Here is a 115,329-nt window from a genome sequence, read left to right as displayed (position 1 = left end):
GCCTCAATTCCCAGGATCGCATCATCTGGAAGGAATCGGGGCAGCTGCCTGTGAAGGGAGAGCAGGAAATGCTATTTATAGATCAAAGGTTGAAAACAACAACAACCCCGCTTGAGCCAAAGTTCTGCCTGTTTTTCTGAAGCCGTTTCTTCTCTTCTGGGATGTTCTAAGTCCATCCCAATTTTCCACTGGGCAAGAGCCCAGGGACACATTTCTTGGAATCTCTGGCTCGGCGTGGCCTAGAAGCGGCTTCTGCTGATACGGCAACTCCAGGCGGATGGCAGCCGGGCAACCAGCAGGAAGGGAAGGGCAGCTGCAGAGGCCCCCAGCCAAGGCTCAAAGGGGTCTGCGGGGCCCTGGCAGGAGAGGTGGGGGCGTCATCCCCTTTTCGACTGGCGAGACAGGTTGCCACCAAGCCAAAGGGCTCCGGCGAGCACCCATCTCTGCATGGGCAGCGGGATCCCCCGAGTCTCTCCGGCCTCAACGCGCAACGCATCCGGGCGTACCCGGGACACCGAGCGAGGGCCGGGCTGCCTTTCTTACAAATGACAAAAAAATATTCTTTCTTCTGGCCTCCCTGGAGTTGAGAGGTAGGCACCCTTTGCAAAGGGCTCCCAGTCTGATGGATCAGTGGGGCTGAAGGCCATTCCGTGCGTTGGGAATCTCCCCCAGGCTGGATTCCATTCTGCTGCCGGCCCACTTGCTCCCACAAAGCCCCCGCATCCCCCAGCGTAGAGGTCAGCGGGGAAGGAGAGCGGGGATTTTGCCAACCAGCCAGGCCGTGGCTCAGCCTCGCAGTGGCATCCTAAAGATGTCTCGGACAAGCAGAAGACGGATCAGCATGAGTAGAGCTTTGGGGGCGGTGGGAGGCAGTCGGCACATGGAACGCCTGGAGGGGAAGCGCAGGGAGAACAGCGGGGATCAGCGGAGGAAAAGCCGAGGGAGCGAGAGTAGATGCTTACCTGCAGCCCTTTTCACCTTGGTTAGACGCAACACTGTCATTTCTCCGGGCAAGCAGGACAGACCTCCAAGGTACCTTCCAGCTCAATTCTGATGGGTTCTGATTGATGGATTGCCTGGGCACTGCCCCCCCCACCCCCACCCCAAAAGCTGCCCTGCCCTGGAATGAGCTTGTCTGGCTGCACCAGCACAAGTTTCAACTGCCCTTCAGGACTTCAACTCTCAGGCAAGCAATAAAATGAAACACAAAGTGCAACACAGGAATATAAATGTTTAAGCATCGCTGGAGTTCAGTCTTGAAGGAAGACCGTGAATATAACACATTTTTAGAGGTGCAGGAGGATACTTGAGGAAATTCTGCCAGTCAGGGATTGCGGCTGAAACTCCTCTGCTATTTAATGGATTGCTTTAATTCATGTAGCCACCTGTTTCACTTGCATGTGTTGGTAGCCATTAATTGAACTCCTGTTAATAAGGGGCTCATGTGGGGTTTCTCTCCCTCCCACCTCCCCAGAAATCAAGGCTCCATCAGAGGGCCTTGTCCAAACTTGCTTTGGGCTTCCAGGCTCAAGGCAGAATCTGGCAAGGCCTGGGTCATTCAGGCCCAGTGGGCTCTGGTGGGAGGTTCCTGGTGGCCCTTTAAAAGCTGTGTTGCATCCCACTGAATCCTGCAAAGATTCCCGATAAGGTTTGCATTATCAACCTGCCTATTTTTGTTAGAGGTCAATTTCATGTTTCAAGGTTTAAGGAAGTTTGAGTTATAGTGGCGTGGCTGACTAACCCGTGGTGACCTCTGTTCCAGTTTCACACACTATAAGCAAAACACAGGGGGTGGCCAAGTACACAACCTCCGTGCATTTCTTCAGGGATCTGTCCATTCTTCACTGGGCCATTAGCTCGGTGTGATCCAATTCTTTTGCCAGCCTCCCACCCAGTCCTGCCAATTTCTGCAAAAAGTGGGCCCAGGGGTCCGTTTGGTTTCCCCAGGCGCTCTTACCACCTCCTTCGGCCTTGCCTCCTTCCTTGCATTACAATCTCACTTCGGACCATGGCTCGTTTCCTCTTCCCCACCTCCTCCCAGGGCTGGCTCTGCCCTCTTTCCTTCTCTGGGCTGAGCAAGCTCCCCTTCCCTTGACGGCGGAAGCTCTGGCTTGCGTGAGGCTGGCAGCACATGGCGCTCATGAGCACACTTGGCCAGGTATGCTTGGCCCCTCTGCCCGCAGGCATGAACTGCGCTCCAAGGCAGGGAGGGATCAATGGGCGGCTTTGAGGACCTGGCAGGAAGCGGCCCAAGAACCTTCCTGATTGTGGGGCGGTTTGATTCCTGCCCTGCCCTCTGTGGGATGCTCGGCTGCTTCAGAGGTGGCCCTGTCAATACGGCCCCCCCGCTGTGGCCATTCCCTGTGGGGCTTGGGGTGTCCTGGGAGCCTCCTGGGCTGGAGCAGAGGAGAAGCATTTGGGAAACTGACTCACTCGGCAGCCCTCCTTTGTGCTCAAGGCCGCTGGGCCTCCTCCACTGGGAGAAGCCAGAGTGGCACAACCTTGGGGTCAGGAGGGCAGCTCCTCTGGGAAAGCCGTGGGGTCCTTCCCTACCATCCCAACCCTTCAGCATCCAGGAGGTTCCTGAGGCCGAGCGGGGATGTGGGAGTGGGAGGCAAGGAAAAAAGCCAAAAGCTAGCCTGCCTCTGGTGGTAGGAGAAAACGACAGGCGGTCTAAGAAAGGACTTTCAAGGCCCCACGGCCAGGAGACCTGTGGATGGGGGCCTGGCCAAGGCAGGCCTTTTCTCTGTGCCACTGGGCGAGGGCAGCATGGCCCAAGAGCTGCTGCCCCACAGGCCCTTAGCCTGCCAGACCCCGGTGCCCGCGGTCTGAACTGAGGCCGGCCCAACTGGGCTCCCCAGGAGGCGGAAGCTGCATCCTGCAGCCTGACCTGCCCTTCCCCCCACTCCCCGAGGATCCTCCTGCTGGCAGCGTTCAGGGCTGTGCCTCCCAGCCCCTAACCCCGGCCCGATTTCAGGGAGAGGCTCCCTGGGCTGCGTCTGTGAGCAGATGGGTAATTATAGCTCTGGCCCTTTTATACCAGCCGTGGTGCAGAAAGAGGAAGGAAGGAAGCCCAGAGCCCTTTGACGTCAGGCTCCCCCTCAACACCCCCGCCCCCCCATGTGTGAATTCGACTCCTCTGAGGAGACCTGAGGCAGCTGCTGCCTTGTTTGCCTCAGAGAGAAGAAACCGCAGCTTCTCCCCTGCGGCTCCCACAGCTGCTGCCGCCCAGCAACAGGCTCCGCCCCTCCCCCCAGCAGCAGCAGCAGCAGTGAAGGAGGGAGAGGGGGTCTCTTGGGAAGGCCCAGCCCCTCAGTCAGAGGCTGCATCCCCCCTGCACCTGCCCGACAAATCCACACCCCAGAATGGAGACCAATGGAAACCGGGGCAGGCACTTTGGGGAAGGGGAGACAGGCGGCAACGGAGCCCCTGGGAGCTTCTTTGCCCTCCTGGGCTCTGCACTGCCTAGGAAAGGCCCAGCTCACTGCTTGGAAGCCCTGCGGGAGATCCTGGAGCCCAGGCCTCTGGCGAGCTGGTCGGGGCTGGCAACAAACTCCAAAGGGCAGGAGCCTCTTTTATTCCGCTTGCCCCCTCCTGGTGGGGGCGCCGGCAGAAGGCAACCATGCAACTGGGCACCTTACGCCCACACTCCATGCCCACCCTAGGAGAGGACTGCAGACAGGCGGTAGTTGGCAAGCAAAATTGCCCCCGGCTGGGACGCATCCAGCCCAGCCTTAGCAGATGCTGTGGGCTGCCCTGGGCTCCCAGCCCCAAGACCCCCTCTGGTGCTGAAGGGCAGCAGCCCTGCTGGCACGGAAGCCCCCCACCCCCGACCCTGCCAATGCCAACCGTGGCAATCCTCAGGCAGAGCCGCTTGGCTGCCCCAGAGGCACAGCGGTGTTGTCCTGGTCCTTCCCTCAGGCCAGCTGGGGAGCCCCCAAGAAAATAGCTGCACCGAGGGAGGGCTGTCTCATGTTTTGCTGACCCTGGAAAGCAGAAGCAGAGACCGGTTGCTGCCTCCAGACCAGTTTGTTCTTTCTGATTTCCGCTTTCTAGGGGTTGTTAACTACAAAGAAACTGTGGCTAATCCTGGCACAGAGCCAGACCCCCCCTCCCTTTTGCATTGCCTGAGGCAAAGCTCAAGATCAACAGCACAAAAATCTGGCCCTGCTGTTGTTTTTCTCCTTCTTTTGTGTGCCTTTAGGGCTGAAACGATGCATGGGAGTCAGGCGAAGTCCCATAAGAGTGCAGAGACCACTTGACACCCCCCCACCACGCCCCCAGGCTGGGCAAAGCAAGTCTTGTGTTCCCTTAGGGATTCTGCAAGGGGCGCTTGAGAAGCAAAACAAACCCAGTGAAGAGGTGTGTATGCAAATACTGCTTCTAATCGGTACAAACAAAATGGAGTGATTAATTCCAGTCACAACATTGCAACACCTGGGTGCTTTGTTGCTTTTCTCAAGCCTTGCTACTTCACAGCCCCTGTTATCACGAGGAGCCGAATCCTGCCTTGCCTTGGACCCACCAAAGCCCACCTGGCCATTGTCGGGGTCTTGCTGGTCTTGCAGAGCTGCCAGGTGAGCTCCAGGCGGCAACGCAGGAAGCAGGCAGAGGCTGCCCTAGCAAGGAAGCTGCAGATAAACAAGACCCTCAGCAGTTATATAATGAGGCAATGACGTCTCTACTTCTTGAACACAATGTTCAGAAACAACCTTATCTGCAAACCGCAGGACAGCCGTAGAGAAGGGAGCGAGCAATTAGGAGGCTGCCGAGGCAGAAAACAGCTGGCTCAGTTCTGCTGGCTCCTCCCCAGCGGGCTGGAGGTTAGCGCCATAAGCTTTTGGCTTCCACAGCAGCCCTGCAGACGGGGTGCAAGCCCGTAAAACAGCCACTGCTGGGCATCGGCTGCTTCCTTGACGGCCAGGCCAAGCCCCAGCGGGGAGCCCTGCACGGGGGAGGGGGGGATTAAGGGCCGGCCTCCCTTCATCTCTCCCACTCCCATTCTGCCCCGGACCCAGCTCCATGGGAAGAAAGGCCTTCCTGAGGGTTGGCGCTGGGGTGGGTGGCCTTCCTTGGGGGACTGGCAAGCAAGGGGAGGCTCTCAGAGAGCCGAGCCACTGGCTTCCGAGGGCTAGCTGGGAGGAGAAAGTGGGGAGGCTGCACCCCAAGGCGGCTCTGGGCAGGATCCCTCCCTTAAAGCAGCCGATTACTCTCCTTTGTCTTCCAGGCAGAAGGAAAACAGCATCCCTGAGCCAGAATCGCCCAGGGTCGCTGCGGCTAAGCTAACATTGGAGCCTCGGTGCCTTTAAAAAAAAAAAAAAAAATCTACTGCTTGTGACTTTGTTATTCTAGCTTGCTATTCCTGCCCGCCCCAATGGCAGAGTAAAATATTTGGGGAAATGAATCAGCCGCGTTCTTGACAGCTGTTCACACGCTCCAAAACTTGAAGATTTCTGGGGCTAAAGAAAAAAAAATTCTCCACCCCTCCGGCCAAATCCCAAACTCCTCTCCAGCCTCCAAGTGTCTCACAAAGGAACCTTGCTAAATTTATTTGGGGGGGGAGGTGGGGGTCAGAGGGAAGACCCCAGACATTGGTGAAGCCACTTTTTCCACCTCCAGGCTGCCCGTCAGACCCAGCTGCAGACGGCTGCCCAGCAGGGTCAACCTGGGAATCCCCTGCCCAGCCGCAGGAGAGGGAGGGCTGCCACCTGCTGGCCACCTTCCTTACCCCCCCCCCCGAGGGGCTCCTTCTTCTACAACTCTGCTGATGGTGCAGCAGGGACTTTGAGTGGCTGGGCATGGAGAGAAATACACACGCACCTCCCCCTTTCCTCTCTGCAGCCTTGTGTTCCTGCAGTCTTTGTTTGGCAACGCATTTTGAAGTGTGCAGACATCAGGCTGAGTAAACAGCCTCTTCTCATTCTGTTTATTTGCAGATCCAATGCATCATAACTTATGTAAGTTATTCCACTTGGCAGGCTGTCAGGGGTAAGATTGGCACAAAGATTCATGACCTCTTTCTTAGCAATAACAAAGAGTCTCTCATTGTTAAAGACGATCAGATTTAAAGTCCCAAAAGTGAAAATCTGTTTTGTCTGTGAAAAGGGAGGCCTCAGAAGATGGGGGGGGGGGCAGATTGCTTTTGCCAAGGGGGCCACCTGGAATGAGGTGCAGCTGCTGGTGCCCAGTTGGTGGCTCTTCTCTGACTGGGACCTCTGCAGCTGACAGCAAGCGGTGTCCACTCTGGGGCCTCCCTGGCTGGAAAAGAGGGCTATTTGGTGGCTGTTCTGGAGGGGGCATTTGCATCCCGCCTCCTCCCTGAGCAATCACCCTTCAGCACCACCTCTTTTGCCTGTTTGGTGAGAGCAGCGGCAGCACCAAAACAAAGGACTTGCCAGCAGCAGATGAGAACAAGAAGTCCTCCATGCTAATAAGGGACGGGTTGCATAACGGCTCCTTGGAAGCAGCTCCGTGCCAGGATTGCAGCAGCCTCTGGATGACACCCGGGGTGGGGTGGGGTAGGCGCTCCCCAGCCTGCAGGCTTTCTGAACCCAGCCAAGGCAGGCATGCAACTCCCTCTCTCCCTCAACCCCCCCACCCCCCAAGTGGATTGCCACTGCGTCAGGCACAAAGGCCATTCGGGTCAGCTCAAGCACCCACGAGAGCTCCAGGGGCCTCAAATGGCCCCGGGCGGAGGCTCCAGGGTGCTGGTCCCTGGTCACCCAGCCCTGCGCACAGAGGAATATCCCCTTTCTGCAGAATGCCTGAGTGGGTGGGGTGGGGGGCAGCAGGGCAGCCCCCTGGTCAGACCGTGCAATTTCAGAGGTTTATTTTCTCCTCTGCACTGTCTGTGGCCTGACCTTCTGAGCTGAGGGGCGTGTCAGGGTTACCTGAGGAAGGTGTAGAAATGTGTCTCCTTAACCTGGTCCCGAACACAGGGAAGCGATGCTGAGGAAAGCACCCCAGGGGCTGCCATTCCCTTGCCAACCCTCTCCAATGTGAACGGGCACTTTTGTGCCAAGACGTGGAATTTGCCCAATTGGCAATTTCCAAACCGCAAGGCAGGCGGAATGCAGGGGGCTTTTATGTAACCTCTTGTAACGGGACGTGGTCTGTGAGACAAGCCAAGGCTGCAAGCCTGGACCTTGGGAGGGTGCTCCCCCCCTCCCCCCCCTCCAGAGTCTTCTTACATAACAGTGTGGAGCTGAGAACATTTTTCTCTGTTGTCGTCAATTTGTTTTGTTCTTTGCTGAGATGCCCAACCCTCCCGCCCTCCACTTCCCCTATTTCTGCTTTCCCTGACGTCAGGGTGGGTCACGCCTCTATGCTCCCCAAAGCCTTGGGGAGCCCTGAAAGGACCAGAGCAGGAGGAAGTGGCGGAGCAGGGAAGGAACGCCTTGGTCTTGGCAGGTGGGGGGCTCCGGGCTGTGCGCATGGCGCCCCTTCTGCCAAAGGAGGACTCGTGCCCTACCTCCAGAGGTGCATTCGTTGTGCACCAACCCCTTTCGGGCTCTACCATCACCTCGGAGCAGGGGGGGCCCTGAGACTTAAGCAACCCTAAATCTCCTGCAGCCTTGGACGTGCCAAGCAAAGCTTCAGCCCATTTCAGGAAGGCCCCATGAGGGTGAGAGGCCGAGGGGCCCAAGGTCAAGAGATGCCCATTCTTTCCCCCCCCACCCAGAGGAGGCGGAGCTCTTCTTGTGCCCACTTCCATGCCGTGGGGAAGCTGCTAAGAAATGAGCCGCCTTGCCTGCTTGCTTCCCGGAGAGGGCTGGGTTGGCGAAGCAACCGGTATCAAACCGCCACAATTCAGAATTTGGTCTGAGGCTCTTAGACCACCTGTGAGGAGGAGCACTGGGTGGGCAGGTTGCTGAAATGGGTTCAGTCCCTGACTTTCATTTGAAACTCCTCTTTGGGGCCACATGATGTTCTGAACTGCCAAAAGAAAGACCCTTCCCCATGTATCCAGTACTTGACGTGACCATCACCCCCCCCCCCGCATCTGCCAGAAGCCAGATGCTGGCAGCAGGTCTTCCTTGCAGGGGCTTCTGCAGGCAGGAGATCTTGCTTGGCTGCCAAGGAGCAGCCGAGCTGCTGCACCAGACAGCTGTGAAATAAGCCACCAAGGATGAGCCTTTTCTGAATGGGCGACAAGAGTTTTTGGCTTCCCAGGTCTGGTCTTGCAGTCTTCGGAGTCTTCCTGCTGGCTGGGAATGGTTCAGCTGCCTTCCCAAGTCTGCAGGCCGGGCTGGGAGTGAAGAGCATAATGCGTCCTGGGCCCTTGGCCCGGAGGAGGGGGGACACCAGGGAGCATCTGGAAACCCTCCTCCTGGGCTGCCACCATATTCGCAGGGCAAGAGTTCCCTCGTGTGGCAAACAGGCAGCAGCGTCCCCTGGCAGGCGGCCTCCAGCTCCAGGGGTCTGAGCATGAAACGGGGGTGGGGAGGCAGCTGCAGGACTCTCGGGGGAGCTGTGGATCGCTCGGCGCTCCTGCCTGAAGGCTGGGGCCATTGAGAGGAGCACCTGTCCCGGCCAAGATGGAGACCAAGCTAGGAACAGCAGAACACCTGTGGAGACCCCCATCTCCTCAATGAGGGGCTGGGAGGAGGCGGTGGCCCCTGACAGGGAGACGGCAACTATGGGGGAAATGTTGCCAGGTGCTCTTTGCGGGCCGTGAGCGGGGAGGGGCCGCAGAAAGCACTTGCTTGATGCGTGACACCCCCCCAAAGTTGCTGCTTCCACCCTGGGCTGCTGACATCCTCGCCTGCACGTCTGAAGGGGATTCCCTGGGCAGCTGCAGAGAAAGGTCCAGAGCGTCCTCTGAGCCCCCTCCCCCTCCCATGGGCCCATGATTTGGGCCCCTCCCTGGCCTTGCAGTTCAGGCCAGCTTGGGGAGGGGGGTGGGGCCGGCGGTGTCATAGTCATTCTTATGATGCAGGCTCCCCTGCCCCTCTGGCTTGACTTCAGCCATGCCCTGGAGGCCAAGGCCAGGCTGGTGGTGAGTATCCCCTGCTCCTGCCCCTCTCTTCCTCTGGCCATGGGTCAAGGGAGGGCAGAGGGCCTCGGGGGGGCAGCATGGAGCAGTATGAGCCCATCTTCAGCATCGGCCAGGGCTCCAGTGCCGAAGTCTTCCTGATGAGGAACGCCAGCACCAAGCAGCTCTTTGCCGTCAAGAAGGTCAAGGCGGTGCCCGGGAAGCGGCTGCGCAGCAAGGAGGCCATCCTGCGGGAAGTGGCCATCCTGCGGCAGCTGCAGCACCCCCATGTGGTGGCCTGCCACGGCCACTTCCTGGACACCGAGGAGGCGCATGTCTTCATCGTGCAGGAGTACTGCGACGGGGGCTCCCTCGACCAGCATATCCAGAAAGGGGGGCCCTTCCCCGAGAGCGTCATCATGCGGTGGTTCGTGCAGCTGGCCCTGGCGGTGCAGTACATCCATGCCCTGAGGATCTTGCACAGGGACATCAAGGCCTCCAACGTCTTCCTCACCCAGACCTGCGTCCTCAAGCTGGGGGATTTTGGCATCTCCAAGGTGATGGACGGCACCCTGGAACTAGCCAGCACCTTTGTGGGCACGCCCTATTACCTCAGCCCCGAGCTCTGCAGGGACCTGCCCTACAGCTCCAAGGCAGACATCTGGGCCCTGGGCTGCGTCCTCTACGAGATGTGTGCCTTGCAGCCGCCCTTCCAGGCCTTCAGCATGATCAGCCTGTTCCACAAGATTGTGAACTGCAGCCCCAGCCCCGTCCCAGCCAGCTACCCGGCCTCCCTGCACGGCCTCATCCAGAGCATCCTGCAGAAGGACCCCGAAGCCCGGCCCAGTGCCAGCACCATCCTCACCTTCCCCTACGTCCAGCAGCACCTCAGCCTTTACTTCCTCCACCGGGACCCTCGGCTGCCCCACCAGCTGCAGCCAGAAGCCCCTCCCAAAGGAGAGGGGGCTAAGCCCACCCTACCTGAGGCTGGCACAGAGGGGGCAACCGAGGCACCCAGCTCCGCCTGGCTCCCTGCTCTGCAGCACGGCTGGAACCTCGCAGACAGCCTAAGCGTCTGCAGCAGTGCTTCGCAATACTCGGCCGACTTTGAAGACACGAGCACTTCTTCCGTCGGCAGCAGCTCAGAGGCAGATCTGCCCATCAACACGGAGGCAATCGAGACCTGTAAGCCTTTTCGCCAGATACAAAGACCCCCAAAGTCTTCTGCCTTATAACCATGTGCTGAAAGGCTGTGCCTACATAGACTAGCACGGCTCACCTGCCTACTTTGCAGGAGGCACCCGGTGTGCCCTCGGTTGCCAAGCTCATTAAGTGTCATCGTGTGGGGGAGAACTCATAAAGCCTCTGGGGAATTGGGCGGTTTAGTGCAGCCTGGAGCAAACCATGAGGCGAGGAAGTCCCTCTAATCCAGGGGTGTCAAACTCCATTTCATTGAGGGCCACATCAGGGCTGTGTTTGACCTCAAGGGGCCGGGGGGGGGGGCATGGCCAGCTTGACGGCAGTCGTGTCAGGGACGCCTGTGGCAGTCCGAGCACCCTGCCAGTGAGAACAGGCTCCCAGACTCGGTTTTCGGCCACGACGACCTCCTGCACCCTCTGCCAGAGAAAATGAAGCTAAGGAGGGCCACATGCGGTCCTCCCGAGCTGTTTTTGCTGGCAGAGGCACGGTGGGCCGGTCCTCGGCTGTTTACAGGGCGGCCCCGCAGGCCACATCAAAGCACCCAGCAGGCTGGATCCGGCCCGCAGGCCTCGAGTTTGACAGCCCTGCTCTAATCCAACAGCCCCAGCCAGCTTGTCAATAACGTGGGAGACCAAAGGCTGCTGTTTGGCATCCTTGGGGCATTTCTTAAAGAGAAAGCAAGCAGGGCACCAAGCCTACATACAGCCGCCTTCTTCTCCCCAGGCCCCCTAACGTTTGTTGGCACACCCCAACGCAGAGTGGCCAGCAGGAGCATGTTGAGTCCCTTACTGGACCAGGCCTTCCTGAAGCCTTAGGCACCCATCTGACTTTGCTCTTGGAAGCCGAGTCTTTCTCGAAAAGAGCCAAAGACTCTGGGCTGGAAACGGCTCCGGAGAACGAAGGACCATCTCAGCTCAGACCAACCCACTTCCCTTTCCTCTTGGCAGCTTCCGAGGACAACTGGGAGCCCCGGAACTTTGAGGACTCGGAGGAGGCGGCCCTGGCCGATGCGGTGGACACGCTTGAATGGGCCATGCAAGATAGTAAGTCCTCTTCGGCCCCTGGGAGCCTGCAGAAGCACCTGGGTGAGGCCGCTCTGTCCCACAGTGTCTATGGCTTCCTTCAGCTCCGCTTGCCTGACCCGCCCACTAAGGGGAGGCCTCCGAGCAGCCCCCCTTCCTCCGGCCATAGGGGCACCCCCAAGGCTTGCCCTGGCAGCAGCACGGAGCACGTTGCCATTTCTTCTGGGGTTTGCTTGGACCCTTTAGTCTGGCCTCCAACTCTGGCACGCTCCTATCCACCCAGGAATTAACCAGAGCCGAGCCAGCAAGCGCTAACCAGCACACAGCATTTTGAGTTAGCCTGGTAGGGTCACTGGTTAATTCAAGGTTGCAAGAATCCCTTGGCAACACCAGAACCCTTTGCTGCCAACTCAAGACATTCGGTTGCCCAAGGGGATCTTATTTGCCCCCACTGCTATTTTTCTGTTACCGCTGCAACCTCTGAAACCTTTTCCTTGCCAGCCCCTTTCCTCAGTTTGGCCTTCCTCTGCAAATTACCCCGTCCTCCTCACCTGGACCAGGTTGCTACTGCTGGCTTCAACAGGTGTCCCCCCGTCCGTCCGTCCCCTCCCCGAGAACAGTGGCTGACTGACTCACTGGTCCTCTTCTGATCCCGCACGCGGTGGCCAAAGGAAAGCGCCTGCCCCCTCCCACCCCGCGGAGGGTTCAGGTGGGGAGCTCAGCTGCCAATCACAAACCAAGCTTTTGGTGTCATTCCATTTTCAGATGACAGCGACTTTGGTGGAAGTGACTCCGGCAGCTTCACCTCCAAGGACTCAGAGCAGCTGTTATGTTTGGAAGACTCTGAGCACTCCGAGGTCGGCAGTTTCCTGCAAAGTCTAGATCTGGAACACGGCAAGGGGAACACCGGATGCAAACCAAAGCGACCGTAAGGGGCTGCAGCCGGCCCTGCTAACCCTGGAAATTGGTGAAGGCGGGATATTCCGGTGAACCTTCCCAAACCATCATCTGCAGCCCCCAAAGATCTCAGCGTAAAGGTTTTTGCAATGCAGGACCAGCCTAGTTGTTCTGTTCCCAGATTCAAATCCTTGTGCAGCCTGAACCACGATCCTTTTTGTAAAAAGATTTTATAAAGAACTGCCAGAAAGAGCTGACTCAGAAAACGTGCAAGACTTACTAAGGATAAAACCACCGCAATCTCTTCAGTAAGTGCCTCCTCTTCCTCATTCCTCCAATGCTTTTGGAATGTTCCCTTCACGCACACACACACACGTGTTCATAAAGTCTACACACTGAGCTTCCTGGCACATCCGGCTCTTTCTTTCAGGGACAGAGAAAACGGACTAAAAAGGCTCTACTGAGGGTGGCTTAGAGGAGCAATAATTCCCCCTAAGGGACAGAGATATTTAACTCACCTCTGCCGGAAGTGGCCACTAACCCAAGAGGAAGGAGAAGTGCAGAAGGCAGCCTGGCCTTAGGGCAGCCCCAAGGACTGAAGCCATGGGAAATCCCCTTCACCCCATGTCCTATTTTCTGCCTCAGAACGCACAAAGGCTCTAGGACAGCCAAGGCGAGAAAAGCCCAGAGAGAAGTATGGAAAAGGTTTATTTATCAAACCGGAAATCAATCTGGACGGGGCTTTGCCCAAACGCCTCGGGGGCTCAACCGCTGCTCTGTTTAGCTGCTAGCCGCTTGTCTCTCTCTTCAGCGATCGTCAGGCGGATTCCCTTTCCACGAGGCAAAGAGATCCAAGGCTTGTTACCCTGAAGTTTGAAAGGGAAATACGTTAGGGGAAAATACATTGCCACGCCATTACTGGGAATGCTAGAATCAAAACCTCCTATCTTTCCTCGGAACCATAATGATCTTTTGGGCCCAGCTGAAGGGATTCTAGATATTCCAGAATGCCAGGATCCACTTCCAGCTCTGCCAGATTTATCTCTGGAAAGCCACTTGACTACCCCCAGAACTGCCAGATCAGCAGGGGTCAGATCAGAAGTGGAGCTTGCAGTGCTTCTCGGATTAAGCAGCCTTAGCAAAGAAATAGAACTAAATTTGAGGGATACAATCTAACAAACCGAGAAAGCAAATTATTGATAGGGAAAAAAAATAAAGCTGGCAACTCTCACCAGATGGACTAATACTAGTTCTAGCCTAGAAGTTATCTAACGAATCACATTGGCCGTTAATGCTCCCATCTGTGAAAGCTCGTGCCCTAACTATTTGGATATTTAGGCTTTCATTTTCAAAGTTTTATGAGTTCTGATTTATTAAGAATTTGATAAATTATAAAATTCTTAATAAAAATTCAGAAATCATAAAATTATGATTGTATGATTTAAGAATGTATCCTTTTGCACAAGTTCCCTCTTGGCAGGTAGAAACCAAAACCACAGCTGCTCAACCAAGCGGGGAGGAGGATGGCAGATCAGGCCTCTTCCCCGCAAGTCAGGAGGGCCGACAGTGGCTCTTCTTGTTCACGTCTTGCCCGAGGAAGTTGCGATAAGTGCCTGGCCAGTTGTCTACCATGCACTGCAGAACCGCTGCCAGCAGCTTACCTTTCCAATCACAAAGATGTTGGACAGTCTGGTGGCAAAGCTATTGCCGTTAGCATCCTTAACATGAACCACATCAAATGAACCAGGATGCCTCTCCCGGTTGGTGATTACACCAATACGCCCCAAGTTAGCTCCTCCAGTCACCATGCACAAGTTGCCTGTAGGTGGAAAAGGAGACTAGTAAGAAGTTGCACCTACAGTCATCCTCCCACGTGTCTCAACTCAAAGGCTAAACCTTGGCCCCAGCACGGCCTTCAGGAACACAGAAACTTTCCCACATCTAAGGAGCGGGGGTTCTGCTCTCCTTCAGGGCACAAACTACAACCCCTGAAAGGCTGACCACCCCACAAGTCACTTAAAAAACAAACCTGTGTCAAACTTGATGAAATCTGTAATCTTGCCTGTCTCCAAATCAATCTGAATAGTGTCATTCACTTTGATGAGGGGATCTGGGTACCGGATTGTTCGGGCATCGTGAGTGACAAGGTGAGGAATTCCTTTGGTGCCCACAAAGATCTTTCTAACCTTGCACAGCTTGTACTGGGAAGACAAACAGAGAATTACTTGGGCCAGGAATTCTTTGCGAGAAGGGGCTTCTGCCATTACAAAGCTTTTAAAAGGACAGCAGACACAGCCTTCCCTAGTGTTGATCTGCTGCCCAACTGCTGTTATGCCGGGAACCACACCCTGCTTAGAGCAGGGGAGGTGGCCTGAAGCCCACCAGATGCTTCAGACAATTCTCCCAATCCCTTTCCTTCAGGCAGCAGGCTAGAATTGATGGAGGATCTGGAGAGGATCAAGGAGCTTCCACTAATCCTTTGGGCTGGGGAGCAGGTCTGAAGAACAAGATTTTCACCATATTTGACTGTATTATCACAAACCCCCAACTTGTACCAGCATCACAACAAATCTCAGTCTACTCTGGGACTCAAGGCCTAGCATGAAAAACCATTTGTGAGGACGGTCCTACCCCCAGATCCTCTCAACATTCAGAGCAGGAAACGCACTCCAGGAAATGAAGGAATTTCCCCCCACCCATCTGCTACCCAGAAAGTTCAGAGGTCAATTTTAGTCACCACCCTCCAAAAACAGGACTTAAATAAGGCAACAACAATAATTAAGTTTATGAGCAACAAAGTCCCAGTTTCAGAGCATATTTATTCAGTTTCTTAGTCAAGGAACACAATTCCGTCTTTCCAATCCTGGCTGGCCAGCAGGCTTACCTTGGCTTCTTCTGGTGTGATGCGGTGAACAGCAAAGCGTCCCTTGGTATCGTACACGAGGCGGAAGTGCTCAGCTGTTTTTTCAATGCTGATCACATCTGATAAGAAGAATGCACGGGCCAAGGAATCAGCCAAAAACAAAGGCATCGGGAGACACACCCTTAGCTTCCAAGAGAGAAAGGAGGCTACACACATGACTTTGCCACTGCATGGTTTTGTCTTTGGATGTGTTGCTTCTTCTTCAGATCTCAGGGGAGATTCTGACTCTTCTGCGTGAAGAGTGAAACATGGCACACCTCAAAGGCAAAAGGCTGAGCAGCAAAGAGGCCAAAGAGAGTCAGAGCCCACCTGGAGGAAACTGGAAGCAAATGAGGGCAACTGCATAATGGAAATGGGCCAGGTTGGTTCCCTAACCACTTAACCAGAAACTGCCCTGGTTTACAGAAGTTGAGATCTAACAACTGAGGATACCCTAGGCTGGAGAAGGTGAGCTCGGTTATTTAATGCTGGATAAATTATTTCTCAGACTCTATGAAAGCATTTTATTAGAATTAGCACAACAGAACCGTTTCCTGGATGAGCAGCAACCTTATCAAAAGGTCACTTCTCCCCTTTCTAATCTACAGATTGCCTTCCACAGACCTGCATGAACTAACTTTCACTAACCCATGAATCCAGCCGGATAGGTAATATCTGTGCGGATTTTGCCATCAATCTTGATAAACCGTTGCATGCAGATTTTCTTGACCTCATCGCCAGTCAGGGCGTACTTAAGCCTATTCCTGAGAAAAATGATAAGTGGGAGGCATTCCCTCAGTTTGTGGGGTCCTGTGGATGGACGGGGTGCCTGTAAATACCAAGACAGTGGAAAGTCACACAAGAGCCACAATATTCCCGCAACATTCCCATTTCAAGAAAGCAGGAGCGAGCCATGAAACCTGCCACCATTTATATAGCTGAACCACAGCCCGACTTTCCCTCACCCCCTGGTATTCAAGACAGCACTCTGCCCCGGAGAAGTGCAAGAGGCCGAGTGTGCACGGCTGAGCCAACATCTCCCAGGGTGCTTCCTCCCCTCGTGGGTGTTGTTGCTATTCTTAGCCCCTCTGGCCATAGCATTATATTGGCCCTCCTGCCTGCCCAGGGCTGTTATGGCATCCCCCCTTCAGCACATAGGCGTCAAGGGAGCCACACCACAGAGATGCTCAGGAGCTCAAAGCCCAACACTCAGCAGGCTCTTTTCCTCCTCCACTCAGTGTGTGCCACGCTCACAAATTGTGGCATTGTTTTAACAAGAACGCGCCAAAGTTGTGGTCTGGAGCAAGAATACAGGAAAGACCCCTGTAGCTCAAAGCTTGGGAGCTCCAGCCGACCAAGCACGAGAGTCGAAGCGTTACAGGGCCGCGTTACAGGGAACTATCCCCCCACCCCACCCCCACCGCAAGCGTGCTTGAACGGCCGCGCTTACAAAGACTCCCGTCAGCTTGTCCAGCATCCAGTGCTTCGGAGCGGCCACCCGCTTCAGGTGCTTCTTGGGTCCACGAGCCTGCAAGAACCGCGCAAAGCAGCAGCTTGAGATGCGCCGCGGAGGCCAGATCGGCTAAGGCAAGCCAGCCCCTTCCAGATGCTCCGGGCCCCACCCCCGGGTTGCCCCCGGAACGGAGCTGCCGCGGCCCTGCCCGGAGCTTCTTCCGCGGCCGGCCTTCCTTGGGACCGGGGACCTTTCATGGGGTCCCGCCCGCAGCGGGAAGGGCGCTTGTTGCCAAAGAGCGGCCGCGCGGGGCTCTGCCGGGCGGCCGATCCTCCTGCCCCCAACCGGGGCGCTCGGCTCAGAGCAGGCCGACGGATGGCGAGGGATTCCGGGAGGTGCGAGCCAAGAGCCGCGTACTCACCATGGTCGCGTTCCCCCGAGAAAAGGCCGCACCTTCCACCCACGGCCGGATATCCGGCCTGAAGTACGGCGGCTCCGCGCGTCCAGAAAGTCTCGGAGGCGACAGCGAGCAGCTCCCCCAAGCGGCCACGATGGTTCTTACTCCGAGAGCAGATGCTCTCCATCACTTCCACCCGCCCTTGCTGCGCAGGTCCACACACCCTCCAAAGTCGGAGCACGCATGCGCGTGCGAAATGCAGTTGGAGAAGGGCGCTCTTTGTGGCCACTACTGACGACACATCTGGAACTTCAGTCCGCGGCGTCTCCTGCCCAGGCCACTGCTGCCAGGAATGGGGGGTGGGGGGGCGGACAGCTGACTGCAGAGTCCGAAGGGACATCCAGGGAACCTGGCAACACTGGAGGACTGGGAAATGGAGAAGGGAAGCAAGAGGGAGATGCGTTGGGTTTTATAAATCATTACAATCTTGAGGCTCACTCTGCTTCGTGAAACCGGTGGGACTCATTGCCACAAGATGGAAAATGCTATTAGCAGCTTAGTCCAGGGGTGTCAAACTCGCATTGCCACGTGACATATCGCGACTTCCCCCGCTTTGCTAACTGGCCATGGCCGTGCCAGCACATGACGCATTTGGGCCATGAGTTTGACAGCCTTAGTCCAAGGAGAACGCAAGGAACACACACCAGGACAAGAAGCGGAGTTGTCCAGTTTTTTATTTCAAGGCAAACAGCTGTTTAAAAAGGATCCCCAGAGAGAGGGGAGGGGGGCTCATCTTGCTGTGCTCCTGCCCGTCTGAGAGGCCAGGGCCTTCCACTCCTTCCAGAATGAGCTTCCTCTGCAAGGGACAAGGCTGAAAGTTCTGGCTGGGTTGTGTGTGTTGGGGGGGAGGCTTCCTTTAACTCCCTGTTGCTCCATGCGGCATAAACAAGTCCCGGGCCGCAGCCTGGGGGACTCCGATGCCCCCCTGGCATTTCAATGCAGTTTCTCTGCAGATTCTTCGACAGCTGCTCCCAGGTGCAGTGGCTCTGGAGAGAAGGGAGCCCTCTTTTCCACTAAGTCACATGTTTCAGGTGTCCTGCAAAGAGAGAACATGCCAAGCCCGTCTCCTCCTGGAGCCCTCAGGGCCCACCCTCTGATCGGCCTCCAAACTGGAGCAGAGAGGGCCCACCTTTCACACAGCCAAGGATCTCCTGAATCCGCTGAGGCTCATTCCTGTCTGGCCGGCAGCTGGGAGTGATTTCCAGCACGTAGTCAGGGCCGTATTCTGTGAAGAACTGCCCGAGAGGGAAGGGGAGGCTGAAGGGAAAAGGGGAGGAACCCTGGCGCCCCCGTCCCTCTCAGGCATATCCCAACAAGTCCTGGGGTTGCTCCATGAGGAGAGGAAGGCCTTTCCTCAGGAGCCAGCCTGGGGTCGCCTGTGCGTGCCTGGCAGCCCCGGGCCGGCCTCCCACTCTGCCCCTGCATTCCCAGCCCCGGCCTGAGCAGTGGTGAGTTCTTCCCAAGGTACGTCCTGCGTGTGCTGCTGCAGGGGTCTCCAGCCTTCTCGGCCACTGGAGGCTATTTTCACAGCCCTTTTCCTGAGCTTGAGCCTTACCTCGTGATCGGGGATTTCAGAGGGCAACGTCTTCCCCAGAATGACTCCAGTCAGGTATGTCCAGCAGCGGGCAGTGTTGGCAAGGTGGTAGCCTCCTGTCTCCAGGAGGGAAGAAGACACCGCACGACACAAGGAAGAGGGCAAAGGAGAAACAAAGGGAAAAGCACTTGCCCTGCCACTCCATTCTGGCCCCCGTTAGAAATGCACAAAGCACTGCCCAGCTGCAGAAGCCGGCCGGCTCAGTGGCACAGAAAAAAGACAAGCCACTTCACTGACCCAGCAGGAATCACTGTAGGCGATGCAAAACATTGCACTGGGGCCAATTCACTTTTAACTCTATGTAATCTTAAGAATTTGACTGTAAAAAGCAGAGTTTCCAGGCTGCCCCAAGTTGAAGCACCTCCCACTCTGAATGTCAGAACAAGCATTTCGTTCGGGGCTTAGAAACCGACTGTGATCAGCACATCCGGCCTTTGGGGCTCCGTCCCGATCTAAGTTTCCCTGCGCCTGCCTGGCTGATGCCACACTTCTCGCTTGCTTACCTCCCCCCAGGATAAGGGTTGGCAGCTGCCATTGCAGCACATAATTCAGGCACTTGCCGATCCCCTCCGGGGTCAGGTTGAATGCACACATGGGGTCCCCCGCAATTGTATCTGCTCCCAACTGCAGGACTACAGCTCCAGGGTGGAAGGCAGCATACACATCCTTCAGCACGCTGCAGAACGAAACAGGGAGGGAAGCTGCTGGACCCCCCCATCTCCTCCTGAGGGTCAGCCATCCCTCCCTCCAGACTCCTCCGAGGATCCTTTGCCCTGCTGCGGGGGGAGGGGACACACAAAGGCTACCTAAGAGGCTACACTAAGCATGCCGGCCATTCCAAGGGCCTGGGAAGGTGGAGTTCCCCTGTGGGCTGCCAAGTGGAATCACCCCAAAAGAGGATGAAGCAAAGTTGCCAGGGGAAAGCCCCCCCATGTCTCCTGACCCCGAGAGGCCCCGCAGCTGTCCAGGAAGCAGGCCACCTGCTCAGGAGCAGGCAAGGCAAGCTTGGGTTCCGGGGTAGGGAAGGGCCCATCCAGCCTTTCGGCTCTTCCCTCCCACAGGCAGCAGAGGGGCCCAGGCGAGTGGGGGCTTACGCCGCGCAGAGCTGATAGTAGGTCTCGTTCTTGATGCCATCCTGAAGGGGCACGTTGACGCTGTAGTAGCGCCCCTTCCCCAAGCCTACCTCAGTCACGTCTCCCGTTCCTGAGTAGGCAGAAAGGCTCAGGTTAGCACATGCAAAAGCGAGGGTGGGTCACCCTTTGTCGTCCCCCTCCCCACACACAAAAAAGAAGCAGAACGAGAGGCAGAATCCTGTTTGGTCAAGAAATCACTTGCCTGGGAAAAATCCCGGGCCAAACTTGTGCAGGGACACCGTCATGACTTTGGAGGTGAAGCTGAAAGCGTCCTCGACACCTGCTCAGGCGACAAAGAGCTCCGTGGGGCCTCGCCCAACTCCCGCCAGGATTCAGCAGCCAACCCGGGGGCCTTTAAGCCAGGCAGCCCTCAGTTAACAGTGGCAACTGGGATGTGACCTCCCAGCCAGAGCCATCCCAGCCTTCACAGACATGGCGTGACTGCCTCAGGGCGGCCAGAACTCCGAGGACTGGTTGCAAGTACCACTTGTTCAGAACAGCCTCTGAAGGGGTCGCTATAGGAGCCTCGGTGGCGCAGTGGTTAGAGTGCAGTACTGCAAGCTCCTCCTCCTGCGATTTGGCAGATCGAATCCCACCAGGCTCCAGGTTGACTCCTCAGCCTTCCGTCCTTCCAAGGTGGGTAAAATGATTGTTGGGGGCAACAGGCTGACTCTGTAAACCGCTTAGAGGGGGCTCTGAAGCCCTGTGTGAAAGCGGTATACAAGTCTAAGCGTTCCTGGTATTAACTGAGCACCACCTCTACCACAGGGAGTCCTCACGTTACGATCACAACTGAGCCCAAGGTTCCTGTTGCAAAGCAAGACTTTTAAGTGAGTTTTGCACCATTTTGCAATCTTTCTTGCCACAGTTCTTAAGTGAATCTGGCTTTCCCATTCACATGACCTCAGGACACAGCAACTGTCATAAATACGAGTCAGTTGCCAAGCGCCTGAATTTTGATCGCATGGCCCTGGAGACGATGCAATAGTCGTGTGAAAATGGTAATGCCGTTTTTTTCAGTGCCGTGGTAACTTTGAACGGTTACTAAATGAACTGCTGTAAGTCAATGACTACCTGCATTATGTCAGGACATAGGTAGGCCCAGTTTCTCTGAGAAGTTTTAAGGGACTGAGAAAAGCAACAGAAAAAAGTCCACAAACAGGCAAAGGAAGACGAGGGAAGGCAAGGAAAGGGCTCCAACTTCTCTGGCAACTGGAAGCCCCAGGATACAACCAGTGGATCAAAGGGGTGGAAGAAACCCTGGAGGACATCTAGACGGTCCCCAGTTGGGAAATCCCCTTCTACAGTGTCCTCAACGGCACCCCGCTCTTTGGAAGCAGGCCGTGCCAGGGTGAAGGGCTTTACCATCCAGAGTTTCATATCCTAAGGTGATTTGACTGTTTCCACTTGCAAAACCCCTTTTTTCCCCAGGCAGGCCAGGCAGCCCACCCCGGCTTCCCCCCCCCCCCGAGCTGGGGCCCTTTAGCTCCCTCTCCCTCGGTCACCTCCTGTTTTAGGGAGGGGAGGGCCGCACAAGCAGGGGGAGCCTTACCGTCCCCGTGATGCAAGTCGAGGTCGACGTAGAGGACCCGGTCAAATCTCCGGCGCAGCTGTAGGATCCCCAGCACCGCATCGTTCAGGTAGCAGAAGCCCGAAGCTTCGTCCCTGCAGGGAGACGTTGCAGCTCCGCCAGGCCGTCCGGGCGCAGAGGCAAAGGGCGCCCCCCACCCCCACCCCGCCCGTACTTCTTGGCGTGGTGCCAGCCGCCGGCCCAGTTGATGGCTATCCGGCCCTTCTGCTCCACCAGGCACCGCGCCGCCGTCAGGGTGCCGCCGCCGACCGCCGCCGCGTACTCGAAGACGCCCTTGCTGGCCGGGCAGTCGTAGCCTGCCGGGGAGAGGAGGAGGGGAGAGGCGAGGCGGGGGCCCAATCAGCGGGGGAGCGGGGGGCAGGCGCGGGGGGGAGCGCGTGAGGGGGTCTCCGCCCGCCGCTCACCGAGGCCGAACTCCGCGGAGTCCGGGTGGTCCTCGTTGCCCTCCTCGCTGACCTGCTGCAGGTGCTGCAGGTAGGCGTCGGTGTGGAAGGCCGCCATCTCCTCCATACAGGCGGGGCGCGGCTGGACGACCCTAGGGAGGTAAGGCTCAGGCGGGCGGGGTCCGCGGCGAGACCCCCGCCCGGCCCGGGAACCACGCCGCCGCCCGCCCGCCCGCCCTAACCTCATGTGCGGCAGCAGCGAGTAGGCTTCCACCAGCGCGTGCACCATGCTGGCCTGCGGAGAGACGGGCGCCGGCTGAGCAACTCCCGCGCGCGGGGAACGCCCCCGTACCCCCCGCTCCCGGCGCCCCACGCACCCGCCGCGGGACTTTGCTCAGGGCGTCGCATCGCGCCACGTACTCGGCGCCGTACACGTAGACCGGCGGCGGCCTCTCCATAAGCGCCGCGGGCCGAGCGAGCCTCGCGCGCGCTTCCGGACGGGCTTCCTGCCGCGTGGCGCGCCGGGAAATGAAGTCCTGCTTCACCGGGGAGCCGCCTCCCCGAGGGTCTTCGGCCGGCGGCCAAGCTAGAAGGTCCCGCTCGGCCTGCCGGGCCTGCCGCGCAAAGACGACGCTCAGAGACCGACTGTCACTCCAGCTCAGCGGTTTATTGAAAGCCACGCCAGGCGCCGGACGCGCAGCCCGGGGCTCCCCGCGGGGCCAGAATGTGTGGCGCAAAGCCAAAGGGGGCCCCTCCGTGGGGGGGCTCAGGAGCCCCGGAGTGCAGCGGGTGAGCCAGTGCGAGGGGGACCAGGGGTGGAGGGGGCCAAGAGGGGCCCCTCCTGAGGTTCTGCACTTTGCTGCCATCAGGCCCTTCCCCCCCAAGGGAGGTCCCCTCACCCAACCAGCCCCTGCCACCCCCACCCACCTGCAGGTTCCAGAGATCAGGCGGGTTCTGCCAGAAAAGACCCCCCACCCCAGGCACGAGTGGCCTCCCTCCCAGCAGAGAAGGGAATGGCATTGCTCTCCAGGTCCCTTCCTTCAAGGGAAGATGAGCTAAGGGAAGCCCCTCAAAGGGAGGGATCCTCCCGGGAACAGAGTGTGGCTCCTGGTTCAGGTGGAAAGCAAAGTCCTCCAGCTTCCAGAGCCATCCAACAGCAACCCCTGGCTTCTGGTCTCAGGAGAGGGAAAGGTCTGGGCCAGGCCCCTCCGAGTCCACATCTGGCTGGCTGCAGTTCTTGAAAGCGGCTGGCTGTGCTGCTGGCTTCCAGGGTGCGGGGAATTGCACCCCAAGGGGGCTCTTGGCGCTAAGGAGCCGAGACAGCTTCACTGCGTGGTGCAGCCGCCGCTTGGGAGGAACTCGTGCACGCAGGTGGCCACAGCTCGGGAGAGGTAGGTCATGCTGCCAAACCTGCCACTTGGCGCACTGTCGTAGAGCAGCTTGCAAATGCCAGTGGCCGGGTCCCTCTCCAGCATGGGGTCATCGGCCCCCAGGATTTTCTGGTTGCAACGTAAGAGGAAGAGAGTGTCATTGCCCAGAGTCCAGGGCCAAAGAGCCCCCCCCAGCTGGTGTCTGCCACAGGCCCTGCTCTCTTTGGCTGGGTTCATGCTCCCATCTGCTCCAGCCACAGCAGAGAGCCGGAGAGCCCAAGGACTCCAGGCTCAGCTTTCCGCCTGCTGGATGGTGAGCAGTCATGCTCCAGAGCCTTTGCTCCCCCAACAGCCGGGCCCCGCAACCGGCTCTCCTCCCTGGGCCAGGGAAGCCCCAGCAACAAGAGGCCCCAACCTGCTCTTGGTAGAACAAGTCATTTGCGACGTGCACGATCCTGTCCACAGCTACCAGGCCTCCGATGCTGGGACCCTCAGCATCTGTCAACAGCGTCAGGACCAGGATAGCCTCTACAAAGAGCTGCCGGTACTCGGGCTGAGGGACTCGGTTTAGCACGGACTCAACGTGGACAGCAAACTTGATTTCTCCAGGAGTCATCTACGGCCAAAGGAGGCCTCTCTTCAGTTGAGCAGACCCTAAACGGCCTCCAAATGGGGCTCTTGGTCAGGAGGAATGGACGGCACCCAATCCAGGGCCAAAACAGGGGAACGAGTCTTCCTCCAAGGCGAGGCGGTCTGGCCTGGGGTAGCCGATGGGGCCAGGAGGAGCAAGGGAGGAGCCTCTGCAGGCACCATGTTTGGGCAGCAGGAACCCCCTCCCCCTTAGGATCAAGGGACAGTGCAGCCATTACCTCTCTGGTGGTGGAAGAAGGGAGAACAAAGCCTTCAACGGAGAGCCCGTGGCACTGCAGGAGGAGAGGAGGGGGGCAGCAGTTACCCTCGGGAGGCCCAGGCTGCTGTTTCCACAGGCCATCGACCCAGCCTGCAGCCCCAATTCTGCCAGCTCCTGGCTCATCCTCAGGGCAGCCGACAGCGAGCCTGGAGCTGGCCACAGGAGCTGCTCAGCCTGGCTGCACCGTTGCAGAGCTCCTTTCTTTGCAGCTTCTCACGCCTGGCAGGCACTTCCACTCAGGTGGCCCACTGCTATGCTGCAGCTGAGATTGGGGGCGGGGGAGAAGACGCGTGCCACCCCCTTCACCTTCTGCAGGATCCTCCAGACCTTCTGGTAGAATCCCACTGGGACTCTGTTGAGGGCCCCATCCAGCCGCCGCCTCCGCAGCCACTGCCCTTGGCGCCCGTCCTTGGCGGAGGAATCCACCGGGGCCTGAGTGGGATCTCTTCTGCCTGGAGCCAGGAAGGATCCGGACAACTGCGGAGGAACAAGCCAGAGGGTTGGCCGTGCTCGCAGAAGCAGCTTGTGGCCAAGCAGCTCGGGAAGGAGGACTTGCCTGGGCAGGGCCCGCTCCGGCCTCCAAGGCATGCAGGGCCCCAGCCTGGAAAGAAAGAAGACCAGTTGCAGCCCTTTTAAGAGAGGGGTGGCAGCCACGGCCCCCGCACAGGGAGGAGAACGTGGCGTGAGAGCTGAGTGGACCCGTGAAGCTACGGCTGGCTCTTCTGTTAAAAGCAAAGCTGTGAGAAAAATTAGCAGGCGCTCTTTCTTCAAACGCCAGCACGGAGGAGGGGAGAGCTGTGGGCTCTGGGAAGTGAAGTCAAGCAAGCCCAGGCAGCTCCAGTCCAGGCTCGTCTGGTGGCTCCCCTGGAATCGGAAGGCAGGCAGGCAGGCAAACCCAGCTCCGTATGGAGGCCCGTGGGCTGCACCATTGCTCCCCACTTCCCCTGGCTTCTTGGGGCATGGATTCCCGCTGATTGGCCACTTCTGGGGAGGTGCTCGACAAGGAGCCCTTAAAATACAGGCAGTTTTAAGGGAGCCAGCTGCCTCCACCACCTCCGGATCTGGCTGGAAAGGGGAGCTGAGCCAAGGGGCTTCCGCTGGTTTTGCCTTCTTCTCTGGACCCGATGCCAGGGAAGCCCTGTCCAATCAAAGCCAGCCCACTCCTGCTCCCTTCCTTCCGCCAGAAGTAGCAGCTGCATTTGCAACACCAACCCCATCCCACTCAAGACCCTCTGTGGCTCCTGCAGGCCCAGGTACCCCTTGTGGGAAGGGGAGAGAGCCACGAGTCAGCCGCCCTTTGACAGGAGCACAGGGGGGTTCACCTGAATCTTGGACAAAGACCGCCTACTTCTATCCAGTTGCTAGAAGAGAAAAAAGGTGTTAAGATGTGGAGAGGGAGTTGCTCTCCCTGGCACTAGCACCCCCACCCCACCCCCTGCCCTCCCGATGCAGAAGCCCAGCCCACCTGGAAGAAAGGGGCAAATTTTCCCGGGCCGGAGAGTGTTACTAGAGGAGTCAGCCAGGGCAGTTGTAGCCTGCCCCAACCATTCCAGTTCTGCCGGCCACCTTGAGCTCCCCTCCCTTTGGTTGCCCCACAAGGGAAGGAAGCCCCCGTGCCCGTCTGGGATTCAGCAGAGCAGCTGTGTCTGCCAGGGTGGAGAGACCTGCAACTTCTCCAGAAATTCCCCTTTGCCAGTCCCAGTGGGACATACGCTTACCCTCCCCTGCCTTGGCAAGGCCAGGCAGGAGCAGCCCACCTGTTTGATCTCACTCTTGAGCTTAACGATGCCAGCACGCTCCGACTTCGTGGCTCCCACAGCCCCAAACTCCCGGATGGAAACCGCTGGGGTCAAGGTGGAATCCGTAGCCCGCACTGCAGGAACATCAGGCCCCAAGACTCAGAACGCCAGCCTGGGTTCCTGGAGCTCCTTCAGCAGGTGAGTTCAGGTAGCTGCGCTCCAAGTCCCGGGATTCCCGAGCTGGTTGCCTCCGCTTGGGCTGGCTCTCTTGCCCCCCCGCCAGCCCCCACCTGAGGCAAGTGGCTCACCGCTTCGCTCCACACCGAATTCTTTGCCACTGAGGATGTGATGAAGAAGGTTCTTCATATGGGAAGGGCTGAGGCTCATCAGGCTTTCGGCAGCTTCTTCGCCTGGAGCCAAAGGAAGGGGAAAGGTGTCTCTCACTCCCAGCCCTCCCCCCCGAAAGGCCCCCGCTGCAGCCCCCCAAGGAAGCCGGTCCCACTCACCCGAGCAGCAGAGCGACTGGGCCAGCTCCATCGCCATCACCTGAATGATCAGCCCGATGCGCAGGCGGAACATCTCTGCAAAGAGGGCCGGCTGCGTCCGGATGTACATAGCGAGGTAGACCATGATCTCCTGCAGAGAGAGGAAGGGGCAGCCCTTGGCAGGCCCGGCCACGGCGGGGCCCCGGAGAAACGCCCCTCGTGGCTTACCTGCGTCAGGATGCAGAGGCTCATGTTCTTCTCGCTGGCCTCGTCTATCAGCTGGGTGAGCTCCTCGTAGGGCAGGGGGCTGTGGGGGTGGCAGGACCAGGGATTGCGAGGAGCCCACGGAGGACCAAGCCTCACCTGCAGCCCCCTTGGGCAGCGGAGCAACCCAACGCCCAGCCTGGTTCTCCTTTCCTGCCTCTCCCCTGAAGGGCTGGGAAGGAGTCGGGCGATGCACCTTGCCCACCTGTGGAGTCTCCCGGAGGCTGCCGCAGGCCATTGTGGGAAAGCTTGGCCTAGCGGGGCTGAGCCACACATGACTTGCTCTCCTCCAGGGAAAGGCTCAGGGTGGGAGGCGCTGGCGGGGAATTGCCCACCGCCAATGGCTACGTTCCACAACTACAGAATTGTAACGAACGGCCACTAGAACGATACATTTCCTTCCTTCCTTCCTTCCTTCCTTCCTTCCTTCCTTCCTTCCTTCCTTCCTTCCTTCCTTCCTTCCTTCCTTCCTTCCTTCCTTCTCTCTGTTCTGCAGTAACCAAAGCCATCTACCCAGCACCTCCCATCCGCCCGGGACTCACGCCGAGATGGTCTTCTCTCGAGGCTCTGGGGGCAGCCCCACCGTCAGGTGCTTCTGGTGTGACAAGAGGTCCGTGCAGGCCTAGAGGGAGCAGCTCGTCAAGAGGGCAGGAGGCTCCATGGAGGGAGCCCAGCCACCCCGGGTCAAGGCCCAGCACCTCGTCCAGGGCCTCCACCTTCTTCTTCAGGATGCCAGAGATGTAGCGGATCAGGGCCCACTGGCAAGTCCTGCCAGCTTGGCTGTAGAGCTCCCCCAGGAGGCCCTTGACGGTGGCCCCGCTGGTGCCATGGATCTCGGTGTCCCAGTCGGGGCCCCTGAAAACAGAACTGAAGCCGGTTAGGGGAAGGGGCTGCCAGCTGCCCAGAGCAAGTGGCTTGCTTGGAGGGCAGCCCAGCAGAACTGGCACCGTGGCTGCTGCTGAGGCCAACCCAGGCCGCTGGGAAGGGGCTTCCTCCCGAGGAGCCCGCCTTCCCCCTTTGCTGGGAATCCTGGCCACCGGCAGCTCTCGTCCCTTGGTGGCAGCCCTGCTGGCAGAGTTTTCCAGGGGCTGCCAGGAGGAAACCTCTGCCTGGCTCCTACTTGAGCGTGTGGAGGAGATGGAGGCAGCTGGCTTGGTCCTGCAGGGTCTTGCATTCACGGAGCTGGTTCACCAAGGCCTGGCCATCCACCTTCCCGCTTGCATCTTTGGGGAGACTTGCCTTGCCCGGGAGGGCGGGCAGCTTGTGGAGGAAACACAGCAGGGGGACTTGGGCTTACAAGAAAAACTGCCCCAAAACCAGGAAAGGGGGCAGAGCGATGCGGCTGGGCCCCTTCATGGGCCTGGAACTAGGCAGGGGAAGGTGGGAGTGGCCCCCAGGGCCCCAGTCTTCCCCCGACTTGCTCGCAAGCAGCTGTTTGGAGGGAGCCCTTGGCGGCTCCTGCTGCTCTGGGCCACGGAAGCAGCCCAAGCCGGCCGTTCAGGAACCTCACCTGGACCTCCTGGTTTGGAGCCGACCCCAGCAAGTGAGCAGGCGGCTTATCGTCCAGGAGAAGCTCGGAGGGGATGTACAGGTTGATGTCTGCAACAGAGACAGCAAAGAGTCCCCTCCCCCTTCAGGGACCGGCAGGGCTGGCTGCTTGCTACGCAGAGTAAGCGGCCAGCAGAGCTCAGGAGAAGAGGAGGGTCTTTGGGCCAAGGGACCCTTCCCCACCCCCTCAGCGTGCTACACGCGTGGCTATTATCTATTATCGGAGGCCCAGGCTCACTCTCCACGTGCAGCTCCTTTGCCTTCGACATCAGGGACAGGAGGTCCTGGGTGCTGTGGACAGCAGCACGGAAGCGATTCAGCCCCCCCTTCTGAGCTGGGGGGGGGAGGCAGGCTTTGGGGGCGGAGTGTTGGAGGAGCTGGTCGAGGTACTGGGCGATGTCATCGCAGGATTCAGCTGCAAGGAGAGGAGCCACAGGGAGGAAGCCTGAATAGGGTCCCGGGGAGCAGAACTGCCCATCCAGGGGTCTCCTGGCCAAACCAAAGGGCAGCCGGCCGGGGGCGGCGTGTGTACGTGTGTGCATGCAAGCCCCAGAAAGCCCAACAGGCAGATGAGCCCCTGTTGCGAGGCCTGCAAGGTGGCATCCGCCTGATGGTGCCAGCCAGGCACGTCTTTGACAAAGCAGGGAAGGAGCACCGTTTCCTGCCCTCCTGAAAGATGGCCCAAGAGCCACCATGGCCCCTTCCACACTCCTGGGGCCACCAGCTGGCCAGCAAATGATCGCAAAGCCATTTCCCCCAACGTTTCATTGCCAGAGCCCCCCTCCCCCGGGAAGAAGTCTGGCCCTCTCCCGCAAGCCGTAGGCTGAGAGCGGCTGAGCGATGATGCTCAAGCGCTTCTCCAAGGCTGCCTGGGTGACTCACCCACCCATGCTGGGCCCTGCTCAGCACCAGCACCCAGCCCACCACCACCTGCATGCACCCCAGAAGGGGAAGCGTTGGCCCCCATTGCAGCCATGCAGCCTCCCTGCCAGTATTCAGAGGTGGTATGGAGGGGGTGACCGCAGGCTGGTTACAGACATTGTTACGATGGGGTGAGGAGTCGGAGGAATCCAGAGGAAAGGAGGAGAGGGAGGAAGAGGAGGGCATTGGTGGGAGCAGGAGAAGCCGGTGGAGACGTCCATTGTTGTCGGGAAATGAATGGACGCCAGGAGGTGAACACACCCAGTGCCTGCTTCCCACCTGGCTTAGGGGCAGCGAAGTACTGGCACAGACCCTTTGACGGCTTCATGGGGAAGCCGCTTGGTCAGGTGGAAAAAACCTTTCTGGGATGACCAGGAAGTTTTTCATGCTAGACCTGCCTAGCGGCAACGCGCCAGCATAACTGGTGGTTGCTTCTTCCATCCCAGCCCAGGGAGGCCCCAGTTCAACAGGGACCCACTGCCTCCTTTGCCTTCGGCTCTCCTAGCTGAGCAGAAAGACAGCCGAGAGCCCTTGGGGTTCCTCGGGGTGTGAGTGTTGGGGGGACGTCTTAAGATCGGTTGGGAAACCCTTACTAGAGACCCCTCTCCCTTCTGGCCTTCTGCCCGGGTTGCCTCCTCCTCCTCCTCCTCGGAGCTCCCACAGGAACCAGCAGGACGCCGCCGGCTCCCTTCAGCCCCTGCCCAGGAGGGACATTAGAAGGCCGGGCGGGAGGTTAATTCCCATGGCTGGCAAACCTGAGTTAGGCTCCAGCTAGGAGGCTGTGGTGTTACGGTCTGGATTAAGAGGTCCGGCATTCCTGACCACCGCACACCCAAGTGCAGGAAGCAGGGGTGGCCCCATCTCCTTACCATCTTCTGCCAACTGAAAGCCATGCATCCAGTCCTCGGGGTCTAACTCTTGGAAGCTCTCAGGGCAGAGCCCATAGTCATCCGCATAAAGCTTACCCTCCAGCCCTGCATCCATGAAGCTGAGGTGGGTGCGGCACGAAGTGGTGAGGAAGTCAGACAACCTACCGGTCTGGGTCCTACAGGAGCCAAAGGGGAGGGAGAGGGGCGGCTGGAAACAGTCCCCTGCCAGAGGGCGCAGCATCCCCTCCTCCCAGGGAACACCCTTGGGGGGCTCATGGCCTCCAACTCCCCACGGGCACTTCAGTACCCACCCCTGGCAGGAAAAGGCGCCTCGGCTTACCTTGCCCCTCCAAAATACCCATCCTGCAACTTCCTCAGTGTAGCCAAGATGGCTGGGTGGAGGGTGGTCCCCGTTTCGTCTTTTCAAAGGAGAAAAAGCAGCCGGGGTTGGCGACTCGGCACAGGAAGGCCAGGCAAACGGTGCCCCACCAGGCCTGCCACTGCCTCCCCCTTTGAAAGGCCAGCCCTCCACTGTGCAAGCAACGTACCCAGCATGGTCTGCGAGATGGGGAAGGTGATGGTGGGCCGCCCCGTCATGCCCCAGCGGCTGCACAGGTAGGAAAGGTCCGTCCGCAGCATCTCCACAATCATCTCGTTGTCCAGAGCCAGGTAGAACTGCTGCTGGTCAATGAACTGCAGGATGAAATGCCACGAGAGAACAGAGGAGGGAGGCTCCCAAGGAGAAGGGGGAATTCAGCGGTCCAGCAAGGCATACAAGAGCGGTTGGGGCTTAAAGGGAGGGGGCTCGGGGGGGGGGGAGATGCGTGTCAGGCTGTGCTCTGGCTGTGTTCCAGGAATAAAGGGAGGAACTGCCAGGTACTTGAGCCAGCCCTTCCCCGCTTAAAAATACAGCCCCTCACCCCCACCTCATACACAGACAAGGTCCTTCCTTCTGCAGCTGTCTGCCCCCCCATCCCAATGAGCGTGGCCCTGCCCTCTCCCCCCTCACCAACCTCAGGAGTGAAGGCAAAGATGTTGTTCCGAAGGTCGTAGAACTTGGAAGTGGCAAGGACCCCCATGTGTCGGAGGGGGCGCCCGCTGAGGCCCAGGCGCTTGTTGCAGCCTGCCAAGAGACAGGACGGCCGGGCGGCTCAGCTGCAGAAGCTCCCTCCCCTCCCCAGCTGGTCAAGAGGCAGAAGAGGAGGAGGGGCTGCTGGGTGCCAGCTGGTGGTCAAACATAGAGAACCCCGAACCCTCCCACTGCCCCTGGGGTTCTCTCCAAGCCTCCGCTGGGCTCACCCAGGCGGGCATAGATGTAGCTGAGGATCCTGGCTGGCTGAATCCGGATGGGGTGGGCTTCGGCCACTGTCTCCACCAGGAGGCCCTCCTCACGCAGGATGGCCTGGATGGCCTTCGTCTCGGCCAGGAGGCAGACTAGCCAGGTGAGAGGAGGGCGGGGTTAGGGCAGACCTGCAGGCTTGGGAGGTGGGGGGCTGGCCGTTGGCAGGAGGGGCAGCCCCAGGCCAGGCCAGGCGCGTGGGGAGGCGGGGGCAGCCCACGGCAACCCCTCTCCAGACCACCCAGGGCCCCTCCAGAGCATCAGCCTCCCGCACCCGCCTCTACTATGAGGGAGGTCCTGGTGCAGAACCACCCCGGAAGTCCCCTGCTCCCTCTCACCCTGCACCACCACCACCGGCTTGGGAATGGTGGAAAACCTGCGGTTCAGAGGGTCGATTTCTCCTGGAGCCAGGAATCCCTGCGAGGAGAGGCCTGGATTACGGCAAGGGCCCATTCTGCCCCCCACCCCACCCCAAGGCCTCCCACAAAACCCAGAGGAGAAGTCTGCTCCTGCCATTGGGTGGACAGAGGTACACTGCTCCTGAGGGTGGAGGCTTCGTTGCACTAACGGGCTCCTGTGGCACTGAGAATACCTCGCCGGGATGCAGGCAAAGCACCTGGGAAAAACCTCTTTGATACCTGATGTGGATCTTGGGAAGCCAGGGGAGCCAGCAGCTGCAAGGTGCGCAGAGCAGACCTGCCCCAGCCACCCATGGCCGATCTTCTGCCAGCTGGCATCCAGGCGAGCTCCAAGCAGGCAGTTTGGGCTGGGCTGGGCTTCCCAGGGAGCGGGCATGGCAATGCCCCCTGCCACCCCCTCCTGAGGGCTCCAGGACGGGGCGAAAGCTCACCTCTGCCATGAGGCAGCCCAGGATGTAGAGGGACTGGGCCCACATCAGGGGCAGTTTGCCCACGGGTAGGCGGTCCACAGTGTGGGGGTGGCTGTATTCCTCCTCAACCTATCAGGACAGACCAAGAAAAACCGGGGATTTGAGAGAGCAGAAAAAGGCCGGGAGCTGCAGATTGGTTACCCTTACGGAAAGACAGAAGCCAGAGAAGGCAAAGCCCTGGAAGTCTATGGAAGAAACTTCCAGAACATTTTAGATGCTTTCAAAGAAAAGCCCGCTTCAAAGGAGTGGAGACAGTTGTGCCTGTTTATCTGCATGCAGAAAATAAATGAATAAAGTAAGTATAAATAAATAAAATAAAATGAAGATATAAACGTGTCCACTAAACCCCCAGCCTGTGGAGCAGCCCTGGGCTCCTCTTGGGGGGCTGAGGGTGGGGAGGCTCCTTTTTCGCTGACCTTCTCCAGGGGGACGCAGTAGAGCTCTGGGACCAGGCGCAGCCCGTTCTTCCCCTTGACCAGGACTCCCTCAAGAGCTTCGCGGTACTCCTGGACCTGAAGAGAGGCGGGGGGCTCTCAGGCGGGGGGGGAGAGGCTGCTGCTCACCGAGGCCCAGGCTGGTGCGGGTCCCGCTCTCCCGGCCAGCCCCCCCCCTTCCCGGGGATGCTCCGGCCCAGCTCCACCTGCTCCGCATTGCCGCTGAAGAGGCCGTCGATGATCAGGTAGGTCCAGAAGAGCGGCCACTCGCATTCTATGTTCTCAAAGAGCTTCAGCTCTGCAGGCTCGTAGTAGAGGCGGCTGGGGTCCTGCGAGGGACGGGAGGGGGGCGATCAGTGGGGCAGCCTCTCGCTCCCTTTCTCCAAGGCACCTGGGCAGAGGAGCCTCCGCACCAGGAGCTGCACAGGGCAGAGCCCACTTTCCAAATATTGACCAGTCTGATCCTGGAACAAACCACATTTCTAGCAATAAAAAGTTGCCAACGGCTCAGTCAAGCCCAGGTCAACTTCCACTCTGCCTGCAGTCCAGGTATGCAACGGCTTCACTTCTAAAAAGGCAAAGACTCCCCCTGGCTGCGTGTGGGGGCCAAGCTGAGCCAAGGGGCCAGCAGACTGCAGGCAAGGCCTCTTGGGACCCAGAACCGGCACGCTGGAACTTACCTCCTTGGGAGTTCGGTAGCCATCACGGAGGAACCGGCAACAACCGTAGCGGCCCTGAGAACAAGAGGGGACACGTTGAGCTCTTGGGCAGCCACTTGATGGGCAGCTGGGCCGCCCCCATCGCCACAGCCTGGCAGCCCAGGGCAGCAAAGCTTGCCTGCAGCTTGGCAATGATCTCCTCCTTGGTCTTCTCCACCACGGCCGTGTCCTCCACAGCAAACGCCGGGTAAGAAATGATGGAGAGGAGACTGGCATCAATCTCCTTGGAGGTGGAGGCCCTCGGCAGCATGGAGTGCAGAATGGACTGCCAGGACAGAGTCAAAGGACACTGAGCAAGGCCAGCCGGCAACTGGCCATGTCCAGATGCTCTGGGCTATGGCACAGGACACATCCCGGTGACCCCAGGCGCTGACTGGAGGCCTGGCAGGCAGACCCAAGGGGCCCCATGAAGTGGGGCCTCTGCCAATATCAGCTGCCCTCAATCCAAGGCCTCCCGGAGACGGGGTTCAGCCTGCCCCTCACCTGGCAATACTGCACTTCATCTGGCAAGACGTGGATCACTGACTGGGGGCCCCCCTCGGCGCCAAAGAGGTCACATTCATCCAAGGCCTCCAGAGCTGCCTGAGGAGCATTTGGAGATAATGTACAGCTAGCAAGGTGGGCACCGTCCCTCCTTACTGACCCTGGAACGCCTGGCTCACCGGAAGGCTCAGGAAAGGAAGGGCAGGTGGCTTGCTAACAACATCCTCTCCTGGCCGGAGCAGAAGGGCACTGGGGGAAATGCCTCTGCCCTGGGAGTCCTGCAGCTCCCTAAAAGTGGGAATAGCTTTGGGGACAGCGAAGTTTTGGGGAGCACATTCTACACCTGCTGGACCCTGGAAAGCCTACCGGGCACGCTGCCTGCTGCTCTGCAATGGGTTTGAGCCCCTCCAGCAGCCCAGAGGTCCCCTCACCTTTGCCATGCCCACTGAGCTGGCATTCAGCTCCGTAATTCCTTGGTTTGTCTTGTCGCCACGTTCCCATATCCCAAAGTCCTGCCAAACAACATGGAACAGAAGGCGATTGCTCGGCGGGGAGGTCCAGAGCATTCAGCTGCCCAGCCAGGGACCAGAGGAGGCTTCCCTGCCCAAAGTGGGTACCCAGCCGGGCTGCCAGGTTGTGCCCCACCTGGCTTGGACTCCACCCCCAAGCCCACAAAAGCAACGAACATCCCTGGGAAAGCAGCCGTGCTTTTTCAGCCGGGTAGCCGCTTTCCTCTGCTGGGGGCCAACTGGCCGAGGCCCTTTGCCCTTGACTCCCAAACGTCCCTGCCGATTAAAGCCGTTCCCCACTAAGCCTGCCTTCGGGAAGCAGGGCTGCCCATGGCTTGCTCCCCTCAGCTTCCCACAGCACCAAGCCGTATGCCGCTCACCGCAGTCTTGTATGCGGCCTCGATGTAGAAGACAAGATTTTGGACAAAGCTGACTTCATCCAGGCTGTGGATGATGTGGAGCCCTGGAGGAGAGAAGAGGAGAGGTGCAGCTGGGGCCCCTACCTCCCAGGCGCTCTGCTGTGCCCTCCTCCCGCCTACAGAGCCCACCCCTGCCCCGAGAGGCCTTACCGGAGGCCGTCATCTGGGCCAGCATCAGCAGGTAGAGGGAAGTGGCGTCCAGCTGCAGGTGGCCCCACTGCTCGTCCCCCACCACGGTGGCACAGGTGCGCGTGTTGTACTTGGCATGCAGGCAGTCCTTGGGGCTCTGGCTGTACTTGAAGTCCTCCACTTTGTCCACCTGGACAAGGAGCACGTGGCCAAGAGGAGTTGGCTGCCCTGGCATTTGGCCCCAGCGAGCGGCCTGGCAAGCCAGTTGTTGGCCTGCAGAAGGCCAGGGGCCCACCTTCGCCCTGGGCCAGGATGGCACGGCCCCTGCCTGCCATGCTGCCCTTCGAGAGCCCTACCTGCCGCATCATGCACTGTAGGAGGCCCCTCATCAACTTCACCACACTCTGCAAGAGGAAGAAAGGGCAGAGCAGCGTTTGGAGGGCGGCCAAAGGGGCGAGGTGACCTTTCCGAGGTCCAGCTTGTAACCAAAGGCGGCTCATCTGCTGCAGCCTGTTCTTGACTTGCTGAGGCAGCCTGGCTATCGACACCCGGATCTCTGCAGCCTCATTTCCTGCGTTCATGCGAGGCAACCTGTCACCCTCCCCCCGCTTGTCTTGCCATCATAAATAGAAGCCCCTGAAAGACGAGGCAGCAGCTGGAGCAGTGGAGGGACCCTTGGGCTGCCACTCGGGTTCCTGGGCTCGATTCCAGCCAACTGGTCACTGACACCCCAGGCACCTGGCCCCCAGGGAGGGTGAGGAGCAGGGACGGACCCTGTGTGGCAAAGCAGCTGCCTCAGGCCCAGGCGAGGACAGAGCTCAGTGGACAGCGCTGGCCCCCAGATCCAGTGTTACAGCCTGACCTTTGCAGGCAGGGGATAAGATGACCGGGGTCACTGCAGGGCATTCGTGGTGCCAGGAAGGAGCCTGCTTGTCCCAGGACTCCCTCTTCCTGGCAGTTCGGGCAAGGCCTGTTTACTCCCAGGTAGCCCTTCCCCTCCTGCACGGCTCCTGGGGGTCACAGGGCGCGTCTATCCCCCAAATCTCGCCAGTTTAAGCTGTCGTCCTAGGGAAACGCCCCTCAGCAGCTCAGCCCCACAAGAGGCGGTGGGTCGGGAGCCGTTCTGGACTGGCCAGTGACAGAGGATGAGGGCTTCGCCATGGGCAGCCAGCCAGCCAGCCCCACATTCCCCACCCCCCACTCTCCACTGCGAGCAGTTTACCTGCTCCAGTTCGTAGGCTTTGGCCTTGTCCTCGTCACGGTCTGCGTTCTTCCGGTAGGCCAACCCCAGCCCCCACACGGCCAAGATGCTGTAGACATTATCTCGGACCCAGGCGTCGGGGTGGTCGCAGCTGGCCGGAAGCAGCCCTGTAATGGGATTCTGGGGCCACAAGCGGAAGGGCAAGAAGGGCAGGTGGCTTAAACGGGAGGGCCAGAGACGGGAGGTGGCAATTCAAGTGTGCCAACCAGTTTCCATAGACACCTGCTATGGATGTCTGCTCCTTGTGCTCCTGCGGCCACAGTCTGAGCAAGGCAGATCACGGTTGCCCAGAAGGTGCCTTTGATTTTGATCCTGCAGACCGAGGGGCCACTGCAACCCTCTTTCAGAGGCTGCTGACCAAGCCAACCTCCTCAGGACCACCCCAGAAGTTGCTCGGGCCAACATCTAGAGAGTCACCAGCAAACGCGGAGGGGGGAGATTCTGGGCCTGCTGGAGCTTGCTCAAAGTAACCCCACCCTTTCAAATGCTTTCACCCTTTCCACACATTCTGCCAAAGGGTCCAGCGTGGCTCCCCCATGGGCTGTGCCACCGGCTGCTCCAGCGCCTGACTACAGCTCTCCTGGTTGCCAACAGCCTCCTGGCATCCCTTCTGGGCTTGCTCTGCCAGCTTCCCTGGCACAGCTTCAGTCCCGTCCTTTCAGGAGATGAGAAGAGCCTCTGGCCCCTCTTGCTCCCTTGGGAAAGGAGGCCTTCCTGAAGAGACCCCCAGTGGGACCCCTCCCCAAGACTCTCTAACGGAGCCACAATCGCCTGGCGCTTAGCATCAGCCAACTGTGGCACCAGGAAAACGAGGCTGTTGGAAACAAAACCCTTGGCAAAAGGCCAAACAGGGACGGACATTCTTAGGAAGCTCCTCTTCCATCTCCAAGGGAGACTCCACTGGTTTCACAAGGGCTGGTCTGACAAGAGGGGCCACTGAGGAAAAGTGTCCCCCCCTCCGCCTGTCCGGGAAGCACACGGGGAGGTAAAGTCTTGGAGGGGGGGAATGCTTTCACAATTCCCCAATTCCCCTCCTTCACCTTCCGGGAGCTCCGGGCGCGTCTTCCCAGCGCAAAGGAAAGGGGCTGCAGGAGGGGCCGCTTTGCAAGGCGCAGGGCCCCCGGGGCCCCCCAGACCGCGGCTGCCACCTTTGTGCCCTGAGCCTTCTCTGGCCGTGCCGGGATTCCAGTTCCCGTCGGCCCAGGCTGCGCAGCCCCAGACCGAGCAGCTGAGGGCAACTTCGGGCTCGCTTTGGAGGCCGGGAATCGGAAGCTGCGGGGCGGCCGCCCGGAGGAGCCTGGCGAGGTTGGCTCGATCGCTCGCTGCCCCCGAGGGCTCACCTGGTGCCCGAGGACGGTCTGTTGCACCAAACGGGCGTAGCCATCGAGCCGCACCCCGGAGTTGCTCCTGCTCCGCATGGCTGTGCTCCTCGGCCCCGCCGCGGCTGCCTCTCCGGAGCTCCGCCGCTCGCCCGGCACGGCCCGCTCCGCCCAGGGCCCGCCCCGCTCCCGCCGCCCCTCCCTCCTGGCACCGGCTGGAAGTCCCCCTGCGAGCCGCCGGCGCCGCCCCAGCGGAGAAAGGGTGACCTGCGGCTCCCGGGCGGTCCTGGAAGCCCTGTAGAGCCGCCGGCAGGTTTCGCCTTCCCGCTCGCTTTGGGGAGGGAGGAAGATGCCCCCGGCGCTCCTCAGCGAGAGTGGAACGAGGAACCCGGCGTGGCCAAGACCCGTTTCCAGCGGCTCGTGCGGCGGCCTGTTGCGGGCCCGCGAAGCCCAGCGCCCCGCCAGGACCGGCCGCTGCCAGCGCCCTTTCGGAAGTTTACTTCTTGGGGGCCGGCGGAGAGGAGGCGCGCGCGCGCCGCCTGCTGCCGAGAGCGGGAACTGAGAGGGCTCGTTCGGCTATGTTGATGGTCTCTTGTTACTGACAGGTATCCTCCCCCGCGGAGTCCCTTCCCTCCTCTCTTCCCTGAAAAGCCTTGCAATGATTTCCCTTGTTTTTGGCCCACCCCTGCAACATTGTTTTGACATTTATTTCTGACACTGAAGTATCAGGGTTTTCTCCAACTTGAGCCACCTGCAAATTTGATAAACAACATGTTCCTCAAATGTTCTTGCTACTGATAGTCTGCATTTTGGGACGGAACATTTCACCCTCCCAAACCATTATGTGCTTAATAGGGGAAATAGTGAATGGCTCGCCCTCCGCAGCCGGATGGCAGCCCGACTCTGGGGCCTCCAGGGAAGCCGACCCAGAGAGCCAAAGAGAGGCTGCTCTCCTCGGGATGCCTCTTCCAGCTGGGACGGCAAAGGTGGGACTGCTAATCTTGGGAAGTTGGAATTGCACCCAGTTGCCAGTTGGAAACATGCTGGGCAGTCTGTGCTGCTCTGCATCAATTTCTGCTTGGCCCTGCAGTGCCCCAGATCAGCAGCCCTACTGGGAAGAGAGGAACAGCAACTGGTGGCAAACGCTTGGGCTGCCTGGGTGGCTGCAGAGAAGTACCTACTAGCCACGAGTTAGGGAGTGGCTGATTCTATGCTGCAAACGCAACAATCGCCTGGTGTGGGAGCTGAATTGTGGGTCAGATGGGCCAGTCTGGGCTCCCCCCCCTTCCCTTGTCCAGCACCCAATTTTTCTTCCCCAAATGAGAGGCTGGATTCATCTTTAGCAAAACAGAAACTATATTTATATTGCAGGATCTCATTTAAATACACCATTTAATAAATAGAAAGTTTTTCCAAGTTATGGCAGTTTTTTCAGGTCAGGTAGGCGACAGGTGCAAAGAAATAAGGGTGAAGAGAAAGACAACACACCCCTAAACACCTCTCCCTTGGTCGGAAAGGCCCCTTTGCTTCCAAAACAGCCCTCTCGGAGAGCAGAGCACCTCCAGCGGGCTCTTCCTCCATCCGAAAGTCTTCTTTTCAAATTCTTCTGGGAATTCACTGCTTGGCATCTCCCAGGGTTGCAGGTGTGAGTGGGCCTTTATTTGCAGAGTGAGAGGTAGAAGCAGCAGAGCAAAGAACTGGCCACAGAGCAGCACCCCTCAAGCAGCAGGAACAGAAAAGGGAGGTTCGAGTAGTCCAGAGACCACACAGCTCTTGCTGGGGGAGGGGGCACTGGCTGGGGGGAGAAGAGGGCCTGGGGGGGGGGGAGAAACCTGTGGCTGCAGCACCTGCACACCCATTTTCTTCGGACTGGACTGCAGGATAGAGCCACCCTGCTGGGCCAAAAGGGACAGTGGCCCCCGGCATCAAGATGTTCATGCAGGCCACGAGACAAGCGCTGGTGAGGGAGCCTTCCTGCCTCAGCACGACCCCAGGACAGCCAATCCTCACATCTCCTGCCTCCCGTGGACCCACCTGCTTCACTGCACCCCTTCCCAGGAGTTCCAGCTGCGCTTCCTTCAACTGTTCTCCACCAAGTTCTGGCAGGATGAAATCATTCCAGGAGTACCTGCATACTTTTTTTCTGGTAAAAAGGAAGAGGAGGAGAATCTGCCAACCTGTGCATAAAAATCCTTTTGTAAAACAGCCCAACCAAGGTGCTAGTCCTCTGTGCCCCTCGGAAAGAAGAGTCTTGGATCCAAGTGAAAACTTGCCAAATGCCTTAAAATCTGGATTCTCTCTCGGTGCAAGGCAGTGGGTGGGAGCGAGCGGAGGCCCAGGGAGGCGGGGCAGCTCACAGAGTTTGTTGTCAGGATGCTCACCGGCAGGTGCAGGACTTGGCGATCATGTCCTCATACACCTTGAACAGGATGTTGTTATTCTGCTCAATCATGAGGACACCCACAGGGCTGTACTCGTAGGGCACGCAGGACGGGCGAGGGACGTTCGAGTCCACGAACTCATTGATCAGGTTCTGGACGATGGCGTGGTTGGGAGAGTTGTAGCCATAGCGCAAGACCCGGGGGCAGGTCCCCTTGCAGTACTGGGGCCGGTACGAGTGGGGGCGATGATCCAGTGGTCCCAGCCCAGCTGGCGAAAGGTCACACGCAGCGGGTAGAGGGCACACGCGTTCTGCTTAGTGCTGGGGCTGTGGCGGCTGTAGCGGGGTGGGTCGAGGTCCAGCTTCTCAGCCCGGCGCATCCTGTGGCCACGGGCAGAGCTCTGGGGGAGCTCCCCTCCCACGGGAGCCCGGAGGGGTGTCCAGGTGTCATTGAGGTAGAGCAGCAAGAAGGGATCCTCCAGGGAGGGGGTTCCCCCACCAGGCCCACGGGGAGAGCTCCAGGCCCAGTCCAGGAAGGCACAGGCGTGATGCAGGCGGAGCAGGTGGCTATTCTGGGCAGCCCAGGACCACGGCTGGAGGTGCGAGGAGAGGTCCAGTTCCACCCAGCTGTCCGCAGCAGGTGTGGCAGTGGAATTCTTCAGCAAAGCTGGGCTGATCACCACCTGCGGGAGGGCGCTTCCACCAGGGAGCAGAGTGGCTGTGCACCAGAGGGGACCGTGAGGCGAGGATGGACGCTGGATGTAGACAGCAACAGCTCGGACAAGGCGCTGGGCTGGCGCTTGCACTTCCAGGCGGTAGTCAAGGGCCCAGATGAACCAGGGGCCTGCTGGTACAAAGAAGGGGTCAGAACTGGAGCAGGAGAAGCTGCCCGGCCCCCAGAGCCATCCTTAGGGCCCACACCTTCCTAAAGAACACAGCCCCTGCCCATTTTTCTGTGATGCCATCTCCCCAATTGGGGTGGGCAGCATGGCACTTTTGGGGCATTCGCAATAAAAAAAATCATAGGAGCCGCTTTCGCCTCAGGACTTGCTGAGCAACCCCCCGCCCCAATTCTGGAGGCCCTTATGAGAGAATAGCAGCCCTCAGCCTGAGGGAGGCAGAGCCTTTGGAACAAGGACTCAGTCAGCGAGCCCCAGTCCAAAACTTCCCCTCACTGTGGTGTGCAAGACGTGCCTGCGCTCATGCCCCACTCATGCCCCCCTCGGTGCATGAAACGCCTGGCTCCAGGAAGCCTCCTTCCTGCTTGGAGGCAACTGGGCAGAGCAGCGTCACCCTGGCCAGGGCTGGCAGTCCGAACAGCAGGCTGGCAACTTCCCTGCAGCCTGGGCAGCTGCCCCCCCCCCCCATCTGCGGCCAGTGGAGCTGTGGGCTGGGCCTCCTCCGGCCAGCTGCCTGCTCGAGAGAGAGCCGAAGCCCAGCAGGCGGCCCTGGGCCTCCACCAGGACTTCCGATGGCCACGCCCTTCCCCCGGTCAGTCCTGTCGAGCAGGCACCCAGTCCCAGCTCCGGCAGCAGGCAGCCCCGGAGGGAGACCCGGCCCCAGCTCACCTGCCGCAGCCTGGCGGGCCTTGGCCGAGGGCCGGACCAGGCGGATCGTGTTGCTGGAGAGTCGCTCGTCCCGGCGGGGCCGTCCGTGCGGGTCCGCCACGCTCCGGTAGAGGTTCCGCATGTAGCGCAGCGGCTGCCCGCTGACTCGCCTCCGGCTCCGACCGGGGAGCCAGGCTCGGGGGGGCGCCTGGCCCAGGAGCCTTTGCATCAGCGGCAGGGAAGGGGTCCCGGGGGCGGCGGGGGCAGCGGGCGCCTCTGAGCCTCGCGCTTCCCTCCCGCCTTCCAAAGGCAGCGCCAGGGGGAGGAGCAGCGCCAGCAGGAGAGAAGCGCTGCACGGCTCCAGCCCCGCCATGGCGGCCTCCGGCTGCGCTGAGGCGCGGGGTCACAAGGCAGGAGCCGGGCAGCCCGACGGGAGCATCGTCTCGGGGTGGTGGTGCAGAGAAGGCAGGGAGGCGGGCGAGCCCCGCAGTCCCAGGCGAGGCCCCCGAGCAGCCGCAGCCAGGCCAGCGGGGTGGGGTGGGGAGCCGGAGCGGCTGCGCCGGGCTAAACAGCAGCGCGCCGCCGCCGCCGCCGGCTCCGTTTAAAGGCGAGCCTCGCTCCACCTTAAAGGGCCGGAAGCGCCTGCTTGCAGGCTGCGGGGTGCCAGGTGGGCCGGGCGCTCAGGCCCCTCCTTGCCCCGCAGGGTCTCCCTCGCTTTGCTCGACGGCGTTCTGGCCCCGGAAGCCGCTAGCGCAGCCGCCCGACCTGAGAGGAAAGTCTTTGGCAAGGCGGCGCTCGTGGGGCAGCACCTTACTCTCGCCCCAGGCCCGGAGCAGGAATGGGAAGTCGCGCTCAGCTGCCCACCGAGAACTCTGGGATTTGGAGTCCAGGCACATCTGGAAAGCACCCAGTTACTCGAGCTCCCCCTTGTGGCGGATATTTGTGATGACCTCCGATCAGCCCAAAGCGATGCCTTGGCGGTTCTTGACCCACAACCAGAAGGGGCTTCCTTTGCTGGCGCTTCAACCGGCAGGAAGGAAGATGGCCTGGGCTTGCATGCTGCATGCAGTGGGGTGGATTCCACTGAACAGGCCCGGCTGCCTGGAATCTCTGCCCTTCTTACCCTTCTGTCCCTCTGCCAGGCTCCTAATTATCTTGGCTGTTGGAAACACAGGAAAACATCTTTGGTGCTAGCCCGCCTCTTCCTCTCCATCCTTTCCCGCCTTCTGCAACTTCAGCTAAGTACACTTTGATCCCCAAAACACAATGCCAAAAAAATCCAGCCTTTATCATTTTGTGCAAAGTATTTTTACTGGCTTGGTGAACGAGGCACTTTTGTGTGTATATAAACCTGAGTGAAGTGGTGCCCTTCTATGACTTGTTTTCAGCATTGGCTTCTACAGGGTGATTTAAAACTATCCTGTACAAACCACTGACAATGATCATTCATTATTTATGTAGGCCTTTATACCCTTCAAAGGTATAAAGTCAAAGTTGTAAACAAAATAAAAAATCCTAGCCAAATGCATTGAACAGTGAACACAAAAGCAGGCGGAATAAACCCCGGGGGTGGGGTGGGGATCAGACTCACAGGGGTAAAAGCATCGGAAGAAGGGGCCGAAGAACGGTCTCGGGGCCTTTGGGGGCTGCCCTCTCTCCTCTCTTTTGGCCTGGCAAGGCAGACTGGAGCCTCCCTCCCCAGCTGCACTGGCACAGCCCTTCCCGCCCACTTCCACCCCTGGCACCAGGGTTGCATTCCCGGGCAGGGAGTGTCTTTCTGCCTTTGGGCTGAACCCAAAATCCGAGAGGGGAGCAGGCTGAGCTAGCAACTAGAGAGCCTCCGTTCCCGACTGGGGCAGCGATCTAGGTCCAGAGCTTGGGCATCTGCCTTCCACAGCAGCCCAGAACTGGCTCCCCTCTTTCTCCAGGCGCCTCTCCTTCCACCCGAGGCTGCCGGAAGCTGATTCCCCCGAAGCCCCCAAGGGGTCTGGGCAGGACTGCTGCTGCTTCTGGGGCACCGGCTTTGTTTCCACGGAGGAAACTTGCTCTGCACCCAAAGAGGTCAGGCGGTTGGGTCCATCCAGGATTCACCTTGGGAGCCTCTGAACAGCCCTGGGCCAAAGCAGGGGGGACAGGTGAGCAAGGGCTGCCCAGAGAAAGGATTCATGGGCAAAGAGCAGCGGGAGCAGAGGCAGCCCACCAGGCTAGGGCAGCCCAGGGGATTCGGCAGCCAGAAGCAGCCCATTAGTCCTGCTGGGGCAGCAGAAAGGGATTTCCTCCCCACCACTGAATCTCTGGACGCCGGAGGGACTCCAAAGCCCAGAGTTCTGGACTTCCCAGTCATTTTGCAAACTTCCTGTTTTGAACATAAAGCACGTCCTTGCCAACTTGCCAACGGGTTCTGCCAGGAGGGGGGATTTTTGGTGCTCAGCCAAGCTCCTTCCCGGCACAAACAACAGTCCAAAAACTTGCTCTCAAGTCGGCATCTAATCCTCTTATGTACATAAAGACAAACCTTATGCCTCTTATATAGGCAGGAAGCCAACTATGTGCCTGAAAAACAGAGGTCCACAGAGGGTTCTCCATAGATCAGCCGAGAAACACTCAGTCGCTGCAGCCCACAAAGTCTTTGGGACCCCTAAAGATCCACTCAGATTGATCACAGCAGAACTTGGTGAAATGACTGGTTTTGGCAAATTTCTCCTCCCTCAGTCTCCTGGGTTTTGACCAGAGCCATCAGGCTGACCTTCCTCCCCAGGCCATCCCATGGCCAGGGTGAGCTCTCCAAGAGAGCAGCCAGCCTGAAGAAGGGTTCTCACCAGGACAATCCTAGAGCTCCCTTGAAAGCAGGCTGGAAAGAGCGGAGTGTGGGCTCTGGTCACATGAGCCAAAGCAAGCCGTGTTATGGCCCAAAATGGTGGCCTGGCTCTCTCTGCACATTTCTCTGCCTGCTGCCTTGCACCCCCAGCTGAGGAATTCTCCCCCACCCCCACCCCCCAACATTCCGGATAAAGGGCTGTCTCACCCTTGGGAAGAGGAGCCAAAGCAGCCTGCAGGAGAAGGAGGTGGCAGTGTTAGGCCTGGCCGCTTCCTTGGCCTTGAAGAAAGCCAGTGAGGAGCTCCCTCAGCACAGGGAGGCAGTGAGAAGGGGGCTGAGGTCGGCTTGCAGAGCCCTCCCCCCAGCAATTGGTCCCCTGCTCACTTGGCTTGGCCACCCCCACAAACAAACAGGCAGGCATTCAGGTATACTTCAGATTAACCTCAGAGGGCAACGAAGGACGAATATGCCCCCAGAGACTTTGCAAAGAGCGGCTGTCCCCAATTAATGGCCAAGACCCTTTTGCGGAGGGAGGTGTGGGATAAAGATCAGCCTCTCCCCATTCTAGGAAGGGCTGGAAGGAGCGCTGTGGGTCTAAGCACAGTCTTGCAAGAGGAGGATTAACCCTTCCCCATTCAGGCTCTGGGAAACCAGGAATTCTTCACTGGAGCTTGGCGGGGGCTACCCCGCTTCTTCATCCAGAACATTGGGGTACTATAGGCTGAAATATCACAGTGCCAACAATGGGGCAGCCTCCAGCCCTTGCACCAATGTTTCTGTCTCTCGCACACCCCTCCCCTGCATAATCCCCTTCTGATCTAATACCTCTTGTGGCAGGGAGTTCCATGTAATGCCTGAGGCTCCTGAAAACTATAGCATCCCCCCCTCTTTTTTTCCTGCTACTCCTGGGCAACCCTTCAAGCGCACAGGTTGGGGTTGTACACGCATGTATGCAGAGTGGGATTCAGCAGGTTCTGACTGGTTCTGGAGAACCAGTAGCAGAAATTTTGAGTAGTTCAGAGAATTGGCAAATACCACCTCTGACTGGAGATCTCACAGTCTCCTTCTCCTGCCACGCCCACCAAGTCACGCCCACAGAACCGGTAGCAAAAAAAATTGAATCCCACCACTGCATGTATGTGACAAAAGGCACCTGATGCTTGTAAGAAGCAACTCCAGGACGGAGGGATGAAGCCAGTCTGGGCACTGGCCAAGGCCCCACGAGAGTGGCGGTTGCTTCTGCCTTGTGGCTCCAAAGGGCTGCCCAGTATTCTCCCCTCCCCCCACACACACAGTCCCCACCCCTCTTGCGCTGAAGGGGATGTGGAGACTTTGACAGCATATTTTCTCCTCCTCCACGCAAATCTGGAGACATTCCCTGCTCGCCAATGCCCAGGACTGTGGCGTTCTCAGAGCCAAAGGTGGCACCTACTCTGGAGCAGTTGGGGAACAAAGGAGCATTCTGGGGGTGCCTGAATGTAACTCCTTCTGCTGAAAGTTGGCAGCGCTGCCCCCGAGGGGCAGGCAGGGTGGCAAAACCAGTTTTCAGCGCTCAGCACCAACCCAGGAAGCTCTAAGCTACCAGCAAACCAAGCAATCTACTTGGCACCAGGGCTATCCTTGGAGGTAGGTGCACTGGAAGCGGGCAGAGTGCTTTTCAGCCTGGATCCGGAGGGCCAACTTGCTCTCTCGGCCTCGAGGCGCCTGAAAAAGCCCTACTAGGCACGAGAGAGGGCAGAGGGGATCAGCCCGGCTGGCCCAGCTTCATCCCAAGCCTGCTCTTCCACTCCCGTCCTCCATATCTTCGGCGTGCAGGGAGGCGAGGATGTGCTCGCCCGGAGCTCGTTTAAACCGGGCCGGCTTAACTTGCTCGCCCGCGGCAGCGGCCGGAACGGGCTCGGCCCCCGCCCAGCACAGGAGTCCGCGCGCCAAAACAGCCCAGCAAAGGAGGCGGAGCGGTTCCGCTGCTGGGGGCGCGCCTCGGCCGGGGCGTTGCAGGATCCGGGCCGGCCGGGAGCCTCCACTCGCCCGCGACACGCCCACCGGGGGCGCCTGCCGGTCCGCCCTCCAGCAGGCAGAGCTTAGCGTCGCGCCGCGTCCCGTCGATGCCGAGCACCGCCGCGGGTCAGGCCCGGCACAGGGAATGGTGCCATGGAGCGGCCGTCGGGACAACTGCAGCCCGAGCCGTCCCCGCAGGCCCAGCTGGCGAGCCGCCTGCTGGTCTCCTTCCAGTACCTGCACGTGCAGCTGGCTGGCGGCGCGCCCTGGGGCTTCACCCTGAGGGGCGGGCTGGAGCACGGCGAGCCGCTCATCGTCTCCAAGGTGAGTCTGCGGCGCAGGATCCCCGGACAGCGCGGGCCAAGCCCTCCGTGCGGCTCCCTGCGCTGCGGGGTCCGGCGCGAGCCGCAGCTCTTTGTCTGCCTGCCTCGAGTCCGCCTTCCCGCCCAGGAGCCTCTCCCCCTCGCTGCCTGGGCGTTGCTCGCCCTCCCCCGGCGGCCCGCCTCGTGTCCTCCCCGCCCGGCTGGCCTGGAGCGCAGCGAGCGGCGGCGGGCCCCGGCTGGGCAGCGCTTCTGGGCCGCAGCAACGCTCCGAGACCTTCCCCCTCCCCGCCGTGAGAACTCCCCTCCCCGGGACTGGCAAGTTGCTGAAGGGGCCACTGGGGACGAACTGCCCCGCTTCGACCTCGGATCGCCAGTGGCGGAGTCCGGTCCGGCGTCTCTCCCGAGCGGAGGGATGCCCGGGCCGCCTCCCTGAAGGACGGCGGGGGAGGGGGGCTCGGCTGGGCGCAGAGAAAAGCCGGCCGCCAGCCGAGGGCTCGCAGGGCTCGCGCGTCTCAGCCCCACCTGAGGGCGGAGTGGCCGCGGCCCCCGGGCGCCCGCCAATCGGGGAAAGCAGCCCCGCCCCCAGCGGGAATTCCCCGAGGAGGTTTGGGGGAGGGTTTCCCCAAGGAAAGGGAGCCAGCCGCATGCCAGGTCTCTCCCGGAGGGTGCCTCAAAGCCGGTGCTCAGCAGTAACAGCCCCGGGGCAGCGAATGAATGATTAACTGCCCTTGTGTGCCAGCAGGGCTGGAGCTCCTGACGGGCAACTGGGTGGCTCCCCTGGGCTGGGAGGCTCTGGGGAAGAAGCAGCTTTCAGGGAGGGGGGAGGGGGCTCTGCCAGGTTCCCTTTCGCCACCGCACAAAAATGCCTCACCTGTCAGGTGTCTCTCCTGAGCCCCCCGGCTGCCCCCAGCCCTCCTTTCCAGAGGAGATCCTGCTGGGGCCCTCAGCAAGGGGGGCAGGCCAAGAACTTTTCTGCCTGGGGAGCAGCACCCCAGGAGTCCCTGCAGCCTGCTTCCTCTCCACGCTCTCTCTCTGTCCCTGCGCCCACCTCCTGCAGCTGCTGGCATCCACTGGTGCCTACGCTCTGCACTGGCGTGTTCATGGTCGCTCCTCTGCCATGCCTGGGCCACAACGCAGCACCCTGTTCCACCGTGGGGATCTTTGCCTCACTTGGGTGCTCGCTCTTTGCCCTCGTCAAGAGGCCCAAAGGCTTTTGCAGGTACCCAGCCCCAGAGGGCTGACCCGTCTGGAGTTTGGGGGAGCCGGGACTCGCTGCCCCCTGCCCCCTCCCCCGCCGGGGGGCAAAGTATCTCCCACCAGGTCTGGTTCCAGACCAGGGAGTAGGAGCCTTTCTGCTGCCTGGCAAAATGGTGAGCAGGAACAAGGATTGCTTTGTGCAATAATCAGCAGCAAACTCCCTTCTCCCTGCGCACTCAGGGCTGGCTTTGCTTCTCTCCGCTTCCTTCGGGAGAGCTGCCTTGCTAGGGCTTCCAAAACCCCAAGCTCTGTGGGGCCTGCCTCCCACGGTTCCCTGAAGGAGGGCCCTGTCTTCTCTCCTCCTCCTCCTCCTCCTGGCACTCAGGAGGGACCAGCCGCCCGCCCACGCATGCACTAGAGGCTAAGCTGTGTCCTCCCCCCAAGAAGGAGCCCTCGGGCTGAGCTGAAGGCAGAAGAAGCCAGGCTGGGTGCTGGGAGTCCCTGCAGTCTCCGTTGGACTACAGGGCCATGTTGGGGGAGCCAAGAGCTGCAGCTTCCAAGCATCTGGGGATCAAAAACAGCCTTTCCTCCCCCTGTCCGAGGGGCTCCAGGCCAGAGGTCTCCTCCGCTGTGGGAGGGGCCTGGGTCCCTCTCTTAGAGAGCCTGAAGCAAGCGGGGAAGCGGGGCAGAGGCAACGGTGTCCTTCAGGTCCGGGCCAGGAAGCCTCTCCAGCTGAGCTCCCTGACCGCTGGCCTTTGCCACGGTGCCCCGGAGGGAGAGGACGGGCGCTGGCCTCGGGGGCTTCTGGGTCGAGTTGACTTCACTGAGGCAGAAGAAACTCGTCTTTGCTGGGGCTGCGAGAGGGGAAGGGAGGGGTGCCGAGGTCGGCGCTCCCCCCCTGAGGATCCCCACGTCCCCTCTTGAGGCTGCCCTGCAGAGGCGGGCAAGATGTTCTCTGTTTGGGCAGAGAAGCTAAAAGTTATTCTGGACTCCGGGAGAAGGTCAGGGCACAGGTCTCTGCTGGAATTGCAACCGTCGTCGGGCTTCGGGGTGAGAACGGAAGAGAAGCCTCCCCGCCTGGGACTCTCATCAGCGCAGCCCACAAGCTGGTCTCCACGCTTTGGTTTTGGAAGAACAAAGCAGCTTCCCAGCTGGGGAGTCCCAGGCCTCCAGGCAGTGGGAGCGATGGTGGGTGTCTGACCCTCTTGAAACCAGGGAGCCCGGGGCCCGGCCCCTCCCTCTGACGAAGCAGGTGGGAGTCTCAGGGCTGCCCCCCCAGGCCGAAGGCTGCAGCATGGGGCCCCTTGGAGGCCCCTTCCCGTGGCCCATCTCTGAGACCGGCCAGCCACGGTGCCTGAAGCTGGCACCAGGGCTCTGCATGGAGCTGAACCAGGTCTTCCCGCTGGAGAAGGTTAACTCGGCCTCCTCTCGGCCGCTGGGTGTGGCTCTTCTCCAGCCATGTGCCCAGGTCTCGTGGGCGCTCCGTGTCCTCATCACCACTGGCCCTGGTTCAGACCATGTGACCAGCAGGGAAGGGCTGCCCACCCTTCCTCCTCGGCTTGGGCCTCAGCCCTACTTTGGTCTGAGGGCACCGGCTGGCGCCAGCAGGGCCCTTCTTTGCGGGGGCTGATCCTGCAGGCAGTCCTTGAGGGGATCTGCTGCCTCCGTGGTGGGTCTCCTTTGCTTCTCCCCTGCAAGCAATCCCCACGTCAGCTGGACAGTGAGAGCTGATTCAAATCATTTACTGTTTCTTCTATGTCTTTGCTGTGAGCTGCCCAGATGGACATACAAGTGGATCCCTCAGCCCGGCCGCTGCCCTGCGGGGGCTGGCAGGTAACCCTTCCCACCCTCTCTCTACCCTTCCAGGTGGAGGATGGGGGAAGGCGTCCCTCTCACAGAAGATGCGCTCCGGCGATGAGCTGGTGAACATCAACGGCACCCCTCTCTACGGCTCTCGGCAGGAAGCCCTCATCCTGATCAAGGGCTCCTACCGCGCACTCAAGATGATCATCCGGAGGTGAGAACTAACTCTCTCTCTCTCTCTCTCTCTCTCTCTCTCTCTCTCTCTCTCTCTCTCTCCCCCTCTCCCTCTCCCTCTCCCTCTCTGAGGATCCTGCCCACACCGGCCTCTGCTGCCAGGGAAGAGCCCTCCCTGAGTGAGGGGGCGCATGGCCTTCTTCCGGGGCTGGGGGGCGCTGTTCTCACCACAGCAAAAGAGGGCGGTGGGCTGCAGGCCGGTCTGCAAGGGGCTGCTCCTGCCAGATTTCCAGCTGGGCGGGGAGAGGGGAGGCAGCATGTGCCTGGAGCGCCTGGACCTTGGCTGCAGCTGCCATCCTGTGGCAGGAATTTGGGATTGCACCCCAATTTGAGCTGGCAAAGGCAGAGAGAAGCTCCCCTTGCCCGGGGTAGCAGCTGATCTTTGGAGAACTTGGTTGGATTCCTCCTCTATTCCTCTCCTGCCTCCAAAGCACGCCAGTCCTTCAGGTTGGTCAAGTTCTGAACGTTGCGGCTAGCAAGAGCTGAATGTCTCTGAGGGCAGAAGAGACCCCCCCCCCCCCCGCCTGGCAGGACGATGCTGTTGGCAAGAGAAGGTTTTGCAGGGGGCGGCCTGGTCTCTCATTAAGAAACAGAAATGAGTCCGGAGACGCGTGTGCTTTCTGGATTTCTCCACACACGGACAGATCAGTTCCAGGTCAACCACGCCTGTTTCGGGGCCTGGCTGCCCTGAAACTGTCCGAGAACTGACTCGGTCAGCAGAGAAGCCAACAACCCTGGACGGTCCTTCCCTCTGCCGGCCTTTGCGGCCAGAGCCAGCCAAGGAGGGCGCCTTGGGTCCGGGTCCACCTGGAGCTCTGACCAAGCACCAGTAACTGCTGCTGCCGCTGCCACCGGCAAGCGCACATTTTCTGACCACGTCCCTAAAAGCAAGCAGGCCTCATTGGTCCACTCGAACGTAGCTCCGAAACCGCTGCGCTTAGTAGCCCCCCTGGTGAGAATCCTGAGAAGCCAAAGGGCTCCGGAAGGCCCCGTATTCAGTAAGTCAAACCTCGCAGGGTCTTGCGTGGCCAGAGTCCAGGATAGCCAGAGACCGGGGCCAGCAAGTCTTGCCCCCGCCCCCCAGTCTGCCTGCCACTGGAAGGGCCTGGAAGGAGGAAGAGCCGAGAGGGTGTCCTGGTCGGAGGCCCTTTGGGCGATACCAGGCAGGGGGCCTCCTATGCAGCCCTCTCCGTTCTGGGAGTGGGGCTGCTGGGGGAAGTGGGCGGCTGCGGCCATTTGGGCAAAGCTCATCCCCACTGTCGTCCTGTAGGTCTGAATCGGTTTGTGATTCTGGAGTCAGGAAGGTTGAAAAGCTTTTATTTGTCTTCCTTGGGGGGAAGAGCCAGCAAACCTGACGCTTCCCGCCTGAGCATCATGGAGCGGGCAGCAGAACATCTGGCCTGCCTTGGAGTGGAGCATGGGCAGGGAGCCTCTTTTGGCAATCCACAGCCCGCTAGAAGCCCAGAAGAGCTCCTCGCCTGTGGCCCCACAGCCTCTCTGCTCCTCCTCAGCTCCTGCTTCTTCTTTGCCCCCAAACTGAGCTGGCAATGACCTCATCCTTCCTGCACTTTGTCCCAGCCACTTCCTGTGGGTGGGTGGGAGGGTGTGGGGCAGCCCTGAAGCTCAGCTGGAGGCGCTGCTTAAAGCAGCAAGAGGCATTCTGGAATTCCCCTGCTCCCCCGCCAGGCCAGGCGCCAGGCTTGCCCTCCCCACCCTGGAGATCCTCGCCCACCCACTTCTCCCCTAGGAGGCAGGTGGCCAGAGGATTGGAGCCCGAGGAAGAGAGGCTTCCTCCCCCTGCCTTGAGGGGAGGGGTCAGGAAGCCCCTTCCCTGGGGTCTCGGCTTCTGATATTGCCGCTGCCAGCAAAACTTATCTGCCTGGACATCACTTCCTCACCGCTTCCGGGCTGGGAGGAGACAAGGATGCGAACTGGCTCCAGGAGCCTGGAGGAGGCAGGAAGCCCTCCCTGCTGGGCCGGCCACTTCCAGTCCCACTCAGCTGCCTCGGGGGCTGGCTGGGCTGGGCTGGGCTGGAGCCTGGGCACAGCTGCCTTGCCAGACCTCACCAAGCGTTGCCCGGGACAGGTGTGTATCGAACTTGCAGGTTGGGTCTGATTGTGCATGGCTTTGGGGTTTTTTTTGGGGGGAGAACTAACTGGCTGGAATGATGGCAATGAAATGCCCGGCGGAGGCACACGGCTCCTGCTGATGTCCCTCTGTGGGGTCTCGCCTGGGGACTGCTGGGTTCATGGCATGGTTAGTAGGTTTGGGCCAGGCGGGGCCTCCTCCACTCTGCCCTGGCCCAGGGGGCTCTTCCCACCTAGGGCGGGTCTTGCCTTGCCAGAGGGGCTCAGCCTCGGCGGCACCAACCCCAACCAGCCCAGAGGTTTCCATCGGACCGTTCCCTTCCAGCTGAAGGTCACCAGGTGGCGTTTGGCTGGGCTGGCAGGACGTGGGGATTCGGGGCCCAGCCCCCTCCTCCCCTTCAGAGCGCAGCTTCTTTGTCAGGCAGGGGGGCCGTCCAGCTGGGTGGGGCTGGGAAGGAAAAGGCTCCGACGGCCCTGGGAGAGCCAGAGGGGGCTTGGGAGGTGGGGAAGGGCACCCAGCGAGTGGGGTGCCCCTCACTTTCGCCCCCTCTCCTTTTGCTTTGCCTGGAAGGAGGAATGTGCCGATCCTCCGGCCCCACTCATGGCATCTGGCCAAGCTCTCCGAAGTCCCGACTGAGGGTGCCGTCATGACCTTCCCTGCAGACCCCCTGAGTCTCTCCTGGCACTTGGGCTGCGAGACGAGGTGAGTGCCCGAGGAAAGAAGGGCGGGGGGGCTGAGGGGCTCCTGGGGGTCTGCTCCATCGGCAGAGGGAAAGGTGCCCTGTCTTGTCTGGGGCACAGGGGGCTTTCCTCTCGGAGCCCGGGCATCCTGGGCTGAGAGCGCAGCCGTATCCGCTGGGGCTGCAGAGAGTCAGCCGCCTTTTGTGCCCCAGTTGGGGAGACAGGAAGGGCCCTGGTGGTGGCCCCACAGCTCCGGAGGCCTGGCTTTCCTGCAGGGCTTTTGGGGCAGCCCCGGTGCCACTTCTCTGGCCAGCTGACCCCTTCCCAGAGCTCTGGCTGGACTGGGCACCATTGTGCCCATCCTGAGCGTTCCTGAGCAAGGGGGGCGATGGCACAATTTCCCTGGGAAGCCTTGCCTGCCTTTTGTCCCATCAGGAAGGGGGTGGCCCAGCGCCATGCAGGCTGCCAGAAAGCAGAGGAGTTCTCAGGGCAGGGCTGCTTCCTTGCAGGTAGCATCCCCAAGGACCCTCAGCTGCCAATATTCCCCTTCAAGGAGGGGTGGCTTCAGCTCCTTGCCAAGCGCGCAAGAGGAGCTGCCAAATCTCTCTGAGTTGGAGGATACAGCATGGCAGGCAGGACCCGCGTGCCTTTGGCCTGAGGAGCCGGGTGCCAATCTGGGCAGGGCTTCTCTTTTGGAGGAGCTGCTCCTATTTGGCATCCCCTGGATTGGGATCGGCTGGGTCTTTGCAGTGCAGAACCCACAGCGCCCCCCCCCCGGTTGGCACCGGCTCTCCAATGGGAGCTACAGCCTGGCAGTGGCTGGAGAGGAAGGGCTGCTCTGGAGCCCTGGGAAGACGGGGATTCGACGTGCCCCTGATGCCATCGCTGCTGGTGCTCCTCAGCAGCAGGCAGGCAGGCCAGGTGGGTCCTTGGTGGCACCTCGGGTTGCCCTTCTTGGCCTGAGCCCCAGTAGATGGCGGGACATCCCCTTCCCACCTCCAGGCAGGGCCCCTGATAGGAAGGACGGAGGGTCGAGGGAAGCCAGGTCTGGAGAGAGCCTGGGGAGGGGGGCTGCTGCGGCACCATCAGGCCTTGGGGAGCCAAGCAGGGCTGCCCTGCCCCTGTGACGTGGGGGCCTCCCCTTTCTTCCCGCCCCCAGTGACCTGCCCTTGCCGTGGAACCCTCTCTCTCCCCACTGCACCACAGACAAGAGCAGCTCCCTCGGCAGCATGGACAGTCTGGACCCGGCCAGCCAGACCTACTATGAGGGCAGCCTGTCCCCCGTTGACCAGGCCATGTACCAAAGCAAGCGGGACTCTGCCTACAGCTCCTTCTCGGCCAGCTCCAGCACCTCCGACTCTGCGCTGCGACCTGAGGAGGCCGGCTCTGTGGACGGCACCCAGCCTGGCCAGCTGCCCGAGCCTCGCTATCTGCAGACAGGGAGAGAGCCTGCAGGCCTGCCGTCCCCTGCTCCTGCTGCCCGGGGACCCTCCAGCCTTCCGCCGGGCTCTCTTCCCAGCCCTGCCAAAGCAGCGGCTGCCCCTCCCCGCCCGCCTGTGAGACAGGACAGCCTGCGTGCATGTAACTCCCCTCTGGAAGATCCAAGAGCCCCGACCCACGAGGGTGGTTTGTGTCCCGAGAATCGGTGGTGCTCGGACATCTCCCTCTGTGCCCCTGGCCGAGATCCCCAGGGGCCTGGGGGACAGCTGACCACCACAGGCCCCCTGAAGGACCCTCCATTCCCTGACCAGTACTACCTGCTGAGCTCACACACAGAGCCACACCCTGGGATGAAGAAGAGCCCACAAACCCCCTCGCCTTTGGCTGAGAGCCCCCGAAGAGAAGGGGCCGGAGGTGGAGCCAGAGCCTCCCTCTTCCTGGAAGGCTGGCTGGGCCGGGCCCTTCGGCCATCGCCACAGCGTCCCAGAACACCTGCTGGTGGCCCAGTTGCAGGCCTTGGATGTCTCCCGTGGCCAGGAGGGCCCCAGCTGGACGGTGTCCCCGCTGCACAAGGAGCAGAAGGAGCGGCAGCCCCCAGAGCCGTGGCTGAACCCAGACCAGGAGCCCTGTGAGCCGGCAGGAGAGTTGGATTCCCCCTCAGCTGCAGAAGAGGGCTCCCCTTCCGGACGGGGCGCTTGTACGGCACAGGGGAGGCCCCAGAGCCCCCTCCTGACCCTGACTGGCTCCCCACCACTGCCTCCATTTGGCAATGCCAGCACCCCCGGCCAGGCTTCCAGGCAGCCCCCACGTGGATCACTTGCCAGATGCAGAAAGGGGCCTCCCAGCCGCCCAGAAGGGCCACCAGCGCTCTGCACAGATCCGCCGGCGCAGTGACCGCTTCGCCACCAACCTGCGGAATGAGATCCAGTGGCGGAAAGCCCAGCTGCAGAAGGCCAAAGGCCCCAGGGGGCTGGGGTGTGAAGAGGCAGAGGAGCCCCCGCCCACCCCACGGCTCCTGCCCTGCCTCCTCCCTTAGGGGAGGGCAGACCCCTTGGCTCCTCTGGGCTGCCGGCCGTGCCCCCAAGCGGTGGGGCTCCGAGCTGAGCGTGTTTGGGGAGCAGAGAGCCCCATGCAGCCCCCAGAGGATGCCTGGGGACCTGGTGCCCAAGGAGAAGCCTCTGCCATCGGCCCGTGAGGCTGGATGGGGAGGCGGCCGCTGGCGCTGGTCCCCAGAGCACAAGCTCCAGCCTCAGGAGTCCGAGCCAGGGCTGCCCGCACAGCTGCCTTTGGAGGAGGCCGGCCTTTTGCCTTTTGCTGACCGGCGGAAGTTCTTTGAGGAGACCAGCCGCCCGCTGCCCGCCAGGCCCTACGGCTCCCTTCAGGGCAGGCTTGAGAGCACCCGGACCACCGAGGCAGAGAAGCTGGGAAGCACTGAGCACGGGGACTTCCGGCGTCACTCCCTTGACCAGTCCTACCGGTGCCCACCTTCACCTCCCATCCACCAGCCAGAGAGTCTGAGGTTGTGCAAGTCCCTGGCACGACCCGGTGTGGGCGCTGAGCATTGGTGGGCTCTTCCTTGCTCGTGCGCCATCCGAGAGGCCTGCGCCTGCAGCTTTAGGGATGAGTGCGCCATGCTGCAGTCGAGGAGCAGGCCAGGGCCACGCAGCCACCGCACCCACCATTGCCACCCGTGTTCCTGGAGCTGCCACAGTGAGTGCTGTTGCCTAGGTCAGCAGAAGCTTCTGGAGAATGGAGGTCCCTGGCAAACAAGGAAGCCTCTTCAGAGGGTAGGTTGGGTTTTCCCCTAGTGGGGGACAGGGGAGAGGCCCTCGGCTGCTGGGATGGGCCTCATCCCCTTTGCCCAGGCTGGGAGGGGCTCTGTGGTCCATCCCTTCCCCTCACCCTCCTCTCCTGCCTCCCAGGAATTCTCCCCGGACGACGGATGGGAGCCCCCAGCTGTGGACAGAGCCAGCAGCCAGGCTGTGAGGTAAGCATTTGCCAGGCAGGACAGAAATGGGCTTGGCTGGGTGGCCCTCTGGGCTGCCTGCTGGGGAGGGAGGGGGCCGGTGTCTCTGAGAGCCTCTCGTGGAGGTAGACCCTAATCTGCCCCTGCTTCCCTCACCCTCCCATGAAGGGCTCAGAGAGGCCGATGGGCGCGTCTCCTCTGAGAGCGGGTTGGGAGCCGGTCGGTCTCCCCTGTCGGGCGCTCTGAGGCTGGCCCAGGCCTGGCACGCTGTGGGATCCCTGTAGAACTGGGTCTGCCTAAGTGGACGGAGTGCTGGCCTTTTGCTCCGCTGCTCAGGTGTGGGGGGGGGGGGAGACCCCTTGGGCCCTGGCCTTTGACAAGCAGCTGCCCTGTGGGGGAGGCCAACTTGAGGCAGCCGCCAGCTTGGCTGCCACTCATCCGCTTTTGCCTGGCCAAGTGAAATGAGTGTTCTTGGCCAGAATTAGTGGGCCCCGACAGCTAAGAGACCCTCATTCCTTCCTCAGAGCCGCCACCCATCCACCCGCCCACCCTCGTGCCTGCAGCCCCTCCTCCTCTTTTTTCCAGCCAGCTCCTGCAGCACAAGGTGACCTATGCCAGGGTCAGCCCCTCCTGGGCCTGCTTTGAGTACACCGAACCGGCTGGGCCTCCTTTCTGCCGGGTCCCATCCACACCCAACCTCTCCTGGGACTGCGAGCGGCCAAAGTGGGTCACGGAGAAGGGCGGCTCGGAAGGGGGGCTCAACGAGTCCCACAAACCCCCCTTGCGCGAAAGGGCCTATTCGGAGAGCCACCTCTGCGTCGAACCTGCCGGTGTCTCTGCGAGGGATTGGCAAGAAGCCCCTTTGGCCAAGGCAGAGGAGAGAGCACCAAAGTCACCACCATGCCAAGCCAGAAAAAGGAGGCCCCCTCCTCCGCGCCCTCCCCCACCCAACTGGGAGAAATACCGCCCAGCCCGGGCCAACCTGTCCGTCCATGCACAGGACTGCTGGGCCCCGGGCCAGCCTGGCTTCGAAGCGGCCAGGCAGCGTTCTCAGAGCCTCCCTGCGGAGCAGCCTTGGCACAACAGGCCACAACTGCAGTGCCCGCGGCTGCCTTCTACTGGACCCGATGGCGCCCCTCCCTTCCCAGACAACCCTCACTACTATTGCCACGGTTCACCCCCCCAGACCCCGGAGAGGCTGATGGGCGAGGCAAGTGACCGGCGTGCCTCATTCAGGCAAGTGCCTTCCATTGGTTTCCGCTTTCCCTGTCCCAGAAGTGGGGAGGGTTGGGAGGAGCGTCCCCAAGGCATTAGCTGAGCCCGTCCTGCCCTTCCCGCAAGTTGCACCAGGGTCCAACCTGCCAGATGAGGTGCAGGGAGGGCAAGCAAGGGGGGCTGTGACAGCCATGCCAAGGAGAAGGCGCTCTCTGCCTCTCATCTTCCCTTTAGGGCAGAGAAGGGTGCACAAGACCCCTGGAGAATCAGCTGCCCCCCAGCTGTGCCTGCAAAGGGAACGGCCTGGGCTTAACAAGAGACGGGTTGGTTTTGTGCTTACAGGGCAGCCAGTTCCTCGGAGGGGGCAGCTGCCAAGGAGCCTCCCTGGGTGGAGGAGCAGCAGATGCCATCCGGCAGTCCCTCAGAACAGCCCCTTACCTGGCGTGAGTCTGTTTCCTTTGGGGTGTGGCGGAGGGTCTGCTTGGAGGGCAGCGCTGCTGGCTTACACCTTCTGTGCCCACCAGAGCCCCAGCAGGGTGTGCCTGTGTCCCAGAACGCTGTGAGAGAGAGTCATGCATCAGGGCCGCCGCCCCTCTCACGCCTGAATTCGGAGGAGCTGATGAGAGACGTGGCAGGCAAGGACCACTCTCTGGCCGGAGTGCTGAGCTCTGGCTTCGGATTGCGGTCAGCAGCTGAGGTGATGGGTGAACTCTTTGCTGCAAGCAGCTGTGCTCTCTGGCCAAGGCAGGACTGGTCACTGCTGGGGAGTGGTCCCAGCTGCCCTGAAAGGTAGGCACCTTCGGGCTTTGCAGCCTGGGGGAAGGGAGAGAGAGAGTCGGTGCCAGCACGAGAGCCAGACTGACTTCTGGCTGCAGCACCCAGCCTGGCTTGGGGAGAGCTGAGTCCGGAGGCCAGTTCTTGCGCCAGGGCCCCTTGGGTGGTCCTGGGCTGATGACCTTCTCACAGGTTGCTGGGATTAGAAAATGGTGGTGGTGGGGGGAGAGAAAGCAGGGTTGTGCTGCCCTGAAGCAGTGAGGAAGTGGAATGGCATAGGCCGATGCAGCTGGGCTGCTGGAGCCTCCGTTTCCTTTCAGGGATGTTGTCGTGCGCCCCCACCCACCCCCACCCCGGATGGCAGACCAGCCTCTTCTCTCCCCCCAACCTGTACCCCCAATGCGTCCTTTTCTGTAGGCAGCAGAAGCCTTCCGAGCCCCCCTCTTGCTTGACTTACCTCAACCTGTCGGCGGGCAAGGCGGAGCTGCTAAACCAAATGAAGGACTACTCTGAGTTGGCTGCAGCCGCCCCAGAAGAGGAGCCGGACCACGACCTGGCTCAGAAGAAGGTGAGCAGATCGGTGACCCAGAGAGTCCGGGGCCTGAGCAGCCAGCTCAAGGCCCTGGATACGGAGGCCCTTGGCTCCAGGGGGGCACCAGGAGTCTTGGGGGTCTTGGGGGAGCATCTGCGAAGTCCCAGCAGGGCTGACAGCCGACCAGCCTTTAGTTGGGACCATGTCTCCCTCGAAAACACAACCCCTTGCAATCTGGGCTCCCCCTGAATCTTCCCAGGCAGCCACTGACCTCTCCGCTCTGCAGGTGCAGCTGATCGAGAGCATTGGGCGGAAGCTGCTGGTGCTGCAGGAGGCCCAGCAGAGCCTGCAGGATGACCTGAGTGCCAATGCGGCCCTTGGCAGAGAGGTGGAGAATTACATCAAAGGGGCCTGCAAGCCCCACGAATTGGAGAAATTCCGCCTCGTCATGGGCGACCTGGACAAGGTGGTCCACTTGCTGCTCTCGCTGTCTGGGAGGCTGGCCCGAGTGGAGAACGCCCTCAGGGGGCTGAATGTGGAGGAGGAGGAGGAGGAGGAGGAGAAGGTGAGCACTGAAGGGGAGAGGGAGGGCAGGCTGCTGAGGGTGGCTGGCCTGCCCTGGCAGAGCGGAGCTTCCCTGCAGCAAAGCTGCCCTGGGTCCTCCGTTGCCCCCTGATGTGACTCTGGCTGTGTGTGCTGGGTCGCCACCAGGCCCAAACAATGGCAGCGGGTTGCTCCTTGCCTGCAGGGCACAGGGTGGGGCTCCCCCCACGAAGGCTATGCCACTCTTCCTTCAGATAGAAACAGCCATGCAATTCCACAGTGCTGGGCTTCCGGTTCATCAAAGGGTACCCAGCCCCACAGCTGGCAGCCCTGGGCTGCACCACACTGCTTCCCCAGGCCCTTGGCAGCGCCAGTCCTGGCAACCATAAGGCCAGGAGTTTGCGGTGCAGCCAGTTTGACCCCCTTTCCTGCCCTGGTGGGAACTCCAGTGCTGCTTCTTAGATCCAGCCCTGGGCTCTGCAGCCAGCATGGGGCTCCTGACCTGAAGAGGCCCCAGGCGTGGCCAGCACTGACCGGGTCTTTCTCCTCTTCCTCCTCTCTCCTGCTGCCCCCTCCCCCAAGATGGCCCTCTTGGAGAAGAAGCGGCAGCTGACAGCACAGCTGGAGGATGCCAAGGAGCTGCAGGAGCACGTGGCTCAGCGGGAGCAGCTCGTCTTTGCCAACGTCTCGCGCTGCGTGGCCCCCGAGCAACTGCAAGACTACCAGCACTTTGTGCGCATGAAGTCCACCTTGGCGATCCAGCAGCGGCAGCTGGACGATAAGATCAAGCTGGGCGAGGAGCAGCTGCGTTGTCTCTGGGAGAGCCTCCCTCGGAGGCCCCGGAAGCCCTAGAGGAGCCAGGGCCCCACTGGTTGGGGGGAGGGCTGCCTGCAAGCTGCAGGGCCTCCGTGAACTTCTGCCCTCTGGAAAGCCTTTTGCCAAAGAGCTGTGCCTGCTCCTGCCCTCACCCACATGCCTTTTGCCACAAGGATGCGCCCGCCTGCAGTTAGGGTCAAGGAAAGGCGGCTGGGGGGGTCCTCGCAGCCACCCCACAAACTACCCGGCTGGCTAGATGAGGGGACCATCCCTTCCAGGGGCCACACAGCCTAGCACGGACATCGTCTCCCTCTCACCATACTGTCCGAGCTCCACTGTGGGGACCCGTTGCTCACCTTAAGTGCCTCCAAGCCACAAAGCGCCCTTTTCTGTTGGTCCCTGTTATTTATTTTCTGCTGTTGCAACATTAGAGTCTGTTTCCAAGTGAAATGTGGATCTGGGCCAGGTGGCTGATGGGCTGCCCAAGAGCACGACACGGGCTGCTTCGGAGCTCATGTGCACAGCAGCTTCCCCAGAGAGTCCAGCCTTGGCCCAAGGAGCCCTGCCAGGGGCATCGCATCTCCGTGGCATCTTGCCCGTATCCCCAAGTAAGCCCTGGGCTGCTGCTTCAGTCTTCCCAAGGAGGGACCCAGGTGAGAGCAGCCGCAGTCGCTGCAGCCAGCTTTGCGGGCCTTGCCTTGCCTTCTCCTGCGGGCTCAGGTGGCAGCCGTCCAGCAGCAAAATGGTGCCAGGGTTAGGCTGTGCCCCCTGCAGCCCAGGGTCAGGTGAGGGTCAGGCCTGGAGAAGCCGGCTTTGCAGGGGCTGTGGTCAGACCCCTAAGCCAGCGATGGTGGAGGGACAGCAGGCATAGAGCCAAGCCTGCCTTTCTCCTGTGCTACGAGCTGGCTGCCTTAGTGGATCCATGGGCAATCCATCCCCCCCTTACCAGCTCTTTCCCTCGGCCTTGGCCAGACAGCCCTGCCCTGGGAGGGGGTCTCCCTTCCATCTTCCCGGCATGGCCTGAAGCTGACATTCCCTTTTGGTGGGGACTGGAGAACAAGGGCTGCTCTTCCTCCCTCTCCTGTATCCGCCAGGGAGGAATGTGTTGGGATCCTGCCATGGCTATTGTGGCCCTAACATCCTCTTCCTCTCCATTGTCCTTGGACCAGTGCAGGAAGCCAAGTCTGCCTGGCTTCACCTCTTCAGGGCTGGGCTGCCTGGAACTCACACATTCTTGCCTGGAGGAGGAAGGTGGGGAGGAAGGCCCGGGCTGGGCTGCCTCGGCCTGCTGGGCCTTGAGAGGAGGAGGAGTGGAAATCCCACCCCTGGGCTCCCGACAAGCAAGGAAGGTGGGCGGCTTCTCCCCTTTCACCCCCCAAGAGGGAGACCCACTGTTTCCAGAGCAGCTTCTCGACCGGCTGCTGCTGCTGCCCTCCAGAGCTAGGGCCGGGGCTGCTCCAGAAGGGCCGGTCCTTGGCCTCTGACTGCTTCCTGCCTCGGGCTCCTGAGGAGGGACTCGCCATCCTTCCTTTGAAGAGCTGGGCCGGCCTTTATCCTTTTGGGAAATCTGGGCCTGCCCGCTGGCGTCTTCTGGAAAAGGACTCGGATACAACAGCCCATAATCACCACCGAGCAACTTCGTTTCTACTTTAGCCTCTGCTGGTCCTGGAACAGCCCTGGGAGTGGGGCGTGGGTGCAAGTCCACCATTTTGGAAGCTGGAGTGGGGAGGCAGCGGCCGAAGTCACAAGTCAGCCTCTCTCTGCTTTTCCCAGGCCAACCTTGGAAATTCACCCTGTCTCTTCTCCAACTGACCCCCTCCTCCCCACAAGTATTTCCAAGCCTTTTGTGGGGAGGTGGCTGTAAAAGTGTGGCACACATATGTGCATGGAAAAGAGGTCAGGTTGCCTGGGACTCTCCAGGCCCAGCTTCTGGCTGTCCAACACAGGGCTCTGTATGGAGTGGGAAGGAGCTCTGTGCAGCCTGGGAGCTTGGCGATTGCCAGCTTCCCCTTCCTCCTCTCCCATGCCTCCCACCTGCAGCTCCCTGTACTTATTTGCAGGAACAGGGTTGTTCCCTGGCCATTTCTGCCCCCTCTCCCTGCCTGGCTTGCTCTAAGCAGCTGCTGTGCCCAAGCAGCCCCTCCTCAGCGCAGGTGGAACCCAAGTGCCAACTCTGGAGGCATGTTGCTATGTGATTAAATGCATGAGTTGCTGGCTGTAATTTTGTGCTTCCTACACACCAAAGAATCTATGGTTCCTGTCCAACGTTTCCACAGCGAGATCTCTTCAGTTGTGTTTCCAAAGGTGTTCTGACACCACCACCTCCAGCAGTTTGTGCCTTGGCTACGGGTGCAATTATGGGAAGGGGGGGAGGCAGAATCACGTGTTGTATTAAATTGGTGCTAAATGGGTTCCGGCTCTGCGTGGCTTCTGTTCAGGGTGAGGGGAAGCCCCCGCCTGCTCTGAAAGGGGGCAGATTTTTATTCCTATAAGGCAAGTGAGATAGGGGAGGGGGCTTCCCACTTCTAAGGGGAAAGCAGATGGCAATTTGCCAAGGTTCGCTTGCTCTGGGCAGAGGCAGAAGGCTCCCCAGATGGCTGGGCAACTGGCTAGAGTTCCAGGATCGAGTCCCTGGCACGATGGGCTCCTCTCTTGAGGTTTCAGATGACTCATGGAGGCAGGCAACAGCCCTGGAAATGTGGGCAGCTGTCCACGTGCAGCACTGACGGTGGGGCCAGGCTCCAGCAGCTGTGTGCATTGGGGTGGAAGAATGCCTTGCAGGCCATTCCTTCAGTGCAGACAAGGGCCAGAGCCTGGCATCTAATGGCAGCAGTTCCAAGGCTGGGTGGCGGAGCTGCAGAATCCGAGGTCTCCTCTGTTGAGGAATATGACACGGTTGCCCTTTAGTGGCCAGCCAAGCTTTGCCCAGGCCACCTGCCCTTTCCCCAAGGGAACTTGGGCTGGCGGGCACAGCACAGCCTCCTGGAGCTCCCGCTCCATTCACCCCAGCAAGATGTTGAATTGGGAGGGGTGGGCAAGCCAGGCTTTAGGGGTTGAATGGCTCTGCCGCCTCTGTCCCGTGGTGCATTTGGCTAGGCCCACGAAGCCAAGAGGCAGCTGAGGGGAAGCCAGAGGTCACCTGGAGGCTCATTTGCCCAAGGCCCTTTCTGCAAGCGAGAGGCAGACCCACCTGGCTGCTCCTTGGCTGGAGTAGAACCCCTCAAGTCCCCCTCCGCTGTGGTCTGCCTCTCTGGGGACCCCTTCTGTCTTCCTTGGCTGGGTTCCCAGCTGCCCTCCCGTGGATAGGCTTCTACACGGGCCCATCCTCATTTCCCACAATGCCCCCAGCCCCACTCGCTAGCCTGCTAGAGCTGGGGAACAGGCGTTTCTCGATTGGCTGGAGTTTATGGGGGATGCAGGCCGCCTGACCGACGCTGCTCTGGAGCCGACTCGAGATGAGGAAGAGAAGGTAGAACCAGGGCGCCCGGCAGGCGGTGTCGGGAAGAAAAGGGAGCCCCAGCGGAGGCGCCCTCGTTCTTCCCGGTCTTGGGCCAGAAGGCGGCGATGAGGAGTCGCCCTCGGCCCGAGCGCCAAGCAGCGGGTGCAGCCTCGAGTGCTGAGGATCCAGGGCTCTTTATGGGTGGCGCAAAGTTCTTAGGAAAGGCTGGTTCAACATCTGGGCAGGGGAGGGGTGAGAATTGCCCAGAACACCGTTACTACCGCGTCTTCCGTGTTGTTATTGCCTGCCGGTTGAGCAAACCAACTTTACCTAACTAAGCCTGCGGTCCGGATTCTCATTATGCCCCCACCCGCCCCCAACCAGGAGCTCAGCGCGCGGCCAGCCAAGTCGGGCCGGCCTAAAAGGTACTCAGGTCTTCATCCCGAAACCCAAACCCGCCTCCTGGTTTTGATCCACTGGCCGCCCGCGAGCTTAGTATACGATGTAGTGTTTCGTGGGAACGCAGGCCGCCCCGGGGTTCCCGCCTCCTCCCGACCTCCGCGGCTCTGTGCCCTGAATCCATCTCTTCTTCGCCCCCCTCCCGCCAGGTGCCTGCTTGAATTCGGGCTGTTGCGCATGGTGGACTCACGGCCAACTGCATTTGCTTCGACCAAGCCCGGCTTAGTGTGCTGAGAAGCAGGCCGAGAGCACAACGGGGCCCTCCAGCCGCCGCCGCTCTTGCAAGCGAAGCGAGAACGGTTCGAATCCGCCCGGGAGGGAGGCATCCTCGGGCCTTTTCCTAAGGAGGACAAGAGGGTCGCCTCCTTGGCCCTGTTGCCGGCTGCCACCGGGGCTGTTGCGGCGTCGCAGCGCCTGATTTGGGGGCCGGGCGGAGGAAGTGTCTCGGGGTCCATTCCTCCGGGTAAAAAGGCCCTTGACTGCTCCGGGTGGGAGAGGGGCGGGGAAAGGGGTTGTTTTCTCGGCGGCGGGCGGGACCGGGGAGCACTGCAGCGTCGGCTGGCGGGAGGAAGCAAGAGCTTGTGGCGACCGCGAAGCGTCGAGGAGAGGCGAGGAAGCGACACGTGCCGCGGCGGTGACGGAGCCGGAGCGGCTGCCGTTGCGGGAGGGCTCGCTCGGCCTGGAGGCTCCGGGGAGCTGCACCTGGTGACGAGGGCGACACGGACGGGCGCGCGCTCCCCGCGGCGCTGCGGAGACGCAGGCGGGGACGCTGCCTCGCCTCAGGCCAGCGGTTTTTCTCCCGCCGTTGCTAGGCGGTAGGTCGCCCGCTGCGAAGTCGGGGCCGCCAAGGGAGAGCGGGGCCGGGCTGCCGCCCCCAGCGCCGCCCCCGCCCCGCCAACCACCTGTTCGCCGGAGGGGCCGAGCGGGAGCCGAGCCCCACGCGGCCTCTCCAGGGAAAGGCGGCGGCTTTCTGGCCGCGCAGCCCCCCGGCGCGGCATTCAACGAGGTGGGTGGCGACGGGGGACGGGGGGCGCGAGGAGCGGGCGCGCTCCCCGGCCTCGGGAGGAGGGTGAGCTGGGTTTCTCTCCCTGTTTACGGCTGGGGGTGCAAAAGAGGAAGCGGTTCCGGAGGGCCCCGTGGCTCACGCCCGCCCCTCTGCTTCTCCTTCAGGGGAGCGCGCCGTCTCCCCGAGCGGAGGATGGCCGAGAAACTGCCCCCCGGGAGCTGTTCCTGCGCAAGGGCCGCGAGTCGCTGGTCTCGCTGGAGATGGACCGGCTGGCCCCGGGCGAGGAGTCCTCGGACAGCGAAGGCGAGCAGGAGGGCGGCTCCCACAGGCTCATCCGCAAAGTCTCCACCTCGGGCCAGGTGCGGGCCAAGGTAAGAACGGCGGCCCCCGGTTGGCTCTCCCGAGGGCGCGCCTGGCTTTCTGCCTTGCCGACCTCAGGCTGGGCGTCTGACTGGCTCAGTTGCCCGGCAAGACGGAGGGGGCTTTTCCGTGGGTGGGGCGGGGAAAGGGGGCAGAAGGACACCTAGCAGCCTCGCGGAACTGCGCCTACTTGTTATGGGGTCCTCCCCGCTGAAGCCGAGGAGTCAACCGGGTGGCATTGCCTTGGCTTCGGTCCTGGTGGCAGCAGATGGTCAACTAGGCCAGGAGATGTGTGGAAGGATCCGGGCCGCTGCTTTGCTCTCTGTCCCGTTTGGGCTTCTGGTTTAGAGGCAGGCGGAGTGGAGGCTCCGGTGGTTGAATGGCTGAACTCGGCTGTGTGGTTTGTAAACCTGCTCTTGTGGCTTAACCTGTTATATGAAACCAACCAGTTGTGGTTTATTAACCATGGTTAATCCACAGGTTAATCTACCCTATCTACCCCTCTGGCAAAAGCTCTCCTTTCAGCAAAAAAGAGAAGGCCAGTTCTGCAGCGGGGTTGCCATCTCAGCTTTTCCCCTCTTTCCTCCAAAGTTGGTCTTGAATGGCTTAATTGAAACCAGCCCTGGCAGGTCCTAAGAGTGGGGCAAGACTGGCCAGATTACAGGGAGCACCCTTTCATTTCTATAGCTTAAAAAAGGGCAAAAGCTTTGGGCTATTGGAGTAGTTAGATCTCATTGTGGAATAACTTCTTTCCTCTCTAGAGGACTGTTCATTTTAAATGAGGAAAGAGAATTCTGCCTCCATGCAGAACCTTTTGGTGCCTCTTGCGTTCCCATGGCTCTTTCTCTTGGCACAGACCCAGGGAGCCACCCTCCCCCTCCCCCTCTACCCCTCTGGTTCTGCAGCACAGGTGAAGGATCAGCAGATCTTCCTGAGGGCTTCAAGGCCACAACGGTCCTGCCTGGCGGGAAATACTGGAAGCCAGAGACAAGGGAACAGGTGGAGGAGGAAGATGCTTTAGGGTTTCTTGGGGGAGACAAGCGGGGAATCAAGGATGAGCGATGACAGAAATGAGCTGATGCGGCTTCTCTGAAATCCACCCAGCTGAGGACTTGTACAACCTGGAGGCACTGGAGTGATTGCAGCCAGCTGAGTGAATAGGGTGATGCTCTTTGCAGGCTGGGCGGAGGGGGAGGGGCTTTATTCTGAGGGGAGGGGCTTCCTCTGGGGACTCCAGAGCAACAGGTGCAGCGGCTGAGGCAGTGAAGGAGCTGCTGGCCCAGGAGGACACTGGTCCCATTTGCTGACTTGGCAAGAGGCAGTGCAGAGCTGGGTCCAGAGGGCTGCCAAGGAGTGGAGGAGGTGGAACATTGTGCTCTGGTCTTAATTCCCTAATAGCCTTTTCAGGCTCATCACTTGGGGATTACTACAGGTCTCCTTCAGCTCGGGGGTCCAGGTGGCTTGGGCCTCCTGGCCAAATCATCTAGAGTCAGAGGTTGATATTGCTCAGTGGAGTAGACCAAGTCTTCCTTCCTCTAGACCAGAAAGGTGTTGAAATGCATAGAAGGGACCTCCGTGGGCCGTGTCCTTTTGGCCAAGGCCCACAGAGGGTTCACTGGGTTGCAGCTCTCCAAGTGCCTCGAGAGGAGGCCGCTGAAGTCTAGGATTTACATCAAAACAGAAGCCTGCCGTGCTAGAGCAGTCGCCAGTCCTGGGGGGCTTTTAAGCTGCAGTAGGTGACATGCCTGGAACCCTCATACTGGAAGCAGGATGTGGGAAAAGAAACCTTTCCTCACCGTGACACCCTTGGATTGTAAGGCTCCGTCTCATTATTCTGGCCAAAAGCGGTTGGTTTTCTCTCATCTTCAACCTACTTGCTCTTCCTGTGGCAGCCAGTTCTGTAGATTTTGTTGAACAAAGAAGGTCATTAGAATTGATGCTTTGCTGTGAACTTTCTCTGTATTTCGACAGGAGGTAGCATTGTGCCTCAGTCTGAAAAGAGGCTGGACAGATTTGTTCCCTACCCACAAATGGGACACTTAAAATTGCAGTTGCTTGAGCTGCTAATCCCTTACGGATGGATGTTCGTGTACTTGATGTAGAGCTGGCCAGGTACCCCAGGAGGAGCTCAGCTGGCCTGTAATGCATCAGAGGGCATAGCTGGTGCCTTCCGCTCGGCTCTCTTGATGCTGCATTTCCTGTGGTCATCAACCAGCAACTGAGAACGTGTCCCACACCCCTTGGTTTGTCTTTGCTCAGACTTCTACGCATATAATGAGGTCAGAGTTTCCCCAGGAAGACACCCTCTGCTTATTCTGCACCCCTCATCAGCTAGTCATGGGGGGGGGGTCAGCTCCATGGAACCGTTACTTGGCACCCCTGACACAAGAAAGGCCAAAGGCTTTATGTCTGGGAGAGGCAGAGCAGAGAGGGAAATAATGCAATAGAAACTGGCCTGGGAAATAAGGGCCGGTTGGTGGCTGGCACTGCACTTTAGCAAGAGTGCCAATGTGTTAATCCTTTCTGGACCAGCAGAGCCCAAGGAGTGGGTGGTCAGTGCTGCCTGGCTGCTTTCCCAGTGCAATAGCCGGCTGCACCTGGGGAACTGCAGCCCCGTGAAGGAACGCTGGTCTTGGTCCTCAACGTTGCCTTTCCTTGATCACTACATGAGTTCTGCCACCCTTCTCGGGTCCCCTCTTCCTGGACGGGTGGTGCCCAGGGAGGAAGCAGTCTGAGCGGCAGGTGGTTTGTGAAGATGCAGTCCAGGTTCTTCTCCCAACACCTTTAAATCAGGGGGATTTCCGGCTTTTGAGCAATAAGAGAAAAATGTAGGTATGACCACAATGGAGCCCAACATTTATTTTGCCAAGCAAGGCAAGATAGTGAGTTTTGCCCCTTTTGTATGAACTTTCTTGCCACCATTGTTAAGTGAATCATTCACTTAGTAGCATGCCTGTTAAGTGAATCTGGCCTCCCCCTGGACTCTGCTTGTCAGAAGGTGGCAAAGGGGAACGCCTGACCTTGGCACAGGATGCAACAACCATCCTCGTTACGAGCCAGGGGCAAAAGCGGCTGGAGTTGGACCATTGGGCCACAGGGACGCTGCGACGGCCATCAGTGGGGAAAACGGTCATCAGCCACTTTTTCAGGACAACTGTAACTTAGGACGGTCACTAAATGAAGGGTTGCAAGTCGAAGACTCTGCGCTAAGAATTAGGTCACAAAACGGAAGGCACCATTTCCCCCCCCAGACTCAAGCAGGCTCAGGGCTGGGAGAAAGGGGGGTTCCAAATCATCTGCCTCTTTCTCGGGTCTATCTTTGCGGGGTGGGGCTGGGGATCTCCTCACACAGTGCACAATGCGCACCCTTTTCCCAACACAGCTGCTCCCAAAGCCGGTCCGGAGGCTGCTGGGCTCTCGGCTTTCTTCTCCGTCGCATCTCCTGCAGATGAGCCTGGCGCTTTCCCCTCCGTGCCTCGGAGCATCGGCCTGCTCGGTGGCTGGAGGCCGGGTTTGATGGGCCGCTTGCCTGGGCGATGCCCGCTGGCCCCAGCCCCTCCCAGAGTTGGCTTCTTTTTGCTCCCAGCCCTCCCCCTTCATTTCAGCCAAGCTTCTGAGGGTGAGGGGTCTCCCCCCCTCTTGCTCCCTCAGTGGAAAGGGCCCACCCTGTGGTGCCTTTGCTTTCTGGGCAGGACCGCTTGCCCTGGGACCTGGACAAGAAGGGCCCAGGGACAGCGGAGGAGGAGGAGAGAGACCGAGAGACAGGCTGTTTGGAAGACCAGCGGAACCGCATTAGCCCTACAGATATCACTTCGCTTTAACAGTGCTTTCAATTCGTTAATGTGGAATTGGCCTGTAATTTTATAGCTCCCTCCAAAATGCTTTTTAAACTAATATTACACTGGATGTCCTGCCATTCTTGGATGGGGAGTCTGACCTCGTGTTTCCATGCCTTTAAGGGTTTGGAGGGGAGATACCGGGCCTCTTGGCTCTGAAATCTCCCTTTTTCATTTTCTCCGGCTAAAAAGGAGAGCTTGGAATATTCCAATGGCAGCTCTCTGAGCCCTCCCACGTGCAGGCTGTTGATAGTGTTAACCTGGCTTGCACTAGCACACATTATTTGTGCAGCCACTTGTCATAGTGTAAAGCCGAAGAATAGGAGAGATTCGTCCGCTTCTCAAGTCACTGCCCTCCACGAGGATCCAAATAGTTGCACTCAATATACAGATATTAAAAAGAAACCCGGCCCCAAGGAGATCTCAGGGGCTTAAGCTCCGTCCTTCACTGCTCTATTTATCTGGATTAGCTTTTTCCATCCTGGCCGCTCGGAACATTTTGGGACCAAGACTTCTGAGAGTTCAATGTCCCCCCTCCCATTCTCCCCCCCCCCCGCAAGGGCTGTTGGAGAAGGCTGACGCAGCGCCTCCATCTTCCCCCCACCCCAGGGCCCAAATGCCTCAGATTGTAGGGAAAACATCTCTCCAGGGCCTGCCTTCAGCATACAAGTAGCAGTTATTCCTGTTTTATCTTTTCCGTTTTCTTGATGGTCTCCCTGGAATTAATATGAAGAGTTTGTACACAAGAGAAAAGGCCCAGCAGAAATGTGGAGATTGTGGCATGCTGAGTGGAGGCCAGTGACAGAAAGAGGTGAGCAGCTCCATTCCCAGCTCTTCTCTCGCTTGGGCTGCCCAAGGACTTGTGGTTTCCTCAAGGCAGCTCACACAATGGCGTGTTGCTGGCCAGAGAGGGAAGGACTGGAAGGGAGCTGACGGGCTGTTAGGGAAGCCATGGCTGACCAGAAGGGAGCCTGAAGGGTCCTGTCCCCCGACGCCCCTTCCTCACTCTTTCATTTTCGGATGGGGGGGCAGGCCAGGGTGGCGGCAGCCCTGCCAGATCACACTTGGAGGAGTGAATGTGGTGGTGGCGGCAGCAGCGTGTTCCTTTGTGCGTCTCGCTTGTGATGAGTCACCGCTGCAGACGCTGAAGGAGAAAGAGGGGGCTACTGGCCTGGGCAGCCGTCTGTCTGGCTCCCGGGCTTGCCCAACTTGTGGGGTGCTTCGCTCTGGGCAAATGGAGCAGACCTAGGTCCCGTCCCCGTCCCCCCCCCCCGTGCGTGATCAGGCCTGGGGAAGGTTCGCTGGCCTCCCCTCTGAGCGAAGGAAGCGGAGCAGAAGCGGGCGCAGAGTGGAGCCGGCTGGGGAATGTTTTGGCTTGAGCTTGGGCTGTTCCCAGCACCCTGGAGAGCGCCCCTGTGGCCGGGCTGAGGCGCCTCAGAGCGCCAAGACTTTCTCCACTTCCCCTGGGGGGTCCTCGCCTTCCACCACTCAGCGGGTGAGGCTCCTCCCAGAGAGTTAGCAGCTCTTGGGTACCCCTGGGGGGGGGACGCCCGGCCTTCCTCCGCTGCCTCTGGGTGCAGACTCCCTTCAGCTGAGCCCCCTCCATCGCCCGTCTTCTGTTTTCTGCTTCCTGGTGCCCCAAAGCGGGAACCACTTTTCCTTTCCAGAACAAGCTGCAGTGGCCCCAGTGGCCTCCGTAAAGGGGTCCAAAGGGGAGGGTTTGCAGCCACCGTCTGTCTTGGATGGGTGGCAGCCATTTTCCCTTCAAGGAAGGAGGAGGAAGGGTCTCTCCCCCCCCCCCACTGAGATGCCGCCAGGGAACAGAGGGGGGGTGCCTAGCAAAAGCAACTGGCCCAGCCCGCCCAGACGACATGCCCTTCCCTGGGGTGGGCAAAGGAAAACAGTGGCCCAAGTAGCGGTGCCCTTGTGGGGAGCCAAGAGGCAGAGCAGTGGGGGGGGGAGGGGGCATTGGTTCTCGCAAGGGGGCACCGCTTTCGGGGCAGCAGGCACTTGGCTTCTGGGTAGGGGGGTCAGGCTCTTCCCAGGCAGAGAGCAGGCCCAAGGATTGCCTTGCCCAGCCCGGGTCTCCGCCCAGTGGCCAGCCCTGGGGACATGTGTCCTGCTGCCAAGCTGCAAGGCTTCCAGTCCTGGGGGGTTGTGAGGCTGCCCCCTCCTCTCTAGGGTTGCCCTTTCCTGTCTGTGCTGCACTTAGCAGGCCTAGAGGCTCCCCGGATGGGTTGCTATGACTTGTGCCCTTCTGCCTGTGGGAAGCACTTGGCCAGGCGGCCGCAAGGAGCCAGGATCAGGGCAGCCCACTGGCCCTTCACCTCTTTGTGCCAGGCCATCCTTGAACTGGGCCGCCCTGCCAGCTGTGTCTCTCCCACCTTTAAGCCCCCTTGGAGAAGGAATTGAGGGGCTACCCCCTCCAAAGGTGGACTTCCCTTTTGGGTTTCTTGCTGCCAAGGTTGCCCACATCATGGGGCTCTTCAGGGAGGGGGGCTCAGTCTGTTACATCCTTTCTTTGCCCACCATGGAAGCACCCCAGCTCCAACAAGTTCCCGTCCCTTTTGCATCGTCACCCTGGATGACCTGATAGGTTACATAGGGACCCCAAGCAGGCCCAGGCAGCTCCAACAGGTCCCCTCAGAGAAGGCCCCTGAAGAGGCCGAGGGTCCATGTGCAAGCCCTTCCTGAGGGGGCAGTGGACGATGGGCTTGCAGTCCTGGCATCCTAGGCTGTCCCTCCTGGTCTGAGCAGGGCCCCTCCCAGCCCCACACTTCCCTCCGTCCCTGGCCAGGCTGCCTGGCCGAGCGCTTCTGGGCCAGCCCCAGGGGGCTATTTTGAGCTGTTCCTACCCGATGATCACATCAGCTCCCTCAACCGTCCTGCTGCCGTTGCCGCCTTGAGCGTGAAGAGTGACTCGGGCCGGCTTGGGGCCGGGAGTGCGTTTGTGGGCTGCTGCTCTCTGGGGTGCTGGCCCTCATCTCACAAGACCCTCATCTCTGCCCCCCTTCTTCTCCCTGCCTGAGTCTGCACCCCGTTCTCTGCCCTTCTGGTCTACAAGCCCCCTCAGAGCTGAAAGATGTTTAATTTGGGGAGGGGGAAGAGGAGGGTTTAATGTGCTGATCATCAGGATAGCCCCTACGCCATCTCCCTCTTCCTCCTCCTCCTCCGGATATTGACGTCAGTTTGCAGTTGCCTTCTTGGCTGAAAATCAATGTGCCATCTTCCCAGCACAGAGAGCGGCCTCTTTCCTCCCTCACGCACTGCAGGCAAACTCCCTCACTTTGGTCCTGGGCGCTGCAGGGCCCCAAGTCCCCAGGCCTGAGGGCCACAGGAGCCGCCTTGTGCCGCTGGCCCCGTTTCCTTGGCAGCTGCAAGAGACTGTGGGGTTCACTCCTCCAGCCACTGGGCGCTGCCGCAGCCACTTCCCCTGGCAAGACTCAGGCGGGGGGCTTGGAGTTGAGCCCTTTGACGCCGCCACCAGTAGCCTCCCTTGCCTCCAGTTTCAGTGAATTTTGCAATGCCCAACTATGAAAAAAAACAAAAACCCACACCCATGGGTGAGAAAGACAGGAAGAGGAGTGGCAAGCGCTCAAGAGAACTGGAAATTGCAGCCGCATTTCCTGAGTCACCGTGAAGACACAGGCAGCCCTTTTCACCAGGGAGTCCTTCCTCTGCTGCCACCAAGCCTGGCCTGGCTTTTTTCTGGATGGCCGCCCCCAGCAGAAACAGCCCCTCCACCAAGTGAGTGCGGCTGAGGCCCTTTCCTCTCCCCCACCATTTCTTTTGGAATTGGCAGCCCCCTCTGAGCGAAGAGCCCTTCCGCTCCAGCCCCCCAGCTCTTGCTCAGTCACTCGTTTGCCTTCTTGCGCTCATTTGAAACATATTTATATTTATTTATTTAACAAGTGTATACTGCTGCCCAATTCCTACGTACGTGTGCTGCTTAGAAAGTTAGAAGCTGCCCTGGTTGCTTTATTATCTTCATGGCATATGATTGCTCTGAATTTTAATGGCTTAGCCTGTTACATGCCCTTCAGGAGTCTCTGTTTGAAAGGTGGCATAGAAATGTTTCTGAAAGCACCGTACATGCGTTCTCCCAAGAGTGTTGAGAAACGCTTCTGCCTCTCTTGCACAAGCTTTGGAGAAGAAGCTTCAGGAACAAATCAAAAGAGCCAAGAAAAAGTGCGCCAGCCAGCAGTTCTGCATTTATTTGGCTTGCATTTTGCCAGACGTTCCCCACAGGCTGCCAGTCCCAATCCCGGGCTAGAAGTTGGCACAGGAGTCAGCAGCAGCCACTGTCTCCTTGCTGATGGCAGAGAAGCTACCACAGGGCTGTCAGTTGCCAAACGGCTGGGCTATGGGCTCCTGGGAATGGCCAGCTTCTCCAGGGCCCTTTGTGGGGAGGACTGGCTTTGCGGGGGGGGGGAGGAGGAGCTTCTCTGCTTTCCAGCAGAAGGGTGGGAGCAGGCAGGAACTCCTTGGAGTGAAGGAGAGATGCCCTCCCCAAAGGCCCCCCTTCACCAGGTTGAAGGCACGGGGATGGGGGGGAACTCGGGTGTGCACAGTGGCTGGGTCTCTTCTGGGCTGGGCTGGGCAATGCTTGCCAATCCAGCCGAGCTTCCTCGCCCTTTCTATGGCAGGACGGCCCCCACCCCCGGCCCAGGCGCTAGTGCATAGCAAAGGCACCTCCTTGGAAGGGCTGAATGGGTGGCAGGGCCTGGAGGGGGAGGGGGCGGCTTCTGTGCAGCAGCCACGGTGCCCCCCCCCCCCCAATAGGGAGCCAACGCTGCCTGCATTTCGGGCTCCCCACTGAGTGGGTCTTGCCATGGAAAGAGCAGGTTCTTTGCCCAAAGGTCCGGTGAGATTTAATGCTCCTCCTTCCGGCCTGGTCGTTCATCCACAAGCGCAGCCAGCGCAAGAAGGAGCAGCCCTCCGTTTGCCCTGAGGGCACGAGGAGCGATGCTCCGAAGGGCCTGGTCAGGTGGGCTGCAGAGGCCGCTTGTCCCGGAGGGTCTCCGGAGCCCTGGATGCCTTTTGGATGAGCAGATGCTGGGCCCCGGAGCCCCTGGAGGGCTGGTCTTCCTCCAGAACAAACCATGGTCGGCTGTGGATCTGTGGCTGGCTGTGGGTTGATCAACATCAGCCTTGCCTGCGGGAGGAGCGGCTTAGATCAGACTTGGTTCTGCCTCTTGGTTGCCTGTCAGTCCAATTGCCAGCCAGCAGCCTGAGCTGAAGGAGCAGCCGCTGTTTGGCAGACTGGGAGTTTATTTATTTATTTATTTATTTGATTTGCCAATTGTTTACAAGATAATAAGTATAAGTGTATACATAGTTGTGAATACATGAAATGGGTACATATAAGAAAAATAAAAGAATAAGAGAAACAATAGGACAGGGACGGTAGGCACGATGGTGCGCTTATGCACGCCCCCTACAGACCTCTTAGGAAAGGGGTGAGGTCAATTTACCTTCTTTCTGAGTTACCTTCTTCGTACAGAGAATCCAATCAAGTGAGCACCTGCCTTGGTTCCTGGGGGGAGCAGATTCTTGAAAGAAGGGATCTCCTGGGGGGACATCCCTGGGGGAGGGAAGCTCCATCACGGGTTCATCTGTGGCGTGGAGGCCGTGTGGGGACGGAGGAACCCAAGACCACCAAGGAGCCGAATGGGTGTTTCAGCCTCCCTCAACCGCCCTTCTCTGGCTGCCCTGGATTACGCCTCTCAGCCAGGCTGGCCCAAGACTTGGACGGGCGACTGTTGCTGAGGCTATGCTGCCCAGACCGGGAGAACGTGGTACAGCCCTCTCCGGGTTGAGGTGTTTGCGTCACGGGTCAAAAGTGCTTGGTAGCTTGCCTGGGCTCCCCCGGGCAGAGGGTGCGCAGCTTCCTTCCCCAAGGGAGGATCAGGTTTTTCCGGTTCCTGTGGTGAGCTTTTGATCCCTCGGCACCACCGGGCTCTCCAATAAAACCTTACCTTTGCCCTCCTCCTCCTCCTCCTCGCCTTGGAGCGGCTGATCGCCCAGCAGCCCTTTGGTAGCCCCAGGTGCCCTGCCCTCCTTTGAAGCGGCAGCAGGAGAGAAGCAGGAAGGAGCCCACCCAGCAAGGGCTGCAGTGGAGACTTGGCCCTGGCAGGAGGGGAGCAGGAGGGGAGCAGCCTTGGGGCAAGGGCAAGGGCAAGGGCAAGGGGGTGGGCAGAGCCTCCCTCCCGATGCTGCCCTTGGCAGGAGGGCAGCCTCCTAACTTCTGCCTTGCCAGGCCCGTACAGACCTTCCAAAGGCAACGGGTGACGGGTGGACCAGGGCTGCCTGCTCTGCCCAGATGCTGAGGGCACCCCTGTGGGAAGCTGCTGGGGCCCAGGACGAGACCCACTCACTCACCGAGGTTGCTGCGACCGTGTCTGAACCTCCCAGGGAGGCCCCGATGCAAAGGAGCCAGGCTGTCAATCTCTTTGCAGAAGAGTGTGAAGGAGGGGCTCTTGCTGAAGCAGACGAGCTCTTTCCAGCGGTGGAAGAGAAGGTTCTTCAAGCTGCGCGGCCGGACCCTCTACTATGCCAAAGATTCCAAGGTGAGGCTAGCAAGGGAGGGAAGGGCTGCCGGCTTCCGCCCACCCAGGAGCCCTGGGCATTTTGGCCTCTCCCCAAGAGGCAACGTATTCCCCGCCATGCCCAGATCTGCACAAGAGGGACAAGGCTGGGAGGGAGGGCACCCCAATGGCTGCGTGGAATGGGCGCCACAGATCTCTTTAGGAAACAGGCCACAGGACTGGGCTCTCTTGAAAGTCCTGCAGTTGGCAAAGGGACCCATGGGGGCTCTGCCCGTTCTCCTGATCTGGTTCTGGGCCAAGATGTTCCTTGTGAAATGAAAGGGAAGCTGCTTGAGCCGGGTGAGGTTGGAGGGTCCATGGTTGGCCTCCAAAATTCTGGAGTTCAGGTGACCTCTCCCTTTCCTCCTTGCTCTTCTAGTCACTGATCTTTGATGAAGTGGACCTGTCGGATGCCAGCGTGGCAGAAACCAGCACCAAGAACATCAACAACAGCTTTACGGTACGTCTGCCACGTCCACTAGCTGGGGTCAGAAGCCTGGCATTGGGCTTCCGTTTGGCACACCCAGGAGCCTCTTCTCCCTCCTTCCCCAATCCCTCCTCCTCCTCCCACTCGGCTGGGATCCCTAGAGCACTTCCCCTCTTTTGGGCCCTACTGATCGCCGTAGTAGCTTGTCTTCTTTTCCTGAAGGCTGGGGGGCGGGTAGGTGGCTATTGGAAAGAACCGGCGGTAGAGCCCATGTTGAGAGCACCAGCAGGCATCCCGTGTTACCAATGATACAGAAACGGGGGGGTGAGAACAAACCTCCCTCTGCCTGCAACCCGGAGAGCCAGCAGGGCTGGGCTGGAGGCCCAGGCAAAGCAGCCCTAGCCCCAGAAGTGGCTTCTGGCGAATGCCACAGGATGCGGAGCTCCAAGGTCACCCAGAGGCTTCTCACTGGAGAGGTTGTGGGAGGAGAGCTGGGTCCCTCTGCCCCTTCCAGCTTGCTTCCCCATCCCAAAGGCCCCCCTCCCCATTTCTATGGCAGCCGACAGCAAGCACACTGCAGAAACCCATGCTGGAGATCTGGCTGACAGGTACAGTCCAAGGAAGGGCCTCCGGCTCCTGGGTTTTGGGCCACCCCAAGAAGCTTCTTCCAAGGATGCTTTCGCCTAACCCTCTGGGGTCGTGGCATGACTGCCACAGCAGCTGGGGAAATGGAGCCGTGCCAACTCTGCTGCTAAGGACTCGCTAAGAGCTCCTCGCTCAGGAGCGTCCTGGGCCTGAAGGCGGCAGTCAGAGGTAGCCAGGGCTCAGGGGCTTCCCATCGGGTCCCCCACTGGCCAACCCAACAAGTGGAGGTGGCTGAGTCGGCGATGGGGGCGGCAGCAGCAACTGCAGGGCTTCTCTGCCTCCCTTCCCGCAGGTGATCACCCCATTCCGAAAACTCATCCTTTGTGCAGAGAACCGGAAGGAGATGGAGGACTGGATTGGGGCCCTGAAGTCTGTCCAGAAATGGGAAATCAGTGAGGTGGTCCTGTGAGGGGGGGGCTGTGTGGGGTACCTGGGGCAGATCTGGGGCCTGGGGGGTTGGGGGAGGCGCCTTTTGTGGTTGCAGCCACCGATTGCTGTGCTCTGCTCCAGGCCTCCCAGTTCAACATGGAGCACTTCTCCGGGATGCACAACTGGTACGCCTGCTCCCACACCCGGCCCACCTTTTGCAACGTCTGCCGAGAGGCCCTGCCCGGCGTCACCTCCCACGGCCTCTCCTGTGAAGGTAGGCCCTTCTCCCTGGCAGGAGGGACGGTCACGAGGGTCAGGGCCGCCCCCTCCTCCTCTTCCCTCGGTGCCACTCCTGCCTTCTCTCGCAGTGTGCAAGTTCAAGGCCCACAAGCGCTGCGCAGTGAGAGCCACCAACAGCTGCAAGTGGACCACACTGGCCTCCATTGGCAACGACATCATTGAGGATGAAGACGGGGTGAGTCCGGAGCTTCCTTGGGCAGCAGATCTGCTGGCCAGCCCCCCTCCCCGCCTTCCCTCCCAGAAGGGAGAGGGCTGGATGTGCGGACAGAAGCCGGCCCCTTCTTCTTGCAGGTGGCCATGCCCCACCAGTGGCTGGAGGGGAATCTCCCGGTTGGTGCCCGCTGTGCTGTGTGTGACAAGACGTCCGGCAGTGTCCGGAGGCTGCAGGACTGGCGCTGTCTCTGGTGCAAGACTGTTGTAAGCACACACACACCCCACCTTCCCTAAACCCCTGGCCTTTTCTGACTAAACCTCTACCTCCAACATGTGTCGGACAAGAGAAGGGGGCGACAGAGCTCCACCCCCAAATAAGAATGGGTTCCTCTTACATGGGGGAGGGGGAAGAAGGATGCTGAGCTCTTTGCTGGGGAGGGAAATGGGGGCCGCTTGGGCTTCTGGAGGGCACCAAGCCCATGTTGACTGCTCGGCGAGGCTGGAAGGCAAGGGAGAAGGCCGGCTGTACCTGGACGTCTTTGGTCTGCAGAAGGGGAAGCAGCCTCCCCTCCCTGGGCTCCCTGGAGAGGCCTCTGGGAGCCCTTGTGCTCTTCCGCTCGGCGCTTGGGGGCCAGGAGCCTGCACAGCTTGAAGTCCCATCTTTTTCGGGGGGATTTGCTCAGGGGTCCCTCTGCCCCACTCCAGGTTCACAGCACTTGCAGGGAGCGGCTGGGCAAGAAGTGTCCCCTGGGCCAGTACAAGGTCTCCATCATCCCCCCTACTGCCCTCAACAGTATTGATTCCGACGGTAAGAGGGGCGGCCGGGAGCAGCCTGGGGGCTCCGCCTGCAGCCGCAGTCCGGGCCCCCTCAGAGGGGAACCGGGTCCCAGGGAGCCACCAGAGGCCCAGCAGCATGTCATGCGTGGGGGGGGGGCCTTCAGGTTTTGTGGGCACATGGGGGGGGCACCAGAGCAGCGCATGCTTTTCAGCTGCAGCAGAGGGTCTTAGAGCGCCCCCTGCTGGAGGCGCCCTCCACCCACTCAGCCAGCAGCCCATCTTGTTGGGGCCGCTCAGATGTGGGCCAGTTGTTGAGGGCCATGGGTGCCCCTCGCTACGATTTCTCTAATTTGTAAAAGACGGTTGTTGCTTTCCGGCTTCTCCAACGTTTGCCACCCTTCCTTCCTTCCTTCCTTCCTTGTGGTTCTCTTGTCCTCCGCTAAAGCAGAGGCTTCTGTTACTCAGAAGAGCTGCCCAGCTATTGGGGCCCTTTTTCTCAGTTTGGGGCTCCTTCCTCAGCCTCAGGGGAGGCTCTCATGCACCCCCAATCTATGCGAGCAAGGATTGTGCTTGTCCCGATCAGCTTGGACACCTGGCAATGTCAGGGGAGGAGAGCGAGGGGGCGTCGGCGACAAGCACAGCCTTTTTTTCCCCCTGTGCCAGGATTCTGGAAGGCCACCTGCCCCTCCAGCTGCTCCAGCCCCCTTCTGGCTTTTGTCAACTCCAAGAGTGGGGATAACCAAGGGGTGAAATTTCTGCGCAAGTTCAAGCAGTTCCTCAATCCAGCCCAAGTGTTTGATCTCATGAATGGTGGGCCACACCTTGGGTAAGGGTCCCAATTCCTCAGAGCCCCCCACTGTCCTGCCTCTGGTGGTGGCAGAGGGAGCCCAAGAATTGAGGTTCTCCTCCCAAGTTCTGGGCCATTTGGACTGAGGGGGAGGATGTGACCCAGCCCTTTCCTTGCAACAGGCCCCGTTCTGCCGGCCTGCTGGTTGGACAACTGGGGCTTCACTCCTCTCCCTTCTTCCTCCGGCCAGGCTGCGGCTCTTTCAAAAGTTCTCCACCTTTCGGATCTTGGTGTGTGGCGGAGACGGCAGCGTCGGCTGGGTCCTGTCGGAAATTGACTCGCTGGGACTGCACAAGCAGGTGAAGCCCCCCGAAACCCATCGCCCAGCCAGGTCAAGAGTTGGGCAGCACACTCAGTTTTGGCTTCTTTCTCTATATCTAGAGTGCCTACACACACACACACACACACACACACACACAAAAACACACTCTTGCCTGAATTCAAATCAGGAGAAAACTTGTGACTGAGGATGGTGTGTGCAGAAACAGATGGCAAATAAGAGATTTTGGCAGCCTTGGAGGGTTTGAGCTCAAGAGAGCTTTGTGTACAATTTGTGTAAGTGTTGAGACCTGTGAAGAGGAGAAATAAGCGAAGCCAGTGGGGAAAGTGATGCCCCTCCCCCAGCCTTCCATTTTGGCGTCCATAAAAGGTTTGCTGCAGAAGACGGGTTGGCTTTAAGGTGCCACCAACCCCTCTGCTTCTGCCTTGTGGAAACACTGGCCTGGAGAATGGGGGGACGGACAGGGGCAGGCCTTGGGGAACTTGGGAAGAATGGAGGGTACCCAGTTTCCCCAAGGCCTGGGATGAGCCTGCACGCCATTTTGGCTGTGCCAGCTCACCATCCCTCTGCGTTTCTGCAGTGCCAGCTTGGTGTCCTGCCCCTGGGCACTGGGAATGACCTTGCCCGGGTGCTTGGCTGGGGCAGCCTCTGCGATGATGATACACAATTGCTGCAGGTTCTGGAGAAGTTGGAGCGCGCCACCACAAAAATGTTGGACCGGTAAGGAGGGGTTCAGTCCCCACTCTCCCCCAAGGGATGCCCAAGGGAGAGGCCCTTTAGCTCCTGTCTGGAGGGGGGGCCCTGCCGTTTCAGCCCTGAGGACCCTCCCATGTCCACATGACTGGGTGGGAGGCACTGCAGACCCCCTTCACTTCCGCTGCAGGTGGAGCGTCCTGACCTACGAAGCCCCCAAGCAGTCGCCCCCAGCCCTCGAGGACGATGAGAGCGAGAATCCCACCATCCAGGTTGGCAGCAGGCCTGCTGGGAGGGAGGTGCCGTGTCCTTGCCCGGGCCCTTCTGGGGGACTGGCCTAAGGGACAGTGCCATGGGCTGTCTTCCCTTAGGCTCAGATCTCGCACTATGCTGACTCGGTAGCCCTCCACCTGGCGAAGATCCTGGAGTCCGACAAACACGCGGTGGTGATCTCCTCGGCAAAGTAAGGGCCGTGCGGTTCTGCCTGGGATGGGGCGGGCACCAGCTGCAAGCGCCTCCACAATAGCTTGCCAAGTCGTAACAACCTTTGCACAGTCCCTGCCACCCCTTCCAAACCCCATTGCACATGTGGCCTTCCTGTTGTCTTGAGAAGTTTCCTCTGCAGGGAGAATGGAGCTGTTTGCTTTTCTTCCCCCCATTTAAATAGGATTCTGCTGTTTTCCCCACACCTCTTAATACGCCCTGTCCATCTTGAGAGTGCGTCCCATGCTATATGTAAATTATATCTCCATATATCCAGCAGCTCCCATCAGTTTAACTTTGCCACTGAGAACTTTAATGTATAACAGATATAAATGTTCTGAGTGAGTTTCCCTCGCAGGGTGCCCTCCACAAAACACAGCTACTTGTGGGTTTTGCTCCATTCAAGGGCCCGGCCGAATTGCCTGGGAGTTGCAACCTCGGTTTCTTTCTCTCCCAGATTCCTGTGCGGGACAGTGAATGACTTCGTAGCTGATGTGGGAAAAGCTTATGGACGGGCAGCTGACAACAAGCAGGAAGCAGCCATCATGGCTGGCAAGGCAAGCGGCTGTCCAGAGTGCCAAGAGCAACCTTGAGGGGTGCGGGGGGAGGGTAGCAAGAGCGTTGGGAAGAAAATCCAGGGAAGAGAGCTGGGCTCTGCCGGGCATCCCTGCTTTTGTGTTTGTGTGTGGGGGCGGTATCTCCACCTTCCTGACTTGGGCCAGGCCAAGGAGGGTGTTGAAGCTGCAGGCATAGCCTGCACGGCTGACCCCCTCCCTGTCCACTTCCAGTGTGCCACGCTGAGTGAGAAACTGGACTCGCTTGTCCGTGAGCTGAATGAGGAGTCGCAGGCCATCCTGGTCCCAGAAGGCAGCTCTGCAGCCCCCGAGGTCAAGGAGCCGAGCACCGTCCAGCCCGGTCCGTGGCCTCCTCGCATCTTCAAGTCCAAGGAGCAGCTCATGCTAAGAGCCAACAGCCTCAAGAAGGCGCTGCGCCAGATCATCGACCAGGCGGAGAAGGGTGAGAGGCCAGCAGGGAAATGGAGGGAGGCTGGACGGCTGAAAGTTCCCGCAGACTGGCTCTGGTGGGCCAGCCACCCAGTTGTGCCAGAGGATGCGGAGGGTGGGCAGGCAGGATGTCAAGAATGGCGTCCCAACAGAATCCCGGTGGAGATTGTCTGCTGGGTGTCAAGGCCCCGTGGCTGGCTGTGGCGGAGGGGCCACTGCTGCTGCTGCCGCTGCCGCTGCCGGCCTTCCCCATCCTTCCGGGCAGGTAGTTTTGCTCCTTGTGCAGCAACAAAGACTCCTCTTAAAATCCCACGGGGTGTGCTGAGGGTGGAAAGCAGGGCCCCGCTGGGTCTGCGGTCCCTCTTGGGAGTAAGCTGGGTTGGTGCTTGCGTTTCCTCCTGCCAGCGGTGGACGAGCAGAACAAGCAGACCCAGACCTATCGGAGCCTCTCGGTGGCCAGTAAGAAGGACAGTGGGGAGGACTTCAGCAAGGAGGCAGAAGCCCCGAGTAAGTCTGGGGGGCTGTGAGGGACGGAGGGGGAGGGTGTCTCTGGCCTCTGGTGAGCTTGGGCAGCGCTCAGGCGCTCCATCCTGAGTGGGCTTGGAGTGGCGGGGGGCTAAGGCGATGCCAGCCACCTCTCCAGAGCTGCTCAGACTGCCTGGCTGCGTCTCTTCCAGAGTCCCGCCGCGATACAGTCGTCTCCACCACTTCCTCCCTCTTCCTGGATCAGCCTGAGCACTTCACCCCCACCCCTTTCTCCGAGGACCCCGATGCTATGTGAGTGTCCTCTGGTGGGGAGGAGGAAGGGCCGCATCGGAGGCTTCTCCAGCCTGCACACAGCGGGAGAGCAATTCCTATTGAGAGGAAAGGTTTCTCTGCCCTTCCCTTCCTGCCACATTCAAAAAGGCCCAATGGGCCTGGCAAACGCCCTTTAAAGCCAAGGGCCCGTCTCCGTCTTAAAGAGCCCTAAGCAGCCCTCGGGGCTTGAATCGGCTCTGGCAGGAGGAGGGGGCCAGCCGGAGGGTCCTGGCTTCGTCACCTGCACCGTTGTGCCCCCAGGGAAGAGGCTATATTTCCCAAAGCCCTTAGCCCCAACCAGGCCCTGTTGCATGCCCACTTTTGCCCTGGGCTGGGGATATTTGCGTGGGAAACTCCTGGCTTCCTCTGGTTCACCCAGGGAGCAGAAGGGCCCCGAGAAGGCGGCCAGGCCTGCTTCAGCAGATCCCGCCTCCAGAAAAGGCTTGGGCAGCCTCCACCCCTTCCAAGTGACCTTGATCAAGCTTGGCCCCCCTCAGTCCATTAACATCCTTCAAGGAGGCGGATAAACAGGTCTTTGGAAACCAGCCAGGGCTTGGGAGACTGGACAAAGGCAGAGTGGCATCAATCAGGGCTCAGGTCTTACATCCATCTAGCTCCCCCCTCCTCTCCCCCTCCCCACCTCCTCCCTGCAGTGCTCAGAAACGGAGAAAACAGACCCACTATTTGCATTCTGGTGCTGTATTCCTGGTTCTGCTTCAGTGCTGGTTGCTGAACTATTTCCTTTCCCTCCACCTGCTGGTTCCAGACAATTTTCTGAAAGATGCGTCATGAATAACTACTTTGGCATCGGCCTGGATGCAAAGATCTCCCTGGAATTCAACAACAAAAGGGATGAGCACCCAAAGAAGTGCAGGTAAGGCTGAACGTTGCCCAAGGCGGAAGCCCAGAGGACCCTGAGGTGGCTCCTGCCTTGTCCAGCTTCAGAGTGCTTTCTCCTGGCCGGTCCGCGTCTGCGCAGAGACCGGGACTGCATTTGACAGCTGGCTGAGGAATCCCTTTGTCCCAGGCCAGGAGGAGGCGGTGCTGGAGAGCCATCTGGGCCACAGCTGCAGCCCACTTCAACCAATGGAGGGAAAGCCACTCTGGTTGCTCAGGGACACCCCCGAGATTCGGCTTCAGGGGCCTTTGGGGGGTCTTGTCAATCTTTGGGAACCTGGCAATTGTGTTCTGGGCCCTGAACCCCCCGGCAGACTCCTCCACCAGGAAGGGAGGTCTGGGGAGGAACCTAATAATTGTGCTATTACTTATTTCATGTTGGAAGGTTCTGCAAAGCTATTGCAGCTGGCTAACTGCTTGGCCCTGGAGGGAAAACCCATTTAGTTCTCTGGCTGGGAGGAGGAGGAGGAGGAGTTGGCCAGGAGCAGAATAAACCCGGCAGGACCGAGGAAAGCCAGGCATGGGGACGATCTCTGGAAATCATGTCTTGCTGGGAGGAAGCAGAAAGACACCCCCTGTTTGGTTGCCTTTTCAGCAGCCGCACCAAAAATATGATGTGGTATGGGGTCCTGGGAACGAAGGAGTTGCTGCAGCGGACCTACAAGAACCTGGAGCAGCGGGTACAACTTGAGGTACTGCCAAAGCCGCCTGCCTTTCCTGCAGCTGTGCTGATAGGGGCTGCCCGGAACTCCCTCCAGGCGCTCCGGCTCCACCTGCCCTCAGAAACGGCTTCTCTCCGCTCTCTTCCAGTGCGACGGAGTTCCCATTTCCTTGCCCAGCCTGCAGGGCATCGCCGTGCTTAACATTCCCAGCTATGCAGGCGGCATCAACTTCTGGGGAGGCACCAAGGAAGACAGCGTGAGTCCCTGGCACGGAGCACCTGCCTCTTGGCCACAGATGCTCCTCCTGGTGTTGGTGGGGGGGGCTGGTTTCACTGCCAATGGTGCTAAGAAGCACAACAAACCGCTTGACCAACTTGGCTGAGAACTGCGTAGGCTCAGGTGCTCTGCACTCTAACGCAGTGATCCCCAACCTTTTTATGCCGCGCCCGGTACCGGCATCAGCTGGTGCGCCGCGCGCCCTTGGGTGACCCGCATCAACTGGGCGCCGCCATCTTTTTTGACGAAAAGTGCTTTCTACCCGGAAAAGCTCACCGGAAGCACTTTTTATCAAAAAAGATGGCGGCGCCCAGCAACCAGCGGCCCGGTAAGACTTGTTCCGCGGACCGGTACCGGTCCGCGGACCGGCGGTTGGGGACCCCTGCTCTAACGGGTTCGGCTCACTGATGCTCAGTCTTCTCCCTGCCAGAATTTCGGAGCTCCCTCCTTCGACGACAAGAAGCTCGAGGTGGTGGCTGTTTTTGGGAGCATCCAGATGGCGGTCTCTCGGGTCATCAACCTGCAGCACCACCGCATTGCCCAGGTGAGAGAGGGCCTGTGCAGGGCCCGCTTCCGGGGCCGCCTGGGGCTCTTCCACGTGGAGGTCAGGCATTTCCCATTGGGCCTTTCCCTCCCCAGTGCCGGATGGTGAAGATCACGATTCGGGGAGACGAAGGGGTCCCAGTGCAAGTGGACGGAGAGGCCTGGATACAACCCCCAGGGATGATCAAGATCCAGCACAAGAACCGGGCCCAGATGCTGACCAGGGACAGGGTGAGCAACCCATTGGTCCCCTGGGCATCTGGCTAAATTGTTGGGGTGTCGGCTCAGAGAGAGGGCCAGGCCTGTGGGCTCTGAGCATCTTGGCCCACTGTCGGGAGGGACCCCAGCCCTGCTCTTCTCAGCCATGGCCAACCCGTGTCCCTGCAGGCCTTTGAGAGCACCCTGAAATCGTGGGAGGACAAGCAAAAGGGGGAGGCCTACCGAGCCCCATCCCGGCCGCGGCTCAGCTCCCAGCAGTCCATGGAGTACCTGGTGGAGGAGGAGGCAGCCCAGATGCAGCAGCTGGTCCGAGCCACTGAAACCCTCATTAGCAGGTGCCAACCACGCCAGACCCGCAAACCAGCACAGGCTGCCCTAGAAGCCTTCCTGGGCCACGGGGCTTGTGGGGGGATGCCTTTGTGACTGACGCTGCCTCTGTTCCCCACCATGGGCGACAGGGAGGCCTTGGGGGCCGCTGCGGGCGAAGCGCACTTTCAGGCCAGCCTCCCTCACCAGGTCTTAGAAGAGTTGGGGGCAGGAGGAGGGAGTCCCGCACAGCTCCGGGCAGAAGGACCTTCGCCATCTGCCCCCGCTTTGCTCAGCCTCCCTGCTTGCATTCTTGGCCAATGTGTGGGGTGTGGACTCCCGACCCCCAGGATTTGCTTTCTCCCGCATTCAACAGGGGCCAAAGTATGGGGGGGAGGGGTTGAAGTCCCCTCTGTGGCTGAGAGGCCATTTCCTCTGCCCCTTGCAGGATCCGAGAGGCTGCCAAGTCCCGCAGAGGCATGGAGCAGGAGTTGGCCCATGCCGTGAACAGCAGCTCGCTGGCCCTCAGCGAGGTCTTGGCCTGCAAGAGCAGCAGTGGGGCCCCGGAGGTGAGAGTGGGGAGCTGCTCCGTGGGGGGCGGGCGTGGAAGGACCCTCCGCCAGGGCTGGGGACGCTCCCTCGACCTCTCTCCCTTGAGCCCCGGCTGCTGGTGGCCTGCCTTTCCCTGCCAGCCCCCGCTGACTCCTTTCTTTCCTGCCGGGGTGGGGACTGCAGCTGGTTAGCCGGAGCCTGGCTGTGGAGGTGTCCGTCAGCGTGAAGGCCTTGAGCACCGAAACCCAGGCTTTCCTGGGAGGAAAGCAGGTGAGTGCGGGGCAGAGGCTGCTGGACGGGCCCACACACCCCTTGCCCTCTCTTGGGGCAAAGGCAGCCCTCCTCACCAGCCTTTCTCACAGCAGCTGGATTCTCCCCAGCAAGAGGACGCCCTCCACCAGGCCCTGGGCGCCGTCAGCCAGGAGCTGCAGAGGTTCTCTGAGGTCCATTGGATGGCCCCTGTCTCAAGCTCCGTTGAGGAGGTGGGCACGTGGACAGCCGGGCACACCTTCCCGGAGAGCAGCAGCCAGTCATTCGGCCTGCGGCTGCTTTTTCATGCAGGAACCCACCAGCTGCCTTGGAAGGAGGCCTCCGGAGTCCCTGGGCTGGCTTTCGGCCTGCCTGTTGGAGGCTCCAGGGTAGGGCGGCTGGGCGACAGAGGTGCTGGGTGCCCAAGCCAGGCCACAGGGAAGGCAGCCGAGGCATATCTGCCGTTGCCACGGCCTCCCTTTGATGGTTGCCGTGCCCTGGCAAAGCCCTGGGATGGGAGGCAGGGAACGGAGCAGCAGTTTCTACTCCTCGCAGGTCATGGGCCCGGAGGCTCCTGGGAGCAGCAACAAGGGCAGCCTGAAGCTACGGATTAACCTTGCGAAGCCCAAGAAGGAGAAGCTCCAAAAGCAGAGATCTGGCGGGGTCACCCCAGGTAATCTGGTGGCCCTCCCAGCACCCAGAAGGGCAGGACGCATCATCTCAGCACCTGGAGAAAGGAGCCCTAGGGAGGGGCCAGCTAGCCCACCCGTAGCTGGTGGGGGTCGGTAGGAAGCCCTTGGCGGCCTGGGTGCTACTTCCCCAGGGCAAGGCAGAGCCCATCTGGAGGGGGCACAGATTCCCTAAGGCCAGAAGTGCAGAGTCCCTGCCCAGGGTAGGCAGAGAGGCTGCAGGTGTCATGGACCTGTCCATGAATCCTGGGGAAGACGTAGCACACACAGGTTCAAGGGGGTCTGGCTATGGGTTCAGCCTGCTGGATGGGCCGAGCCCCACCTAGTTGTCCTTTCCTCACACTGCTCCCCCAGCTTCCTGCTCTTCCTCCCTTGCGATCCCCGTCCCCCGCTGCCTGAGCTTGCTTCCACCTGGGCTGCTATCTGCCTGCCTCTGTCTTCACCCCCCCCCCCAACCCTGTCTGTCCTGGTCCTCCCTCCCTCCCCTTCCTTCACCAACCGACCAGCCTGTCATTTTCCTTTTGCCCCCCAGTGGACAGTTGGGGCCCTGAGGAGGTGGCTGCCTGGCTGGAGGCCCTCGATTTAGGGGAATACAAAGAGCTTTTTGTGCGCCATGACATCCAGGGCTCTGAGCTGATCCTGCTGGAGAGGAGAGACCTGAAGGTACCCTGCGCAGTCCTGCCTGCAGGAGGCGGGGGGCAGTCATTCCTTTAATGGGAGGGGGCTTTTTCGCGAGAGGGGCCCTGTGGGAGCTCAGCATGAAGGTGGCTGCAGAACAAACCAGGTGGGGCTCTGAAGTCAAACCCCCTCCCCACCTTGCACAGAGCACCTGGTGGTGCAAAAGGAGCCTGGAAGAGCTGGGAGGAGAAGGGCTGCTGGATTGGGGGTGGCAGGGTGCTCCCCTGAGCGCCTCCTCTTCTCTCCCCCTCCCCCTGCAGGAACTTGGAATATCAAAAGTGGGCCACGTGAAGAGGATCCTCCAGGGAATTAAGGACCCTGCCGGGCAGCAGTAGGGAGGGAAGCCCCTCGGAGCAGGATGGCTTGGGGGCCATTGTCCATCTTCACTGTGTCCAGCGGGGCTGCTGGGCCTCGCCAACACCGGCCCGAGGTCTTCTTGCCAGGAGCCGTGGAGTTTGCATTCCCACCTTTGCCGAAGACGTTGGCTGTGCTCGCCCTTCCCAGCCCCTCTGCGGGGCAGCTGTGGTCGCCCCGCCCAAGCTTGAGTTGTGCTTCTTTCCACGCATGCCGTCGTTCCTGGGACCCCGTGGGGAAGGGGGGCTCCAGCGGGCCTCCCCCGTCATGGCACACGAGAGGATGAGCCCCACTGGGTTTTGTGTCAGGGCTGGGGCGGCAGCTGGCCGGGGTGCCTCCAACACCCTCTTCTTGAGGTGCCAGCTTGAGAGTTGGGCAAGAGAAGCCCTCTTTACCAGCCAGTCACCCAAGCAATTCCACTTGTCCAGTTAGCGTCCCTGAGCAAGAGCGTAAGGCTGCTGACCCCCTGCTCGACTGCCCCCCCCCCCGGCATTGGCCCCCACTGACCTCCTTTTTCAGGTGGCCACAGAGCCCTTGGCAGTTCCTTTAAATAAAACGTTTTCTCACCAGACCCTGAAGCTCCCTGGTGGCATCCAGGAGGCAGTTCAGCAGACCGATAAAATTCCAGATCTGGTTTTCTTTCGTGATCCGGAGCCGCTCAAGTTTCAGAAGCTAAAGCATTCCTTGTAAGGCAGCTTCCTTCCCCAGATGCTCAAGAGACACACCTGGAGAAGGCCCTGGGAAAGCAGGGAGCCCTTAGAGGCCGCAATCGGTGCCTGCCCGCCTGTGGGGCCAACTTGCCTGCCCGCTTGTGCCCCTCGCCAACTCCCTCCCCGTCTCTGCACCTGCCACATCGATCAATCCAGTCTGTTGGAAGTGTGATCAAAATGTACATACCTTGCGGAGAAGATACTTATTTAAAGAGTAATATATACCTTAATTTATTTTTCACCTGTGTTGTGCAAATGCACTGTGGAATCTGTCTGTAGAGCCTGGAGCTTTCTGTGTGTGGAGGGGCTTTTAACTCTGCTGGGCCAGCTGACTGCCCAGGGGCAGAGGGGGTCACCCCCTGCGGCGTTGATCAGTCAAAGCTGCTGTGGGGGGGGCTGCCTTGTCCCCATTGAAGGACTCCACTGGCACTTGGGCATGAGACAGCAAGCAGCACACCTCGGCTCTCCCAGCCTGGTGTCCAGCCGAGGGTTGGCACAGCCACTTTGGCCCTGGAGAGCAGCTGCAGGGAGATTGCTTCTGCCACACCAAATAGACTGGCTTCCCCATGTTAGGCCTGTGTGCGCAGCTGAGCGGGACCCCTCTGCTGGGAGCTGGTTGTCATTGTGTCTCCATGTGCAACAGCAATTTTACTGCAAGTGTGCAAGGAGTGGAGGCATTGGCATCTCCCTTCTGCTGCAGATGAGCCAACCAGCTCGGTTCTCAGTGGGGAGCAGCTGGTCTCTTTGGCCGATGGGCATGGCAAGGAGGAACGGCCAAGGAGAGCAGCAGGGTTGGGGTTTGCCAGGCAGAAAGAAAGAGATGCCACCATGGAGGATTTGCCTGCAGTTGCCCACAAAGGAAGTCAGGAGCACAAGAAAGCCTCACCACCAGGTAGAGTCTCTGCCCCCGTGAAGATGGGCAATGGGCCCACTGCTCTCCTCCCCCCTCCCATTGGAGTTTGTCTCCAGCCGCGCATCCTTTGGGGACTGGGTCACTTGGGCCTTACGCACTCCAGCCTAGCGAAAGGGGGTCTTTCAGGTGTCCCCTGATCCCCCTCTGTGCATTTCAGCTGCTCTTCCCTATAGCCTGATGAGGGGCAGAGACCGGGGCCACTTGGAGGGGTTTGCCCGCCTACACAGGATGGAAGTGGGGAAAATAAGCGTATGTGAAACACTGTCCTGAAAAGTGGGGAACGGCCCAGGACTGGTTCCAAATTTCAGGCGTCACGTTTGCGAAATAAATCTCAACATGGATTTGATCCTGGAATAATGTCGGGTCTTCTCTCCCACATTCCCTGGGGGTGCGTGTGTGCGTGAATTCTCCGCTGGGCAGCTGCTTAGTGGTTTCCGGGCGCCCTCCGGGCGAAACCCTGCAGCTGAGCCCGGCCAGCAAAGGGGGCCCCTTGAGGTGCCCATGGAAGGCAGACGGGAGTGGGGCTGCGCTCACATTCTTTTATTGAAAGCTTGTTCTTTTCTTTACACAATATCCCCCCCATAAGAGTTTTCCTTTTTTCCCCTTCATCATTAAAAAAACAATTATTTACAGGCTTCGTAGACTGAACATCTATTTACAGGGCAGGTTGAATCCAGTTTCCGGGCAGGACACGCCCCGACTGGAGGCAGCCCGCCCGCAGCACCGGGGCTAGCTCTGCAGAGCGTTCTCCAGCGCCTGCATGCTCACCGGCTCCATCTTGGCTACCTCAAAGAAGACCCTGCAAGCCGAGGCCGGAGAGGGTCAGCAGGCAAGGGCAGAAGAGCGGCTCCTTCCTGGGCCAACCCTGGGAGGGCTGACCAGATGCTCCCACCCCACTGCACTGGGGGCCGGGACCCCCACCCCACCCGCAGAGGCCCAGAGGAAGCAGCACTCACCGGTGGGAGTATTTGCTGCGCACAGCCTTCAGCCGCTCGTCCTGGCTGCAGGTCAGCAGGAAGTTGAGCCTCCTGACCAGAGGGAGAAGGTCTGGCACCTGGTAGCCACTGTAGTACTCCAGCGTTGGGCTCTGCCAAGACACCAGGGAAGAGTCGCACCGAGGGAGGAGTGGGGGGGGGGCAGGCACTTGCCCAGTGTGCAGCTGGCGCAGGAAGGCCGCTCCACGCACGGGTGTGGCATGGACAGGGGACCCCACCCCAGATGCTGCTTCCCTTTCTCACCTGCCCAGCCTGCTTCCTCCCCCCAGGAGTCCCCTGCCCGTCTCTGCCACCAGGGGAAAGCGCCTCCCTTCTGCAGGGCACGGCTCTGCCCGCTGCCTCCTCCCTGCCCACATTTTTCCCTTGGAGACAGGATGCCCGGAGGGGCGGGTATCCTCACCCATCCTCTGAGGTTCTTCATCCTGAGAGCCAGCAGGAGGCAGCTGGCAGCCAGGCGGGAAGCCCGCTCCTGCACAAAGGCGTAGTCCTGCAGGGTCAGCTCGCAGATGAAACGGGCCAGGGTCAGCGTCTCCATTGTAGCCCGGGCACACTGGGAGGAACAGCCACGTGTGAAGGGCACGGACCCTCCCCCAGGAGCACCCGGTGCCCCTCTGCCCCATTTCTCTCAGCCAGCCAGGCAAAGGGCAGCTTCTGGCGCCCACAAGCAGATCCCATCGTGCACCACTGACCTTGGCAAACCGCCGGAGGAAGCGGTAGGCGATGGGGATATTGATGTCGAAGTGGAGGGTCTGCAGAATGCCCCTCTCCATGGCCAGCAGCTCCTCCCGCTGGTAGGCATCATCGCAGATGTACAGGAAGTCGTCCAAGCAGGGAGGGCAGCGCTCCTGCCAAGTGGAAGACCGTTTGGCCCCCTCCCGGGGGGAAAGACCTGACGCTGCCCCAGCCCATGCCATCCCTTCCTGGCGGGTTTTTTCAGGGTGGGGCAGGGGGTGCCCAGAGGTTGCACTCAGGAGGATAGTGCCCTAAGCGGTGCCTCCGAATGCTCTGTGGTTGGGACCCACTGGACAAATGCCCAGAAAATGTGAGGAGCAGCCCATTAAACATACCCCCCCCCAATGTTGAGAGGCCCTGAGAAGTAACGGTTGGAGCCAACAACAGGAGGCCCAGAGGGAACCTCTCGGAGGTGGAAGGGGTGAAGCGCGTGCCCAGAGCGGGTGGGGGGTGACTGGAGCTGACTGGGGGGGGGTGGGGGGTCTCTCGGACAATCTCTGCTCCAACCCCTCCCAAGACCCCCAATGCCTCTCCTGGCCCATTGCTGGTGGGGGGCTCACCTCAAACTTGGAGGCAATAAGGATGGCGGTGGAGCCGATCAACTGCAGCTTGTCCCTCATGGCTGCCACCTGAACCAGGTAATGATCCATCAGTTTGACCGCCAGGTAGAGGGTCTCGTGGGTGAGCTCGAAGTTCTCCTGCAGGCGCAAAGCGGTGCTGAGGGCAGCCTTCTTGCCAGAAAGCAGCTTTGGTGGCCAGGCGTCTCCTCCCTCCCTCGGCCCAGCCCCCCCCTTTCAGGGCCCAGCAGGAGACCCTCGATCCCACCCCCAGCAGCTCAGGGAGGCTGGGAGGGAGTCCTGCCAAGAGGGGGGAGGAGACAGCATTCTCAGCACTGCTCCGGCACAGGCACATCACGGCCTTGCGCAAGGCTCATTTTGCCCACTGCCACCCAGCCCTCCCTCCTCTGGCTGGCTCCCACCTGCACCTCCACCATCCAGTCCACCAGGATGGCCCGCATGTCCATGGTGATGTCCGGCTGGCTCTTCATGTAGTCTGGGAGCAGGAAGCTCTTCTGGAAAAGGAGGGTGTGGCTGAGAAACCCCCCCAGGAAGCAGCCCCAGGAGCCCCTCTGCATCCCCTGCTCCACCCTCCCCTCCTCCTCCTCCTCCGGCCATCCCAGTGGGACTGAATCTGCAGTGGCAGAGGAAGGGCAGCCCTTCCCTGGACCCCAGCAGGCACCTCTCGCTCCCGCATGTATTCGAAGATGTCCTTGGCATACTCGGCATTGGCATACGGGTCGTCCAGCTGCCCCAGGTCGATGTCCTCTGCCGGAGCCACCTGGACAAGAGAGGCTTTCAACGGTGCCCTGCCTGGGGTGGGGAGCAGAGGGCAGGAGCTGCCTTGGCCCTAAAGTAGAGGGGAGCCCTTGGCAGGCAGCCCCGAATACCCTGCCTTCCTCAAGCACCCACTCACACCCCACACCCCCGCCATTTGCAGGGTCAGCTACAAGACAGAGAGCGAGTCTCGGGCTGCCAAGGCAGGGGTTGAGCCCTGTGCCCGAGGTACCAGGACTGCTGGCTGCAAGGGAGCCGTGTGCTGCCCCAGAGGCAGGCCCTGCCAGCGGGGCCCACGGATACCCTGCTTCCCTACCTGGGCTGCTGGTGCTACCAGCACTACCAGTGGGACGACCTGCTCCTCTCCGAGGCCTCTGTTGGCCAGATGGCTCAGCTTGGCTGGACTGTCCTCAGAGGGTGCCTTGTCCAGGGACCTGGAAGAGGTGGCAGGGGTTACACATTGGGGCAGGCTGGAGGAAACGTCCAGAGTGGTAGGAACTGGAGAAACGCCACGCTGGAAACTTGCTGGCACAGCCCAATCGAGCTCTGCCAAAGTTTGAGGTGAGAGCTTTGGGGTTGCATTCAGACTGGCGAGAATGGCAGCTGTGCCAGCATGGCTTTTGTTTAAAGAGGGCACTGAAGTTGCCATCATCGTACAAGGCGCCTTGATGCCATGGGGACATTGGCCCACCCAGGAAAGCCACATGGGCAGGGGAGGCAGCAGCATAGCCCTCACTTCTTCAGGTTGGTCTCATTGTTCTTGGCCACATTCAGCGCAGTGGATCCCTTGGAGGCCTTCTTGGGAATCATCTTCTCCGGCTCCTTCTTCCCCACAAAGCCCTGGGCCTTGTGAGCCTAGAAGAGGGAGACCCAGAGGAGCCGCTCAGCACCGCCTCAGACCGAGCGGCTGCTTGCTTGGGATTCAGTCCCAGAACGGCCGAGAAATCAAAGGCAGGAGCAGCTGGCAAGGGACCGGTGTATGCCCAGCAGACCGCGGGCAACGCCACTCAAGGGCCCATGCTTCTTACGTTGGTGATATCGCCAAAGGCCGATCGCTTCCTGGGTGCCCCCTGGGGTGATGAGGGGGATCGTTTCGCCTGAGAAATCTCCTAGAATCAAAGGAACCGGAGGCCACTCAGTGTAGTTCCTAGGGCTCCTCCCAGCCGCCCGGCCCCTTCCGAGCAAAGGGCCACCTGGGGCCAAAGGCAGATTTCCCCTAAAGGGGCACCCTCCACGGAGTGCCGGAGTGCCTTTTGCAGGGGTAGAACTTGACCCAACAAGCACACGCACACACAGCACACACACACACACACACACACAGACACGTGCGCGATTGGTGCGCCTCTTGGCTGGGGTGGACTCTGGCTCACCTTGTCCGCTTGCACATTTTCCACCGCTGCTCCTCGGCCGGAACGGGCCTGCTTGCTGGCCAAGCCCTTGGAGTTGCGCGCAGGGGGCATCCTTCCAGCTGGGGGCCTCCCGTCGCAGGGCTGCAGAAGGGGAGAGAAACGGGCTGGGACAGGAAGCGCTGCTCCTCCCTGCGGGCAGGAATTTCGCCCTCGCTTCTCCAGACGGGCTAAGGGAGGAGATCCGAGACCCGGCCTGACCACCCGAGGCCCAGCCGCGTGGCGGTGCTCAGGGAGGCAGAGGGCTTCCGCCGGCTGAAGGCGCCCCTTCTGGTCCCCCCAATAAAGCTCACCTGGAGCTGAAGCCGCCGCGAAAACTCGCCGCCGCCGCTTCTTTCTTCTTCTTCGCTGCACAAAATGAGGATTTGAAAATTGCTACATTTGTAAAGAGCGGACATCATTGGCCCCGCGGCAGCCAATCCCGGAGCCGGAGAGAATGCAGTTGCTAAGGGCGGGGCCTAAGGATTTTTAAAAAACGGACCCAAGCAGCCAATGGGGAAGTGGAGGCTGCCTAGCTCTTGCCCTAAAGGGGCGGGGCTCCCAGGGAACGGGATAATGGGATTGGCCGAGAGGGGGCGGCAGGGCCCTGGCCTTAAAGGGACGGGAACCCCGAAAGTCACGGCGCCCAGCTCGGGGGTCCCGGAGGCCGCACCGGTCAGCGGAGGCGGGCGGGCAGGCAGGCGCTCGGCTCTCTTCCGGCCGGGGCAGACCGGAGCCAGACTCTGCGCTCCGCCCGTTGGAGCCGCGGCTGCCCGGGGAAAACCGCCGACGCCCCGCGTCCCCCGCAGGAGCCGCGCGCGGGGGGAGGAGGGCGGCCCGCGCGGGGCTCCTTCGGCCTGGCAGCAGCCTCCGCGCGGGTGGCGCTGTTGGACGCTCGCTCGCTCGCTCGCTGTCCGCCTTGCTTCGGGGTCAGAAGCGCCGGGCGAGGAAGTCTGCAAAACACGAGGCTGTTCCTGTTGTTTTCGGTCTTGAGGCAGCCTTCCTGATTCGGATGCCAAAATCCTCCTTCAGGTCTCAAAGCATGTTGAAGGTGCCTGTCAGCCCAGCTCTCGAGCCACGTTGGCAGGATTGTCCCAAAACAGCCTCTCTGCCTTCTCACATTCCTTCCAGCTGCAAACCAATGTTATTTTCGTTTCTGGAGAAGGAAAAGGAGCCTCCCCCGCTGGAGCCCTGGAGCCAGGCTCCCTTCCCGGTAGATGATAAAATGTCCTGGGTCAGGTCAGGGTGACATCTGAGCAAGCCACAGGCGAAGCCTTTGCTGAGGGTCTCCTGTAAAAGTCAAGGCCTGAGCCGCCTGGGACAGGGAGAGTAAGGGAGAGGTCGCTCTCTGGGGAGGCAGACCTTCCCTAGCACCCCCAACCCAGCTAGGATGCAGACAGGGTGGAATTAACAAGAAGGCAGAGCAGCCCCAGCAACAGCCTTCTCTCCTGTTAGTCTTGTTAAAAGCATGTGCTCTGTGCCCCCATCCTAAAAAGGATGGAGTACAGCTGCAGCTGTGGAACTCCGTTGCTATAGAAGTGGTTTTGAACATGGCCCCCAGCACGTGTGTGTGTGTGTGTGTGTGTGTGCATGTCAGACTCAGTCTGCACCCCATGAAGTGCTTAGAAAGCTCTTTCCCAGTTCTGCTGAGCTAACCATTTCAGCCATCTTGCTGAAGGATGCAGGAGGGCAGCTGGCCAAGTCCTGCATGGTGGTCTTCAGAGCAGACCTGAGCAGTTGCCCTTATTGACTCTGTCCTCCCACATGGTGGGGGGGGGGCTTCTCACAAAGCTGCCCTGGAGTGGAGAGGAGGAGCCTCTCTGAAGATGAAAGGGGCTGGAGGCTGAACAGTTATCCTACCCAGACCAGTCTAGGTCAAAGGAATATGCCTAGACTTTGGGGGGGGGGGGGGGGGAAGAGGAATCACAAACCCCCGAGCCAGCAAGGCCAACTGGAGAAAGAAGCCCAGGGCAATGGCCCAGATGCATGTTGCAACAAGGAGCAGCTGGAAAGTTGGTCTGGGCAGAGCAGACCAAGCAACAGAGACCCCCCCCCCCAAGGAGTTCCCTTGTTCTAATGGCTGCCCCTAAAACCCCATGTGGCCCCCAAGGCAACTGCTCGGGTCCTCTCGGCTTACACATTCCTTTGCCTCAGCACCAAAGGGTCACCGCTTGAACCAAAGGAAGGGGCGATGGGTCAGCACTTCTAGAAACGCCCCAGTGTCTGGGCTGGAACAGCTGCATGCAGAGGCAGCTGGCTTTCTGTTGCTTTCTGCAGAAGATGATAAGGGGGGTGGGGCAATCTGGCCACCTTTGTCTTCTGCAGAGGGACCCAACTTACCAGGCCTTGGAGCCCGCCCCTCTTCTGCATGTCCCTTGCTGAGCTGGGGCTGGAGGAGGGGTCTCCTTCTTCAGGCCTCCCAGACAACCAGGGAAGGCTCCACCCACTCTTCCTAGGCTGGACTTTTGCTCTGGTGAGGGGAGCGAAGTGGCCAAACATCTGGATCAAATAATGGCCGCCTTGCATTCCAGGCGGTCTTACGCAAGCGTTTCCTTGTTAGTGGAGAGATGGCCAGGCCAGACACGCCAGCCAGCCACATCCTGGGGGCCTCTCTCCCTCCACAGCTCCCAGCCAGGCAGCACCGAGCGTCTTGCCCCCTCTTGCCAAGGCCTCCCTGAGTGGATGGGGACCCCCTCCCAGAAAGTAACTTTCCTCACAAATGGAGTGGTTTTCCTCCTGATGGGAGCAGCTCTCTTGCCTGAGTGAAGTGTTGCCTCTGGGACCTGGGCTGGGACTCTGTGTCCCACGAACAATCAGGATGATGGGACTGCTCTGCGTTGCCTTCGGCCTCGGCCTGATGGTCCAAGAGCAAAATGCCTCCTGCTTGCCTCCCCTTGCCTGCTGCGTACACCCAGCCCTGTGTACATGAAGCCCTCGGGGCTCTGGGTGCTTTGAAGCCACCAGAGACACATGCAATCTATGTTCAAGAGCAGTGGAAGCCAAGGTCATGCTCTGGACCTGCCTGGGCAGGTTCAAGGCTACTTGGAGGACTGATAGTTAGCCCAGGCGCCAAGAATAACCATGTGGTTCTCTTCACACGGGGTCCAGCAGCCTTGCTGCAAACCACATTGGATGCTTGAGAGCCCCTCCCTTCCCCTCCCACACACACATTCAGTGTACTTCAGGCATGGCAGTGGAATGAAATCACTTTTGTGGTTTTTCCCAAGAAGAAAATATTGAAAACTTTTGGGACCGGGACAGTTTTGCCTCTACCGACTCTGCATGTCCTCCCAGAAATGTGCAGGCAGCCCCGAGCAGGCGGCTTCCTGGCAGTGTGTGGGAAGCTCCCTTCGGCCTGGCTGGAAAAGCCGGCTGCCTTCTGCCCCTCGGCCCCAGCACAGACTCCCAGCAGGTTCTGCAAGTTCAGGCAGGTGGTGGAGCAGGGAATTCCAGCCTCCCTCCCAAATGGAAGGTCTTACCCACACAGCCCTATTAGATGTGTGGGGCTGGGGGGAGGGGTGATTTTTTTTTAAACAATGACCTTATCTGTGATCTGACAGTACTGATACTTTTGGATCCGTTCCGCTGACATGAGAGGAAATTATATTTTTTGCAATCCCCCCTCCAAAAGTGTTCCGTGCCAAAGGCAGACTGTATGCTGGGAAGAAGCCCTACTCCAGATGTTGGGCTTTCAGCCGGGGCACCCTGCAAGTCAGGCTTTGTTAGGCTCAACAGAATTGCTGTGGTTTTACTGCATAGCCCCAGGCAGGGGGCAGGGAGGGGGGCTGGTAGCACAGGATGGAGGAATAATTCTTTTTTCTTTTAAGGGGTTTTCACCTGGCTTGATGGTTGATATCCACTGGTTGTAACTATTTAAAGACCTAAACATATTTGCAAATAGCTATTTATCATGGTAAAAGAACAGCATTGATATCAGAATGACCACAAATGGGAGGAAACGTCTCTTATGAAAATACTAGCAGTCCCAGATTGGTTCTGGCTGTTGAAGAAAGAAAAAACAACCTGTAGCCCAACTGAAAATAATAACGTCGAGATTTGAAGAATAAAGAAATGAATCAAAGAGAGGGGAATGCAAAATAGTCCTCGCTTCCTTCAACGGGCCGCGTCTGCAGCGACCGCCGAGGGGCAGCGGAGGAGAGGCGGACGGCGGGGGCGCTGCAGAGGCTCCCCCTTTGTTTATCCGACGGCCGGACCTTCGCCTCGACCCGCCCCCCGCACGCTGCCAAGGAGGCGGGCCCGCCCGGCCGCCAACAAGCGCTCCCCGCGCCCTGAGGAGGGAGCAGCCGAGAGCGCAGACGCCCCTGGGCCGCCGGGCGAGCGCCTTCCCTGCCCGTTCCCCGCATGGCTCCAGCGGCGGCCCAGGCGGGCCAGCAGTACTTCCGCTCGGACAGCAGCGACTCGGCCGCCTACATGCTGGGCAGCCCGAGCGGCTCCGAGGCCGAGCCGCCCGCCCGGCCCGAGAAGCGCCGCCGCCGCAAGCGCTGCAGCCCGGTCTGGCTGGCCGTGGCCGCCATGGGCATCGTGGCGCTGCAGATCGCCTCGGCCACCGGCCTCTTCGTCTACTTCACCATGTCCATCGCCAAGGTAGGCCCGGGGAGGGGGCGCTCCGGCCGGCCGTCGGCGGAACAAAGGAGCGGCGGCGGTGCTGGAGCGGCCGCCCATCCCCGCCTGCGCGAGGCCCGAGGGCGCCCTGTGCCTGGCCCCGTGGCGGCGGCGTGTGGGTGACGGGCTCTGGGCGAAAGGGCAGCGCGGCAGACGGTGCCACGAAGGAGCGGGCGGGAGACGGCCAGTCGCCAGGGAGCCCCAAAGAGTCTCTGGGCGGCCCGCAGGAGGCGGCGGCGGCGGCGAGTTTTCTCCCGAGAGTTTCCGCACATCCGTCCTAGGGAAGCATTCAGAGTTACGACCTACAAAAGTCGTTACAGAGCAGGAAGCGGACGCCAGCCGGGAGCGCTTGCAACTTGGGTGCGTTTGGTGGCTCGATGCTGCTGTAAGCACCACTGGAAAGGGGTTCAGCTGACCCCCTCCCCTAAAGCGGGTGGGTGAGGACTAAGGGGGTACATCTCCACTGAACGCTCCGTGCAGGAAGAATTATTCCAGTCCTGCTCGGTAGGTTTTGCTAACTATTCGGAAGGGCTGATCAAATCTGCAGTTCCAGTGAGCTACTGAATGGCCCAGAAATAGATGGGAGGGCTTAGCAAAGCAAGAGAGTAAGGCAACACAGAGCAGACCCAATTTTTGTTGTTGAAGAAGCAAAATAAGATGCAACATGTAGGTGGGGGAGCAGCAGGCTTGGAAACAATACTTCCGAAAAAGATCTTGAGGGAGTAGTTGGTGAACGTGAGCCAAGAGGGTGACGTGGCTGCAAGAAAAGACAAGAGAAGGAAAAGAAGGGAAAGCATTGGTTTAACAGAGAAATATAATTTCCAATCACGTCAGGCAGCTGCTTCATGCACTCTGCCTTGGTTGGAGCCTCCTCCTCCCCTCCGCTTGCAGGCTGGGCGGAGAGAGAGGAGAGGGTGGGTATGTCCGGTGCTGAGAGAAACAGGGCCTGGGGGTGGGGTGGGCTTCGGAGAGGTCACAGGGAGAAGGAGGAGACCGGTGGGAGAGGCAGAATAGTGATGATCAAACTTCTAGGAAAGCAGATGCCAAGTGAGTGTTAGAGAGAGAAAATCCTAACTTTGTGTAAAAACCAGGGAGCCAAATGCGCTGCTGTGTTTCCTTTGCAGGATCTGCTCCTGCAGCCCATCTGCTCAGGACGCTTACTGTGGACCCTGAGCAGGGCAAGTGGGCTGTGGCCAGGGGCCCGATGCCCCCAGGGGCCAAGATAAGGAGCAGAGGAGATTGTGGAGCCTTCTGGCTTTGCCCAATCCGGCAGCCCCTTTCACCTCCCCGGTGATCTGCTCCTTGCCTGAGTTCCAGGGCAAAAGTATTTACAGGAGGGACTTGGCCTAGTCCTGGAGCAACACAGGCCCTCCACTCTGGCTGGAGAAGGCGTGGGGGAAGGGGTCCTCCAGGTCCACCAAGAGGCAGGAGCTGAGCTGCGCCTGCTCACTTCTCCGCTGGATAATGCTGTGGGGTTTCCACTGCTGGCAGAAGCAGACCAGCTTGGAGGAGGTGGGAGCATTCGCTGGAGGGCTTAACGTCAGTCAGATGCTCGGCCCATAAGACCGGAAGGCCTGAATGGGCCCCCCTGATTTTCAGAGGGGCAAGCAGGAGACCCGAAGCCAGCCTTCCTCTTGAGCCAAGGGGCTAGCAGAGGGCCGCTGTGCTGGGCCCTCAAGGTGTTGCCCTGACTTGGAGGAAAACTTTCAGTATAATAATTAACCCTGCCGGGAAAGGCACTTCCTTCTTCCTTCTTGGAATCTGCTCTTAAAACTTTTAAAGACCTTTCAAGCAGAAAGTTGCCCAGGGCTGCCGTGTACACCCCTTTCCCTTTGGCCTCTGGGGCCTGCCCCGTCACCCTGCATCCCAACTAGAAGGAGGGGCAGCTTCCAGAGCGGTTGTGCCGTGGGTCAGTTTCACAGTGCCCTGTGCTCACAATGTTTACAAGACTTTCGCAGGCCTTCTCCGCCCAGCCCTCAATCCTGCTATCGCTTGGGAGAAAGGGGGGGGGGCGGGCAAGGGCTTGGCGTGTGTCTGCTTGTTTTGCGATGGGGGAAGGATGGGTGTGGCCAAAGTTTCCTGAATTAAGCAACTTGCAGGATTGGTTTGGCTTTCGTTTTCTCTTAATTGCCATGCCAAATCTTTGAGGTTACAAAAACACCCAGGGAGCCTGTGCTGCTAGGAAAGCCTCTCGGAGGGGCTCCTCGCGGGCCTGCGCAAAGCCCCCCTCTCCACCTTGTCCGTGGCTCTTGAGCCCTCCTAGCCTTGCTAGTCAGCTAAGTCGATGCTGCAGATGATCAGGGTGGCATCTCCCGCAGGCAGAAGCAGGAACAGCATTCCTGGCTGGCTGTGGCTGGGGGGCTAAACGTGAGACCCACACCTGCAGTAGCGAAAGGGGGGGCATCTCCGAGGCTGCTGGGTGCTCCTTACTTTTCTCTGAGTGAGCTCTTGGCGGGGCGGGGGCCCCGCAGGAGCTCTGGCCCAGGACGTGTGTCGGCTGGCATCGCCAGTCCTGCTGGGTTGTGCCTTCCTTTGTTTACAGCTGGTGCTGATTTTGCAACACCTGACCCAGTTCCTGGTCTCAGGCTGGGTGCCCCGCGTGCCAGCTAGAGTGAGGACAATTGGGCCAGGCTTGCTCCTTTGGCTTAACGAAAGAGACTTTTCCGTCTGCTGTGGGATGGGGGGGAATTCATGGCAAGGGTGCCCTGTCCCCCCTGAACTCTTTGCTGGTTCCAGGGCCACAACCTAATGCCAAGCCTGGGGAGCAAAGGTCTCTGCCATGTCCTTAAATGGACGTCCTCAGGGCAATCATGGCAGGGAGGCATCTTCCAGGTCTGAAGGAGAAACCTGGAGGCTGCCAGCCCGAGTGGACAGAGCAGTGAGAAGCCACCTCCCCCCACCCCCATTGCTGCTACCACCTGGGACCCCCACCTGACCCCTCCGTCTTTCCTCCCCAGCTGAAGGCCCAAACGCAGGGCACCTCGGAGGAGCTGAGGTGCCTCCAGCTGCTCAACCGGCTGCAGGAGCTCTCGGAGCTGGAGGAGCTGATGAGCACCCAGCCGTGCTTCAAGCTGGCCCTGGGCATCCAGGACTACGTTGCCATGGTGAGAGGCCTCTCCACGTTGGGATCCCGGCGCCCCAAATCCTGAGCCCAGTCAAGGAGTGCAGGCCGTGGGGCTGTCGGGAGGCTTGAGGGGAGGTGGGGGGTGCGCAGCCCAGTCCTCTCCGAAATAGGCCCAAGCAGCGGTTCCCCCTCTGCCTGGGCATCCGTCGCCCTGCCCTGCCCACCGGCTTCCACCCACCGCGAGGACCCAAAGCTCTGCTCAGAGAGGTCTGCCTGCCTGCCTGTCCTGCCCTGCCCACTTGGAGGCCGACCCCAGCGGTGGGGGGAATCCAGAACAACCCCCGGTGGAGGGGGTGCTGGACCCTGCCTTGAGCCTCCTCCTCTCCCTCCCTTCCAGATTACCGAAAATGTCATCCGAAGGAGCGTCCCGAGCGGTGAGTCTGCCAACGGGGGGCAAAGCGACTGGGCCAGACTTGGAGGGGAAGGAGAGCCGGTCAAGAGGCAGATTGCAAGGAGCTCCCCTCCCTCTCTCATTCTGCTGCCCTTCCTCCCTAGTCAGTGCCTCTCAGAAGCAGAGGAACTCCAGCTGGCAGCTGGGCAGCCGGCCTTTGGCACATCTCACCCTGAGGAGGCCGAGCCCTTCCCGGCCAGGTGAGTCTGCAGGTATCTGGCCCTCTCCTTGGCTTGGTGTCCCGAGTGCTGTGGGGCCTCAGAGGGCTGCACGAGACGCACGCAGCCATCAGTCATCAAGAGTACCTCCGCGGTTGGTCCTGGCTGCCAGTCCTGGGCGCTTCCTTTGCCTGCCTCTACAGCCGGGCAAAAGATGAGATGGCAGGTCCCCTGAATGCCAGGGGTGGGGGGTTCCTGGCTGGGCCTCACGTGGGCTTCTCCCAGAGGGGCTGGGGCAGGGCCTTGCTCAGCTCAAGAGGGAGGGAGGGAAGGCGGGCGGGTGGGCGGGCTGCCCGTGAGCTGTCATCTTTGGAAAGCCTGTGAGGTGGCTGGGTTTTTCTCAGCTCTTTGCCTTTGGTGTCCTCATGAAGACAGCCCTCCCCACCCCCACCCCCAAAAAGCTCCAGAGTTGTGTGTGCCTCTCCTCCACTGCCTGGGCTGACTTTCTGGGTCTCCCCCCATAGGAGCCCTGGGACCGGAGTTCCGGGATCTGCAGCAGTCCTGCCAGCACCCCATCCGCCACTGGGCCAGCAGGACCATGCATGCCCACCTCCAGAACCTCACCTACCAGGATGGGCAGCTGCAGGTGAGCCAGGCGGGCAAATACTATGTCTATGCCCAGATCTACTTCCGCTACCCCACCGAGGGGGCCGATGCCCGCTCCCTGGGCCACCAGCTGGTGCAGTGCATCAATCTCCAGAGCGTCTACGGGCAGACCATCCTTCTGCTGAAGGGCGTGGGCACCAAGTGCTGGCAGCAGGATGCGGCCTATGGGCTCCATGCCCTTTACCAGGGAGGCCTCTTTGACCTCAAAGCTGGCGACAAGCTCTTTGTGTCCGTCTCATCGCTGGACGTCAACTACGACGATGAGGCGGGCAGCTATTTTGGAGCCTTCCGCCTTGACGTGTGACGTTGGGGGACAGTGGCCAAGGGGGCTTCAGGGCCTCACCGTCCCCCCACGCAGAACCCCTGGAGGATGCCTGGGCCCCCTTATCACCCTTCCTTCCCCCCGCTAGTAGTAGTGACCAAGCTGGGCCGGAGGCAAAGGCAGGGCGGGGAGGGGGAGCAGGAGGCGGCTGCAGCCCCTCAGGTTGCTGTGAGCTTCCCTTGTGACCGTGTCTCTGAAGCAGCCAGAAAGACGGTGAAGCTGAGCAGGCCGGCCGGCCGGCAACTGCTAGGCTTCTGGCTCTCCTGGACGTGCCCCGTGACTGCGGCTGGAGACCCTCCTCTGCATCCCTACACACAACCATCGCCCCACTGCCTGCCCTCTTCCAGTCATTCCAGCTGAGAAATGTGGGGCTCCCTCCTGCCCAAGAGAGCCACTTCTGGGCACACGCCTGCACACCTGCGACCTGTTCCTGGGCCTGGAGGAAGCTGAGCGGCTCGCACACCCAGTGGCAGTTCACAAGTCTTACTGCCAGGACACGAATGTAGGTCAGTGGGTCCCCCGACTGAGCGAGCCCCCCCAGGGACACACGGGGCACACCTTCCCGCTGCCTCTCCCTACACAGGCGTTGGGTGTGACCCGGAACGGCATTAGCCCTCAGCATATGCCCTAGCCAAAGCCGGGAGCGGCCGGGAGCAACCCATCCCTGTGCCAGAAGCCCAAACAGCTCCTTAGCCCTTCCTTGGGGGGCTGGTCTTCGGGCCTTGAACCCTTCTGGGAATTGGCCTTTTTCTCTCGGCTGGTTTCCTCCAGGGATTCCCCAGGCCGAGTTGCCTCAGGGGCTGCTTCTCCCACAGGACCAGAGGCTTTTGCTGCTTTGTGGCTTAGCATTTTGCATGGCCCCCCAAATTGGTCAGTGCCTGGTTCAGTGCACCGCATGCCCCTTGACCGTGGCTTAATTCGGAAGCCAGACTCTGTGGGGTGCAGGCAAAACAGGCTGCTGCCATTAGGAGCACTGAAAAGGGGGGGAGGGCAGTCCCCCACAGGCGCAGGACAGGAAACACCCTCCGTTTCTAACCGGTGGGAACCCCCCTGCATCTGAGTGGGGGCACCAGCCCTTGGCTCGACATCCTCGGCCTCATCTGGCTTCTCTGAAAGACAACGCCCACCCTGGGCTGCCAGCCACACGTCCTGGTCACGCAGTGCACAAACCTGGCCTGTTCAGCCCAGAAAGCAGCAGACACAACCTGGCCAGCAGCCCTCCGAATTCCCACTCTGGGCGGTTCTTCCGCTTCGGCCTCTTCCTCCCCTTGCCTGGGCGCCCATAGACAGGGATGCCTGAAGGCAGGAGGCAGGCTGCGCCAGGCAAAGACAGCAGGGCCAGAGAGGGCCCGGGGGTTCAGCTAGTTGACTTGGGGTTACCTGGTGCCACTCGGGAAGAGGCGCCACCGAACACAATGCTCTGCTGCCCCCACTCTCGGCCCAGCTGCAGCCAAAACCGACTTTCTGGCCATCGCCCCGCCCCGCCAGTCCAGGCAGGAGGGTTCCTCCCCAGCCCGCACCCCTTTTGGGTAAGGCAAGAAGCAGCCGCGCCCGAGTCAGTTACAGCGTTCCTTTTACTCTGGCATGGAACCTCCTTCCCAGCGCAGCTCCCAACAGGGCTGCAATCAGGCGCTCCTTCCCGAGAGAAGACGACTCTCCACAGATTGTATAGTGCAATTGGGTATTATCTTGTAGAAAAAAAATAAAACATGATTATCGCTTGCTCCGCATGGAGAAACTGGAGACGGCTCTGGATCTTCCGTGAAGAGAGGCCAGGCTCAGTCCTCCGGCCAAAGTCCGTGGGGCAAAGTAAAACCTCTGCCCCGCCCCAGGCTTCAGTTGAACAAGATGGAGTCTGGGTCCTGGTTTGCCATCTGGGCTATGTGCTTCAGGACGTCCTTCTTGGTAATAATCCCCAGCAGCTTCCTGAAAAGGAGAGAGAAGCGATTGGCCTCGGGGGAGAGCCGGGAGCCCCTTCTGCCCCTGCACCCCATTCAGCCACAACGGGGCCCTCCCCCACCTCCTGTGGGCCCCAGCAGAGGGAGGGAGAGGCAATAGGGCTGCCTTCGCCCCCAGCCCAGAGACGCCAGAGCTCCTTCTGGGCCACTGGCCTTGGCCAGGCCTGTGTGGCGATTCGAGGCCTGGCTGAGCGGCTCCTCTGGGCTCCCCCGAATTCCTTGCCAGCCGGGGAGAATTTAGCTATCAGCCATGTATACTTTGTATATACAATATATTTTTTCATTACTGCTGGTGAATTGTCCTGTCTTTCATTTTGAAGCCCTAAAGCAAACGCCAAGAGCCTCCCCAAGCCAGGAGGGGCCCGGCCAGCTCCTAGAGTGTTTCCAAACCTTTACTGGATGTGTGACCTGCCCCCACCCCACCCCCGGTCCTGCCCCATTGGAAACCGCCTCAGAATGGGGGCTGCATTTCACCAGCTGCATTTCACCACGCCTCTATCCATTGGCCACCCCGATCTCTTGCCCCTCCGGGCTCCCTCCCACGAAGGCAGGGCTTGCACTCCAACCAATGCTCCAGAGAAAGACGGCCTTCCCGCCACACGAAGGCGGGAAGGATGCTCGGCAGAGGCCCCGCCCCCTCCTCACCCATTGTGTGTGACCAGGCACTGGCGCAGCCCCAGTTTTCGGAAAATGTCCACCACGATCTCCATGGGGGTTTGGTCGGTCACAGTGAACGGGCTGAGGTCCAGAAGGCTGCGCAGCTTGAGCATGGAGGGCGAGCAGGGCGGCAGCGGGGGGCAGTGGTCGGTGAAATAAATAACTGAGCTGCTGACAATCCCTTCTTGCTTCTTCCGGGCACTTTCTGGGGGGAGAGAGAGAGAAAGAACTGGTGTGGAGGGGGCAGCCCACACCCCACCTGCCTCCCGGGAGATGGAGAGGGCCACAACCAGGGGTGGGATTCAAATTTCTTAACCAGTTCTGTGGACATGGCCTAATTTGTGGGTGTGGCTTAGTGGTCATGTAACTGGGTGGCCGTGACTTGTATGTAAATATTATAAATATTTATGTGAATATTGAATTTATTAAAAAAGAGCAACTTTTACCCAAAAGCAGGCAGATTGAGTTGCTCCCAGAATCACAGATTCATTAAGATATCTATATTTTTGCAATCTGGTACTTGAGTCTGTCACATAAAATTTGCTTGCAAGCAAACTCACAAAATTAACTCACAACACACCATGTATGTAAATATTGATTTTTTTATAAAAAAAAAGAGCAACTTTTACCCAAAAGCAGGCAGGCAGATTGAGTTGCTCACAGAATCAGATTCATTCAGAGATCTACCATTCTGCAATCTGCTATCTGAGTCTGCACTGAAAAATAGAAGCTTCAGTCCTAAGGAAGGTTCAGCTCTGCTTTTAGATTAGCTAGAAAGCAACAAATCCAACAATTTCCTGCTTTCTAGCTAATCTAAATCTCCCGGCACAATAGCTGATGGGGAAAAAAAAAAGAAAAATAGCAACTTAGCAGGCAGGTTTGCCAGGTAAGGAGTGAGTGGGTAAGGTGAGGTGTGGGGAGGGGCCAGCCAGTGGCACGATTTGCCGGTTCTCCGAACTGTGCAGAATTGTATCAACCGGTTCTATAGAACCAGTCTGACCAGGTAGAATCCCACCCCTGGCCACATCCCTGCGTTGCCAGGGTGCTCCCGGCCCTGCTCACCAATGGAGATGACCAGGTCTCGCCTGAGGACAAAGCCCACGAGGCGCTGAGACTCCCAGGAGACCACCACGGGGTAGCCGCTGTAGGTGGTCTCGTTGATGATGCCCTCCACGTCCTCCACCGTCATGCTGTCCTGCGTCAGCACTGTCAAGGCGGGGTCGCTGCGTCGGGGGCGCATGACGTCCATGGCCAGGGTCTTGTGGGAGAACTCCTCCTTGGCCTCCAGGAAGGGGTAGCCATTCAGGCGGATGTGGGCGTCATAGATGCCCTCCCGGCCGATGGCATCGGCCACCCACTTGCTGGTCATGGCAGCCGCCATCAGGGGCACGATGTACTCCAGGCCCCCCGTGAGCTCAAACATGATGACCACCAGGGAGACAGTCATGCGGGTCACTCCACCTGCAAGAGCCAGAGGGCCGCGTGAGCAGGGCGCCTGCCCGGGACGGGGCGAGCATCTCCCTGGGTCGCCTCTCCTGAGCCTGAATTCCCAAACATCATGCGGATAGATTTCTTTCAGCAGGAAGGTTTAAAAACCACTGAGAGACAGGAAAGGACCACAAAGGGATAGAAGCGAAGGAGGATAAAGGGGAAAGAAAAAGCAGCCACCTCCTTGGCACTGCCCCCCTTCCCAGAAATTGCCCCTTCAATCAAGGCCTCCTGGAAGCAGCCATTGGTCGGCTCGGAAGGGCTCCCGTCACCCCGGGCCTTCGCAGGCTCCGTTTCAATGAACCGCAACCGGGGGCAGCTTCAGGGGTTAGGCCTTCCCCGGAGGCCAGCAGCTGGATGTGGCCAAAGGGCTCCCAGCTGACCCTCAAGCTCACTGTCCCCACCTCCATCCCTGAGGTTGCTCTGGGCTTGAGCTCAACGGCCCACAACCACCGTGCTGAAAAGCCTCTTTCAGGCTCAGGCCTGCTTGGGGAGGGGAGGGGTGGGGAGAGCAGCACTGTCCCCCCCCCCCACATTTACCTCCCATCTGAAGGGAGCCGTGTGCTGCCCTTTGGGCCACAATCGGTCTGCAACTTGGGGGCAGCTGGAAATGCCCAGGTGCCCAACTGATGGGAGGGGCTCCTACTCACCCAGGCAGGCGGCAGCCCCCACCATGGCATAGAGGCCGGGCGTGATGCAATCGGCGCCAGGGCTGCACCAGCCCTTGAAGATCGGCCAGTCGTGGTGATGATAGGCCAGCTGCTCCATGCCCACGCCCAGCAACCGGCCCGCAATGGCCCCCACCGCCATGCTGGGGATGAAGAGGCCCGAGGGCACCTGCAGGAGAAGCTGGCATCAGCCTCCCCTCGTCTCTGGGCCAGCCCTGCGCAGAGACGGGTCCCCCCTCCCGCCCCACTGCGGCCCCTGGATCAAAGGGGCAGGGAGCCCTCAACAGGGACTGAACTGTCCCTCCCCGGCCCCTGGGCTCCTCAGTCAGGCCAGATGCTGTGACCCTTTGGACAATGGCCATGCCCCAATCGTCCCGGGACTCCGGCTCCCCCAGGGGGCGTTTCAGGCCGGCCATCAGCAAAATGCGCTGCAAGCCACCAGAAATGCTTGGGGTGGGTGGGTGGGTGGGTGGGGGCTGCGATAGGTCGTAGGCCACTTTTTAGGAGGCAGTCAGTCATAACTTTGAATTGTCATCAAACGGTCACAAGTCAAGGACTGCCTGCACATCAGACTATTTCCAAGGCCTCCCTGCTTCTGAAGGGCGATTGGGGCGGGGCCCGAGCCCCCCGACCAGCCTGGCTCCCTGCCCAGCAGCCCCCTGGCCCTTCCCCATACAGCCACCTTCATGCCGAAAGTGAAGATGGTGATGAAGATCTTCAGCAGGAGGGCCAGCACCAGCTGCCAGGTGGCCACGTGGAGGCCTGGCCCAGCCGCCCGGTCGGGCAGGTCGTCGCCCTGGGTGCTGTTGGTGCTGAGGTAGTCGCAGAGCTGGGAGGAATCCAGGAGGCTGCAGTCGTTGAAGAGCTCCGAGATCAGCTCGCTGGTGCTCATGCGGGTGTACTTGTTGGGGAAGGCCAGCAGGGCCGTCAGCGCCGTCACCCCCAGCACCTCCAGCACCGGGTAGCGGCCCAGCTTGGTGGTCTTGCGCCGCCTGCACCAGGCGATGTTGCTGCGGATGAAGAAGGCCCCCCAGAGCCCCCCAAAGACGCCCAGCAGGACGAAGGGCGCCAGCTCCAGCAGGTGCCAGGGGCTGTGGAACTCCACGTAGAAGAGTACCAGGCGGCTGTTGCCGAAGGGGTTGATGGAGCGTAGGGTGAAGGCCGCTACCAGCGCAGCGAAGAAGGAGCGCCAGAGGGTCTTCAGCGGGAAGTAGTAGCTCACCTGCATCAGGGGGAGAGAAGGGCCACTCAGCCGCCCACTCGTGCTCTGCACAGGGCAGTCCTCGGACAGGACGGGGGGGCTCCTTACCTCTTCCAGGCTGAAAAGGACACCTCCAATGGGAGCGCCAAAGGCCACCGATACGCCAGCGGCTGCAGCAGCCGACAACACCTGCCCAGAGAACAGCCATCCTCAGTGCCCTGGAGGCCAGAGGGGCCAGGAACAGACTCTCCCCGCGTCCGTGCCAGGCCTGTGCTGACCGGCAGCCCCTCCCAGAGCTTACTTCCCGGCGCTTGGCTTCGTTCTTCCGGTACTTGGTGAAGAGGTGGCAAAGGATGTTGCCGCAGCAGCAGGCGACATGGACCAGGGGGCCCTCTTTGCCCAGGCTCAGGCCCGATGAAACGGCCAGCACCAGGGTGACCGTCTTGATCAGCAGGGTCCACTTGCCCAGGTAGCCCCGGATGATGAAGCCGCTGAGGATGGTTTTGATCTGGAAGGCAAAAAGGCCCCCGTGGGAGGCAGCCCTGGGCCCCCGAGTCCCTCGGCCAACCCCAGGCAGGAGCCCTTGGGAGAGCCACCCAGCCACTCCAGGGAGGGAGGGAGGGAGGTGGGGGCAGGGGCGGGTCCTGAGCGGACTCACCTCTGGGATCCCGAACCGCAGGCGTAGGGAGCGAAGCCGCGGACGAGCAGGACAGCCAGGAAGGAGAAGAGCAGCGCCCAGAGGACGTACAGGAAGTAGTTCAGGACGTAGCCCAGGGCTCCCTGTCAGGGCGAGAAGCGGGAGGGCAGCCCATGAGGCTCGCTGGACCCCCTGTGAAACGGGTGCCCCCCCCCACGATGCGCACCCCCTCCTCTCTGTCAGTCAGCAGCTGCGCCCAGGTCCTCCACTCGGGGCATCTGTCCCTGTCCTGGAAGGTGGTCTGGGGCGAGTTCCAGCAGCAGTGCTCGTGGTTGTACCAGAAGCCGTTCAGGCAGACACCCTCCTTCAGGTCTGTCATCCAGTGGGCAGTGATGTCAATCAGACCGGCCAGCGCCCCTGTGGGCAGAGAAGGTCGCCAGAGAAGGGGAGGGGCTTGACCGAGACCCCCGCTCCGCCCAGCAGTCCGGCCCCTCACCTGCCCACAAGCCGATGAGCAGCATCAACAGCCATCCCGAGAAAGCGTCACTGATGCTGTGCACCAAGGCCCAGGCGGACTCCTTGCTTCTACTGGCGATCTGGGGACGGGGAGGCGTTTAGAGGCAGGCTTTCTCCCCCCACCCCCCATGGGGAGCCTGTGCCTAGGATCGGGGCCTCCCCCCAGGCACAAGGCGGAGCAGAGCAGGGGCTGCCTTCCCCTCCATTCCACTGGCTGGGCCTCCTGAGCGCCAGTGATCAGCACCAGGGAGAGATCAGCCTTGTGCCAGCTATGCTTCCTGAAACAACAGCTTTGCCCAAAGGCTCCTGCCCCCCCACCTTGCCGGCCTTCCCACTGACCACAGTCCCCACCCAGAGGAAGCCCGACTGACCTCTCGGTGCCTGTCGCGGTCCCGAGACTTCTCACGCACCCAGTCGATGGTGTTGAAGTCTTCGTAGGTGCCCACGCCCGGGAGTGGCTCCTGCAGGAAGTCCATCACCTGCCTGGCCCCGTTCATCCCCCCTCCGTTGTACGAGGAGAAACCTGCAGGGGGTCAGGAGACGCCACCTGGCTTTCCTTCCCGTCACCCACAGGACGGAACGCAAAGTCCCTCCGGGAGAACAAAGGTGGCTCCAAGGAGCTGAGTTAATCTTTAAGCAGCTTCACGGGAGAGGAAGGCGGGAGGGGCAGCTAAATGGCTGCAGAAAAGCTCTAAGCCCCCAGCTGAACCATTCGGTGGCTGCTGAGAGCCCCTTGTCCCAAAGCTGCCTGCAGAGGCCAGCTTTCGTTTTCACTGCGGCCCAGTGAGACCCTCAGAAGGCCCCGGGGGGCTTCGAGGAAGCGCCTCAGGATCTCAGCACATTAACAGTCCCCAAGCCACGGCCTCTTCCGGAGGGACAGGACACCTGGCCCATGTCGGTGTGGGCGTTTTCATTTGCCCCATTTTTTGCCAAAACCCGCTCCCCCTCTAAAGGGCAGGAAACGGTGACTGGGCTGGACGGACAGGTGGTGGCTGAAATCTTCCTTGGGGTGCCCGTTCCCATGTCAGGTGGGATCAGGACCCAGTCCGCTTAGCTCTGCTTCGGTGGATTCTTCCACAGGGTCAGAGCCAAACTCAGCCACCAGGTTTCTGCTGCCAGTGCACCACCCTTCGTTGTCTTCATGCCCAGTTCATGAAATCGAGGGGATTCCCAATCGTTTGGGATCCACTAGGGAGGAAAGCTGAGGAGCCGGTGTGGCCTCCCGCTCCTCTCTCAGGGCAATATTCCGGGTGGCTTTGGGAAACCGGGGGACACACACAGAGACGCCATCGTGGCTTGGGATGAGCAAAGCTGTTGGCAGCCCTGGTGCCAACCACACTGGCATAAGGTGGGAAAGCTCTACCGCCACAAACATCAACAAGTCTTCAGGGGCAGCTAAGAGGCTAATTTGGTGACCTCCTGCCTAGAAGTCTGCCCAGGGGACAGGGACCCCCAAACCACCACCACCACCCCCGTTTAGGCAGGGGAGCCACGAGGCCTCAGGGGAAGCATCATCGCCAGCTGGCTCCGGTTACCTTCCGCCATCTCCCTGTCCAGAGGAGGGACGTCATCCGCCATGGAGAAGTCCAGCATTCCCCCTGCCACCTCCACCAGGTCTTCATCGCTGCTGCTGCCACCCTGGAAACTCCCATGCCGGAAACCCGTATGGCTCATGGCCAGAGGGCACCACACACCTGCAAGGGAGGCAGGAGTCACTTCTGTCGAGGGGCCCGTTCCCAGACCCCAAGCCTTGCACCGCTTGATCCGGCCCCTGGCCCGCCTCGCCCAGCAGCCGGTTCCCTCGTCAGCTACCCCAGGAAGCCCAGCCCCACTGCCAGCAGGCCCAGGACTCCCCTTCATTGGCCCAGCCCACCTGGAAAGTCAGCCGGGCTTGGCTCCAGCCAGCGAAAGCCCAGGCTGAGCAAGGAGCCCAAAGAATCTTTCCCTGGGGGGCCTCCCCTCTCCCTGGCCTCCTTTCCAGACTCTGCACCCAAAGGGGGGGAGGCTTCCAAGACACCTGAGAAATCCCGCTGCATTCGTGGCACCCCAGGCGGGAGGAGAAGGGGCTCCATGTCTGGGAGGCATTTCGCTCAGGAAGAAGCGCCTTGAGGGAGGCTTATCTAAGGTCCCAGAGACACCTGCCAGGTCCTCGTTGCAGGTGGTCAGGTGAGCAGGCTGGAAAGCCAAACAGCTCCCCCCGCTGTACTTCTCCCCAAACCCAGCTCAGCCCTACAGATTCCCTCCCTCCCTCCCCCACCCACCCCTTTCCGGGGATGCCTGCCTTCGCTTCTGGGCCAAAGTCTAAGCAAGGCTGTGGTGGATTTCAGGCCCAGGAAGGAAGCAGGAAGTGGGAGGGGAGGGCCCCCTCCCCAGGGCAAAGGCAGGCAGGGCAGGGGAGAGACCTGGCCCCCACAGTCTGTGTGGCTTCACAAAACAGCCGCCTTTTGCTTTTGAAGGAGCTTCGCCCAGGAGGGGCAGACCTGACGACAGCTACGGGGCAGGGAAGAGGGAGCAGCCAGCCGTCCTGCCCGCCTCGGCAGGCCTGCCTGGCCAGCAGCCGCCTTAGCCAAACTACTCCAGCTGTGGCTCTACTTGCAGTGGGAAGGTGTGGGGCTGGAGAGGGGAGGTTTCACGGGAGGCAGCTATTCCATCCTAGGGGAGTGGGGCAGCGTTGCCCTGGCTACTTTCAGGGCACAAATAAGCCAAGGCTGTCCACAACAGGGAGAGCCCGGGGGCCCTCGGTGCTCTCTCGGAGCTGGGCCAGCCTGAAGAGGCCCTCCTTCCCCAGGGAAGCGCCCCTTGCCCCCTCTGCCCCAGTGGGCTCCGGGCTCCCCCTCCAACTTGCTTCAAGGGCCAACTCACAGAGCGGCCTGGATCAGCAGCGACTTGGCAGTTCAATACGCAAACCTTTGAGCTCCCCGAGCAGTTTCACAATAGGGCTCGTTTCACCCAGAGTGCCTGGTCAGAAGTGGGTCACCACCCACCCAAACCGCTGCAGTGCTTCTGGAGCTCTTGCGTAAACGGATTTTGAAACAGACAGACAGCAATTCTACATCTCCTAGGAAAGCTGAGCCTGAAAATCACCATGTGGGGTCAGAACCTTTTTCAAGATCTGGGCTTCCTGAGCTTAAGAAGGGCCTGGAGAGAGGGGGAGTGAAGACCGTCGGAGGCCACCAAGCCAAAACCTTCCAACTGGTCAAGGCGGCCGAGTCAAGCCAGGCCTGGAGAGGAGAAGCCGGGGATGATCTACTTCTGGGAATCGGGAGTGGGAAAGAAAAGGCCTTTCACCAGTTGGGGAGCAACTCTTCTCTTGCTCCATCTACCAATCCGGAGCAGCAAAAGTCACAGGGGCCGGTCAGGACTCCCGGGACCCAGGCCACACCCAGCTCTTGCTGGGAGCTACCTGAGCAGGTGCTTAGGAGCCCTGGGCTACGGCAAAACGCGGCGCCCGTGCGGTTGGCTTAAAGTCCCTAGACAAGGGACGCAGCTTCACCACCTGCTTTTCAGGGGTGGGCAAGATCCCTTTCCGAGGAAGGCTGGCCAGCCCTGAAGGCCCGGCTTGGCTCCCTCTCCCCAAAGCTTTCTGATCTCTCTTAAGTCCAAGAGACCCACAATGTGCATCATCGCCACAATCCAAAGACAGCCTCTGCTTAATGCCTGGATGCATTAAACCCCCAGTAAAACAGCAGGTGATCTCAAGATCACATGTCCACACAGGTTTCCATGCTGACCCCGCCAGGCCCTCGGGATCTGAGCCCACAACCGGAGCCAAACTATCCAAGGGCAAAGCAGACGTAAACCCAATGGCATATTTTGGGCCCGCAGAAAGGCCTCTTCTCATGGCTGGAGAGAAGCAGCCCAGAACTAAGCCACAGCACTCACTCACCTCCGAGGAACAGTCAGACTGAAAAGTTTCCACAGAAAGGAGCAGTTCTGGGTTTCCAGGGAAGGGGCAGAGACCAGAAAATGTCTGGTTCCCCTTCCAAGAACTGGGAGAACTGACTGACTTCCTTCCTTCATGCTGAGCAAGGCCAAATCTGCGCTGCAGCTGGTCCCGTCTGAGTCAGGCTTTGCTTCCCTTGCCCAAATACTTCTGGACAGGAGGCCCAAGTGGCCTGCATCTGCTCAGGGAGGTATGACCTTTGACCTCTCTACAAGGACGCAGGAGAGAGAGGCCCCTACCTCCTCTGGACGGGGCTCAGGGGCTTCCCGGGAAGAAAAAGGCACGCGAACGGCACCAGAGAATCTGGAGCAATTCTCCAGTCTGTGCAGAAAAGTGGATTCTCTCCCAGCCAGCCAGACGTTCAGGGACAACCAGAGGGCAGCTGCTGGGAGGGAAAAGCACCAGAGTTCAGGCCTGCTGCTGCTCTCCCACCGTCAGCAGTGGCCAAGGGAGCTGCCAGGAGTCAGGACCACCTTCTGGGCCCCGGAAGGCTTTGGTTCTGGTAGAACCCCAGGCCGCTTGGCCAACTGAGCTGGAAACGGTTGGATCTCGAAAGCCCTTCGCCCCAGGAGGCTCCCCGCCTGACCCAGGCAGCTCCACACTTCCCAGGGACGCTCAGGGGGACCCCAGCCATTTGGCCCTGGTTGATCCAGGAGGCCCGCGGGAAAGCCAGCTTCCCTCTCCGGAGCCTCGGCTCTCCCTGGGGCCAAGTGGCGGGAACCCCGCAGGCTGCGGGCAATTCGGAGGGGCAGCATTTCTTCTCCCTGAAGCCCTGGGGGCGGCTGGAAGGGTCCGAGGCTGCGGGAGAGGCATCTTCGCTCCCATGGACCCGCTCCGCCGCCGCCGCCTCCGACAGCGGGAAGCCCAGCCGTCTCAGGCCCCACCAAGAGCCCGGGGGGCAGCAGCTCCGAGGCGGATCCTGAGAAGGCTCCCCGCACCGGCCCTCGCCGCGGCAGCGCTTCCTCCCCGGCCGAGGGGCCGCCTTCCCCCGGGCGGGGAACGAGCCCGGCCGGCCGAGCCCCGCGGAGCAGCCCGCCCTCCGGCAGCCGCGGCTTCGCCTCCCTCCTGCCTTTCAGGCTCCGCGGCGCGGCGGGCAGCCCCCAACCCTCCGGCCCGGACCGCGCGGGACCTTCCTGGCAGCCACGGAAGGGAACGCGCGGCGACCCCGCCGCCCAACCGCCGGAGCCTCCGCGGGGCGTCCGGAGTAGGGGCCCCAAGGCGGCCCTCGGCCCTCACCTGCGCGGCGCCGGCGGGGCTCCTCCTCCTCCTCCTCCTCTCAGCGGGCGGGCGGCCACCGGCCAGGCGAGGGCGGCGCCATTGGGACGCGCGGGGAGGGGCGGGTCACGTGACTCCCGGACCAGCCCCCGCGCGGCCGGCCCTGGAGCCGCCATCTTTGTCTCGGGCGCTGCTGTCCCGGCCGCGTGCTGGCGACCCCTCGCGGCTGCCGCCGGA

The 115,329-nt window shown here is 60.3% G+C and overlaps 10 protein-coding genes across 28 annotated transcripts; 4 read left to right on the top strand and 6 right to left on the bottom strand.

Moving 5' to 3' along the window:
* Positions 1-8,777: 8,777 nt before the first annotated feature.
* LOC113423079 (uncharacterized) lies at positions 8,778-12,905 on the top strand. Its single transcript, XM_026684321.2, has 3 exons — positions 8,778-10,159; positions 11,122-11,259; positions 11,962-12,905. The coding sequence occupies exons 1-3, from the start codon at positions 9,076-9,078 to the stop codon at positions 12,126-12,128; spliced, it is 1,389 nt and encodes a 462-aa protein (XP_026540106.1). The 5' UTR covers positions 8,778-9,075; the 3' UTR covers positions 12,129-12,905.
* Positions 12,785-17,073, bottom strand: RPS4X (ribosomal protein S4 X-linked). The gene is made up of 7 exons (XM_026684270.2): positions 16,870-17,073; positions 16,446-16,523; positions 15,644-15,824; positions 14,978-15,075; positions 14,123-14,294; positions 13,755-13,912; positions 12,785-12,959 (listed from the first exon to the last, which is right to left on the bottom strand). Exons 1-7 carry the CDS (start codon positions 16,870-16,872, stop codon positions 12,858-12,860), a joined length of 792 nt encoding a protein of 263 aa, XP_026540055.1. The 5' UTR covers positions 16,873-17,073; the 3' UTR covers positions 12,785-12,857.
* Positions 17,074-17,562: 489 nt separating this feature from the next.
* Positions 17,563-22,472, bottom strand: HDAC8 (histone deacetylase 8). Of its 10 annotated transcripts, none has more exons than XR_003372332.2 (11): positions 21,984-22,472; positions 21,849-21,901; positions 21,628-21,758; positions 21,378-21,519; positions 21,185-21,297; positions 19,835-19,912; positions 19,594-19,702; positions 19,003-19,175; positions 18,461-18,559; positions 18,035-18,140; positions 17,563-17,941 (listed from the first exon to the last, which is right to left on the bottom strand). XR_003372332.2 is itself a non-coding variant. In XM_026684277.2 (11 exons), the coding sequence occupies exons 1-11, from the start codon at positions 22,470-22,472 to the stop codon at positions 17,919-17,921; spliced, it is 1,512 nt and encodes a 503-aa protein (XP_026540062.2). In that variant the 3' UTR covers positions 17,563-17,918. The 10 variants fall into 10 exon arrangements, 8 of the variants coding, with proteins under 8 accessions (XP_026540062.2, XP_087828449.1, XP_026540063.2 ...); XM_026684277.2 differs by having other exon boundaries at positions 18,461-18,555; XM_087972323.1 differs by having other exon boundaries at positions 18,461-18,555; positions 21,996-22,472.
* On the bottom strand, positions 22,253-37,672 carry PHKA1 (phosphorylase kinase regulatory subunit alpha 1). 6 transcript variants are annotated; one of them, XM_087972322.1, is made up of 33 exons: positions 37,235-37,672; positions 35,856-36,014; positions 34,990-35,037; positions 34,655-34,823; positions 34,466-34,548; positions 34,008-34,088; positions 33,577-33,675; positions 33,212-33,358; positions 33,055-33,108; positions 32,581-32,703; positions 32,357-32,452; positions 31,902-32,009; positions 31,390-31,468; positions 31,012-31,146; positions 30,726-30,835; positions 30,261-30,405; positions 30,053-30,131; positions 29,713-29,888; positions 28,161-28,337; positions 27,885-27,973; positions 27,495-27,634; positions 27,073-27,229; positions 26,917-26,996; positions 26,339-26,417; positions 26,132-26,261; positions 25,934-26,035; positions 25,605-25,759; positions 25,209-25,247; positions 24,443-24,487; positions 24,193-24,363; positions 23,846-23,899; positions 23,392-23,592; positions 22,253-23,105 (listed from the first exon to the last, which is right to left on the bottom strand). In XM_087972322.1, exons 1-33 carry the CDS (start codon positions 37,310-37,312, stop codon positions 22,932-22,934), a joined length of 3,762 nt encoding a protein of 1,253 aa, XP_087828448.1. In that variant the 5' UTR covers positions 37,313-37,672; the 3' UTR covers positions 22,253-22,931. The 6 variants fall into 6 exon arrangements, with proteins under 6 accessions (XP_087828448.1, XP_026540118.2, XP_026540115.2 ...); XM_026684333.2 differs by having other exon boundaries at positions 25,644-25,759; positions 29,809-29,888; positions 37,235-37,666; XM_026684330.2 differs by having other exon boundaries at positions 25,644-25,759; positions 37,235-37,444.
* Positions 37,673-39,440: 1,768 nt separating this feature from the next.
* BMP15 (bone morphogenetic protein 15) lies at positions 39,441-41,622 on the bottom strand. The gene is given in 3 exon segments (XM_026684339.2): positions 39,441-39,838; positions 39,841-40,437; positions 41,162-41,622. Coding segments are annotated over 3 exon segments (1,197 nt in total). The 5' UTR covers positions 41,514-41,622; the 3' UTR covers positions 39,441-39,590.
* A 4,341-nt stretch (positions 41,623-45,963) lies between these two features.
* On the top strand, positions 45,964-61,784 carry SHROOM4 (shroom family member 4). The gene is given in 14 exon segments (XM_087972328.1): positions 45,964-46,284; positions 49,343-49,493; positions 52,173-52,304; positions 53,442-54,117; positions 54,119-54,568; positions 54,570-54,677; positions 54,679-55,509; positions 55,645-55,709; positions 56,274-56,924; positions 57,246-57,346; positions 57,428-57,692; positions 58,095-58,245; positions 58,496-58,774; positions 59,335-61,784. Coding segments are annotated over 14 exon segments (4,305 nt in total). The 5' UTR covers positions 45,964-46,109; the 3' UTR covers positions 59,605-61,784.
* A 2,222-nt stretch (positions 61,785-64,006) lies between these two features.
* DGKK (diacylglycerol kinase kappa) lies at positions 64,007-89,709 on the top strand. Of its 4 annotated transcripts, none has more exons than XM_087972316.1 (30): positions 64,007-64,281; positions 64,637-64,843; positions 75,127-75,237; positions 75,635-75,715; positions 76,620-76,724; positions 76,838-76,970; positions 77,065-77,171; positions 77,288-77,413; positions 77,855-77,957; positions 78,590-78,752; positions 78,964-79,072; positions 79,634-79,773; positions 79,937-80,018; positions 80,118-80,209; positions 80,687-80,786; positions 81,018-81,246; positions 81,639-81,740; positions 81,911-82,010; positions 82,798-82,905; positions 83,527-83,620; positions 83,739-83,846; positions 84,297-84,410; positions 84,506-84,640; positions 84,797-84,963; positions 85,383-85,503; positions 85,670-85,756; positions 85,849-85,968; positions 86,291-86,408; positions 86,957-87,087; positions 87,363-89,709. In XM_087972316.1, exons 2-30 carry the CDS (start codon positions 64,733-64,735, stop codon positions 87,435-87,437), a joined length of 3,372 nt encoding a protein of 1,123 aa, XP_087828442.1. In that variant the 5' UTR covers positions 64,007-64,281; positions 64,637-64,732; the 3' UTR covers positions 87,438-89,709. The 4 variants fall into 4 exon arrangements, with proteins under 4 accessions (XP_087828442.1, XP_087828441.1, XP_026540119.2 ...); XM_087972315.1 differs by having other exon boundaries at positions 83,524-83,620; positions 85,852-85,968; XM_026684334.2 differs by having other exon boundaries at positions 83,524-83,620.
* CCNB3 (cyclin B3) lies at positions 89,605-94,840 on the bottom strand. 2 transcript variants are annotated; one of them, XM_026684338.2, is made up of 12 exons: positions 93,840-94,840; positions 93,511-93,630; positions 93,169-93,249; positions 92,877-92,995; positions 92,457-92,574; positions 92,046-92,144; positions 91,786-91,878; positions 91,367-91,504; positions 90,764-90,919; positions 90,475-90,624; positions 90,036-90,166; positions 89,605-89,878 (listed from the first exon to the last, which is right to left on the bottom strand). In XM_026684338.2, the coding sequence occupies exons 1-12, from the start codon at positions 93,945-93,947 to the stop codon at positions 89,809-89,811; spliced, it is 1,383 nt and encodes a 460-aa protein (XP_026540123.2). In that variant the 5' UTR covers positions 93,948-94,840; the 3' UTR covers positions 89,605-89,808. The 2 variants fall into 2 exon arrangements, with proteins under 2 accessions (XP_026540123.2, XP_087828444.1); XM_087972318.1 differs by having other exon boundaries at positions 92,475-92,574; positions 93,840-94,078.
* Positions 94,841-97,794: 2,954 nt separating this feature from the next.
* Positions 97,795-105,059, top strand: LOC113423093 (tumor necrosis factor ligand superfamily member 10-like). The gene is made up of 5 exons (XM_026684340.2): positions 97,795-98,130; positions 101,106-101,252; positions 101,610-101,646; positions 101,768-101,863; positions 102,346-105,059. The coding sequence occupies exons 1-5, from the start codon at positions 97,888-97,890 to the stop codon at positions 102,789-102,791; spliced, it is 969 nt and encodes a 322-aa protein (XP_026540125.1). The 5' UTR covers positions 97,795-97,887; the 3' UTR covers positions 102,792-105,059.
* CLCN5 (Cl-/H+ antiporter 5) lies at positions 104,366-111,608 on the bottom strand. The gene is made up of 11 exons (XM_087972349.1): positions 111,470-111,608; positions 110,306-110,457; positions 109,915-110,014; positions 109,608-109,835; positions 109,083-109,561; positions 108,890-108,970; positions 108,263-108,802; positions 107,563-107,749; positions 106,487-106,885; positions 105,413-105,629; positions 104,366-104,735 (listed from the first exon to the last, which is right to left on the bottom strand). The coding sequence occupies exons 1-11, from the start codon at positions 111,606-111,608 to the stop codon at positions 104,645-104,647; spliced, it is 2,613 nt and encodes an 870-aa protein (XP_087828475.1). The 3' UTR covers positions 104,366-104,644.
* Between the last annotated feature and the right edge of the window lie 3,721 nt (positions 111,609-115,329).

The sequence above is a fragment of the Notechis scutatus genome, chromosome 10 (genome assembly GCF_049901735.1).
Source record: "Notechis scutatus isolate UNSWTSFEM ecotype Mainland chromosome 10, rNotScu1.2, whole genome shotgun sequence".
NCBI classification, from domain to species: domain Eukaryota; kingdom Metazoa; phylum Chordata; class Lepidosauria; order Squamata; family Elapidae; genus Notechis; species Notechis scutatus.
The sequence above is the reverse complement of the archived record's forward strand: the minus strand, read 5'-3'. Positions and strand labels throughout refer to the sequence as shown.

Excerpts from the sequence above, each read along its gene's own strand:
- LOC113423079 (XM_026684321.2), top strand. The coding sequence starts at position 9,076 with ATGGAGCAGTATGAGCCCATCTTCAGCATCGGCCAGGGCTCCAGTGCC. Across the intron at positions 10,160-11,121 it reads CACGGAGGCAATCGAGACCT|CTTCCGAGGACAACTGGGAG; the intron begins GTAAGCCTTTTC and ends TCCTCTTGGCAG. Across the intron at positions 11,260-11,961 it reads GAGCCTGCAGAAGCACCTGG|ATGACAGCGACTTTGGTGGA; the intron begins GTGAGGCCGCTC and ends TTCCATTTTCAG.
- RPS4X (XM_026684270.2), bottom strand. Across the intron at positions 15,076-15,643 it reads CTATCCGGCTGGATTCATGG|ATGTGATCAGCATTGAAAAA; the intron begins GTTAGTGAAAGT and ends TCTTCTTATCAG. Across the intron at positions 14,295-14,977 it reads TCACACCAGAAGAAGCCAAG|TACAAGCTGTGCAAGGTTAG; the intron begins GTAAGCCTGCTG and ends TTGTCTTCCCAG.
- HDAC8 (XM_026684277.2), bottom strand. The coding sequence starts at position 22,472 with ATGGCAGCAAAGTGCAGAACCTCAGGAGGGGCCCCTCTTGGCCCCCTC. Across the intron at positions 21,759-21,848 it reads TCGCTGCTGCCGCACATGAG|GGTCGTCCAGCCGCGCCCCG; the intron begins GTTAGGGCGGGC and ends TTACCTCCCTAG. Across the intron at positions 19,913-21,184 it reads CGACTTGCATCACGGGGACG|GTGTCGAGGACGCTTTCAGC; the intron begins GTAAGGCTCCCC and ends TCGCCTGAGCAG.
- PHKA1 (XM_087972322.1), bottom strand. The coding sequence starts at position 37,312 with ATGCGGAGCAGGAGCAACTCCGGGGTGCGGCTCGATGGCTACGCCCGT. Across the intron at positions 27,230-27,494 it reads CATCTCCTCCACACGCTCAA|GGGCCCCGACTGGGACACCG; the intron begins GTAGGAGCCAGG and ends TTCTGTTTTCAG. Across the intron at positions 23,900-24,192 it reads TCTGGAGGATCCTGCAGAAG|TGCCACGGGCTCTCCGTTGA; the intron begins GTGAAGGGGGTG and ends CTCCTCCTGCAG.
- DGKK (XM_026684334.2), top strand. The coding sequence starts at position 64,733 with ATGGACCGGCTGGCCCCGGGCGAGGAGTCCTCGGACAGCGAAGGCGAG. Across the intron at positions 83,621-83,738 it reads AGCAGCGGGTACAACTTGAG|TGCGACGGAGTTCCCATTTC; the intron begins GTACTGCCAAAG and ends GCTCTCTTCCAG. Across the intron at positions 84,964-85,382 it reads ACTGAAACCCTCATTAGCAG|GATCCGAGAGGCTGCCAAGT; the intron begins GTGCCAACCACG and ends TGCCCCTTGCAG.
- CCNB3 (XM_026684338.2), bottom strand. The coding sequence starts at position 93,947 with ATGATGTCCGCTCTTTACAAATGTAGCAATTTTCAAATCCTCATTTTG. Across the intron at positions 93,631-93,839 it reads CGCGGCGGCTTCAGCTCCAG|CCCTGCGACGGGAGGCCCCC; the intron begins GTGAGCTTTATT and ends CCCCTTCTGCAG. Across the intron at positions 90,920-91,366 it reads TTATTGCCTCCAAGTTTGAG|GAGCGCTGCCCTCCCTGCTT; the intron begins GTGAGCCCCCCA and ends TCCACTTGGCAG.
- LOC113423093 (XM_026684340.2), top strand. The coding sequence starts at position 97,888 with ATGGCTCCAGCGGCGGCCCAGGCGGGCCAGCAGTACTTCCGCTCGGAC. Across the intron at positions 98,131-101,105 it reads TCACCATGTCCATCGCCAAG|CTGAAGGCCCAAACGCAGGG; the intron begins GTAGGCCCGGGG and ends TTTCCTCCCCAG. Across the intron at positions 101,647-101,767 it reads CCGAAGGAGCGTCCCGAGCG|TCAGTGCCTCTCAGAAGCAG; the intron begins GTGAGTCTGCCA and ends CTTCCTCCCTAG.
- CLCN5 (XM_087972349.1), bottom strand. The coding sequence starts at position 111,608 with ATGAGCCATACGGGTTTCCGGCATGGGAGTTTCCAGGGTGGCAGCAGC. Across the intron at positions 108,803-108,889 it reads TCCTTTTCAGCCTGGAAGAG|GTGAGCTACTACTTCCCGCT; the intron begins GTAAGGAGCCCC and ends CCCCTGATGCAG. Across the intron at positions 105,630-106,486 it reads AGACCTGGTCATCTCCATTG|AAAGTGCCCGGAAGAAGCAA; the intron begins GTGAGCAGGGCC and ends CTCTCCCCCCAG.